General features: G+C 41.8%; 1 protein-coding gene across 1 annotated transcript; it reads right to left on the bottom strand.

The window, feature by feature from the left end:
• Positions 1–43,896: 43,896 nt before the first annotated feature.
• Positions 43,897–98,893, bottom strand: EMILIN2 (elastin microfibril interfacer 2). Its single transcript, XM_075270643.1, has 9 exons — positions 98,563–98,893; positions 97,152–97,274; positions 68,517–68,689; positions 66,522–68,387; positions 62,383–62,823; positions 61,785–61,814; positions 59,464–59,496; positions 56,584–56,715; positions 43,897–45,146 (listed from the first exon to the last, which is right to left on the bottom strand). Exons 1-9 carry the CDS (start codon positions 98,715–98,717, stop codon positions 44,809–44,811), a joined length of 3,291 nt encoding a protein of 1,096 aa, XP_075126744.1. The 5' UTR covers positions 98,718–98,893; the 3' UTR covers positions 43,897–44,808.
• Between the last annotated feature and the right edge of the window lie 34,845 nt (positions 98,894–133,738).

Below are 133,738 nucleotides of genomic sequence, written 5' to 3'. Positions count from 1 at the left end.
TGTCCTCTGTACACCCTCGGGTGTGAAAGAATCTGCTGCATGCCACCCAGAGTTGAATCCTCTGTTGAAATTGGTTTTTGACGCCTACAAAGGGTTGTGGTATACCACAATCATATCAGGTGAGTCTCACAGTACCGTTCACCCTATTTTCATTGCATCGATTTACACTATGGGGCACTCTTTACCCTTTTTTCTTTTATTTGTTTAAGCCAATAGACATCAAGGGATCCGTTTCTAGCAGATTTAAAATGGAAGAAATGACCAATGAAGTTCATCCTTTTATTTTTTGCATTTAAAAACTGATGTGAAACAGATGACACTCGGGCATCAAAAAATGGGATGGATGCAAAACGACCACTAAAGATGGACACACACCCATTTTTAATGGCTGTTAAATCTTTTGAAAATGTCACCATCATGTGAATATGGGCTAAGGCATTGTTTCAGGATACAAACACAAGGATGTGCCTAAATAGATCATGAAACACAGAAATGCATAACACAACTGAAGCATTACATAGACAAGGATTGGCTAGGGAAACAGGCTAAGGCCGTATTCACACATCATTGTTTTCGTCAGTGGTTGTGAGACAACCAGGAGTGCAAATTGAGCAGAAGTAAAGTATAATGGCAATGCTTGCCTAGGTTTGGTGTTTTTAACCTTCAAGGCTCGTTCACATCTGCGCCCCGGTCTCCGTTTTGCAGGATTCTGTTTCCTGCCCGAAACTGGGCAGGAGATGGAAACCTGCAGTCATTTTTCAAACCCATTCATTTGAATGGGTTTGTAAAGTGAGTGCTGGTGAGCATTTTGTGCTCTGTGCTGAATTTCTCACACTGAAAAAAAATGCAAGGTGTTTTTTCTCAAATACAATGCGCCAAAAACGTGCAGAAAAAACGCCTCACGTTTTTTTTTTCAGCGTGGGAAATTCAGCACCATTTTCCTCCGTGTGAATGGACCTTTATAGAAACAAAAGTACACATTGGTAAACAGGTGGCTAGTTCGACTAGGTAAGGTAATATACCATCAAACGTAGAGTATCAGCTTTACAAGCAACATGGATGCCTATGCTGCTGCTATTGCAGGACACATGATGTCTATCACACTCTGAATCCCCATGTTATCGCCGTGCTGATGTTGTCAGCTGGAGAGCCACATGTGTGGCTGCAGGTAGGGGGGTATACTATTACACTCATGAAGGAATCCTCAAAGTTAAAAAAAATAATCTTTGTAGCAAAACTTCATCCTGTGAAGGGGATCACCCGGCTCATGAGATGTCTAGTGCAGAATGATTGGAAAGGTGGTCACACATTATCATTGTGTTCTCTACTCACTGGCTCAGGAGTTTTCCGTAACTCCCATACTGGTGAATGGCAAGAGCTGTACCCATTTGTGGCCACCTCTCCATTAGTTCTTCACTGGCATATGGCAGTTGTTACCCTGGAACACCTCTGGTATTGGTACATTCACACTAATGAGCACCCCTCTGTAGGATTAGGCCTCATGCCCCTGTTGTATAACAACTAGACCATGTGTACTAATATATGTAAAATATTATTTATTACATCTGCTATTCAGGTGACTATATATGGAATGCTTTGGAGTGGGTGCAAGTTTGTTCTAGCTCCTAGTGGTTACCCCCACTGTAATGCCAATCTGCCCTAGTAGGCTATAATAGAGTCTGTGTCTTTAAAGGGATCCTATCATTCAATTACTTTTTTTTCTCCCTAACATGTCGGAATAGCTTTAAGACAGGCTATTCTCCTACCTTTCGTTGTCTTCTGTGTTTGCCTAAAATCCCAGTTCTTGTCTGTATGTAAATGAGTTCTCTCGCAGCACTGGGGGCGGGCCCTAGCACTCAAACAGCACGGGGGGTATCCCCAATGCTGCCAGAGAACTCTCCAGCGCCGCCTCCATCTTCTTCTGAAACGAGGTCTTCACCGCGTCTTCTTTCAGTGGCGGCTTCTAACTTCTAGGCTTTGGGCAAAGCAGACTGCGCATTCTTGCGGCCACAAGAAAAATGGCCACTTACATAGTATTGTAAGCGGCCATTTTCTCGTAACCGGCGGGCATGCGCAGTCGGATTGCCCTAGGCCTGAGGCCTAGAAGTTAGAAGACTCCACTGGAAGAAGACATGATGAAGACCTTGTTCCAGAAGAGGATGAGGTGGCACTGGAGAGTTCTCTGGCAGCATTGGGGACGCCCCCAGTGCTGTTTAAGTGCTGGCGGATTCCTCCAGTGCTGCGAAAGAACTCATTTACATACTGAGAAAAAACGGGATTTTAGGCGAATGGCGGCGTGGAGAAGACAATGAAAGGTAAGAGAAGAATAGCCTTTCTTAAGGCTATTCCGACATGTTAGGGAGAAAAAAAAGTGATTGAATGATAGGATATGCTTCTTAAAGGGATCCTTTCAGGAAATCTTCAATACATGATGAGTTGAGGATATTTGAAAACTAGACAGCGGAGTCCGTGGACTACATTAGTGCACGTTCCCAGGGCAGGAATTTCAGACTTTTGTGGCTGATCTTGGCATCTGGACCCCGCACTATTCAGGGAGCTTACAGAAGTCTGAACTTCAAAAGAAAAGGATTATTCCCAATATGTGTATCCTGAAATACAGCGCCCATATCACTATGCATTATTTTATTCAGTAAACTTCTCCAAAATTATTCCCTTAAGAGAAGATTTATAAATATTACCCTAGTCCAAGACCTCAACTATTCTAAACCATATAGCTTACTCTAGATTTGATAGGGATTTGGTTCTTTTACTCCATTTTTTCCATCTTCTAATCAGTTGTTGTAACTTTTGACTGTCGGATACCATTTTCCGGTGGTGTAGTGACGCAATCTGGTGATAGAAGTCCTATTTATCTACAGTATGATATTTTAACAGAGCTTATGTTTCCCTTCCTGATCTTTGTAACAGAAAGGAAAATGTGTAACAGTTCAAAGTATTGGTAGCTATCCAGCAAAGGGTTCCTTCAAGCCTGGCTGCCGCAACATTCAGGGAGCAGTGACCTTAAAGGAACTCCTGTAATCCATGTGCTGGATGATCAGTCTATAGAGGTAAGAAGGGTGATGACATGTATTCTAGGATCTTCGCCAAAGCCATGACCAAGAGTTAAACTGATTCTGCTGGGGCTCAGACATACACATTATATTGGTAGAACTTGGCACCCAGAGGGAATTATAAAGAGGACCTTTGGATCACTTGATTGTCTCGGAAACTGAGGCTCCATATGGTGGTATAAATAGAGAAGGATTAAAGTAGCTTTCCAAGAGCCTAATATCAGTGACCGATCCTTAAGATAAGTCAACAGTATATGATTGGTGGGAGTCTGACACCGAGGACCCCACTGATCAGCTACTCAGATTGGCAGCATCTTCTGTCTCATGGGTCAGTGATATCATATTCATCAATCAAATGGTCTATTCATAGCTAAACTACAATACCGAGCACAACTACTAAACAATGTATGGTGCTGTGAGGAGGAATCACTCATCTGAACACTTGATCTGCGAGGTCCTAGAGGTCGGACCCCCATCAATCTAATATTGATAGTCTTTTTAAGGTTCTTGAAACTCCTTTAAGGAAGTAAATGAATGAGATGAGTTTTCTTGGGAACATTTAGGGCTAGTTCACACGTGGGCAAAGGGGAGGTTTTTGACAGCGGAATTCGCTTCAAAAACCTCTCCTTTAACATGGTGGTCTATGTAGACCACTAGCTTTTTTTTTCCTCCTAGCGTTTTCCGCCTGAAGAAGCGACATGACCTTTCTTCAGGCGGAAAACGCCTGAAGAATTGCATAGAAGTGAATGGGAGGCGAAAACCGCGCGGTAAAAAACCGCGCGGTTTTTTGCACACAAAACCGCGCGTTTTTTTGCAAAAAAACGCGCGGTTTTCGCCTGCAGTTTCTATAGCACATATAGGAAAAAAAAACCCTAGCGAAAACCGCGTCAAAAACCTCGTCAAAAACCGCGTGGAATGCAAAAAACAGCGTCAAAAAAACTCCTCGAGGTTTTTTACCTCACACAAATAAGCTAGGCGGTTTTCACGTGTGAACTGACCCTTAAGGTGGGAGAATGATTCATGGACAAAAAGAGAGTGAACAAATATGTGACCAAGAATCGGGAGTTGTCCGAAGATATTCATATGGAGATGGTGGCGGCAAGTTAGTGATTTATTAATACGGTAAGACCTCGGTATTCACAGGAAATAGTTCCAAGCTTACTCTCAGATACCAGAAACCGTGGATAGCATTAAACACTATTCCGCATAATCCAGAGAGTCAGAAGCAGATGGCTCAGTACAATGTGCAGTGACCGGGCCACACTGTTTCACGCTTACCTGCTTCTGGTGTTGTAGGACGCTCAGGGAACTGTTGATCGGTCCCAAGCGTCGGCCCCCAACGATCTTATATTAATGACTTATCCAAAGGATGCCACTAACCAAGGTTAATGAAGCCATGGATATAATATTTGGACAAGGCAGTCTAAAGTTGCAGCATATTTAACAAAGTGGCTTGTGCTGGATGATAAAATTGGGTCTTTTTTTAGACACGTTTGTCCAACACCACCTCTTGGTTGGCTTACTTTGCCTCAAGATTTTGCACCACATTTTTTATTGCATGTTGATGCATTTTAAGCCACACTCCCTTCCCTCTAAACCATAACCCCACGTCTTGCAAGGTGGTGTGCGTCCTTTACAGTTTTGTGGTGCTATTTAAGCCAGAATTCTGGAGCATTTATTTTAGTAAATCTTCCCCAATGTATTTATCTGTCTGTAGACAAAACTTTTCTGAAAATTATTTGTTAGGTTTTAGTTTTTTGGCTTCTCCTCATCTCCTCTAGTTTGGAGCTACACAGCTGTGATACAGAATTGTGTGCCACTCCAGGGAAGAAGAAGGCTAATGTTATGGTGAACACCCAGCTGATATGGGGGATCCTCCCAGATAAGCACAAGAGGACTATTCAGTTATTGTGTTGACTCCTGGACAACCTCTTCCCAAATGAAGTATAATAGTAGGCATCTCTTACAGCTCTTTTCTAGTGCACCTTCAGCCATTATTAAAACTTAACTGTGTTCTGGAATTGTGTAATAGAATCTAGAATATAAGCCTGACTTCTGTATCATCCTTTGCCCCCATACTTTATTCCCAGGCAATGCCCGGTACTTTCTCTAGTAAATTATAATATTTAGTATTTGATATAATTATGAAATTTGAAATATTCACTTAGGACAACTTCTTTGGTGTGTACTAGACGTGGCGGTTTTATGCTGACTTTAGTGACCTTGATGGGGAAAAGCGCTCAAACAAAATCATGTCTCATGTGGTTTTTACCAGTTTTCTTTCTCTGGTTAGTGGTAAATGACCACATTTATTTATTTATTTTTTACGCCCACATCAATATTAAGTTTCTATTGTAACCACAGTATGCTGACATGCCAGCTTGTCCATTTGGTACATTGAGGCACGCAGCTGCTTCCCATGCAAGCAGTTGACTCTTTAGTAAGTTCCTTTTGTTGTGGCAAGTATGCTTAGCTTAAAACCTGATGAATTGCAACTAGAAAAGAGCATTTCTATGAAGTTACAAGGCGTAGAAAACTGTATATTGGAGGTATGAGCTCTCATCAACACTACAGAAGAGTGCTGCATGACAAAGATAGGCCATCAGTTTTAGACTGGTATGGGTCTTACTGTCGGGACCCCCGCAGGTCAGCTGTTTCCTGGAGTGCTCAGACTTTGGTATTGTTTATGCCATTGGGGTCCTGACAGTTGGGCCAGCCGATTGAAAATTGATGGGCTACCTTAGGTTAAAGCCCCACGTTGCAGAAACGCAGCTTTTTTGTTGCAGATTTTGTTGTGGTTTTTTTGAGCGGAAGCCTAGAATGGTTACAAGAGGAATGAGAATTATATAGGAAATTCTTATACTTCTTCCTTCTGCTAAATCCACTCCTGGCTGTGGCTCAAAAAACCGCAACAAAATCTGCAACAGAAAAAGCTGCGTTTCTGCAACGTGGTTAAAAAAAAAAGCTATAAAAGAAAGTGATATATAACGGTGTAGCAGCAGCCAAGTCAGAGTGCCCTTGCTTCCTCCCTCCACAGCAGTGCCTATAATGGACATGGCAGCAACATAAGTAGATCATTGAGCAATGTGAAAAGCCCTGGTCTGATAAATTACATTTTCATATGGGCGCATACTAACCTGGGGAAGAAATGGCACCAGATGTCCTCATGTTCTGCTGAGGAACCTTGGGTCCTGGCATTCATGTTAATGTTACTTGATTTGGAATAATACAGGTTAACTGCTCAGATATCCACAGTATTTCTTAAAACATATCACTTTCATTATAGAATGGCCTAATGTGGAGTTGATTTTATGGTATTTAGGAAAAGCGTTGCAATTTATGCATGGTTGATAATTGAAGAGAGACCTACATATTTGCTCTATATCAGTACCAGATGGAAACTGCTGATTCTTGGAAGGCCAACCAGTATTCTTTTGTACTCCGCTTACTGAAGATATAGAAATGACAGAGTTTCCTAGAAACTAGAGCACACACTTGGGGGAAAAAAGCCCCCCACAAAGAGGAAAATGGTTGTAAAGTGGTCATAAATGAAGTAGTTGGAAGAAATCGCTAAACTGGAACGTATAGAAAAAAAAGCATATTAACACTTCTAATGAGAAGAAAAGTACCTTGGGAAACACTAACATTAACGCTAAATACAAATAATATAACTAATTTTCCCGTTTTTCTATTGTCGTATCACTGGATTCCCTAACTGTTCTATATGGCACTCGCTGCTGTGAAGGGGTGAAAGGCTTCAATCGGAAATGAGGGGCTCTCCTGTATGGACCCAGTACAGAAGCTGAAAATAAATGTCATACGCCTCTGATATCTGTTGGATTTTGGGTGTATAGAAAAATCTCTTGGAATGGCAATGGTTAAAAGATGTAGCCTTTAGAGATAGTCAGCCTGGTTAGCCGCTCTGGTCTGGCATGTTAAGTTAGCCTTTGATCTTGCCGTCTTTAGGCTAATAAGCTTTTGACTTTTTTTTTTTTTAATGTAGATTGTGAGCCCCACATAGAGCTCACAATGTACATCTTTTTCCCTATCAGTATGTCTTTTTTGGAGTATGAGATGATAATCCGCACAAACACGGGGAAAACATACAAACTCCTTGCAGATGGCTTTTTGCCCTTTGGCAGGATACGAACCAAGGACTCCAGTACTGCAAGGCTGCAGAGCTAACTACTGAGCCACTGTGTGGCCCGACTTTGTGGCTTATGGGTGATGCAAGATATGACGCTGGGTTCACATCTGTGCTTGGGTATTCCAAACGCTTTGGGTGTAAGCCCATTGGGTTTCCTTTTTTGGGTCTCCAAGCAGAACTGAAGAATGGAAATCCGAATGCAGGTGTGAACCTAGAGTTAAAAAGCTGGCTTGTAACATTGGTTTTAGTTAGCCTCATAGTCTGAAGTACAGTACAGGCGACTTTTGGCTCTGAAGACAAACTATGCAAGTTTTCAGCTTTGAGCAGTGTTTATATATATATATATATATATATATATATATATATATATTGTAGGTTGTAAGTCCCATATAGGGCTCACAATGTACATTTTTTCCTATCAGTATGTCTTTAAAGTATGCAAGGAAAGCCTCGCAAACACAGGGAGAACATACAAACTCCTTGCAGATGTTGTACTTGGCAGGATTCAAGCCCAGGGCTCCAGTGCTGCAAGTCTGCAGTGCTAACAACTGAGCCACTGTGCTGCCCCCTTCAAGAGCATCAGTGTTTATCAGTGTGAGAAGGAAAACTGTCAATTCAGATACACAGAAGATGACATGTCTATGGCTTGATCTCAGTGAGAAAGATTGCCTTCTATAGATAAAAGTGCATTATGGTACTAGAATGTGTGTGGGATATTGTATTAGTGTCTGTCTGTTTCTCATTGGATAAGGCAAAAAGAATTATAACCAAGAATATTTAGCTAGTAAAAAATATTCCACATTTGGGACACAGGTCTGGCAGGTGGTAATGTTTGGATACAGTGTTACTCTGTGCCAAATACTGTTAGACACACAAATAGGGTTAATAAATTGTCTAGACTGTCCTGTTTCATTCTGGTAAGTAGGTGAGTATGTTCTCCTGAGTAGGTGAGTATGTTCTTCTAAGTAAGTGAGTATGTTCTCCTGAGTAGGTGAGTATGTTCTCCTGAGTAGGTGAGTATGTTCTCCTGAGTAGGTGAGTATGTTCTCCTGAGTAGGTGAGTATGTTCTCCTGAGTAGGTGAGTATGTTCTCCTGAGTAGGTGAGTATGTTCTCCTGAGCAGGTATGTTCTCCTAAAGAGAAGGTGTGGGATAGAGAATAGGGGCTTCTGCACAGAATTCCTTTGTAGGTGGGGCAGGAGATGTGCGGTATAGAAATACAAACGGGAACATAAGCCTTCTGGAAAGAAGACAAGGAATTCCTTAAATGCTTTTCAATGTTATAATGTGCTTAAACTATGAGAAATTTTTCTAATATACTATATAACAATTTTTTTTATTTTTTTTTTGCTAATATACTTTCTGTCTGTTTTACTATTGGTGGCAGAAGTGTTCTCCACTCCGCTGGAATATGAATGACTGAGCTATTGTATGCAATGGAAATGGAGGTTGGGGTATCATTTCAAACAGTTGGGTATTGGTTCTGATATCATATGAAAGGTGAGATTTTCAGCACATTTTACTTATATTATGAGCAGTTCTCCCTCTATCTCTAGAGATCTCACCAGTTGAACACAAAGGTTGGGTTGGCACATTTTATTTGCAGTTCTTACTGTATCTAATTCCTTTGTTTTCAATCGCTGATATCTCTGGAAGTAATACAGATAGAGAAAGTCTTGGTGTCATATAAAAGATGAAAATCCCAACTATTATATGACACCAAAACTGATGTCCTAAGTTTCATAATACTTCTCTGCATTATACAGATTATACAGATTTCTGCTGACAGTCGAGAAACAGGCACAGAGTGGTTCCCAGCACAAAATTTCACTTAAAGGAGCCAAAATTAATTAATAAAGTATACTACAATATTTATTAAAGGGAGTCTACCACCTTCCCCTCACATATCTACTGTCACCAAGACTTTACAGTACATATTACAGTGATAAACAGTATACCTTTGTTATGTATGTCACTTTGTAGATTTGGAGAAATACAACTTTTAAGTCTTATGCAAATTAGTGCATTGGGGTGGGACTTCAGCTCCCTGTAGCATTGCTCTTGCCATTCAGTCCCCTACCATCTCCTACCTGGGTCATCCCATGCAGTGAAAGAGCTGAAGCCCCGCCCCCAGTGCCCCAACTGCCTCATTTGAATAAGAATTAATGGTCATGTTTCTCCAAATCTACAAAAGTGACATATGCAGCAAAGGCATGATATTTATCAATGAAATGTATTCTACAAGCTGGTGTTGGCAGCTGAGTATGCTTAGGGAAGACTCCCTTAAATAATGCAAATGCTGCAAAAAAAAAAAAATCAGTTGTATATTGTATACTGATTTAGTTTTAGCGTATTGCTCCTCTAAGTGAATTATTAGATTATTTGAGTAATCGGTTCCACAGTGATAATGTGACTATTATTTATAAGGTGAACTATTATTTATGAGGGGTAGGTTATTACTGATAAGGGGGAACTATTACTGATATGGGGCATTATTTATAAGCAGGGACTATTATTTATAAGGAGGTGTTATAATAACTGATGAGGGGGTGCGAAAATCTATTAGGGGGTACAAAGGTGGTTATCTGAATTGTGTGTTGGCATAACAGGAGGTGGTTGTTACTGTTTTGGGGGAAGAAAGGGGGCATTGTTAAATGGGCTTCAACTGGAAGTCTTTCTAACCTAAAATTTAATATCCAAAAAAATCAAATGTCCTACAAATGTTATATTGTTATATGTAAGTTTAATGTCCTTGTCATTTCTGTTCAGGGAGTCCATGAAGGTGCAAAATTCCTCCTCTGAGCCCTGCCAGATGATGAGGATGTCATTGATATAATAACGCCATAACAGGACCCTCTCAGTCATCTGTAGGGGCTCAGTAAGGAAGATGCCCCTCTCCCACATCTCCAGGAAAAAATCTGCATACGTGTGTGCACAAGATGTTTGTTCCCATAGCAGTTCCCTGGAGTTGCAGGTAAAAGGACTCTTGGAACTGGAAAAAAATTATGTGTCCACGGAAACTTAAGAATTTCCAAGACGGACTCACGTATGTCTCATTCCAAATCTGTCATCAAGAACTAACTGCAATCAAGCTAAGTAAAGTCTCAGTCCCAGTAACACCGAGAGCATCTGGTGTGAGTGGTGTGAATAAGGCCATAGTTATACTGATGACCACACTGCCCGGGAAGCTGACATTTGCCAAGATACATAAACATGTTGTGTAGCTTAAACTATGGAATTTCTTAAATATCATGTCAAGAGACCCGTAAAGCTGTAGAGATCACACTTGCCTCATTCTTGAACTCCTTTGTGGTATACTTTTTCATGATGTGGACTGGAGGTTCATATACACAATTTTCAATGTACTTGTCTATTTAGGTAGTATATGGATGTTTACCTTTTTACCTTTTAGCCTAGTATTGCATATCTATGCATTGGCTTTATTTCACTCACTATATTGGGCATTATTCATAACATTTTATAAAGGTACAGCCATTGAAAGACAAAAGAAAAGGACTGAAGTGCTAAAAACTAGCAAATGTGCACGACTTGTAATAGAAAACTAATTTCTAAGTAACGGTCTTAACCTGGATATTTTCACTGTCAATGTGATCTTTTTACTCAAACCAACCCAAATAATACTTTCACCCAACACATCTGGTGATGTACTGTCAGCTATAGACAAACCCACTGAACACTGACACCTACACAGACTATGTTTATCCACAGCTTTAGACCCCTGGATGACACTCTGGATGGCCCTTCCCTTCAAGTTGTGCATATTAGATGTTTGTTTCATCTGTGGCTTCTGCATTTGTTACACTGTTAAACTTTTTGGAATAGACCCCAATTGGTACAGAATAGCAGAAGGGGACAAAGATTTTTATTTTTTTTTAGTTAAAATGTGCATAAACTTTTGAACAACATTAAAGAGTCTGTTCAGGATACCTTGTATCTCTCTCTCTCTCTCTCTCTCTCTATATATATATATATACAGTAGAGATGAGCGAACACTAAAATGTTCGAAGTTCGAAATTCGATTCGAACAGCCGCTCAATGTTCGTGTGTTCGAATGGGTTTCGAACCCCATTATAGTCTATGGGGAACAGATACTCGTTAAGGGGGAAACCCAAATCCGTGTCTGGAGGGTCACCAAGTCCACTATGACACCCCAGGAAATGATGCCAACACCCTGGAATGACACTGGGACAGCAGGGGAAGCATGTCTGGGGGCATCTAACACACCAAAGACCCTCTATTACCCCAACATCACAGCCTAACAACTACACACTTTACACACTCAATACCACATCTCTGACAGTAGGAAAACACCTTGAAACATGTGTATTTGGCACTTGCAGTGAGGAGAGCTTGTCACCAGCAGTGAATTTGGCCCTTGTAGTAAGTTGAGGTTGGCACCAACATTTGTTTTGAAAATCAGGGTGGATTGAGCCTCTAACCAGCAGAGTTTGGGCAAATTCATGGTGGAGGGAGCCTCTAAACACCCCAGTTTGGGCAAATTCATGGTGGAGGGAGCCTCTAAAAACCCCAGTTTGGACCAATTCATGGTGGAGGGAGCCTCTAACCAGCCCAGTGTGGGCAAATTCATGGTGGAGGGAGCCTCTAAAAAACCCAGTTTGGACCAATTCATGGTGGAGGGAGCCTCTAACCAGCCCAGTTTGGGTAAATTCATGGTGGAGGGAGCCTCTAACCAGCCCAGTTTGGGCAAATTCATGGTGGAGGGAGCCTCTAAAAAACCCAGTTTGGACCAATTCATGGTGGAGGGAGCCTCTAACCAGCCCAGTTTGGGCAAATTCATGGTGGAGGGAGCCTCTAACCAGCCCAGTTTGGACCAATTAATGGTGGAGGGAGCCTCTAACCAGCCCAGTTTGGACCAATTAATGGTGGAGGGAGCCTCTAACCAGCCCAGTTTGGACCAATTAATGGTGGAGGGAGCCTCTAACCACCCCAGTTTGGACCAATTCATGGTGGAGGGAGCCTCTAAACAGCCAAGTTTGGACCAATTCATGGTGGAGGGAGCCTCTAAAAACCCCAGTTTGGACCAATTCATGGTGGAGGGAGCCTCTAACCAGCCCAGTTTGGGCAAATTCATGGTGGAGGGAGCCTCTAAACAGCCCAGTTTGGGCAAATTCATGGTGGAGGGAGCCTCTAACCAGCCCAGTTTGGACCAATTAATGGTGGAGGGAGCCGCTAAACAGCCCAGTTTGGGCAAATTCATGGTGGAGGGAGCCTCTAAACAGCCCAGTTTGGACCAATTCATGGTGGAGGGAGCCTCTAAAAAACCCAGTTTGGACCAATTCATGGTGGAGGGAGCCTCTAAACAGCCCAGTTTGGGCAAATTCATGGTGGAGGGAGCCTCTAACCAGCCCAGTTTGGACCAATTAATGGTGGAGGGAGCCTCTAAACAGCCAAGTTTTGGGAAATTCATGGTGGAGGGAGCCTCTAACCAGCCCAGTTTGGACCAATTCATGGTGGAGGGAGCCTCTAAACAGCCCAGTTTGGGCAAATTCATGGTGGAGGGAGCCTCTAAAAAACCCAGTTTGGACCAATTCATGGTGGAGGGAGCCTCTAACCAGCCCAGTTTGGACCAATTAATGGTGGAGGGAGCCTCTAAACAGCCAAGTTTGGACCAATTCATGGTGGAGGGAGCCTCTAAAAACCCCAGTTTGGACCAATTCATGGTGGAGGGAGCCTCTAACCAGCCCAGTTTGGGCAAATTCATGGTGGAGGGAGCCTCTAAACAGCCCAGTTTGGGCAAATTCATGGTGGAGGGAGCCTCTAACCAGCCCAGTTTGGACCAATTAATGGTGGAGGGAGCCGCTAAACAGCCCAGTTTGGACCAATTCATGGTGGAGGGAGCCTCTAAAAACCCCAGTTTGGACCAATTCATGGTGGAGGGAGCCTCTAAAAAACCCAGTTTGGACCAATTCATGGTGGAGGGAGCCTCTAACCAGCCCAGTTTGGACCAATTAATGGTGGAGGGAGCCTCTAAACAGCCAAGTTTGGACCAATTCATGGTGGAGGGAGCCTCTAAAAACCCCAGTTTGGACCAATTCATGGTGGAGGGAGCCTCTAACCAGCCCAGTTTGGACCAATTAATGGTGGAGGGAGCCTCTAACCAGCCCAGTTTGGACCAATTAATGGTGGAGGGAGCCTCTAACCAGCCCAGTTTGGACCAATTAATGGTGGAGGGAGCCTCTAACCACCCCAGTTTGGACCAATTCATGGTGGAGGGAGCCTCTAAACAGCCAAGTTTGGACCAATTCATGGTGGAGGGAGCCTCTAAAAACCCCAGTTTGGACCAATTCATGGTGGAGGGAGCCTCTAACCAGCCCAGTTTGGGCAAATTCATGGTGGAGGGAGCCTCTAAACAGCCCAGTTTGGGCAAATTCATGGTGGAGGGAGCCTCTAACCAGCCCAGTTTGGACCAATTAATGGTGGAGGGAGCCGCTAAACAGCCCAGTTTGGGCAAATTCATGGTGGAGGGAGCCTCTAAACAGCCCAGTTTGGACCAATTCATGGTGGAGGGAGCCTCTAAAAAACCCAGTTTGGACCAATTCATGGTGGAGGGAGCCTCTAAACAGCCCAGTTTGGGCAAATTCATGGTGGAGGGAGCCTCTAACCAGCCCAGTTTGGACCAATTAATAGTGGAGGGAGCCTCTAACCAGCCCAGTTTGGACCAATTAATGGTGGAGGGAGCCTCTAACCAGCCCAGTTTGGACCAATTAATGGTGGAGGGAGCCTCTAACCACCCCAGTTTGGACCAATTCATGGTGGAGGGAGCCTCTAAACAGCCAAGTTTGGACCAATTCATGGTGGAGGGAGCCTCTAAAAACCCCAGTTTGGACCAATTCATGGTGGAGGGAGCCTCTAACCAGCCCAGTTTGGGCAAATTCATGGTGGAGGGAGCCTCTAAACAGCCCAGTTTGGGCAAATTCATGGTGGAGGGAGCCTCTAACCAGCCCAGTTTGGACCAATTAATGGTGGAGGGAGCCGCTAAACAGCCCAGTTTGGGCAAATTCATGGTGGAGGGAGCCTCTAAACAGCCCAGTTTGGACCAATTCATGGTGGAGGGAGCCTCTAAAAAACCCAGTTTGGACCAATTCATGGTGGAGGGAGCCTCTAAACAGCCCAGTTTGGGCAAATTCATGGTGGAGGGAGCCTCTAACCAGCCCAGTTTGGACCAATTAATGGTGGAGGGAGCCTCTAAACAGCCAAGTTTTGGGAAATTCATGGTGGAGGGAGCCTCTAACCAGCCCAGTTTGGACCAATTAATGGTGGAGGGAGCCTCTAAACAGCCCAGTTTGGACCAATTCATGGTGGAGGGAGCCTCTAAACAGCCCAGTTTGGGCAAATTCATGGTGGAGGGAGCCTCTAAAAAACCCAGTTTGGACCAATTCATGGTGGAGGGAGCCTCTAACCAGCCCAGTTTGGGCAAATTCATGGTGGAGGGAGCCTCTAAACAGCCCAGTTTGGGCAAATTCATGGTGGAGGGAGCCTCTAACCAGCCCAGTTTGGACCAATTAATGGTGGAGGGAGCCGCTAAACAGCCCAGTTTGGGCAAATTCATGGTGGAGGGAGCCTCTAAACAGCCCAGTTTGGACCAATTCATGGTGGAGGGAGCCTCTAAAAAACCCAGTTTGGACCAATTCATGGTGGAGGGAGCCTCTAAACAGCCCAGTTTGGGCAAATTCATGGTGGAGGGAGCCTCTAACCAGCCCAGTTTGGACCAATTAATGGTGGAGGGAGCCTCTAAACAGCCAAGTTTTGGGAAATTCATGGTGGAGGGAGCCTCTAACCAGCCCAGTTTGGACCAATTAATGGTGGAGGGAGCCTCTAAACAGCCCAGTTTGGACCAATTCATGGTGGAGGGAGCCTCTAAACAGCCCAGTTTGGGCAAATTCATGGTGGAGGGAGCCTCTAAACAGCCCAGTTTGGACCAATTCATGGTGGAGGGAGCCTCTAAACAGCCCAGTTTGGGCAAATTCATGGTGGAGGGAGCCTCTAAAAAACCCAGTTTGGACCAATTCATGGTGGAGGGAGCCTCTAACCAGCCCAGTTTGGACCAATTAATGGTGGAGGGAGCCTCTAAACAGCCAAGTTTGGACCAATTCATGGTGGAGGGAGCCTCTAAAAACCGCAGTTTGGACCAATTCATGGTGGAGGGAGCCTCTAACCAGCCCAGTTTGGGCAAATTCATGGTGGAGGGAGCCTCTAAACAGCCCAGTTTGGGCAAATTCATGGTGGAGGGAGCCTCTAACCAGCCCAGTTTGGACCAATTAATGGTGGAGGGAGCCGCTAAACAGCCCAGTTTGGACCAATTCATGGTGGAGGGAGCCTCTAAACAGCCCAGTTTGGGCAAATTCATGGTGGAGGGAGCCTCTAACCAGCAGAGTTGTGGGAAAGCAGGGTGGAGGGAGCCTCTAACCAGCAGAGTTGGTGGAAATCAGGGTGGAGGGAGCCTCTAACCAGCAGAGTTGGGGGAAATCATGTTGGAGGGAGCCTAGTATTAGCAGAATTGTGCAACGCTTATGGTGGATGAGTATGAGGATGCGGAGGAATTGGAGAGGTTGAGTACAGACATGGAGTTTCATGTTGGGGTGCTTTACACAGGTGGGCACAAAAATGAAGGCTCTATCCAGTGGTGGTTCATTTTTATCAAAGTGAGCCGGTCGGCACTCTCAGCTGACAGACGGGTGCGCTTGTCAGTGATGATGCCACCGGCTGCACTGAACACCCTCTCAGATAGGACGCTGGCGGCAGGACAGGACAGCACCTCCAAGGCATATAGGGCAAGTTCAAGCCACAGGTCCAACTTCGACACCCAATACGTGTAGGGCGCAGAGGGGTCGGAGAGGACAGGGCTGTGGTCGGAAAGGTATTCCCGCAACATGCGCCTATATTTCTCACGCCTGGTGACACTAGGACCCTCCGTGGCGGCACTTTGGCGAGGGGGTGCCATCAAGGTGTCCCAGACCTTAGACAGTGTGCCCCTCGTTTGTGTGGACCGGTGAGAACTTGGTTGCCTACTGGAGGAACTGCCCTCCCTGCCGCCAACGTCACATGCTGGAAACATCTCCATCATATTCTGCACCAATTGCCTGTGGCAAGCATTGATGCGATTGGCCCTCCCCTCTACCGGAATAAAAGACGAGATGTTGTTTTTATACCGGGGGTCAAGGATAGCAAAAATCCAGTACTGGTTGTCCTCCATGATTTTGACAATACGCTTGTCGGTTGTAAAGCACCCCAACATGAACTCAGCCATGTCTGCCACAGTGTTAGTTGGCATGACTCCTCTGGCCCCACCGGAAAGTTCAATCTCCATTTCCTCCTCATCCTCCATGTCTACCCATCCGCGCTGCAACAATGGGACGATTCGAAGTTGCCCGGAAGCCTCCTGTATCACCATCACATCATCGGACAACTCTTCTTCCTCCTCCTCCTCCTCCTCCTCCTCCTCCATTAAACGCAGTGAAGCGGACAGATGTGTGGACCTACTCTCCAGCTGTGACGGATCGGATGCTATCCCTAACTCCTCTGTGTGATCTGAGTTATCCCTGATGTCAATCAGGGATTCTCTCAGAACACACAAGAGCGGGATTGTAAGGCTCACCATCGCATCCTCAGAGCTCACCCTCCTTGTGGACTCCTCAAAGACCCGTAGGATGTCACAAAGGTCTCTCATCCATGGCCACTCATGGATGTGAAACTGAGGCAGCTGACTTTGTGGCACCCTAGGGTTTTGTAGCTGGTATTCCATCAAAGGTCTCTGCTGCTCAACCACTCTATTCAACATCTGAAACGTTGAGTTCCAGCGTGTGGGGACGTCGCACAAAAGCCGGTGTTGTGGCACATGCAGGCGTTGCTGGAGAGATTTTAAGCTAGCAGCGGCTACTGTCGACTTGCGAAAGTGGGCGCACATGCGCCGCACTTTCACCAGTAGCTCTGGAACATTGGGGTAGCTCTTTAGGAAACGTTGCACCACTAGGTTGAAGACGTGGGCCAGGCATGGAACATGTTGGAGTCCGGCAAGCTCCAGAGCTGCTACCAGGTTCCGGCCGTTATCACAAACGACCATGCCTGGGCCCAGGTGCAGCGGCTCAAACCATATTGCCGTCTCATCGAGGAGGGCATCCCTCACCTCGGAGGCAGTGTGCTGTCTGTCCCCCAAGCTGATCAGCTTCAGCACAGCCTGCTGACGTCTACCAACGCCAGTGCTGCAACGTTTCCAACTCGTAGCTGGGGTCAATCTAACAGCGGAGGAGGAGGCGGTGGCGGAGGAGGAGGCGGTGGCGGAGGAGGAGGCGGTAGAGGAGGAGGAGGAGGGGGGTGTTCTTCTCGTGTCCCTGCCAGGAATGTTAGGCGGGGAGACGAGGTACACCGGGCCAGTTTGGGAAGCAGTCCCAGCCTCAACTACATTCACCCAGTGTGCCGTCAGTGAAATGTAGCGTCCCTGTCCGCATGCACTTGTCCACGCGTCGGTGGTCAAGTGGACCTTTGTGCAAAGCGCGGAACTAAGGGCCCGCCTGATGTTGAGTGACACGTGCTGGTGCAAGGCGGGGACGGCACACCGGGAGAAGTAGTGACGGCTAGGGACGGCATAGCGAGGTGCCGCAGTTGCCATCAGGTCCAGGAAGGCGGGAGTTTCAACAAGCCGGAATGCCAACATCTCCTGGGCCAGCAGTTTAGCGATGTTGGCGTTCAAGGCTTGCGCGTGTGGGTGGTTAGCAGTGTATTTCTGCCGCCGCTCCAATGTCTGAGAGATGGTGGGTTGTTGTAAAGAAACGCCTGATGGTGCCTTTGATGGTGCAGGAGAAGGAGATAAGACAGGACCAGGGGAGGATGAGGTAGAAGTCAACAAAGTGGCGGAGGCAGATGAAGTGGTGTCCTGGCTCGTCCTCTGGAGTGCATCGCCAGCACAGTCAGCAGAGGCAGAGGCAGTGGCAGAGGCAGTGGCAGTGGCGTGAATGGCAGGCGGCCTTTGTCCTGCCGTTGCTGCCTGCCACTGATTCCAGTGCTTGGATTCCAAATGACGGCGCATTGAAGTGGTGGACAGGTTGCTCTTCTCAGAGCCCCTAATCAATTTCGAGAGGCAAATTGTGCAGACAACACTATATCTGTCCTCGGCGCATTCCTTGAAAAAACTCCACACCTTCGAGAAACGTGCCCTCGAGGTGGGAGTTTTTCGGGGCTGGGTACGAACTGGAACATCTTGGGAGATTCCGGGTGTGGCCTGGCTTCGCCTAAGCTGCTGACCTCTGCCTCTAGCTACCCTTTTTGGTGCTGCACCTGCCTCAACATCCACACTACTTTCCCCGCTTGACATCCCCCCTGTCCAGGTCGGGTCAGTGTCCTCATCATCCACCACTTCCTCTTCCAACTCCTGTCTCATCTCCTCCTCCCGCACAATGCGCCGGTCAACTGGATGCCCTGACGGCAACTGCGTCACATCATCGTCGATGAGGGTGGGTTGCTGGTCATCCACCACCAAATCGAACGGAGATGGAGGAGACTCTAGTGTTTGAGCATCTGGACACAGATGCTCCTCTGTTAGGTTCGTGGAATCGTGACGTGGAGAGGAAGGTTGAGGGACAATGAAAGGAGCGGAGAACAGCTCTGGGGAGCAGGGACAGTTTGGGTTATTGTTCTGTAAAGCTTCGGAATTTTGGGAGGAAGGAAGACAAGACTGTTGGGTAATAGGAGGAGAGGAGGCAGAGTCTGACTGGCTGCTGGACAATGTGCTGTAAGCGTTCTCTGACAGCCATTGCAAGACCTGTTCCTGGTTCTCGGGCCTACTAAGGTTTGTACCCTGCAGTTTAGTTAATGTGGCAAGCAACCCTGGCACTGTGGAATGGCGCAATGCTTGCTGCCCCACAGGAGTAGGCACGGGACGCCCTGTGGCTTCACTGCTACCTTGCTCCCCAGAACCATTCCCCCGACCTCGCCCACGGCCTCGTCCACGTCCCTTTCCGGGAGCCTTGCGCATTTTGAATTCCTAGTTAGAAATTGGCACTGTATACCAGTAGTAAAAATTGTGGGTGCACGTAACCCCAATATATTCTTTGAATTACCAGTCAGAAACTGGCACTATATGGCAGTAGCAAGAAATGAGGGTATTTGTATTCCCAATATATTCTTTGAATTCCCAGTCAGACACTGGCACTATATGGCAGTAGCAAGAAATGAGGGTATTTGTATTCCCAATATATTCTTTGAATTCCCAGTCAGACAATGGCACTGTATATCAGTAGTAAAAATTGTGGGTGCACGTAACCACAATATATTCTTTGAATTACCAGTCAGAAACTGGCACTATATGGCAGTAGCAAGAAATGAGGGTATTTGTATTCCCAATATATTCTTTGAATTCCCAGTCAGACAATGGCACTGTATACCAGTAGTAAAAATTGTGGGTGCACGTAACCACAATATATTCTTTGAATTACCAGTCAGAAACTGGCACTATATGGCAGTAGCAAGAAATGAGGGTATTTATAACCCCAATATATTCTTTGAATTCCCAGTCAGACAATGGCACTGTATACCAGTAGTAAAAATTGTGGGTGCACGTAACCCCAATATATTCTTTGAATTACCAGTCAGAAACTGGCACTATATGGCAGTAGCAAGAAATGAGGGTATTTATAACCCCAATATATTCTTTGAATTCCCAGTCAGACAATGGCACTGTATACCAGTAGTAAAAATTGTGGGTGCACGTAACCCCAATATATTCTTTGAATTCCCAGTCAGACACTGGCACTATATGGCAGTAGCAAGAAATGAGGGTATTTGTATTCCCAATATACTCTTTGAATTCCCAGTCAGACAATGGCACTGTATACCAGTAGTAAAAATTGTGGGTGCACGTAACCCCAATATATTCTTTGAATTACCAGTCAGAAACTGGCACTATATGGCAGTAGCAAGAAATGAGGGTATTTGTATTCCCAATATATTCTTTGAATTCCCAGTCAGACAATGGCACTGTATACCAGTAGTGAAAATTGTGGGTGCACGTAACCACAATATATTCTTTGAATTACCAGTCAGAAACTGGCACTATATGGCAGTAGCAAGAAATGAGGGTATTTGGATTCCCAATATATTCTTTGAATTCCCAGTCAGACAATGGCACTGTATACCAGTAGTAAAAATTGTGGGTGCACGTAACCACAATATATTCTTTGAATTACCAGTCAGAAACTGGCACTATATGGCAGTAGCAAGAAATGAGGGTATTTATAACCCCAATATATTCTTTGAATTCCCAGTCAGACAATGGCACTGTATACCAGTAGTAAAAATTGTGGGTGCACGTAACCCCAATATATTCTTTGAATTACCAGTCAGAAACTGGCACTATATGGCAGTAGCAAGAAATGAGAGTATTTGTATTCCCAATATATTCTTTGAATTCCCAGTCAGACAATGGCACTGTATACCAGTAGTAAAAATTGTGGGTGCACGTAACCCCAATATATTCTTTGAATTCCCAGTCAGACACTGGCACTATATGGCAGTAGCAAGAAATGAGGGTATTTGTATTCCCAATATATTCTTTGAATTCCCAGTCAGACAATGGCACTGTATACCAGTAGTAAAAATTGTGGGTGCACGTAACCCCAATATATTCTTTGAATTACCAGTCAGACACTGGCACTATATGGCAGTAGCAAGAAATGAGGGTATTTGTATTCCCAATATATTCTTTGAATTCCCAGTCAGACAATGGCACTGTATACCAGTAGTAAAAATTGTGGGTGCACGTAACCCCAATATATTCTTTGAATTACCAGTCAGAAACTGGCACTATATGGCAGTAGCAAGAAATGAGGGTATTTGTATTCCCAATATATTCTTTGAATTCCCAGTCAGACAATGGCACTGTATACCAGTAGTAAAAATTGTGGGTGCACGTAACCCCAATATATTCTTTGAATTCCCAGTCAGACACTGGCACTATATGGCAGTAGCAAGAAATGAGGGTATTTGTATTCCCAATATATTCTTTGAATTCCCAGTCAGACAATGGCACTGTATACCAGTAGTAAAAATTGTGGGTGCACGTAACCCCAATATATTCTTTGAATTCCCAGTCAGACACTGGCACTATATGGCAGTAGCAAGAAATGAGGGTATTTGTATTCCCAATATATTCTTTGAATTCCCAGTCAGACAATGGCACTGTATACCAGTAGTAAAAATTGTGGGTGCACGTAACCCCAATATATTCTTTGAATTCCCAGTCAGACACTGGCACTATATGGCAGTAGCAAGAAATGAGGGTATTTGTATTCCCAATATATTCTTTGAATTCCCAGTCAGACAATGGCACTGTATACCAGTAGTAAAAATTGTGGGTGCACGTAACCCCGATATATTCTTTGAATTCCCAGTCAGACACTGGCACTATATGGCAGTAGCAAGAAATGAGGGTATTTGTATTCCCAATATATTCTTTGAATTCCCAGTCAGACAATGGCACTGTATACCAGTAGTAAAAATTGTGGGTGCACGTAACCCCAATATATTCTTTGAATTCCCAGTCAGACACTGGCACTATATGGCAGTAGCAAGAAATGAGGGTATTTGTATTCCCAATATATTCTTTGAATTCCCAGTCAGACACTGGCACTATATGGCAGTAGCAAGAAATGAGGGTATTTGTATTCCCAATATATTCTTTGAATTCCCAGTCAGACAATGGCACTGTATACCAGTAGTAAAAATTGTGGGTGCACGTAACCACAATATATTCTTTGAATTACCAGTCAGAAACTGGCACTATATGGCAGTAGCAAGAAATGAGGGTATTTATAACCCCAATATATTCTTTGAATTCCCAGTCAGACAATGGCACTGTATACCAGTAGTAAAAATTGTGGGTGCACGTAACCCCAATATATTCTTTGAATTACCAGTCAGAAACTGGCACTATATGGCAGTAGCAAGAAATGAGGGTATTTGTATTCCCAATATATTCTTTGAATTCCCAGTCAGACAATGGCACTGTATACCAGTAGTAAAAATTGTGGGTGCACGTAACCCCAATATATTCTTTGAATTCCCAGTCAGACACTGGCACTATATGGCAGTAGCAAGAAATGAGGGTATTTGTATTCCCAATATATTCTTTGAATTCCCAGTCAGACAATGGCACTGTATACCAGTAGTAAAAATTGTGGGTGCACGTAACCCCAATATATTCTTTGAATTCCCAGTCAGACACTGGCACTATATGGCAGTAGCAAGAAATGAGGGTATTTGTATTCCCAATATATTCTTTGAATTCCCAGTCAGACAATGGCACTGTATACCAGTAGTAAAAATTGTGGGTGCACGTAACCCCAATATATTCTTTGAATTCCCAGTCAGACACTGGCACTATATGGCAGTAGCAAGAAATGAGGGTATTTGTATTCCCAATATATTCTTTGAATTCCCAGTCAGACAATGGCACTGTATACCAGTAGTAAAAATTGTGGGTGCACGTAACCCCAATATATTCTTTGAATTCCCAGTCAGACACTGGCACTATATGGCAGTAGCAAGAAATGAGGGTATTTGTATTCCCAATATATTCTTTGAATTCCCAGTCAGACAATGGCACTGTATACCAGTAGTAAAAATTGTGGGTGCACGTAACCCCAATATATTCTTTGAATTCCCAGTCAGACACTGGCACTATATGGCAGTAGCAAGAAATGAGGGTATTTGTATTCCCAATATATTCTTTGAATTCCCAGTCAGACAATGGCACTGTATACCAGTAGTAAAAATTGTGGGTGCACGTAACCCCAATATATTCTTTGAATTCCCAGTCAGACACTGGCACTATATGGCAGTAGCAAGAAATGAGGGTATTTGTATTCCCAATATATTCTTTGAATTCCCAGTCAGACAATGGCACTGTATACCAGTAGTAAAAATTGTGGGTGCACGTAACCCCAATATATTCTTTGAATTCCCAGTCAGACACTGGCACTATATGGCAGTAGCAAGAAATGAGGGTATTTGTATTCCCAATATATTCTTTGAATTCCCAGTCAGACAATGGCACTGTATACCAGTAGTAAAAATTGTGGGTGCACGTAACCCCAATATATTCTTTGAATTCCCAGTCAGACACTGGCACTATATGGCAGTAGCAAGAAATGAGGGTATTTGTATTCCCAATATATTCTTTGAATTCCCAGTCAGACAATGGCACTGTATACCAGTAGTAAAAATTGTGGGTGCACGTAACCCCAATATATTCTTTGAATTCCCAGTCAGACACTGGCACTATATGGCAGTAGCAAGAAATGAGGGTATTTGTATTCCCAATATATTCTTTGAATTCCCAGTCAGACAATGGCACTGTATACCAGTAGTAAAAATTGTGGGTGCACGTAACCCCAATATATTCTTTTACTTCCCAGTCAGACACTGGCACTATATGGCAGTAGCAAGAAATGAGGGTATTTGTATTCCCAATATATTCTTTGAATTCCCAGTCAGACAATGGCACTGTATACCAGTAGTAAAAATTGTGGGTGCACGTAACCACAATATATTCTTTGAATTACCAGTCAGAAACTGGCACTATATGGCAGTAGCAAGAAATGAGGGTATTTATAACCCCAATATATTCTTTGAATTCCCAGTCAGACAATGGCACTGTATACCAGTAGTAAAAATTGTGGGTGCACGTAACCCCAATATATTCTTTAAATTACCAGTCAGAAACTGGCACTATATGGCAGTAGCAAGAAATGAGGGTATTTATAACCCCAATATATTCTTTGAATTCCCAGTCAGACAATGGCACTGTATACCAGTAGTAAAAATTGTGGGTGCACGTAACCCCAATATATTCTTTGAATTCCCAGTCAGACACTGGCACTATATGGCAGTAGCAAGAAATGAGGGTATTTGTATTCCCAATATACTCTTTGAATTCCCAGTCAGACAATGGCACTGTATACCAGTAGTAAAAATTGTGGGTGCACGTAACCCCAATATATTCTTTGAATTCCCAGTCAGACACTGGCACTATATGGCAGTAGCAAGAAATGAGGGTATTTGTATTCCCAATATATTCTTTGAATTCCCAGTCAGACAATGGCACTGTATACCAGTAGTAAAAATTGTGGGTGTATATAGCCCCAATTCTATTGCTAGGGGACTTGCAGGGTATTTCTGGGGTGAAGGTGGGGGGGCACACCGTTGGAACGGGTATCGGGGTATATATCGGGTATACGGGAATACACTGACAGTGTATTCCATTCAGGATCCTGGGAAAGCTGGGTTGCGGCGATTGAGCCCGTCAGTGCCACGTTACACTGACAAGCTTCTCCCTGGAATTTAGCTCTTGCAAGAGCTGTTGTGGTTGTCTTCTCCTTCCTATCCTAGCCTGTCCCTGCCTACCCAGAATCTAAGCCCTAGCTAGCTGGACGGAAACCTCCGTCCTCGGTGAATTGCAAGCTCAGAATGACGCGAACCTGGGCGGCGCTGTTCTTTTAAATTAGAGGTCACATGTTTTCGGCAGCCAATGGGTTTTGCCTACTTTTCTCAACGTCACCGGTGTCGTAGTTCCTGTCCCACCTACCCTGCGCTGTTATTGGAGCAAAAAAGGCGCCAGGGAAGGTGGGAGGGGAATCGAGTAATGGCGCACTTTACCACGCGGTGTTCGATTCGATTCGAACATGCCGAACAGCCTAATATCCGATCGAACATGAGTTCGATAGAACACTGTTCGCTCATCTCTAATATACAGTCCTATGAAAAAGTTTGGGCACCCCTATTAATCTTAATCATTTATAGTTCTAAATATTTTGGTGTTTATAACAGCCATTTCAGTTTGATATATCTAATAACTGATGGACACAGTAATATTTCAGGATTGAAATGAGGTTTATTGTACTAACAGAAAATGCGCAATATGCATTAAACCAAAATTTGACCGGTGCAAAAGTATGGGCACCTCAACAGAAAAGTGACATTAATATTTAGTAGATCCTCCTTTTGCAAAGATAACAGCCTCTAGTCGCTTCCTGTAGCTTTTAATCAGTTCCTGGATCCTGGATAAAGGTATTTTGGACAAACAATTCAAGTTCAGTTAAGTTAAATGGTCGCCGAGCATGGACAGCCCGCTTCAAATCATCCCACAGATGTTCAATGATATTCAGGTCTGGGGACTGGGATGCCATTCCAGAACATTGTAATTGTTCCTCTGCATGAATGCCTGAGGATTTGGAGCGGTGTTTTGGATCATTGTCTTGCTGAAATATCCATCCCCGGCGTAACTTCAACTTCGTCACTGATTCTTGAACATTATTCTCAAGAATCTGCTGATACTGAGTGGAATCCATGCGACTCTCAACTTTAACAAGATTCCCGATGCCGGCATTGGCCACACAGCCCCAAAGCATGATGGAACCTCCACCAAATTTTACAGTGGGTAGCATGTGTTTTTCTTGGAATGCTGTTTCTTTTTGGACGCCATGCATAACGCCTTTTTTTATAACCAAACAACTCAATTTTTGTTTCCAAAATGAAGCTGCCTTGTCCAAATGTGCTTTTTCATACCTCAGGCAACTCTATTTGTGGCGTACGTGCAGAAACGGCTTCTTTCTCATCACTCTCCCATACAGCTTCTCCTTGTGCAAAGTGCGCTGTATAGTTGACCGATGCACAGTGACACCATCTGCAGCAAGATGATGCTGCAGCTCTTTGGAGGTGGTCTGTGGATTGTCCTTGACTGTTCTCACCATTCTTCTTCTCTGCCTTTCTGATATTTTTCTTGGCCTGCCACTTCTGGGCTTAACAAGAACTGTCCCTGTGGTCTTCCATTTCCTTACTATGTTCCTCACAGTGGAAACTGACAGGTTAAATCTCTGAGACAACGTTTTGTATCCTTCCCCTGAACAACTATGTTGAACAATCTTTGTTTTCAGATCATTTGAGAGTTGTTTTGAGTAGCCCATGATGCCACTCTTCAGAGGAGATTCAAATAGGAGATCAACTTGCAATTGGCCACCTTAAATACCTTTTCTTATGATTGGATACATCTGGCTATGAAGTTCAAAGCTCACTGAGGTTACAAAACCAATTTTGTGCTTCAGTAAGTCAGTAAAAAGTAGTTAGGGGAATTCAAATCAATAAAATGATAAGGGTGCCCATACTTTTGCACCGGTCAAATTTTGGTTTAATGCATATTGCGCATTTTCTGTTAGTACAATAAACCTCATTTCAATCCTGAAATATTACTGTGTCCATCAGTTATTAGATATATCAAACTGAAATGGCTGTTGCAAACACCAAAATATTTAGAACAAAAAATGATTAAGATTAATAGGGGTGCCCAAACTTTTTCATAGGACTGTATATATATATATATATATATATATATATATATATATATATATATATATATATATATATGTGAGTTAGGCCCGGAAAGGACAATAGAAAACATACCCGCCTGTCCAAGGTGCTCCATGTCTCTCGGCGCGATCCAGTCCTGTTGCTCCAGTGTTTTCATGCACTGGAAGTCCTCGCCATTTGTGACGTCCCGTGTCTCATTGACCTCAGCTGTCACTTATGGGGGTGACTTCCACTGGAAGAAAACACCAGTCCGTGCTGGTAGCACCAGGGACAGGTGAGAATATGTTTTTTTTTATCCTGGACAACCCCTTTAATAAATTTTGTAATATACTTTATTAACAAGTTTTGTCTCCGTTCTGTCAGATCCTGCACTTATCTTTCTCTTTCCTTTATTTCTCTATTGAGAGGAGAAGCTCATGTATAAGGCAGGGGATCTCAGTCTGGTGGGGGTCACTTCAAACATATATATCTCAAGGTCATGCTTTAGGCTTCATGCATGTGAGTGTGCAATCCGAGTGTCTTCTAATGTTCTCTTCTGATATAATTAGATCAGATCCATCACAATGGACTCACGGACCTGGAGACATTTAACTTACTCTCAGCTTGCAAATTGGCCGATATCTCTGGAAATTTTACAGACAGTAACTCGACCTTGGAATATTATGAAAGATGAGGTTTTATAATGGCCAAGATATATCTGTTTGAAGTGACCACCCCAGACTCAGTTTCATTACTTTTCCTTCCCTTTCTCCAGTAGAAGCACAGTACCGCTATATAAAAGAAACAAAGGAAAAAATAAAGGAGTGCAGGATTTCACAGGAAGGAGCCAAAACATATTAATAAAGCATATTACAAAATGTATTAATGACACAAATACTGCAAGAAAATGTAGAACTTTAATCAGTTTACTATCTAAAGCGTGAGATGGTGGAGTCAGAGTTTCTTCTTCAATTCATGGACTCATACAACCAAGAAAGCTTCAGAGGAACGCTAGAGGTCCTTAAAAATCCCTTCATAAGGCTGGAGGGAAATGAAGAGTGCACCCTCAGAGGGTCTATATATTGAGTAGGGTCTTAGTCTTGCACTAAAGGGCTGCATACATTGTACATTCATTGTTATTCTTGTATGTACGTCTGTCACCATTTTGTCATTACACTGATATATTTGTGAAAACTTAATTAATATAGTTATTGAGCAGAGTTTTTCTTTGTAGCACAAAGGGAATATCTGGTTTGCAATTATTACATTGAGCCTATATACAATTAAAATAGAATTGTCAAGGATGAGACGTGAGCCACACAACCCCTGACCTGAAGTCGCTACATTCCTTCTTAGTTTCATATTTTCCAAGATACTTCTTCCAAAGTGTAGCAATGAGTGAGCTCTGTGAAATTACTGAGAAGCTTGGAAGAAAGTATTCTGCAAAGTAAGAAGAATAATATCCTTTGGTTATACATCACTGATCTGCTCCTATTTTGGAAGTGAACATAGCCCTACTATTGTTTCACTGAGATGTCAATATGCAGATTAATTCCAAGGTAAATTGCTCCCTGATCAAACTGATTCAATATAGGAAGCAATATATATGAGCAATACATGTAATTACCTTGCAAATAAATAAAATGTTTCTACTGAGATGTCTATGCTTGTTAATGTATGGTTTATAGATATAGGGAGTTATGAGTTTAATTTACTTAATACCTTTGAAAGTGGATGGTGCAGGTCCTCAATCTGCCACACTATCTTATAAAGTAAGCTGGGGTAAGTGGCTACAAGAAAATGGCTGCGGGTATGCGCAGTTGGCTCTGCCCGAGGCCTGAGTGCAGAGCCGACTGCGCACGCCTAGAAGTTTGAAGTCGGAAGAATACGCAAGGAGAGGCCGTTCCAGGTGAAGATAGACGTGGCCACGTAAGCTCAGGCCCGCACCTGATGTGTGTCTGCGCTCCTAGGTGGTCTCCAGTTATAAGACTGCTGACCAGGCTGGAGAGCAGAAGTAAGTAAGCTTCTGTTGCAAAAATATAGTAATAAAAGTGATTTTCCAAGTATTTATTCCCTATCCTACGGCCAGGGTTGGAGTGCTGGTTTTTTTGGGGGTGCTGGGGAAGGGGGAGGGGGGCTTTTTGATGTCTGTCTGCCCCTTCCTTGCACTTGAGGACTGTTTTTTTTTCCCACGGTTAAAGAGGAGCTTTCATGAGTTGGGGCACATGCGGTTTTATATACTGCTGGAAAGCCAACAGTGAATTCAGCGCACTGTCGGCTTTCATGATCTGTGCCCCAGGTGAAGAGCTATCGGTGCCAGTACCATAGCTTTTCACCATCAGAAGGGTGTTCCTGACAGTCAGTCAGGAACGCCCTTCTTCACTGCAGCGCCTATAGCGCTGTACTGTGAGAGCGGTCTCCCCGATCAAAAGATGAACAAGCCCCCACCCCTGGACTCAATAGCGGGGGTGGAAGGGGGCAGGACATCTTTTGATCATCCGCCTCAGGCAGCAGAGAGGCTAGGTTCACCACTGACTAGTGATCAGAATATATAATGGCTGCTTGGACCTTGCTAACAAATTTACACCACAGAATGTCATTAACCTTCTGCCTTCCATTTATTAACAAATCACTCCTGACTTTATATGGGGTGTTTCCAATAAGTACGGGAAGGGGAAATCCTTTGTATACCTTTTTGCTATTTGCTTTGATACTACACCATAGATTTACTATTAGAGATGAGCGAACACTGTTCGGAACAGCCGTTCCGAACAGCACGCTCACAGCATGCTCCCATAGAAATGAATGGAAGCGGCCGGCACGTGGGGGGTTAAGCGGCCGGCCGCCGGCAAAGTCTGCGTGCCAGGTGCTTCCATTCATTTCTATGGGAGCGTACTGTTCGGATCGGCTGATCCGAACAGTGTTCGCTCATCTCTATTTACAATATGGGAACCTTTACATTAGCCAAGTAATATTCCATGAAAAGGAAACAGTGACTATTCCAGCTTGGCCGTCACCATTACTGCTATCTATAAAAACAGAAATTACAATTGCGTTAAAGGACCACTGGACAGCAAAATATTGTGAAAGGACGGAAATATTTCTTGTTGAGACACCAAGTACCGATCATTTCTATCTGCATTTCACAAAAACATATTGTGCAATGAAATATTCTGATTGTATGGGAAACCACAATCTCCATATGTCACTTGTGCAATTCATAGTTGTAAATTTGCTTATAATTGTGTAAAGTCCAAACCTGTCACATCTGATTTTACTGCTTGAGAAGATTAAAGGATCCAAGCTGTCCAAAACCTAGTATGAATGGTTAAGAAAACGGGTCCAAAAAGCCCTTCAGCATTCTGAAATTATTATATCAGCCCTTTCTTTCACAATGTGTTGGCCCTGAGATTCTGGGAAAAATACTTGTTTTCTATGCCCACAGAAAGTATTTGGATTGTGTAAGAAATCTACTGATATGGATGTACCTTTATGAAGACCAATGTAGAGGAGTGTATGTAAGGTGAAATGCTCAGTATCATACACTTCATTCATTTTCTTGACTTCATGACTTGCACTTCTTCATGTCCCATATCATGTCTTGATTGTTTCTGTTAAATCAAGGTGTTTGGGTCTATAATGTTCAATGTAAGACTCATGTTAGAATCTGACATATGATAATGTCCAAGTGGATACAGTTTTGCTAAACTAAAACATGATTCTGATATTTTAAGACAGTCTATCTTTTTTCTCCGCTTAACTGAGCCATCTACTACTTTTAACATAATACCGTATGTTCCCAAGTGTGTGAATAAATACAGTATGGAATAGAACATGATGGATGAGGCTATAGGAGAAGTCTGGCTGAGTGGTGGAAGTGGTAGTAGCAGTGGCACCATCAATGGCAGTACAGTATGGAATGGAACATGATGGATGAGGCTTTAGGAGATGTCTGGCTGAGTGGTGCAAGTGGTAGTAGCAGTGGCAACATCAATGGTAGTACAGTATGGAATAGAACATGATGGATGAGGCTATAGGAGATGTCTGGCTGAGTGGTGGCGGTGGTAGTAGCAGTGGCAATATCAATGGTAGTACAGTATGGAATGGAGCATGATGGATGAGGTTTTAGGAGATGTCTGGCTGAGTGGTGCAAGTGGTAGTAGCAGTGGCAACATCAATGGTAGTACAGTATGGAATAGAACATGATGGATGAGGCTATAGGAGAAGTCTGGCTGAGTGGTGGAAGTGGTAGTAGCTGTGGCACCATCAATGGCAGTACAGTATGGAATGGAGCATGATGGATGAGGTTTTAGGAGATGTCTGGCTGAGTGGTGCAAGTGGTAGTAGCAGTGGCAACATCAATGGTAGTACAGTATGGAATAGAACATGATGGATGAGGCTATAGGAGAAGTCTGGCTGAGTTGTGGAAGTGGTAGTAGCTGTGGCACCATCAATGGCAGTACAGTATGGAATGGAGCATGATGGATGAGGTTTTAGGAGATGTCTGGCTGAGTGGTGCAAGTGGTAGTAGCAGTGGCAACATCAATGGTAGTACAGTATGGAATAGAACATGATGGATGAGGCTATAAGAGAAGTCTGGCTGAGTGGTGCAAGTGGTAGTAGCAGTGGCAACATCAATGGTAGTACAGTATGGAATAGAACATGATGGATGAGGCTATAAGAGAAGTCTGGCTGAGTGGTGCAAGTGGTAGTAGCAGTGGCAACATCAATGGTAGTACAGTATGGAATAGAACATGATGGATGAGGCTATAGGAGATGTCTGGCTGAGTGGTGGCGCTGGTAGTAGCAGTGGCAACATCAATGGTAGTACAGTATGGAATGGAACATGATGGATGAGGCTTTAGGAGATGTTTGGCTGAGTGGTACTGGTGGTGGTAGCAGTAGAAACATCAGAGGCAGTACAGTATGGAATAGAACATGATGGATCATGGGAGAGGAGATATCTGGCTGAGTGGTTCTGGTGGTGGTGGTGGTAGCAGAAGAAACATTAGTGGCATTACAGTATGGAATAGAAAATGACACTCCAGGTCACAGGAGATCATGTGTTAGGGTAGCAGGCAGCATCAGCAGTACAGTAAATGGGCCATGATAAAGGGAGACAGATATAATAGCAGATCTATTCACTAGCATTAGGCAGAGATATGTGAAACCCTTATTTAAGCCTGATTCATTTTGAAAAATGTTTTCATTGCTTGTGGTGGATGGTCTTGTCCATTTGGTTGTGATAATGACAGTTGCAGTGTGGAACAGTTGAAGTTGGGCAAGATAGTAAATCCATAGCAAATTATATCAGTTCCTGCCACTGGTCCGATTTGCTGCCTTTTCTTCTGTTGTCGCAGCGGAGCGCTAACTGAGTGAAGAAGGCTGGGAGCGGACAGGGGTCTCCTGGACATGAGTTTCATGCAGTGGTGCAGCAGGGAACAGTACATTTCTTGCTTCAGCCTTTGGCCCAGTGGCGTAACTACCACCATAGCAGCGGTAGCAGCTGCCACAGGGCCCGGGACATTAGGGGCCCGGTGACAGCTGCTACTGCTGCTATCATTATGCTCGGAGGTCTTTTCGGACCCCCGAGTATAATGATCGGGGCCCCCTGTTGGTGGAATACTTTCCACCAACAGGGGGCCCCGAAGCTGCAGTAACGGCTGAGACAGGAGCTGCAGGTCTGGCTCCTGTCAGCGCTGCAGGACGATCCCCCCCTCTCTCCCCCCTCCCTTTCTCTGCTGTCCTCTGCCCACCAATGAGAGGAGGAGGCGGGGCTTATCCCTGCCGTCCTGCACAGAAGAGAAGAGGAAGAAGCTGCTCCAGGAAAATGAAACTGAAGCTACACAGGTACATACTGGGGTTACTATACTTATTACTATCAGGCATTTGGGGGGATTACTTGTGTTTTAGTAACTCCATGTGCCTCATAGTAATAGCAGTTAACCCCATCATCTCCCTCACATTAACCCCTGTTTGCCTCACCATAAGAGTTACTGATATGTGAGACATATAGGGGTAATAATAATGAAGATACTTTATTATTACCTCCATGTCTCTCACATATCAGTAACTCTTATGGTGAGGCAGACAGGGGTTAATGTGAGGGAGATGATGGGGTTAACTGCTATTACTATGAGGCACATGGAGTTACTAAATTGTAATGCACAGGACCAGATTTTTTTTTATCCACAATTTGTCCTGGTATAGCGGTCAGCGGTGACAGTATTTAGTCCTGTAGGGGCCACTAAGGGACATAATACTGTGTGCAGGGGCCACTATGGGGGATAATACTGTTTACAGGAGCCACTATGGGGGATAATACTGTGTGTAGGGGCCACTAAGGGACATAATACTGTGTGCAGGGGCCACTAAGGGACATAATACTGTGTGCAGGGGCCACTATGGGGGATAATACTGTTTACAGGAGCCACTATGGGGGATAATACTGTGTGTAGGGGCCACTAAGGGACATAATACTGTGTACAGGGGCCACTATGGGCGATAATACTGTGTGTAGGGGCCACTAAGGGACATAATACTGTGTGCAGGGGCCATTATTGGGTATAATACTGTGTGCAGGGGCCATTATTGGGTATAATACTGTGTGCAGGGGCCACTATGGGACATAATACTGTGTGCAGGGGACACTATGGGGCATAATACTGTGTGCAGGGGCCACTAAGGGACATAATAGAGCGCGCAGGAATGCGTAGGAGGGACTCGGTCGAGATCTTCGGTGTCGGGGGGGCCCCATGTCAAAAGTTCGCCACGGGGCCCCGCCATTCCTAGTTACGCCACTGCTTTGGCCTATGTATCTGTAGTGACACACATATATGACACCTCCAAGGTGTCAGCAGCAAAGACTGGACTATACTGTAGGGGGAATGGATTAAGGTGGAGTATACTGTGGGGGAACCTGGAGGGAGACATTATATATACTTTGGGGCATTATACCATTGGAGCCATATTTAGGAGCATTATACCATGAGTGCCATACTGAAGGGGTTATTATACTATAGGGGCTACATTAAGGGGAATGTTATACTGAGGGGCCACATTAAGGGGGCATTAAACTGTGGAGACAAATTAAAGGATCGTTATACAGAAGGGGCCACAGTAGGTGAACTTTATATCGTGGGGTCCACATTGAGGGGAACAATATAGCATGGAGGCCACAGTGAGTGGGAAATTATACTGTAGGGACTAAAGGGGCACACTGTTTGGGGAGCAGAAGGAGCATGATACCATGTCAGGACCATTAAAGGGTCTTTATACTGTGTGGGAGTACAAAAGCACATGGCTGTGAATATCATCTTCTCCCCACCTCGCACGGCCCTACTACTTGTAAAGCCTTTGGGTTATAACAGATCTCCCCTTCAACAGCTCTTTGCCATGTCACACATGTAAGAAATAAGAATTAGAAAAATCCCAAGAATCCCACAAGGACAGCGTGAATGCCTGAAATAAACAACATCCTGCTCATCTACCAACTCACAAAACGGCCCAGGGGGTGCCCTGCCAGTTTCACTAACACTTGGGGCCCAAAGTTGTCTTCTGCCATCAGCATCTATTGACCCTTGACTGTACTTCAATGCATGACCTGGATGCCTTGGGTACACCTCCTTCCCCTATGATCAGTCATGCTGTGCCCTCTGCCTTTTCGGCCGTTTTCCTTTCTGATTTAGCTGTGTCATTCTCCTGTTGGGAATCCTACCTTTAAGTTCACATGGAGTTTTTTGCAGGAGGATTTTTGATCCAGAATCCACCTTAAAATCCGCCTAAAAAAAACTCACAACTTTTCCATTCATTTTAATGGGTGTCAGTAACAAAGGATTGTGAAGATAATCTTGTTTCCCCGTAGTCCTAACAGCGGCACAATATGGGGTATTTCTTCCCCAGTGTGCTGGTAGGACAGGCGGAATTTTAATTGGCCAATTAATTAACATGGCTTAACCTATAAGAGGACACAAGGACCTCCCCCCTGCGTGTTTTTTTTTCTGTCCTGTGTGACCGGACAGGCGGTGGAGGCCCTGTGGCCTCCTGTAGGGGTTGGAAGAAGGTGTCTGTTAAGCCTTCTTCTTTCCCTTTTTCTGAGAGAAAGATTTAGGTTTTGTCTTACCTACTTTGCAGGGTGTTCTGATTGTTCAGCTCATTCATTGCCCAGTAAGGTAAGCTGAGTCCTCTCCAGCTTTCCTCTGTGTTTAGTGCAAACTAAAAGCACTGATATTTTTTGCTATGGGCACTCTGTTAACTTCTTTTCTGTTGTGTATTGCGGCGCCTGTGCGCACTTAACTGTCACAAAAACAGTCACAGCCCGTGCTTTAAAATCCAAAAAGGTATATAATAGTCAAAGTTGATTTTTACTTTTAGATGCAGGATGATTGCAGGTGATATTTACAGAAATAATACGAAGAGCTGTGATCTTGGTGTCAAATGAACATTGTCAAATGATGTTAAATGAATGTTGAGAATATCACTGGAACCACTGTTCTAAGGTTTCAAAATGCCTAGATATAGGTGAAGTGACCCCCATCCTCTTTCAGCCTCAGCTTCTCTGCACTATACATGATGCTTCCTACCCATACTCCTAGTGAAAAGCAGTGTACAGAATTCTGATAGCTAAGAAGAGATAGAAAATAGGGAAGACAATTTTACAGAAAAAGAAAAATGCATTAATAAAATATATTTATTACATTATTAATGTCACAAATGGCTGCCAAAAAAATCAATAGTTGTTTTACATAGCTTTCATTGAAGAACAGAGGGCAGGACTTGCAGAGTGCTCACTGCAAACAACACTTACAGTAGTGGTGTGCATTGGTTTAAAATATCTATTTCTCAGTAATGCTGATGCCAAAACCATACACAGTATCTTAATAAGCAGTATTGGACTGAAAGGCCCATCCAATAGCCTCCTGGTAATAGCTTTCATGGCTCCTTCACACAGGGGTGAACCTGCCCCTTTCGCCACCCGAGGCGAACGACAGAAAGCCGCCCCCCCCCCCAGGAGGAGGGGGTGGAGCGGGCGTGGTGGAGCAGGTGGGGCTAAGAAAAGGGGTGGGGCTTAGTGCCGTTCGCAGGCAGAGAGCAGGCACAGAGAGGACCTGCTCTCTGCCTGAGCGTGAGGGGAGGCTGCTGGAGCTCCAGTGGCCTCCCCAATCCACCACTCGGTGCTAAGCCAGTCCAGGACAGCTTGTCCTGGACTGGCTTAGGTAAGCAAAAAATGCCGCCCTCCCTGGGGCCCTGACATAGCGCCGCCTGAAGCAGTCGCTTCAGGTCGCCTCATGGGAGGTGCGGCGCTACCTTCACTGAAATCTTGTATATGTGCTGGCTATCTGGCAACCAGTGCTGCGCATTACTGACTATTTTCCCTGTATCGTCATCCCCTACAGTACTCCGCACGACCCAATACCTCCATTGGGTGGTTCATACACAGTACTGTATGGGGAATGACATGGCCATGGAGAACCCCACGCATGCGCAAGATTTTAATGAGGGAGCTGTGATGCAGGCATAGCACACAGGGCTGCTATCAGTAATTTTGTGGCCAAACAATTGCAAAATTTGTGGGCTCCTGTCCTCCCTGTCCCGTGGCACCCACATGGTATATACAGTATAATGCTCCCCCACAATATAATGCTCCACATGGTATATAATGTTCCACAGTGGCCCCACACAATATAAAATGCTCGCCTGAACCCCCCACAGTATATTGTTCCTCATAGTATAACATACTCCCTTGAGCCCCCACAGTATAATGCTTCTCAGTGGCTCTACACAACTCAATATACTTCCTAGAGCTCCCCTGAGTATGATGCTCCATAGTGGTCCCATACAGTATGATGCTCCACAATGGCCCCACATGGTATAATATGCCTCCTGGAGACCCACCAAAGTATAATGCTCCACAGTATAATATGTACCCAAGAGCTCCGACACAGTGTAATGCTCCAAATTGGCTCCACAGGGTATAATATGCTTCCCAGATCCCCACCATAGTATAATGCATGATATAATATGCTCCGTCGAATTTCTTCAGATTCCAGGTCACTGCTGAGGCTCAATGACCGGCTTCGGGGGTGACCCCCCCCTCCTCAGGATGCATCATGACACATAAAGCCAGACCCTCTTCCATTAGCGATGTGGTTGGGCCCTGTCTGACGCTGTTTATAAAGATCTCCAGATCTCCTATATACAGTATAGTGCTGCTAATAGACTCTCTTTAATACAGAATCTTGGTTGCAGTTGGATTGGGCTGAAGTTTATGTATGGGCCCATTTTTCTGTATTTAATGGGGCTCTTATTTAAAATCCCCAGTTATGAAATGTTTTGAAAAAAACAATTTTTTTGGCAGGATATTATTTAGCATTTTCTCTTCATAGAAGCAACCGGGATTCAGCTGCAGCTCACATATATTGCTCAGCATATAGGATATTCCTTTCCATGTAAATAGGAAAGAGGAACTGTATTTTATTAGCTATAAAACGTATTTATTGCCATTTACACACCTCAGAAGCCTATAGATTTCCTGCTGACCAAAGCTAAAAGAGTTTATACGTGAAGTATCGTTGTTTCCTCATAGGATTGTCCGTATATGAGCAATGTAAATCAGTCAACAGGGAAATATACTAGGCCGTCAGCAAGTTGGAAAATGCCTGCATTCAATTCTCCATCAATCCAATGGTGAGTGTTTTATATAGGTTATGCTAAAGTCACAGGGCTTACATCAATTATTGTATTTATGGATTTTTTGGGGATCAGAATATGGATCATTGAAGACCTGACTGTATGAAGGGGCTGTGATTCTCTTTACTTAATACACAGGGTTGGATTCACTTCACTTCCATTCACAATTAAAACAGATGATTTTTTGGGGGGTTGGGGGGGGTCCCAATAGCTGACGTGAATTTATAGCATCATTTACAACAGATTTCTGGCGTAAGCAATAATAAATTCAACAGAGCCATTGACCCTGCCCTCTACATGGCATACTGTGCCCTGTTTCTAGGAAAGTGGCGAGGGTGGTGTAGAATCGAACCAGATTTACGCATAAAAAAATTACAACATTATATGCCTTATATGCCAGAAAACTAGTGTACAAGGTATAATAAATCTGCCCCCAACTGTTTTCGGAGTATGGGAGGAAACTGGCAGAAAACCCATGCAAACATGGGGAATTTATAAAACCCATGCAGATTCTGGATTTTAACCCAACGCTGGAAGGCAAAAGTGCTAATCACTGAGGCACCATGAAATTCCAGAATTTCTACTTGTATTTTTTTCAGTATTGTTTTTGCTACTTGGTCCTCAACAGCCAACGTTCTCATAAAAACACTGTTGGTTAGAAGCATGTGAGCCTCAGTTGGAGCGTATTCCGACACAATAACTAGACACATAGTACATAGTCCTCCTTGCATTCTTATTAAATAAAGCCCTAGCAGCTTGTACGGGATCACTTTGGAATGTTCTGTATTTATATATTGCTCAATGTAAGTAACAATTTTGTAAGAAAGAACATATGTAGTGAATCCTTAGTCCTTACTTGATGTAGAATGAATGCACTTCACAGATTAATACCAGTTGTGTATCATAGTCATCGGTGTTAGTTATGATGAAGAATGTCGGGGCGCTCCTTCTTCTTCAGGGCTGAAGGTATACTGCAATGTGCACTTATGTTTCTTTTAACAATTACTTTGACACATTTACGTTGTCTTTTTTCACTTGTACAATTTGTTCTTTTTTTCCAATTCTTAATTGAAAGCATGAGGTAAATGTTTTATTTATAGCATTCAAGACATGATATATTACCGAGACACTAAACAGAAGGTCATCCAAGGATCCTGTTCACAATAACCCTCTGTCATCATAAGTCTTTGTTATTTCATTGTTAGGTTCTGTGCACACTGGCAATGTAAAGTTACATTCCCTATCTAATCATTACCAAACAATACAATTAAAGTGTGACTGTGGGTTCAGGCGACTTCTCTGAATAAGCTGTTATGTGGGTACAGGAATAGCAGTAGTTCTGGCCATTATATGACTTGTATTCTGATGTTCTTAGCTGGGTTTCTCTGCAGTATGCTGTGACTTTAGACTAGTTGCTATGTTATCTCTAGGGTTGAGTGATCGGGATAGGAAAAGATCGGATTCCGATCGCCGATTGAGTATATTTCATGATCGTGATCGGAATTCCTATCCTGATCTTTTTAGGCAGGATCAAGGTCTGAGGTTATTTCCCTCAATGCTTTGCTACTGGCCAAGCATTATGGGAAAAGCTAACAGTGTTAGCTAATAGAGATGAGCAAGTACTATTCAGGGACGAAGCAGAAGAGTAGATAGACAAGTCAATGTACAGTAATGCAGATGTAGCAGAGTCCAGTATACAGCACAGCAGAGAGGAAACAGAATAGTATAGTCCACTAGAATCAGAATAGTCCACTTACCTGCACAGATCTGCTGTCGCTCCCCGTTCTTCTCAGTCCGTGCGCGCCTCTAGCTCCCAGGTTAGTGTTACAGACCTAGGAAGAAGGCGGAGCTTGTAGCTTAGGAGAGTGTGGGCGGGTACTGGTAGGGGCCCTGTACCCGCCCACACTTTCCTAAGCCACAACAAGCCCTGCCTACTCCCAGCATTAGTAACACTAGCCTGGGAGGTGGGGGCACATACGGTGCTCTGAAGACATGCGAAGTAGAAAGAAGAGGAGCGAGTGAAGTGGAGTGGCAGGGGCAGCACTTCTGTGCAGGTAAATGGACAGCATGGGTGACTTAAGTCGCCAGGGGATTTTTTAATCACTACACAGCATGGAGTCTAAAAATTAAAGCGTTCAATTTTTAGACTCCATGCTGTGTAGTGAATAGGATCATTTTTAAAATCCGATCTTCAATTATTAAAAAAATCCCATTGACACAATATTTAACATAGGATCTAGTTTACTATTGCATAGATGGATAACATTGAGATAACTACTAGTTGCAGAATCAGACCAACCACTACACTCTCTCTGGGCCTACCTTCTCAAAGTCACCATGGGACCCATCACCTGTCACCTTTCAATGTTTTGCTGTCATCTGAGCCCTGCTTCTTTGTCAGCATGTGTCCTTATGTTGACTTTTCCCTATGGTCTTCATTTGGATTTTTACATTTTAGAAATAATGAAGGGATGGTGTGTCTTCCAATATTTCTTCCATTCCATTTTTGGTAGGTGTATTTTGTTCACTTTATGGTAGGGGTCTCAGCCCCCCTAGTATTCTAGGGGTTCAATAGTGCTTTAAGTATTTCCACCCTAAAGGTTGGATTTCCTTTATCCTTTGATTTTGAATTGTTTTTAAATATACTATCTGTTCTTTGTATGTGTATCAGTAAAATGTTATTGTTTTCTTTGATGGGTTTGTTTCTTCTTCATGTGTCGTATGTTTCTTTTGTATACTTGTCTAACAAAGCTAAGACATTCCCAGTACAAGGCAAGAGTCTGTCAGCTGGCTACTGACAGGGCCACCAGGATAGAAAAAGTCTAAGGCAAGAGCTAGTCATCAAGTTACTATTAAAAACATTATCAGTGTAGTTTTAGGAGGTTGTCAGTGGTGGGTTGGTGATATTTACATTTAGCTATACAGAGCCCCCAGAATGAATTTCACTGGTGCTATCCAATTAATGGAGTTGTTTGTGATTGGCAAACCTCTTCTTTAATATCCTGTTTTTTTAAAAAAAAAAACCATTTTGTCTCATATTGCAATTAAAATTAGAAATATTTGCAAAATTATTCAATATGCTCTTAAAAAAGACCTTTCATGTCCTTGGGCAAATTTGGTTTTATATACCACTAGAAAGCCGACAGTGCGCTGAATTCAGCGGCTTTTCCGTTGTGTGCCCCGGGGGAAGAGATATTGGTGCAGTTACCGATAGCGCTTCACCATCAGAAGGGCGTTCCTGACAGTCTAGCTGGGAACGGTCCTCCTGACAGTCTGTCCATAGTGCTATACTATGTGGGGGCGTTCCTTACCACCCAGCCATGACCCCCCTCCCTTGCTGACAGTATTTGTCCATAGACTATTATGGGGGGGCGTTCCTCACCGCACAGTCTGAGGGGGATTTCATTTTCAAGACTTGTTTCTCCAACTGCACACACCTTGTTCATTTGTCACATTTCATTTCCTTTATAGCTAAACCACTACACAAAATGTACTTTTTACTATTTTATTCCTTTGTTCGATCTCTTATTCCTCCATGCTGACTCATTTACACTAGCATTTTTGGATCTAGATTTGACAACACATTTTTCCTTATGGCTATATCTATCCTGTACATTAATCTCCCTATTTTCCCTTCTCTCCATCCTGTTAACTGGGGTTGTGTACATTATTCTACGTATAGGAAGCAGCTGCTATATGATTTTCTTTTTTATTTCTGGGTATTTAGGGTACGATGGAGCCACTTACTTTGGAAATGAATTGAAGATATCAATGCTTGTCAACAATTCCTGCTAAGTTATGATCCATCATAATAATAATATTCTGTATTTGTGTGATATAACAGCATACTAAAAAAGATCCATTTGATATATAGTATGACTGAGGTTTCCCATATACATAACTTAGCCAAGTCTCTCAGCCACAAAGCACATTGCAAAACTTGCATCATTTTATAGCAGGGGTGCCCAGTACGTCGATCGCGATCTACCGGTCGATCACAATGGACGTAAGGGTCGATCGCGGGATGCAGCCAGGGATCCCCGGTGTCTGCTTGTTCACAGTGCAGGCTGAGAGTCGACTCTCAGCCTGCGCTGTGAACAAGCACTCTGGACACTTGCAGGCCGCTCTTAGGGATGGAGGGGGCCGGGGTGCTTCTTGTTCACAGTGCAGGCTGAGAGTCATCTACGGACACTGGCAGGCGGGGCTGCCGCAGCCTCAGCCTGCCAGTGTCCAGAGATAACTGGCAGCCTGTGCTGTGAACAAGCAGACAGCGGGGATCCCTGGGCGGCCACAGAACGCCGCTGTCTCCTGCTCTCACGCTCCGCCAGGCCCCGCCCATATGCTAAGGCCCACCCACAAGAAGTGGGTAGTAGATCTTTTGACTTGGTCATGTTATAAAGTAGCTCACATGCTGACAAAGTGTGAGCACCCCTGGTTTAAAGCAACAGCTCTATCCTCTACATATACCAGCAGCCTAACACTGTGCAAGGATATGGGATAGAAACTGAAGCAATGCAGCAGAATTACTAATCCTGTCTAGTTAGTTCAAACTTAGAATAGGCAGTCTTAAAAAGGGCCAGATTTATCAAAGTGGCTAATGTTGGATAGTAAATTCAACATTAGGTAGCCTTCCTCAGAGACTGATCTCTGCTGGTTTCTCACAAGGACACAAGCAGACAAGCTAGGAGAGCTTAGCTAGCCTGCCTCAGAGACTGATCTTTGTTGGATGGCACAGAATTGAGAACCCAAGAGTGCAGTGCTCCCGAGTATGGAAGAACATGACAGCAGCTGGTCTTGCGCCACATTTAATAACAAAATATTTCCACACAATGTTTAGCATAATTAATTTAATAACACAAACCACAATTGTAAAAACAAATCATCACTTAGCAAAGGCAAAGAATGGTCAGCCATTCAGATCTGCAGACACAAACAGTATAAAAGGGCTCTACAGTAATGTTTCACATCTGTATACAGTAAACATTTACGGATCATCAGGACAAGCACTTGAAAGGAATTAGGAAAATATCACATAAACGCCAACAATACAAAGAACATTCTATAACATGTAGCCTAGGAAAATAATGTGAAAGCCAATGAAATACTAACAATGTCTGGAAGGCATCCTTGTGGGGAACAAGTCAGTGGTGACTGAATTCATAGTCATTTTCTAACTAGGAACTATAACAGGCTTTATATGTAATAAGCAAACTACGTAGTGACCTGTCAGTGTCTGTCTGAGAAGCAGCTTCTTACAATCTTACTCTGTGCACTTATTCACAATTTCTAAGCTGGCAGTGACCAAAGAGAAGTCCACTCCCCTAATCTAATAACAGATCTATTGTCCCTCAGAATGAATCATTTAAGTAGTGGTAATACTGACGAAATCTGGATGGACCCTCAGTCCATATATCAGAGGCAACCCTAAGACCTTCAATAGTTCCACTGAATTGAACTTGCAGCAAAATTATGGCCGCAAAATTACGGGCGCAAAATAACACGGCATATACGCTCATAACTCCCATTGAAATCAATGGGATCTTTTTGAGCGCTCAAACTCTGACACGCCGTATACGTGCCAGATCACGCTCCATTTAACATCGTGTGAACGCACCCTTATAGCGCTCTAGGTTGAGTTCGGTAAAACCACAGGGGGTCTGGCATTACATCCAGTAAAATGTGAATAAGGTTTAACTTATAAATACCCTGTTTAAACTACCGTATTTTTCGGACTATAAGACGCACCTAGGTTTTAGAGGAGGAAAATAGGGAAAAAAAATTTTGAAGCAAAAACTGGTAAAATATTTAATATATGGGAGTTGTAGTTTTGCAACAGCTGCAAGGCCACATTGACAGGTGACCCTGCAGCTGTACGGGGATGCATAGAGTGGTTTTTTTTGCGGGTCCAGAAGTACTTTTTAGTTATACCATTTTGGGGAATATCTATTGCTTAGATCACCTTTTATTGAAAAAAAAACGGTCGTTTATGATATATGATTTTCTACTTTTATATATATATTCTAGGGACAGGAGGTGATTTAGAACTTTTATTTATTTCATATTTTTATTATATATTTTTAAAGCTTTTTTTTTTTTTTTTACTATTTTATTCCCCCCCTGGGGCTTGAGCCTGCGGTCACTTGATCGCAAGTCCCATAGACGGCAATACAACTGTATTGCCGTCTATGGGACATTCTGTCTATTAGTATTACGGCTGGTCATAGAGACCAGCCGCAATACTAATATAGCCGTGACAGGCCGGGGAGCCTCATTAGGCTCCCGGCTGTCACCCGAACAGGTCGGCTCCTGCGATATCGCCGCGCAGGAGCCGGCCTGCAACTTTACAGGTACGGGGCCGGTGGGGGCCGGCCCCGGGGAAGAAGGGGCCGCTGGGGACCGGCCCTGGGGGAGAAGGGGCCGCTGATACTGACCCGGCATCCGCTGTACTAGAGAGGCGGATGCCGGGGAGGGATAGACGCCGGGGCCTGAGACATCGCTGCCCTGCCCTGCATGAAGCCAGCGGCGGGGGGGACGGAGCAGCGGAATAGCATCACTCCTCCCGCTGCTGGCTTCATGCAGGGCAGGGCAGCGATGTCTCAGGCCCCGGCACCTGTAATGGCGTCTATCACTTGCCGGCTTCCGCCTCTCTATTACGGCGGGTGCCAGGCGCCACATTCGGCCTATAAGACGCACCCTTCTTTTCCCCCCAAATTTGGGGGAAAAAAAGTGCGTCTTATAGTCCGAAAAATACGGTATATAGAGGTGAAACGTCTTGGTACCTGATGCAAAATATCCAACAGGACTCCCTAGTTACCAAGCGCCATGTAAAATACTGGTGTCTTGTCCAGTGGGATAAGTCTTTAAGCTTGTGGGCCATTGTGCGGCTGCTCCCTCTGTACCCAACTGGTTTTTCCTATGTTGCAAAGTGAAATATAGTATAATTTTTACCCTATAGAAAACATCATTCACTTCTTTTCTATCAAGAAGTCCTCAAAAAATCCTGTGATAAAACATAGGCACTTTATATGATAAAATCCCCATAGGCACCAGTTTGTAGACCATTGGTTTCATAAGGCACTGGATAAAGAGCTGTGTCCAGCTTCTTTAATGCTTTTTATGGACACTTTATAGAACACGCAATCCTGAAAGTACCACATTTAAATAAAGACAGACGGATACATGCGGAGCATTAAATAATGGATTTAAGGATCGTGACCTATTCAACACAGGACAATATAAAATTCTAAAATACGCAGAGGAACATCTCAGTGATAACATTACAAAAAATGTATAAAAAGTTGGAACAGTGCATAAAGTTGTATTTTTAAGGAATATTTAGAAAATATTTGTAGGAAAAAAGTCAGCAGAAAGGCAAATGTCACTTCTTATATAGTGTGCATACCAGGAGGTACAGCATATATTATACATTCACTCACAATAAGGACATGATCCTAAATAGTATATATTAACACTTCAAATTCATTTGCACTGAATGTCTCTTCTGAATGTCTCTCCATTATGGATTAAGCTATCTGAGAGGGGTGGATGGGTATAACAAGGCACCACTAAATGTGGAGTACATTTCATCAGAGTCTGAGTTCGCCAGTTTGCCTCCCGTCAAGACAATGGCAACTTCATCTCCGGCTTTCAAGTTCAAGATGAGATTGAATGTGCCAATCCCGCTGCAGACCGGTCTACTGGAGCTCGGCCTATGATACTCTAAGAGCTCCCGTCTGTAGCCTGAAGAGTCCAGCTGTGCCACGCTGACATTGGACACCAACAAGACGGCTTCCACATAATGGTTATGCTCTGGAGTCAGGACTGCAGACAGCATGTAACGGCCCTCAATGGGAGCGGTGAAGATACCTGGAAGGAAGAAGCATGGTGGTAAATTTTAAGTGGTGACAATAAAATTTTTGCATGAGTTCAAAGCCTACTATTTAGTGTCTGTAAGTGCAAATAAAACGCAAATTCTTTCTCCTCTGTAAGATTTACAAGCCACAAATCCCTAAGAGCAGGAAATTATTACAACATAAGATAAGAGTCAGGTCTTCCCTGCAAAGCATGAGTTTCTATCTGGAAATTATTTGAAGAAATTTGTGACATCTGAAGTAGATAAATGATATACCTGGACATAATGCTATGAACTAGTATGTATAGCATGAATACTTCACTACTGATACTTTTTTTTTTTTTTGAGTAGCAAGGGCACAGATTTTAGTTTTCACATTTAGGTTGCCCTTAAGCATGACCAGGTTGGCCTTTCCTTAAATATGACAGACACACTTAAACACTTGCGCGGTCATTTCACTAGTCAGTTCTTACTTGTCTTCACTTCTTGGAGTCAAACCACAAGCTACTTACATAGTATGTATGTTACATAGTCCACATAGTTCATAAGGTTGAAGATGGAGGTCTATCAAATTCAACTGATAACACTACATTGTTGATCCAGAGGAAGGCAAAAACCCCAATGAGGCAGAGACCAAAATTCACTGAATCAACCTCTTCTCTCTAGAAGTCTATTTCCTATAATTTACCCTTAGATTAATTATAAACCTTAATTGTATTTTTCATTAGATAACCACCTAGCTTTTTTACATACTGATATGGTGTCTACCATTTTACTACCTCTTGGGGTAAGGCATTCTGAAGTTTTACTACTAAATATAAAGAACCATTTGCCAAATAGATGCCTAAACCTCCTTTCCTCTGCCTGAATGTCCCCTGGTGTTTTGTACACTTCTTAGGCAGAGTCAATGATGTGCCAGCTCTTTGTACTAGCCATGCATATATTTGTAGATCAGGTCACCTCCAAGACGTATTTTTCCAAGCTTAACAAATCTATTTTTGTAGCTTCTCATTATAAAAGGAACCTTCCATCCCATAGAATAATCTAGTTTCCCGGCTTTAAACCCTGTCTAGCTGTTCTATATCCTTCTGTTTTGGAGCCCAAAACCGAATTCTATAATTTAGATGGGATTTATAGTGGAGTAATATTGAATTTTATGCACCCTAAAATCTTACATCATACATCTTTATAAAAGTAACACATAACAAAAGACAAAACTAGGGATGGGACTATACACGTCAAGAAAATTAACCCCACCCCAGGTACTGACCCATTTAATATATTTTGAGGGTAATTGCATGAAACATAGTATCTCATTACTATTTAAAATTCTCCAAAATACTATAAAATAGAAACCTAATAAAGGCAAACACCTATGCACACAACTTGGGTTGCAAATATAAGTACGGAGGCTGAGGAGAGTAAACCATAGAGACCATGAGGAGGGGGGTCGCCATATGTTTGGAGGTTGCTTTCTTGTCAGGTATGACCCAACCCTACTTTTACTTGTCTTGTCTTTCTTACTTTCTTTTCTTGTTACTTTCATGTCAATTATAATAAAGATTTATGTGTTATTTTATGTGTTTTGTTTTTTTTTATCATTGCAGTTCATTTGTATACCACAAAAAGGTATACATGATTCTCTGTGTTAGGGCCATTTTGTAACCAGAATACCAAAGTCCTTCTCTTGTTCTGTTGCTGTTTTTCTAAACTTGCATATGACATACAGACTAAAACCAAGCTGAGAAAAAAGTTGGTCATACCAGTGGGCCCACCAGTAAAATTCATTGTGGGGGCCACCTACACAGCTACATGCAAATATTATCTTGTACTTGTTTGCAAATACTGATAATGTTGCTCTGCTCAGGCTGCAGCAAGATGTAGCACTGTTCCATGCCCAGGGGGGCTAGGAGCCCCCCCCCCCCATACCTATTCATCTATGACACAGTCCGAGTCTGGGACTTATAGACACGATAAAGCGGTTCCCAGTTGGGACCCTATTATTTAAGCCAGGAGGTACACATACTCAGATACAGATACAGTCCTATGAAAAAGTTTGGGCACCCCTATTAATCTTAATCATTTTTAGTTATAAATATTTTGGTGTTTGCAGCAGCCATTTCAGTTTGATATATCTAATAACTGATGGACACAGTAATATTTCAGGATTGAAATGAGGTTTATTGTACTTACAGAAAATGTGCAATATGCATTAAACCAAAATTTGACCAGTGCAAAAGTATGGGCACCTCAACAGAAAAGTGACATTAATATTTAGTAGACCCTCCTTTTGCAAAGATAACAGCCTCTAGTCGCTTCCTGTAGCTTTTAATCAGTTCCTGGATCCTGGATGAAGGTATTTTGGACCATTCCTCTTTACAAAACAATTCAAGTTCAGTTAAGTTTGATGGTCGCCGAACATGGACAACCTGCTCTCAAATGATCTGAAAACAAAGATTGTTCAACACAGTTGTTCAGGGTAAGGATACAAAAAGTTGTCTCAGAGATTTAACCTGTCAGTTTCCACTGTGAGGAACATAGTAAGGAAATGGAAGACCACAGGGACAGTTCTTTTTAAGCCCAGAAGTGGCAGGCCAAGAAAAATATCAGAAAGGCAGAGAAGAAGAATGGTGAGAACAGTCAAGGACAATCCACAGACCACCTCCAAAGAGCTGTAGCATCATCTTGCTGCAGATGGTGTCACTGTGCATCGGTCAACTATACAGCGCACTTTGCACAAGGAGAAGCTGTATGGGAGAGTGATGAGAAAGAAGCCGTTTCTGCAAGCACGCCACAAACAGAGTCGCCTGAGGTATGCAAAAGCACATTTGGACAAGCCAGCTTCATTTTGGAAGAAGGTCCTGTGGACTGATGAAACAAAGATTGAGTTGTTTGGTCATACAAAAAGGCGTTATGCATGGTGTCCAAAAAAAACAGCATTCCAAGAAAAACACTTGCTATCCACTGTAAAATTTGGTGGAGGTTCCATCATGCTTTGTGGCTGTGTGTCCAATGCTGGCACCGGGAATCTTGTTAAAGTTGAGGGTCACATGGATTCCACTCAGTATCAGCAGATTCCTGAGAATAATGTTCAAGAATCAGTGACGAAGTTGAAGTTACGCCGGGGATGGATATTTCAGCAAGACAATGTCCAAACACTGCTCCAAATCGACTCAGGCATTCATGCAGAGGAACAAGTACAATGTTCTGGAATGGCCATCCCAGTCCCCAGACCTGAATATCATTGAACATCTGTGGGATGATTTGATGCTCGGCGACCATCAAACTTAACTGAACTTGAATTGTTTTGTAAAGAGGAATGGTCCAAAATACCTTCATCCAGGATCCAGGAACTGATTAAAAGCTACTGGAAGCGACTAGAGGCTGTTATCTTTGCAAAAGGAGGATCTACTAAATATTAATGTCACTTTTCTGTTGAGGTGCCCATACTTTTGCACCGGTCAAATTTTGGTTTAATGCATATTGCACATTTTCTGTTAGTACAATAAACCTCATTTCAATCCAGAAATATTACTGTGTCCATCAGTTATTAGATATATCAAACTGAAATGGCTGTTATAAACACCAAAATATTTAGAACTAAAAATGATTAAGATTAATAGGGGTGCCCAAACTTTTTCATAGGACTGTACATACAAATCCCACAAATGCTTTCAAGGGTTAATGTTGAAATGAAGCTTTTTCTATTTTATGATTACACCCTTTGATTTTATGAATCATGCCTTAAAGACTTCCATGGGCATTACGATTTTCATACAGAGTGTTTAAAAGAAAATTTGCAAATAGTTTGCAGATGCGTTCTCTGCCAAATCTATTTCATAAGACCCATACGTGACTATGGAAATTAACATGAATCTTTCCACTGTGAAGAACACGTGGGCTGGAATGTTCTTTGCATGACCCATATAGAGGGTAATGCAATGCAATCACATAAAATGTTTAGCTGGGTTATTCTGCAGTCTTCTGGAGAGGAAACTGAACCTTAAAATTGGGAAATTACATACAGTAATAACTTAAAAAAAACCTATTCACTTTTCCAATTCCATAAATGACACACACACAGCTGAAAACCTACAACTATAGGTTATATATTGTTCTACAAGCTCTAACTTTAAATATCCCCCCCCTGCTAAATGATGAGATAATATATAGAAAGATTTCCCAATCTCTACTTAACTGACTTTCTAGAATGGAACATCATTGTCCTAATGGCACAAGATACATTGCGGTACCTGGTTGCGTGAGTGAATTTCACGATTGGCACAACTTCAAAATGTTTCCTAATCATAAAGCCAAGGATTCCCGATAGATGAGCAGTCAGATGGTTTTATGAAGACAGGTTTAGTACTTAAACGGGCCATACACATTAAACAAATGCTTATCTTGGCATTAGTGGCCAGCCGTCTAATGTGTTCAGGGCTATTCCGTCTCTTTCCCAATTGATAAGTTGGGAAAAGAAGGGTTTGCTTTTTCTGCAGTCAGTCCACAATCTGGCGTAAACGCTAATCCCAGTCAGTCCACAGTCTACTGCTAAATTCAGTTTCCTACCCATTTCTCCAAGAATCCCTGCTAATCTTCTTCTTATTCACTATCTGCCTTCTTCTGCTCCTCCAGTCTCTGTTTCCTGTGCTCATTGGAATGCCTATCTAGTGTGCAACAATTACTCGTCATTATTCAGGATTTCTTCATTTCATAATCTTTTAACCTGCTGGCTCTTACTGAGGTTTGGATTAAGCAGTCTAACACCTCTCCCCCTACTGCTGTCTGTTATGCTGAGTTATACTTTTCACATTCCCCTAGACCTGAGAATAGGTAGGGTGAAGGAGTGGGCATCCCACTATCGCTTTCCAAGTCATTCCCCTAGTACCTTCTCTCACCTTTCCCTTTTTTAAGGTCCACACTTTCAGATGATTTTTCTACACGTTCTCCCTGTGAATAGCTCCCCTCACCACCCCAGGCCCATTCTACCAGTTTATAGATCACTTCCCTTCATGGCTTCCCCATTTCCTATCCTGTGAATTTCTCCCCCAACCACCATAATGGGTGACTTTAACATTCCCATTAATACCCCTGTCTTCCCATCAGTCTTTTGGCTTCTACCACTAACCACCTTTTTTACCCTTTCACAACTTACTACTTCTCCCAAACACAAGGGACCACAACACTTTTTCTTTTACTATAAAGGGTTGTTATCCTTCTCAAAACAAACCTACTTCTCAAATATACCAAAATCTATGTGACACTTTGCAACTCACAGACAACCTACAGTCATTTTTTTTCTCTCCTGCCCTGATTTGGCCACTAAACACTAAAATAAGACCTGAAAACTGCCCTGGATGAAGTCGCACCCCTGGAGTAGCCTTAATGTTTCTCCAGTAAATAAATTACACCAAAACTAGTCTTTGATACCTTTCACCTTTACTTACCTCAGTGCTTACTATAAAAGACAAAAAGTAACAATAACTGTAAGGAAATAACCGCACAATCTCCAAGCAGCAATTATCCCCTTCATTCCTCCTTGTCCATCCTTTGACACAAATAACGGAAGTAGTTTCCCAGTTGCTTTCTTCTTCTCACCTTAATACCTGCACAAGTGACCTTGTCCCCTCACACCTTCTCCAGCCTCTCCCATCTGTCACTACTCACCTTAATAATATATTTACCCTCACTGTTTCTTCTGGAATCTTTCAATCCTCTGTTAAGCATGCTGTTATAATACCACTACTGAAAAAATGCTCCTTTGACCCATTCTGTGTTGCTAGCTACTGACCCATCTCTAACCTTTCCTTCATCTCCACACTCCTTGACTGCTTAGTCAGTTCTCTCCTAATGTGCTATTGTTCTGGTTATTCTCTTCTTGACCTCTTACAATCTGGCATTACACTACAGAAATTACTCTTACAAAAGTCTTCAATGATGTTACAGCTAAATCTACAGGCAACTAATCCCTACCGTTTGTCCTCGACCTTCCTGCAGTGTTAGACATCATAGACCAGCTCTCTTCTTTTTGGTTTAGTGTATTTGCTGGCACTACTTTTTCCCTTCCTCTAGCTGCTAACGTTTTTCAGGATTCAGTCCTAGCCCCCCCCCCCCCCATCCCCTGCTTCTCCCTCTATTCCATACTGGACAAACCATCAGCAGATTTGGCTTTCGGTACCTAATTATATACCTCATCCCATGACATCACCCCTGCAATACTACAACTCTATAACCCATGTGTTCTCTTTATCTGAAACTCAATCTTTCACCCTGTATCGGGTATCTCCATTTCAATCTGTGGTTTTACCATGCCGGCTGCCTCAGGAGTTATATTTGACTCAGACCTTTCTTTCATCCTACATATTCAATCACTTATACATTCTTGTCACATGCACTTCAAAGACATCTCCAGAATCCATCCGTTTCTCACTCTTTAAATATCAAAACTCATCTTGTTACTCTGCTCATTGTGCCTTGACTAATGTAATTCTCTATTCATCGATCTTCCACTAACTAATCTCTCTCCCTTATAATCTACAGCCAGATTCAGCTTTATTTCTACCTTGTGCCAGTCACTACGCTGGTTGCCCATCCACCATAAAATACAACTTCAGCTTTTTACACTCACTCAGGAATCCATAGTGGTGAATCTCCCAATATCTTCTCCTTCGTCACCACCATCTACTTGTCCTATCCGTTCTGTCAATGACCTAAGAATTGCATCTGTTATCCTATCATCCCACTTCCATCTCTAAGTCTTTCTTCAAGAAGCTGTGCCCCAGAAAATCAGATTAATATCTAATATTTGCCGTTTGATATTATATTTTAGGCTTATCATACTACCCTTCTATATTTTCTCAAATTAAAGGGGTTGTCCCACGTCGCATACTCACCAGTCTTCGTTGTTGGAAAATCTTCTGTCTTCCGGCTTTGTTGCGTCATTGGTGGGCGGGGTCACATATAGAGTCCGCCTCTCTCTATTACAGCGGGTGCCGGGTCTGTATTCGCATTGTGGAAGCTAGACTGGTCTATGAGCGCGCACGCAAGGCCAGCAGCATCTCGCCGCTTGGCTTTGCATATGTGAATATGTGACCCGGCATTCACTGTAATAGAGAGGCGGATGCCGGGGAGTGTAGACGTCGACACAGATGCACAGATGCCAGCAACATTGCTATGCTTCTGCCCTGCATGAAGCCAGCAGCGGCAGAAGCGATGCTGTTATTCCGCTCCTACCGCTGCTGGCTTCATGCAGGGCAGAAGCATAGCGATGTTGCAGGCATCTGTGCTGGCGTCTAACCGTCCCCGGCATCCGCCTCTCTATTACAGCGGATGCTGGGGAGTGTATTGGCGGCCCCTCCCCCCCTCCCCCTCCAGGCTCGCTCCCATGCACATAGCCCCTCCTCCCTCCCCCCCTCAGAGCAGCAGATACATCACTTGACTTATGACCAGGTAAGTCAAGGGATGTGTCCCAAAAAAATTAATAAAGTGATATAGCGGCCAAACAAAGCAGTTTTGCTGAAGCAATGTATTTAGGAAAAGTCTTACATTCACATTAACAAGCAGTATAGATAGGATCCTTGTGATGGGACAACCCCTTTAAGTTAATGTTTCTCACCCTAACCTATCCTATTTTATTTCTCAGAACCTGATCCCTCCATCCAAAAATCAATGTCCATTTCATGCACTTAGTATCTGTACATTTAGAGATGCCTGCTGGTGACTTCATTTGTATTACCTTAAATATGTGTTTAAACACATAAATATGGAAATTAACTTAAGTAGAGTGGATGGGTGGGTAGAAGAGTGGGTGGTTTGGGGTACAATAGTCCTTGGGTTCTCATCATTCTCCTCGTTTGGTGACAGGTGAACCATGGACATATGGTGGGTGGAAGATTGGGTGGTTTGGGGTACAATAGTCCTTGAGTTCTCGTCATTCTCCTCGTCTGGTGACAGGTGGACCATGGACATATGGTGGGTGTGGGTGGGTGGATGGGTGGGTGGTTTGAAGTGTATCATTGGTCTTTTCAGACCTGGTGAAAGGACTCTAAAAGTTATAGATCTAACAGGAACACTTAACTTGTGCCCCAGCCATCACATTCTATCAGTCAGCAGTGGTACAGTACTTGGACCCCATTTCCCATCACCAAATGGACAGTAGTCTCACAGAGTAGCAACATCTAGCAAAACCCAACAGTATCTATCATGCAGCAACCCCTTGTCAGTAGGAATTATAAGAGAAAACACCTCTCAGGAGCCTCTTACGACAGTGTTAAAGCAGCAACGGGTAAAAATAAAGGCTAAATCTTCCCCGGTGTGTTGAGTTTCAGCCGGGTCTTCAAACATGCGGTTTACATTGCCTCTTGATGAAAAGTCATACACATTTACTTTGTATAATAAGCAAACAAACGTGAGAGGCAATACATACTGTATATAGCCATGGTCAGAAGGAACGCAGTGGAATAACCAATGACTCATGCTGAGACATCTTGCTAAGTGTTCCAGCATGGTAAACTCCCACTTCACACAGATGAAGTAATAATGACTTCTGCTAAGTGACTCCACAGGAAACTCCTATTTATGGGCCTCAGAAGTAATACAACTGACCGGTTAGAGGCATTTATATAGCAGCCATGCAACTACCATCATCCTGGACAGATGTCAAATACCCTTCGTATAGTGAGATGGATCCTATAACAGATATGTCCTATACAAAGGGCTAGTTTTATATTGCTCACCTAAAAGCTCACATGAATGCTTGCTGATCTATAAATGTGAACCGCGGGATGATTTATGGTTGACACTACTTCCAATCCCCGACCATGGGCTTGTTGCATGTTGTAGTCATTAGAGACATGTGGCAGAAGCTGTGGCATAATGTGAACCATACAGGTTGACATATGTTCTTTAGCTGCTATATAGAAATGTGACCCCATTTTGGACAGATGAAGGACCACGGCAGCAGGAAAACGTACAAGTTTAACTAGTCTCTATCCCTATAAATTGTATTACCGTAACTATTAAATCTGCAGGATTTTGGACAGAGATTGCTACCTTATGGCTTTTTCATATTTAATCTTCACATAAAGTGTCCCATGTCAGTAAAAAAAGGGAAATCAGGAGGTATTTCCATTATCAATGGAAGCAAACATAGGCAGATCTAGCAGATTTCCTTTCTCTAATATACAATATATCATTTGTAGAATACTCCCTGGACACTTCTGGACCAATATACATATAGTAAAATCTTCATGATCATGAGTCCTGCATCAGATTTCTTTAACAGTTACATTAAACATTCCCTTCCCCCAGAAGATGTTTTTGATTTTTTTCAGTCGAAAAAAGTGTCGTGTGCACAGCTTAACCCCTCGTTCACATCTGCGTTTGGTAATCCGTTTGGTGAGTCTGCATGGGGAAAGCACACGGACCTCATAGACTATAATGGGGTTTGTGTGCTTTCCACTTACTGCCCACACGAATCATGCAGACAGAAAAGTAGAACAAAAAGTACTTTTCTGTCCTCCTGTTCCATGCGGAGACCGTGCGGAGAGCACACGGAACCCATTATAGTCTATGGGGTCTGTGTGCTCTCACTGCACACACCACTTGCCAATATGTTTGATATTCCGTTCGGGGGGGGGGGGGGGGGGGGGGGGTCACCATGCAGATTTCCCGAACAGATTACCAAACACAGATGTGAACGAGGGGTTAGGCACAGATAGGCAACAAACACATTTAGCAAGTTCTGGCAACACTATTTTATACTGTGTAAGTGCAGTAAATATGCACCAAGTCAAACATTGGGGGTTATTTATCGCCTGCCTATTTTTTGACTATATTTTTTGCTTTTTTTTTTTAGACTATTTTTACTGAGGTGCTTACTTATGATGTAGGCACACCTCCTTGTTAAATGTTGTATGCTTGTTAGTTAGTTTAGATGTGCCCTTATAAGCTACGTGCAATTGCGCCTTTTTTGCTGAAAAAAAACACAAAAGAATTTCTTCTTTTTAATGCTTTGTGTCCTTACAAGATCCTTTTATTAAGTATCTTAATAAATGTTCCCCAATGACTAGACCTAGTGCCCATTTTATTATAGTGTGTGGGATTTGGAGACATTTATCATTAACCATGACACACCTTAAAATGAATGCAGGACAGCAGAGAAGGAAACCTTCGGCAATCCAGCTGTTGTGGAACTACAACTCCCAGCATGTTCCATTCACTTCTTTGGTAGCTTCAAGAAGAGCAGTGCAAGTATGTTCGCTGGTAATTGTAGTTCAACAACAGCTGGAGTGCCTAAAGTTGCCAACCCTGATGTAATCCATTGTCGCACTGAGTTCGTAAATGTGGGAGTTGACCATGCAGCTGCTTACAGCTTTGCCTAATAGAGAGGAGCTGCCCGAGCAGGGGAGGCTTTCTGCGGTGCCTATATACTAGAATACCTAGAACTCTATTCTGGAGCTCCAAGAAAGGCTAGAGGAAATAGCTGAGATATAACGTGGTGGATTTATTAATACTGCCTTACACAGAGATCGCCTAAACCTAGAGGATCTGAAGATAGATCACTGATATGTATGTTGTGTTATAGATTGGTGCATGTTAGACTCTTTTCTTAGACCAGCATCTAATGCCAAAAACCTGACCCCCCCCCCCCCACTTGAATAAATTCTGTACTTTTTATAACCTGACAAAGTCACATGCCCTTTAGAAAATTTTGGAATTCATCTAGTAGGTGCATAAAATATCCAAACAGATAATGGATGTCATGTACTTCATTTGTATCAGTATTTTGGCACATTATATGCCACAATTCTTGCCCGCTGGCCTTATGTGTATGTTTTACAATGGAAGCCCAGCTAAGGGTATGTTCACACGGTGGAAAATGGATTCCAAGTGTGAACTTACCGTGCAGCTAATGCGGTGCACCGGGATCCCATTCTGCTCTGGATTAGGCCTGAAGGAATGGGCGTAATTGGTAGGGAGTCTTGCGCCGCGGATGCCACGGCTGAGTCAGCCGTGGAATCCATGACAAGATTGGTCATCTCACTTCTTTTTTCCATTACTAGCTAGCGAAAAAAAGAAGCGAGCGGCTCCCACTGAAGTCAATGGGAGCTATTTTGGCAGGCAGATTTTTGAGGTGGATTCCGCATCAAAATCCGCTGCCAAAAAACTCTGTGTGAACATACCGTAACAATGCTTGTATGATATACACTAAGCTACACAAATAAGCTGACCATTACAAGAACCCAGACTATATCCAAAGTCTACAAACTTTACCATGTTATTTTATAGACTTATGTCTATATATGTCTTATATGGCAATATGGATGATGTTTTTCAGTTCTGCTTGTGTACAAAAATACTGTCTCACAATTACTCCTCAGACTGTTTGCATATAAACCTGATTGTATTAAAGATGCCACCATTTTACAGGCACATGTCCCAGGATGTTACCTGTCTCAGGATTGTAGTGCTCGCCATCATTAACCAGAACATGATTGAAGGGAATGAAGCCAACATCTAAAGAGCTTTGTCTTTCGGTCAGTCCAGCCGAGAATGATATCTGTGCAAATGTTGCGCTTGCTCCTTGACAAAGTAAAAATAAGAAACTGTTAGAAATAGTCCAACATGTCTAGCTCAAAAAATAAAAATCTACTATAGCAATTCACTGTTAAGTCAACTGAACCTAAAATTAAACATATCACGATGTACACAGGCTGGTAAAAGGCTAGGTTCGTATCTGTGTTGAAAGACTCCACCGTAGATTCCGTCTAAAATCGTAATAAAACCTGACGGACGTCCTGCAGATCCCATTAAAATCTATGGGGATGTCCGCTGGTAACCACTTTGTTATTGGACAAGCTCTCTGTCTTTCAGGTCCCCATGCGGACCCACACAACGGAGAGTTGAACACTAGTATGAACCGAGCATGAGAATATTATAGGGCAAATGTATAGTTTCCTTGGAATAGATTGAGTACAACCTGCAACTTATTCATTTAAATTCATATATTTTCTGGGCTTAGTAGTCCAATGACTGGTCCCATACACTGATTCTATGGTATTCCTTACCATACAATCGCTGACTAGGACTGCCCATTGTCTCCTACACCTAGAAAATGCAAAATATAAATGAATAAAATAAAATATATACTGAATTTTTCCCACAAAACCATGTATGAGCTTCTGCTTCTCAGACACCATGTTTGGTATGACAGGCTCCCTGAAAAGGATACTTAGAAGTGAAGTCTCAGACCTTCATGTCACTCTTCCACCTTTTTAGGATGACCTCAAGTTCAGTCGCTCCCATACAAAGGCAGCCTAACCTCTTTTAACAATTTAGGCTGTATTGTCTCCACTTCCCTCTCTTGCGCAGAGATGGTTCACATTGACTGTAGCAGGATCTACAGCTAGAGAGAACAGTCTGAGGGCCCAGGAGACTACTGAGGAGGGTTTCCCTAAGACATTGATTTGCCCAAACTCTACTTGAAAAGGGAAAGATTTGGGACAAGGTCATGGGGCAGGACTTAAAGGAGTACCCCATGAACATAACCATATTTAGAGTAGTTAGATTAATTTGCAGTATTACAGATTTCCTCAAATCATCTTCGTGGTGACCGTTCTGTCATATTGATTGGTTGTCAATGGATACAACCAATGGGATGCAAGAACTTTCTATGGTCTGGTGCTAGTCACAAATACAGTAATAATTTCCATATTGTGGCCAGGTTATCAGACAGGGATGTTACATGCACAATAAGACTATTTTGTCATATTAAGGAAATGATGGCCGGGTTTCAGAGGATAGAAAGGTCCTGCATTCATGGTCAAATCCATTGGCAACCAATCAAGACAACAGACTGCCACCATGAAGATGATTAGAGAAAATCTTTAAAACTCTGTGAAATTTGTGTTTATTTATATTTGCAAAAATGTTTACATTTTAACTGTCTACACATGTAAATATGGTTATGTTCATGAGAAAACCCCGCAAAGGGTTGGTTATCATCTGCTTTTGTATTCCGTCCGGTTAGAGTCCGCATGGAGACCCCCCGAAAGGAATACAAACGCAACTGCAAGCGCTGTGCTGTAAAAGACATAGACTATGATTCGTGCAGGCAGTGTGCGGCAAGCACACGGACCCCATTATAGTCTATGTGCTTTTACAGCACCACGCTTGCAATTGCGTTTGTATTCCATTCGGGGGTCTTCATGCGGACTCTAACCGGACGGAATACAAAAGCAGATATGAACAGGGCATAAGGCCCCATGTGGCATAAAAACCACAGGGCTTTGGACAGAAAGTCGTAGAGGCTTTCTCTGTGGACCTTCTGCTTCTATTATACTTATAGGGAAAGCGCCGGAATTTCTATCGGTATAATTGACATGCTGCGATTTGCGAAAACCCAACAGTTTTGGATGTTGCAGCGTGTCCGCTCCAGGTATTTTACCGCAAAGTGTGGATGGGATGCGCTAGAATGCTATCCACTGTGCCATGGCTGTAAAATGCTGTATTTATGCCATTTGAGGCCACAGCCTTAAACATTACTCTTCTATGGGCTGCAATGTTGGCAAGTCTGCTGTACACTAGTAGAAAATACACTAAGGACAGGAACATGATTAAACTATTGACTACAATGTGTCTGAACTTGTACAAATTGAATTAAATATTACGTTATAATATATTTTTAGATTTTTTTTAAAGCGGTATGCTAAAGAGTAAATAGGGTGGTGGGTAAATAGGGATACGTGCTTTTTGTCTTGATTCGCTGGGATTTTATAATACTTATTTTCATATCTGTATGTCACTGACCAACAGAAAAAGTACAAAAAAGCCCTCTAAAAAAACAACTGGAAAACAAAGTAAACAAAGTGTTATGTGTGACAATGATAGAATACCACAACCGGTCTGAAAGCTCATAACATGTGGGTATTGTGATTTGTTTGTGACAGAGACTTTGGACCTGGCAAGTGTTATGAATAACAGGAAGCTGCCATCAGTCTAGATAATTATTCCCACATAGGGCTGGGTTGGATAGGACCATACAAAGACTTGTTGTCGTCCACAGCTAAACAACTCCATGTAAAGTTATATTAACTTACCACTACATAGTGCAGCAGAAATACATGGATATTGTGGCCCTATACATAATAATGTCACCATTGCGTTAAGAATTAGTCTCATTTGTCTCATTCGGAGTAGTAGTAACAATAGTACAGCCAGCCATTCATTTCTTGTAGCCTTACACTATGTATAAACCGGATAGATATAAAAGATTATACCCTATTGATCCAGTGTTGGCATATGAGGTTATTATGAAAAATAATGCGTTACCTTTGGATTCTGAAAATGTGATTGATATTTCATCTGAAAAGTAAAAAAAATACATTCATATTATTTATCCATAAAATACATATGACTGAGAAAATAAAATCCTTCAGGACGGAGCTCCACATGGCGTTTTACATATCCTGCAAAGTGAATCCCATCCCCACAGTGTGGGAAAATTTTTTCAGCGGACGCACTGCGATTTCCAAAACTGTTGCTCTTTTGGGAATCGCAGCATGTTAACTATATCTACGGAAACACCGGCGGTTTCCCTATAGGTATAATGGAAGCAGAAAGTTCACAGAGGAAAGCACTGCAGACTTTCTGTGAAAAGTGCCGTGAGAAAACCGGCGCAGTTTTCCCCACAGTGTTTTTTGCTGCAGGACGCTATGTGGGGTCTTAACCTTAAACTAGACGTGATGTGATTTATTTTATATGTACCCTAAGCTGTACCCTGGGACGTATATACAAGTAAAGAGAAACGTCTTGAGGAGGTAACAACTATTTATCTGTTTTCCCCTACAAATTCAGTAAATGTGCCATAATGATTGCTGAAGAAGTACAATATTAGTAAGAGGACAGAATTAGATGTCACCTTTGAGTTCGGTGACATTGTGTCACACCATTCTCCTCTATTTATTTGTTGTACTTTGGCCAAATGTCTGCACAACGCCGCACAGCTATTTTCTGAGAAAGTTTCTGCTTAATGAAAGCAAGTTAAGATATCTGGTAGGATGTGAATGTGAAGCTAAATAAATATACAACCATGTGGTCCATGAAAACATGTGTAATGTTTAACATTTCTAGGAGATGGATTGCTTTCTTTGTTGGTGTAAGTTTCACCAATGAGAATATAGTGAATGGTGGAGAATGTGATACAGAATACATTTGTATTTTAAGTAGGTTCTGTATCTGGTTCAAGACTTCCATCATTTGGCATAAAAAAGGATGACAAGAACATCGCCCTTTTTTGGCCTGCACGATGGCTCAGTGGTTAGCCCAGTGTTGAGGGGATATCGTCACTCCATAAGGAGAGAACCACCATTAAGGTGTTTGGAGTCTTATTAAGCCATGAGCGCTCCACTATGCAAAGGAACATGGAAAGAATATGCAAATCTGACTTCCATTGTGTAATTAGGATGCCAGTGCCTCAAGTATGCACACCAATAGAGGGCGCTGACTGAGAATGTGCAAGTCTATCTTCCATGATGTAATTAGGAAGACAGAGTCTCAGTCAAACAAACCTATAGAGGGCGCTCCCTTTAACATCATGCCGACCTTCTCAGAGGCCTTTGTTTGCAATGATGTTGGGATTATACCAGATACAGTCTTCTCAGCCAAGAACAGCCCTCTATTGGTGTGCATACTTGAGGCACTGACATCCTAATTACACCATGGAAGTCAGATTTGCATATTCTTCACATGTTCCTTTGCACAGTGGAGCGAACATATCCCCTCAACCCTGTCTAAGCCTCTCACCTCTGCCAGATCAGTCCTCTCTGTGCCAAGCTGATGAGATGCAAATACATCGAAACAGCTGTCCTTGGCTGAGAAGACTGTATGGAAGATAGACTTGCACATTCTCAGTCAGCGCCCTTTATTGGTGTGCATACTTGAGGCACTGACATCCTAATTACACCATGGAAGTCAGATTTGCATATTCTTCCCATGTTGGTTAGTACAGTGTCATGGATATCCTATAGGGCCAACATCTGCAGGGAGTCTGTATGTTTTCACCATGTTCTCAGGATATTCTAGTTAATTCTCACACTCCAAAAGCATACAGACTAGTTAACTGACTTCCTATCAGTTTTGTCTGATGTAAATGATTGTGGGCCCTACTTATGGATGGTAACAATGTTTGTACAGTTGTACAGTTCTACTGAATAAGTTGGCACTATAAAAGCAAAAGCAATACATACAAATAATGTTTATTTGGGGATCACTACAATTAAAGGGGTTATTGAAGATATTACTGATCTACCCTTCAAATATGTCATCATTATTAAACCTGTGGGGCTGAAATCCAGCACCTCACAGATCAGCTTATATCAGCAGCCATAGCGCTGGATGATCACAGTGTACAGAGCCAGAACCAGACAGCCGTGTACCCTGTCTAGTGTCCATGCCAGATTTTACCATTCAAACAGATTTAACTTTTCCAAAGATTAGAAAATGCAATCCAGCAGAAACCGGCCAATTTAATGATTTCTGTGCTCATTTATAAACTGTACATAAGGTGCATAGAAAATTTTGGAAAAATAGACAAATGTGACCCTATTACATAAACCAATATATGTGTGTGTATTATATAATACAACATTTACCTTTTGTTTCTGTTTCTGGCTTGGGATAACCTGTAAGAGGAAGCAGTTTTTGGTGAGAAGGTACATTTGCTGTTATTTGTCTATTTTTTATTACCAGGTTACATAAGTTTACTGCTATGAGGCATGTACTAGGCGAGTAGCGATGACCCCCGGCCTTATATCTGTAAATTGAGGACATTATACAATAACACCATTGAGTAATTCTTTAAGTTCCAGTACGAGTTATTCAACTAATTTTCTAAGTAACAGTTCAATGTTCTCCATGTTAAGAACATATCTGAGTAAATAGACTCTTTGAGAACTGGCTCAATAAACAAAGTAAAGAATCTAGGACATGTGGTCCTCACATTGTTCTGGAGTTCCAGTTGTTGATCCATTACTGATAACTGAATAAAGGAAATTAGGGAAAACGTGGTACAGAGCCAGCATGTTACTGATCTAAGGTATACGGATAATGGGTGTTACTCTATAGAAAAAGATGGCTATGTATAAACTGATTCTACACTACAGTACAGCATAAGCAGAACCACCAGTGGATGCATGATAGATAGATAGATAGATAGATAGATAGATAGATAGATAGATAGATGAAACTTGCCTGGTGCTCCAGCAAAACCTTTTGACATCTGCATGTCTTGCTCTCCATCAGCACCTTGCGGTCTTCCTGATCCAACCTGTACCATTCTACCAGGAGGGCCAGCTTGACCATGCTCTAGAATGACTCCATTGCGGCCAGGAACCAGTGGTATGACGATAGACCCTGAAGAGGTAGGTGGCTCTGGTTTGGCTGGTGGTTGCTTTGGCTTTGTACTGGCAGGATCTAGAGGTAGTTGTGATTGTCCTGGCTGTGATGGCAACTTTGGCACGCTTGGGTACTGAGGTTGATCAGGTTGAGTAGGCTGTTTAGGAATTGAAGGAACTATAGGTATTTGGGGTAATATTGGTTCTTGTGGAACTTGTGGGTATTTTGGCTTTTCTGTCGTTTTTGGTGGCAGCTGAGGAACAACTTTAACTTCTATTGTGTGTTTCGGCTCGGATCCTAAATAAGAAAAGAAGAAATAGCATGTTTTTTTAGGCTCATCAGATGTGACTGTATTACGTGTGAATACAATTCCTCCATTCAGTTTTATCATGAAAAGCTATTCATTTACACACTCAATTTCTATCCTATTTAAAGGGAAATGGTCAGAAGGGCTGAACCAAGCTATAATTCATCATGGCAGTGACAGGATCACCATAATGATAATCTACTGGACATTTCCAAATAATGCAGAAAAATGAATCTGACCACTGTCTGATGACATCAGTAAAAAGTCATGAGGATGGAGACAATCTACAAAGTACAGCGCTAATGTTAAAATATCTAAAACATACTTTTCATAAAATAGTTAAAAAGCAGCCCACGGACAAATCTTCTAATGCAAGCGTGTACAAGGGTATTGAAAAAACAATCTACCTATTGCTTTCTCAGCATATCCTTATGATCAGTAATACTCAACCAACTCAATCTAAGCAGAGACTGTGTAATATGCATAAGAAAAATGGATGGATACCCATAGAGATGATCATAATAGCTTCCCACCACTGTGGAGATAGTTTGTATACCTTACCCACCACTGTTAGGGTTATTTAGCGTGTTTGTATGCCACATATACTTGAGATATTGGTGATACCCTGGTTTAGATATTTCTCATTAGTAAGGTTCCGAAGTGCCATGAAACGCATAGGGATACATTAGGGATTTATACTAGAAGGAACTTTGTGCAACTGCCCCTGTAAGGGCAGGAGTTATATGTGGGGACAGGGTCAGACTGCTTGAGGGGCAGTGTAGGGACTGACGTTGCTCTATCCGCAACCTCTACATATGCTGTTCACTTCAGCATTAGTGCGATCACCTATATGGGCATCCATCCACTTGGATTGAGTTGGTTGAGTATTACTTGTCATAAGTATATGAGGTGAAGGGGACTGGTAAATTTTTTTTAATTCACTTGTACACACTTGTATTAGATGACCTATCCATGGGCCGCACTGCATTTTAACAGTTTTATGAAAGGGGCTCTATCAGCAAAATTATGCTGTATGAGCCCCACATATGCCTAAATAGCCTTTAAAAAGGCTATTCAGGCCCTGCTAATCTTATTTTAACCCCCCTTTTTAAAATAATACCCTAAAAATGAATATGCAAATTATACTTACCGTACACGATGTCCGATGTCTTCTTGCTGTCACGCCTTCCTCTTCTTTCTTCTTACAGCGATGTCCTTCTGTTCTGGCTCTTCCCCGCCTTGATCTTCTGTTCTTCCGGCGGGTTTGGTTCAAATCCCGCGCATGCGCAGTAGCAGAACAGAAGATGAAGGTGTGGAAGAGCCAGGACAAGAGGGCATCGCTGGAAGAAGAAAGAAGTGGAAGGCGTGACAGCAAGATGACGCCGGACAGTGCAGGACTGCCCATCGTGCACGGTAAGTATCATTTGCTTATTTGTTATTAGCGTATTATTTTAAAATGGGGGGTGGGGGTTTAAAATAAGATTAGCAGTGCCTGAACTCAGGCATATGTGGGGCTCATACAGCATAATTTTGCTGATAGAGCCCCTTTAAAAGTTAAGTTATAGCTATTTTGACATCAGTGCTTTAATCTTTGGTATCTCTGAGTGCGTTCCCTAAGTGTAGAGATATCCATGGATTTTGTTTGCTCTTGGTGGAGCCACTCTACAGAACAGTAAAAACTGGACAGTTACCTGAGCTTAATGGAGTGATGAACCACAGAAAAAGTTTGTCATCATAAGCCAAAGCATTTGCATTGCACAAAATATGACAAATTCAGGGCATCTTTTTATCCAGTGCATGTACCAGTGGCCACTGGAGGAGGCTTGTCGTGAGAAGGTTGATATGGGGAAATTCAGTCGAGACAGGAGATGGACTGCTCAGTTTTGACTGTTCTGTAGAGTGGCTACACCCCTATGACTCCTTACTGGTGTCTAAAATTATTCTTCTTCATTGCCCAGAATCAGCCAGCATATAGATTATTATCATTAGGATTCTGTTATCATAACGGATAACAGGTTGGTGGAGTTTTGGGGAGATGACTTCTGATGAAAAGTCCCCGTTAAACATCAGAAGTTTAACACATGGAAAGTGTCTCTCATTTACAGTACTTTTAGACAAAAGGAAAAAAGGGTGTGAATTGTAAATAACCAAATGTTTTATTAGCTATGTCTTCTGTTCTACATCAGCTGTGCTTCTGGAACACAAGTAAATTCCAATAGAATTGGATCATCAAACAGCTAAATAACAGCTATAGAGCAACAATACTGCAGAGCAGATGACTATACACATACTATCTGCTATATTTTGCAGTATTTATATTATATTAAATTAGTGAACCTTATGGGTTAAAATCTTGGAAAGGGTGCAATATTTTCTTTACAGCTTCCACTCCTGGATTTGGCTTTCAAACACTACTTTGTGGAAAAAATTCTGTAGGTTTTCTAACTACATACAACTTTCAAACTAAATAACTTTGCTAACATAAACTATACATTGGTGATAATCTTCAATTACTTCTAATACTTGGTTCACATCTGCGTTCGGTATTCCGTTCGGGGGAGTCCGCATAAGAACCCCCACAAACGGAATACCAAACACAACTGCAAGCGTTGTGCAGTGAAAGCACATGGACCCCATAGACTATAATGCGCGCACGAATCATGCGGACAGGAAAGTAGATAGTCTATGGGCATCTGTGTGCTGCTACTGCACAGCCCAGCGCCGCACCTCCCATGAGGCAACCTGAAGCGACCGCTTCAGGCAGCGCTATGCCAGGGCCCCAGGGAGGGTGGCATTTTTGCTTACCTAATCCAGTCCAGGACAAGCTGTCCTGGACTGGCTTAGCTCCGAGCGGTGGTTTGGGGAGGCCACTGGAGCAGCACTGCTCCAGCAGCCTCCCCTCACGCTCAGGCAGAGAGCAGGTCCTCTCCATGCCTGCTCTCTGCCTGCGAACGGTGCTAAGCCCCGCCCCCTTCGCTTCACCCCGCCCCCTTCACTCCACAACGCCCCCAGACACCCCCCCCCCCCCCGGCGAAAGGGGTAGGTTCACTCCTGGCACAGCCCCTGCAATTGCAGACCTTAGGGTAAATACATAGGCAGCAGTTTCGACCAGTTGATCAGTGCAAGAGCTAAGCCACCAAAAGCGGGAAAACTCCTTTAGGTTAAGGCCCCACATAGCGAGTCATAACCAAAAAATGCTGCGAAAAAGCCTGCGGTGGACAAGCATTGCGTTTTGTTTTGTTTTTCATAAAGTTTGCAGAGTTTTCTGCTCCTATTACACCTATATAGAAAATGCCTGTATTTCTGTTGGTATAATTGACCATTTCTGTTTGTATAATTTGGAAAACGCAGCTTTTTCTCTTCCACTTTGCAGGTAATGTAAATCGCAGTATTTTCGCAACGTGGGGCCCTAACCTTAAATTCTATGTTTAATTTTTGCTATTTTTGAATTACCAGCGGCAAATATCATTGGAAAAATAAAGTGGAAATTAAAAATGTAAAATCTAATTATAATAATAAAATTCAGCCTTGTGCAATCACCTGAAAAAGAGCAATTTCAGACTAATCTGAATCAGAACAGTAATAATTAAATGACTTTTTCCTGCCGCCAAATCTGTATTGTAATACTAAGTTTCACATTTCATTTCTTAACCCATATAAGTATTGAGTAAATGAGTTAGTCTCCTACCTTCTCCAGGTTTGCTCTTGGTAAGATCTTGTAAGTTAGTTGTGATTTTGGTGATCTCTGTTTGGAACACCTGGACAGAATTCTTCAGGCCATAAATGTCATTGGAATGCGATTTTATTGTCCCATTGATCCTGCTGATACAGTTCCATAAACTGGTGACATGTTTGTTGAGTCCATCTTTAATCCTCTGCAAACTGCCAGAGATAGTGTCCAGCTTTCCACATACATTTTCTAACTTAGAAACTCTAGCATCAACATTGGAGAGAGCGGTTTTAATTCCCTGAGAATTTTCGGGGCACTTCCCTTTGTCAGCAGTTACTTCACGCTTTAGGACTTCAAAATTGTCTTGGAGATTTTTACAACAGTTACCATTTGTAGAAGCATCTGAGGTAGTATCATAAAGTTTATGGACAACATCAACTTTAGCTGTTAGACCAAGTTCTCTATCCCTGACCGTAGAGTTAATATCTTGTACCTGGTCTTTTAATGAACCAAACTTCTCATTTAATAAATCGATACTGTCTTCAATCCTATATAGATCAAATTTAACAGTGCCTAACTCAAGTTTCAGTCCTTCTAAATCTGATGTCTTGTTTTGCAGCAACTCAAATTTTTCATTCATGTTATCAGTAAGAGACTTTAAAAGGAGAGCATTGTCGAGCTGAGTTTGAACCAAGACGTCATAATTATTGTTGTAGCCATTATTGCCACTCAAAGAACCTCCTTTGCCATTTATAGCATTCTTCAGCTCACTGTCCAGCTTCTGCACCACATCCTTCAAGTCATTGATTTCATTAAAAACCGAATTGGCAATTGAGTTGCTGGAATCAGCAGGGTCATGATCACCAGTAGCATCTCCCAACCTATTCTCCAATAATTGAAGCTTCCAGTCAATGAGATTGCTCATACTGTCAACGCTACTGTTAATTAAACCTCTCAATGTATCTTCAATATAGAAGCAATGCTCCTCTACATTTCTTTCTGAAACATTGACCTTGAACTCCAAATCAATCAATTTTTCATTCCAAGACTGGTCGGGTGTTAAAGTGCTCAAACGCTGTACTTCATTGTCTAGTCTGGCATTGAGAACCACATTGGCTTCTGCAATTCTATCAACTTTTTGACCCAAATTCTTCAGTATGGAGTCAATATCATTTGTGCAACAACTGGAACCCCCATTTGGTGTAGTTTGGATTTGCGATCTCAGCTTATTTATTTCGTCACGGAGTTCCGTCTCCTTTTCAAGAACAAAATCTTTGACTTCGGCACAGCTATTCTCATTGTCTTCACATTGCTGTTGAACATTAACTAGTTTATACTCGCATGAGTTTTTCAGATCAGCCATTTTTCTGTCCATTCCCTCAAGCATCTCATTTCTCAGAGCTTCCAATTTATCATCTATATTAGAAACAGGTGCTGTTGCTGTTGGTTTACGGGACATTTCCTCAATATCGATCAAGCGTTCCTCGTACAAATTAATTTTTCTGGTTAGTTCCTCAATTTGATCAGTTTTCTTCTGGAGTTCTTCTCGGGCACTTGTTAATTCAGACACTACATCTTTTAGTCCTTCCTCTTTCTCAGAACTTCCAGTGAATCCTGGTAGGTAATATTCTGTCTTACCGCCAGTGGCACTGGCTGTTGGGGTCAAATTGTTGAGCCAAGTGTTTAAAAATTTACTGGCGTCTTCTTGGACAGTGATCTTTAGGTTTTCATTTACACCGGACAAGGAGGTCTGCAAGTCAATGACAGTTTGTGTAAGTCGCAGCATTTCTTCCTCGAGAGTTTGAATCTTTTTCTCTTGAGCTTCATTTAGTTCTTGAAAATCTCTTTTAGAGTCCAAAGGCTTTTGTTGTTGCCCATTTGGTTCTATGGTAAAAAAAAATAAACCGAAATTAACTTCATAGCAATTATGGCATCTTGTCTACATGAGAGTTTACACTAGAAGGCCTACGTCATCTTGTTTTACAATTTTGTGCGTTCTACACTATTTCTTACCCTGATCTTTCTTCCCCCCACTTGGTCGTGGTGTATGTATAGGGGTCTGTTTGGCCTTGTCAGTAGGTCCATCCTTGCAATCTTCACCCTTAAAACCAGGACAACACCTCCATTCCAGCTCGGTAACAACTTTGTAGGATGTTACATACCTAGGTCTAAAGCCAACCTTATATCTGCAAAGGAACAAAACATACAATACTGAATCCATGTAATATATCAGGGTGGAATTCAGAGTACCAGATAGAATACAGTAATAACGCTGAAGAATATTGGCTCAAAAACAATGTAGTAAATACATTCTATAGGGAAACCTTCACACTTGTTACCTTCTTTCTCTATCATTGTTTGTGTGTTCACACGGAGTAACGTGCTGCGTGATGTGGCACGTATATGGCGTGTGAGACTTTGCGCGCCGTATACACTCCCATTGATTTCAATGGGAGCCAGGATCGTATACGCCGCGCTATTTTGCGGCCGCAAAATCATGGCCGCAAAATAACGCGGCGTATACGATCCCGGCTCCCATTGAAATCAATGAGAGTGTATACGGCGCGCAAAGTCTCACACGCCATATACGTGCCACATCACGCAGCACGTTACTCCGTGTGAACACACCCTAACAGTGTTAAATGCTATTCATTATATAAGAGAAAAACACAGATATATTCTTTATTCCAGTAGTATGATGACTTTCCTTTTGCATTATGTCCTTTACATGCTCTAAATGTCATGGCTATTTGCTTGCCTTTGACATGTATTGGTGAAAAAGCCAAATTTATTTAAAAAAAATTAGTTTTTCTCATCACAATAGTAATAGAGGGCAATTGTTTCTTAGGATAATACATTATGTTGACGCTCAAAGATATCAAATGGTAAAAGGTTACTCGAATGGACCTTGAAAACTTCATGCCTCGACAGGTCCAAATGTGGGTTTACTAAATCACAAATTGTGCACCTCTTAAATCTAAAAATATTCAACCTTCCACCCCCTAATACAGTAGTCTTCAAAGCATTGTCAACATATGACACATGGCATCCTCAACATTTTTCAATTATATAATAGGAAAAATGTGCAACCCGATGTAACGTACAGTATATAATTCTTATTTGTACATACAAGACAATGCAATACTGTTAAATGATATCAGCTGATATTTTTGCTATGGAAAAAGAGGACAACGGCTTCTAAACAGAACCTATATACTAATGGATCATAAAGCTCTTGGTCAGGATTATTGTGTCCATTTGGTGGACAGCTTGAGACCATATACACATACAAGTGCAGCTGAAGTGCAGGCCGCTCTGGGATATATATGTGCAATATGTGCAACACTTCAGTACCAGATACAATATACCAGTACTAAACATATAATAAGTATGAAATCGCCCCTCACGGTTCACAAGGAGCATGTTATTTCCTTCACTATTACATTACCAATCACAACTGATGAAAACTACTTCCTGACATGTCATCCATCTGCTAGAACTTATCATATCCTGTTTTAAACATTTTCCCTCACTTATGCCAATACTAGTTTACACATCTCTGTACCGCGTTAGAGGAGTTGTCTCTATCACATCAGAAAATACTGAATATCAATGTATTTTTTGTCTTTGTGCTGCAGATAAGAGCATAATCTGTGAGGAATAATAATATATATGATATAGTCATAGTGAATAGTACTGTCTGCAATAAACCCTATGTGAAGGACTGAAACAACAGCATAGAAATCTACTGACATGAAAGTAAGGATAAGGGTGGGTTCACACCTGCGCCTGGTCTCCGCTTTGCAGGTTTCTGTCTTCTGCCCAAGAAACTGGGCAGGAGCTGGAAACCGGCAGTCAGTTTTCAAACCCATTCATTTGAATAGGTTTGCAAAGTGTCCGCCCGTGAGCGCCTTCTGCCTCTTTCAACAACAAAACCGTTTTTTTAACCAGAAACAAATTCAGACATGCAGGACTTTGTGTCTGGTTGAAAAAAAAACCTGGTTTCACCGAGGAGACCAGAAGACGCTCATGGGCGCTCACAGGTGGACACTGACTGCTGGGCTTCCGTCTCCTGTTGGCAGAAGACGAAAACCCACGAAGCGGAGACCGGGCGCAGATGTGAACCCGCCCTTTCCAGAAGTGTTAACCTAGGCAAATTCAGAAAGATCAAACGATTATAACAATTAATGAATATCTAGTGTAATACTGGAGTCAGGCATCCCCTTTATAGAAGTAGGAGTTGGGCCTTCAGAGATCTGGCCCATGCTCCTTAATGTTTGTGTAGCTCAGTCTTGTCCAATTTAACCATTTATCAGGGAGGATATTATACTATGTATGTATTATACTATGTATGTATTGCACTATGTATGTATTGTGCTATGTATGTATTGCACTATGTATGTATTGCACTATGTATGTATTGTGCTATGTATGTATTGTACTATGTATGTATTGTACCATGTATGTATTGTACCATGTATGTATTGTACTATGTATGTATTGTGCTATGTATGTATTGTACTATGTATGTATTGTACCATGTATGCCATTATTTGTGCTGCCTGGTTTATAAAACATGAGCTATGAATAGGATAATATCCCCATACACTCTGCGACCATACTCCACACAGAATCCGCTAAGACGGCAGGCTTACAAAATTTGTTCCCAAATTTGTGCTGGGAACACACAGGCAAAAAATGTAGCAGTTTAGCTTGTGTGAACTCACCAGCATCTTACTTGTAGCAACTTACAGTCACAGCACTTTTAATCCCACAACATGACAATTATTGTTGCAGGAACTCAATGGTTTTCCATTATTGCAATGCAAAGGCTGAAAGCTGTGGAAGACATACAGCAATTTCAGCAGGCATGATATGACCCAACATCAGATTTTTTTTTCTGTTGTGGCGGCTTTTAGAGGAACATACTGCTGCCACATGAGTTGTGGTGTTAGTGCTGAATATAAATTTATATCAGAAAACAGAGAAGTTGGGAGCATTTAGAAATAGGAACAGAATATCTCAATTATAGTGACATATGTCATACTGTCTGGTCAGCTCCAAAATAAAATAGTTACATATCTGTACACGGCTGTGTTGGTTTGTGATAAGTTATAGTGATAAATATTTCCCAAATCTGTAAAATTGGCTCAGATTTTTGACTAAATCCATGTAATAAATAAATAGGAAAAAATATTGTGCAGAAATTGTTGAAGGTATGAAGAGGAATGCATTAGGATATGAGAGTATAGTTTTGACTTTCAGCACAGGTATAGAATATCTAAAGTTCAGAGTAAGGGCAAAACAAATTACATGTAGTGACTGATCGGGGGGTCCTTTGATGTTAAATTGGCAGATGGTCAATGGAAGTATTGTTACAACATATACCTATATAGGCAGATAATGTTGTCTCCCTTTGGTCTACTCATTACATTGGTCTCCATGGTATATTTAAGTCATAAATGTGAAATGTGAAAAGTTTTTTCAAAGTTTCTTGCAGCTGAAATATCCCCAGGCCATTGATTTCACAAAAGGAGATTAGTAGAAGACCTCCCCTATAATAACTGGATGATCTTGGAGAACCTTTGTCTCTATCCTTCCTTAATGGTGTTATTACCACAAAGCTCAATATAAGTGTTCAACAATTTTACTACAAGAAGTTGTTCTGGCTAGTTTTCAATATATGTGCTTATGATATTGGATTTTTATATATATATATATATATATATATATATATATATATATATATATATACATACAGTCCTATGAAAAAGTTTGGGCACCCCTATTAATCTTAATCATTTTTAGTTCTAAATATTTTGGTGTTTGCAGCAGCCATTTCAGTTTGATATATCTAATAACTGATGGACACAGTAATATTTCTGGATTGAAATGAGGTTTATTGTACTAACAGAAAATGTGCAATATGCATTAAACCAAAATTTGACTGGTGCAAAAGTATGGGCACCTCAACAGAAAAGTGACATTAATATTTAGTAGATCCTCCTTTTGCACAGATAACAGCCTCTAGTCGCTTCCTGTAGCTTTTAATCAGTTCCTGGATCCTGGATGAAGGTATTTTGGACCATTTCTTTCTACAAAACAATTCAAGTTCAGTTAAGTTTGATGGTCGCCGAGCATCAAATCATCCCACAGATATTCAATGATATTCAGGTCTGGGGACTGGGATAGCCATTCCAGAACATTGTCATTGTTCCTCTGCATGAATGCCTGAGTCGATTTGGAGCAGTGTTTGGATATTGTATTGCTGAAATATCCATCCCTGGCGTAACTTCAACTTCGTCACTGATTCTTGAACATTATTCTCAGGAATCTGCTGATACTGAGTGGAATCCATGCGAACCTCAACTTTAACAAGATTCCCGGTGCCGGCATTGGCCACACAGCCCCAAAGCATGATGTAACCGCCACCAAATTTTACAGTGGATAGCAAGTGTTTTTCTTGGAATGCTGTTTTTTTTGGACACCATGCATAACGCCTTTTTGTATGACCAAACAACTCAATCTTTGTTTCATCAGTCCACAGGACCTTCTTCCAAAATGAAGCTGGCTTGTCCAAAAGTGCTTTTGCATACCTCAGGCAACTCTGTTTGTGGCGTACGTGCAGAAACGGCTTCTTTCTCATCACTCTCCCATACAGCTTCTCCTTGTGAAAAGTGCGCTGTATTGCTGACCGATGCACAGTGACACCATCTGCAGCAAGATGATGCTGCAGCTCTTTGGAGGTGGTCTGTGGATTGTCCTTGACTGTTCTCACCATTCTTCTTCTCTGCCTTTCTGATATTTTTCTTGGCCTGCCACTTCTGGGCTTAACAAGAACTGTCCCTGTGGTCTTCCATTTCCTTACTATGTTCCTCACAGTGGAAACTGACAGGTTAAATCTCTGAGACAACTTTTTGTATCCTTACCCTGAACAACTATGTTGAACAATCTTTGTTTTCAGATCATTTGAGAGCGGGCTGTCCATGCTCGGCGACCATCAGACTTAACTGAACTTGAATTATTTTGTAAAGAGGAATGGTCCAAAATACCTTCATCCAGGAACTGATTAAAAGCTACAGGAAGCGACTAGAGGCTGTTATCTTTGCAAAAGCAGGATCTACTAAATATTAATGTCACTTTTCTGTTGAGGTGCCCATACTTTTGCACTGGTCAAATTTTGGTTTAATGCATATTGCACATTTTCTGTTAGTACAATAAACCTCATTTCAATCCTGAAATATTACTGTGTCCATCAGTTATTAGATATATTAAACTGAAATGGCTGCTGCAAACACCAAAATATTTAGAACTAAAAATGATTAAGATTAATAGGGGTGCCCAAACTTTTTCATAGGACTGTATATAGTACAAACCAAAAGTTTGGACACACCTTCTCACTCAAAGAGATTTCTGTATTTTCATGACTATGAAAATTGTAGATTCACACTGAAGGCATCAAAGCTATAAAATAACACATGTGTAATTATATACTTATCAAAAAAGTGTGAAACAACTAAAAATCTGTCTTAGATTCTAGGTTCTTCAAAGTAGCCACCTTTTGCTTTGATTACTGCTTTGCACACTCTTGGCATTCTCTTGATAATAAGGGGTAGGAAGGCTTATTATCATTGATAGAATAATGAGTTCTTAATTATACCAGCAAATTCTGTAGGAAAATATCAGGACATCTGTCCATTAGCTGAATCTCAAATGAATGTTGGTCATGCAGAAAGACAATGACCCTAAACGCAGGAGTCATTCCACCAAAGGATGGTTAAAGAAAAATTAAGTTAAATGGGATTGTCCCATGAAGTGAAGTGAGAAGGACCTTTCTCATGCTCCATATTCAACCTTACCACAGCCAGGCTGAATGTGAGTGGGACTGGTAACAATGGGAGTGCCAGAGTAAGCCGAAGTACAGCACTTGGCTATCTCCAAATGGCAAAGTCAAAGTCCTGTGCTCCTGATCTTAATTCAATAGAAATGTTGTGAAGAGACCTGAAGCAAGTACTTTGCGGGAGAAAACCCACTAATTTAATAGATATTAAGCTGCTTTGTACAGAGGAATTGGCTAAAATTGACCCAAACTTATGTTCAGGATTAATAAACCATTACAATCAAAAATGGTGTAATGGTCAAGGAACAGGTGCTAACGGATGCACATTGGCAGCTAAACGTAGACCAATTTGTCTGTTTTTCACAGACCGAATGTTTGAGAAAAATGTGTGTGTGCGCAAGTGCACAAATGACCCTTATTCATAAAGGCAATAATGGCAATATGAGGACCGTTTTTGAACCGGCCATCACATGGCCATTATAGGACCCAATTTTTTCAATGATTTTCACAAGCCACTATTTATGTCTATTTTCATGCACAAAGATAGTGCATGTCAGTGAACAGAATATGTCAGAATATGGCAACATGGTGGCTCAGTGGTTAGCATTGCAGCACTGGAGTCCTGAGTTCAAATCCGCCAGGAACAACATCAGCAAGGAGTTTGTATGTTCTCCCTGTGTTTATGTGGATTTCCTCCCATTTTACTGGTAGGAAAAAAAAATAAATTACATTGTGATTACTATATGAGGCTCACAATCTACAAAAAATAAAAAAAAACATGTGAAGAGACACATTGAATTTAATGTGAAAACCGCCAAAAATGTCTGTTCTCACGGTCTTGTTCAATTAAGCCTTTAGACATACAAGGAATAGGTACCAGAACTAAGAATGTTCTGATTGTTCCAAAGCACTAATAGCTGCAAATATCTTTCTGTACCTGTTCTTTGTAGTCACCTTGTTTATTTTTGTATAGGATGTGTGCAAAAACATCAGTCATTACCATAAAGGATAGTAAAACACTCTCAACAACTGTGAATTAGACTACTTTATCACACGTTTCATGGACTCCCAAGTATCCTGTCAGGGAAATGTAGCTGTATCATACCACACTTCCTATGTAATGCCTAACATCTGGAATATATTTGCCGTCTTAGATTTTAAGTCTATAGCATTTGGAAAAATATATCCAATTAATCAGAACTAGCATTTAGATCCGCACTGGAATCCCTCTTAGACTTGGCGAGTTCACAGATGATGACCATCTAAGATCATTTGGAACACCAACGTAAGATGACCCCCCCGTGTCTGGAGGAGGAAACAAGACTTGGAAAAGAAATGGTGTAAATCATTGCAGGTCAAATTTTTGCAGCGGTAGTAAAAAGAAACTTGGGTGATCACTGAAGTGTGCATGTGGACTTGGAACTTGGAAACTTTATCCATGTTTTCCAAGAGGAAAGTCATGATGTATAATTTGCCTAATTCTAACTGACTTCAATCCTACAGACTTTTATGATTTTACTGATCTCCTAATCTCTAACATAGTAAAAAAAATCTTCACAGTACATACAATGTACAAAGCAGTATAGTATATGTAGTACCATACAATGCTGTAAAGAGGCGCTGCTAGACATTATATCAGTGCATGCACTTCAGTGATCCAGGTGTTTTAACAGAGCAAAACTCATTCTGATTGTCTCTTCTATCCATACACATGGAGTCCAGATCAGCAGTGTCTATGATATGGTATAGATGCAGCAAGCTATGCATTGACATTGACAGAGCAAAGGCAAGCAATCAGATAAATAACAATAAGGGAGGGTTCACATGGAGTTACGTGCTGCGTGATGTGGCATGTAGATGCCGCGTGAGCTTTTGTGGGCCGTATACGCTCCCATTGATTTCAATGGGAGCATGGATCATATATGCGGCGCTATTTTGCGGCTGCAAAATCACGGCCGCAAAATAGCGCCGTGTATACGATCCACGCTCCCATTGAAATCAATGGGAGCGTGAACGGCCCGCAAAAGCTCACGCGAAGTCTACGTACCACATCACGCGGCACGTAACTCCGTGTGAACCCTCCCTAATTAATACTCACTAGAGATAGGCAAACCTACCAAAATTTGTTTCGGCTTCAGGTCCCTGATTTATTTTTGGGTCAAACAAGTTTGTCACAAACTGGAAGTGAAATTATTATACACTGGAATCTCTTCAGACCCCTGTGTATAATAATTGGAGGTCCAGAGGAGGTGTAAAAAATAAAAAACATGCAAACTCCCCTTCCTTCAACCCTTTTGGGCCTCCTCGTTGCGTCCGACGCTCTGTTTGGATCTTCTCAGCACACCCATATCACTGGTGTGGCTCAATCGCAGGCCTCACCAGTGACCCCAGGTGCATGATGTCACCAAGTGAGTGCTGGATGCTGTGAGTGGTCCCAAAAGAGGTGAGTGAAGACGAGTGTAAATGTTTTTTTGGTTTTTTTTCACCTCTCCTAGGCCTCCACCTATATACTCCGGAGTCTGAAGAGTATAATAATTTCACTTCCGGTTTCACTTCAGCAGCCATTTTAGTTTGTGTGAGATGAATCACAAATTGTTCAGTTTCGTTAAAACCCAAACAAATTGGGATAATTGGGTCAAATTGGTGAAACTTGTGACTTGCCACAGTTGTGTGTAGATGGGAATGTGACTGATGCAGCCAAGTAAAGGGCGATGGGCAGTAACAGAATAGCTGTGCTGGTGCTGCAGGGGAATGCATATATAAATACTGTTTTTTAGCAATTTTATCACATTGCCACTTTTCCCACATTTTTTTTTATTTTGGCCAAACCATTGAGTGTCACTTTAATGTCTGCTACATCCTAAGTTACAACATGTAAGGATTCTTTGCTACTTCTGAGAGTCGAATGTACAAATGTAGTTTTAAATTGCATTTGCGCAGGAAAGACCATTATATGAGGGAAATGTAACCTCAGGCCATTGTAACTTCAGAGACCACTGTAATAGACAACTAGTACATAACAAAACCGCCTGCAATTCTACTTCTTCTGCTGCGTGCTGGAAACAGCTTCTGTGTTTTCACAGTTGTACAGCGCGCTCTTTATGCACATATTGGAAATCTCGTAGATGCGTTTTTAGCACTCTGCAATGCTGAATATGTTTATGCATAGTTTACACCATGGAATATTCACTGCTTATATAACTTTGATCGCCGTCCTGCAAGCAATAATTGTATTTTCACAGCTGCATGTGACATAAACCTTCAGATAGGAGAGTCACCGCTCTTTCTATGACATGGATGTCTCTAGTTTAGGGATTCACCCTTTGACTCCATTTAAGCAGCAAATATTTAACCACTTGCTTTCCATGTTTGGAGAAACAGCTAAGCCAAAGATAATTTTGGATAGCAGAGAATAAGAGAAGGACATGATAGGCGGAGGTTCACTGTCAAACATTACCCTTCATTCAGGGCCATTTTAACACATTGTTGTGACCAGTCCAAAGGTTTCATAAATGGGGCCCCCATTACTTAGAAATATCTGACCCACAAAAATTATAATGCCTCCTCAATGTCCCTCACACAGTATAATGCCTCCCTGGTGGCCCCATATAATGCCTCTCAGAGGCTCAGTGACCTTCCAACTTTCAAAGGACAGAAAGAAGGATAGAATGTGCCATGCAAAGATAGCTCCACCCACTTCCAATTTGACTCTGCCCATTCATTTATTTTTGAGCCCCACCCCTCCACACAGTAGAACTCCCCTAAAGTCACCCTAACATGGTATGCCCCACATTATAAAGTCCCCTCCAGTTGAACTCACAGCATAATTTCCCATTCATAGACCCCACCGCATAATGTCCCCCTTCAAGTGCACCCACAGTTTAATGTCTAGAAAACTGTCCTGTGATCCCAAGGGGCTCCACGCTACCATGGTCCTGGTGCAAGTGCACTGTTGGCCCTGTGATTAAAGGGGTTGTCCCATCACAAGGATCCTATGTATACTGCTAGTTTATGTGGATTTAAGACTTCTCCTAAATGCATTGCTTTATCAAAACTGCTTTGTTTGACCGCTATCTTAATTTATTCACTTCACTGTTTACACTCCGTTTCTATGGCCCTTGGGATTATCTGCTCATTTGTCAAGTGATGTAGCTGCCTGCTCTCAGACGGGGAGGGAGGGGCTGGGAGCAGCTCTGAGCTGTTTGTGCCTTTTAAGTAGCTTTCTGAGCTCTTATCAGTCGGTTTAATTGAATTTGGCTGATAAGGGCTGAGATAGGGAGGCAGTTACCTCTGTATGTAATGCATACTGACTCAAATCCAGCTCTGCTACATCAGCTTCACACTGTGGTAATTCATTTACAATCAATCCCGTGCAAGTAAAACCCCGCCCACCAATGTGCTGAGAAAAGCAGGAAGTGAATAGAGCACAACAGCCTGCAGGTTAGTGAACAAGCGTCATGGAAATACCCCTTTAAAGCGGTCCCGTCTTCATTAAAAAAGAAAAAGTTTAAGCAACTTTTTAAAAACGTAGCTTTACTCATCTAGTATTGATGTCCTTGTAATTAGTTTGTAGATGCAGCTGAGCTCTATGCATTGTGGACTAAAGCTCTCTATCGAGACTAACTCCCTCTGGGTGCCATCATACAGGCTTCATTGGGTAATGTATGTAAGGCAAAATTGTCCCAAGTAATGGCGTCAAATGGGAAATGCCACTTTTTCCCCATGTGAAATCTGAGAAATACGGTGATACAGTAGAAGCCTGATGTACCTCAAGCATGGAGCTATACTATGGCTGTGTGTCTGAGCATTTACGTACATCTACACTCTTCAGGTTTTTTAGCTGAATCCTCCCATGATTCCCTGTGAGATCACTGTAGATTTACATTTTGGAAAAAGTCTATGCACCATGCACTTTCCAGTAATTCGATATAGAAGAAAAAGCGGATTTTACTGTATTACAGCAGCTCGGCCAAGGCAGAAAAGCACTGAAGCTCTGTAATATAGCAGTTCAGCAGACTGTCGGAGGGATGTGTGTAGACAGGCTGCTGACTGATTCCTGTACTTAAAACTCAGGATCTGTAAAACTCAAAAAATAATAATGTAAAGTTTAAATCTGAGAATCTCAGTAAGGAATTGCAATGCATGCCAAATATATGATCAACCAAAAGGCAGTGAGCGGGAATAGCATAGAGGAGAGTGAAACCAGTATTTGATGTGCCTGCATCTATACACCAATAACGCAGATGCTTATGAATGGCCCCGACCTTGTGGAGATGGATGGAGGAATACAGTGCTTCCAGATGGGCAGATTTACAGTAACATCCCGTTTTAGAGACCCTTGTTCAGTTTCACAGGCCGCATTACGTTGGAGGTGAAGTGTCAGAATATGAAATGTATCTCGGCTGTTATTCACTGCCTTCCCATGTTACTTCCTTTGTGTGTCATCTGTTCCAAAAATCAACTTGACACTCCTGTTACAGTATAGTAAAGGAATGCGCATATAGCAGCTTTTATATCAGCTATACCCACCCACTGGGGAACTGCTACAGATCACATTACATAACCTAAGTGTGCTTTATTCCGATATACTTGGGGAAAGCGTCCAGTTCTAAGCTAGCTTATCCAAAATAATGAACCATGCTCTACTTGTACAGTCATGTCTAATAAGAGGAATCTGAATCACTTCAGAGGAACCACAGAGCCCAGATGACACTGCAACTTTTTTATGTTGCCCACTATTGATGGAGGAGGTGCAGTCACGACTAGGTCTTGTCTCTACGACAAAAAGTCAATGTTATCTAAAGTATCTCTAAAGCTATGTTCAGATGCAAAAATAGCATTTGCTCTGAGGTTGTTATAAAAAACAATCCTAGCTTTTCCTTGACAAGTTGTTTTCCCTTAGTCCATGGGATGACATGGCTCATACAGACCCTGGAAAAGGGCATGCTGCCGTACAATAGCTGAACTCATCTAGTTGGTGCTTGTATAGGAAATCACTTTACAATTATAACATTAGGGCGCCATTACTTTGAAGATTACAGATGTGATTTTATGACATCATCACTAAGTCAGGAATTTGGCTAATTCTGTCCATTAATACATATATTAATGCTCTTTAAGTTTTTTTGATGTCTTAGTATGAATTAAGCAGTAAATCTAACTGTAATAGCTGCCCATTATCTATTATTGAGCATTAAGCCTTCTTTCTTTTACATCCCCACTCGTCGGTTTTTCCATCTATCATATCAATGACTGTTTCTAAAAAGCACTGAATAACATTGTACACTGCGTTGTCTTGGTATAGTATCAAGTATGTTGCTGAAATGGATGACTTGACCTAAAAGAGTAGGAAAAGGCAACACTGACAATAGAGGAATCTGCCAGGGGCAACAGTGGTGGCTCAGTGGTTAGCACTGCAGCTTTACAATGCTAGAGTCCTGGGTTCAAATCCTGCAAGGAACACCATCTGCAATGAGTTTGTATGTTCTCCCTGTGTTTGCATTGATTTCCTCCCATTCCACAAAGACATACCAATAGGAGAAAAAAAATGCACATTGTGGTCCCCATATGGCGCTCACAATCTACATTAAAAAAAAAATAGAGGAATCTGCCATCAGATACATTGCCTACATTTTTGTTCCTGGTGTAGACACAAATATTTACTCTCATAAGGTGAACTGAAGACCAAAAATCTCAGAGCTCAAACTCCGGTGTAACTCTCTGTACCTCTATTTGAAATAGATGGTATAAAAGACTTCTTTGGACTATTATATCTACATGCCTTGTATGCTATTTACCATATTTAGTAGAAATATACCCAGTCGGGAGCTAAAACATGTACCGGTAAGTACTTAGGCTAGTGTTACACCTTCGTAGTAGTCTCCATAGCAGAATCCACCGCAGATTCCGTCCCACACGGAAGACTTTTCTTTATGTCAGTTTCAGTATAAAACCGGCAAAAACCCAATAGTCTATGGGGTCTGCAGGTAACCACTTTTTAAGCAGACGGGCTTTGTCTTTTGAGTGCCGAATGATGGAGAGACAAACGCTAGTGTGAACCTGGCGTTACAGGGGAGGATTATTTACCTGTTTATATTTCTCAGCTCTTGTTTATTGGCTGACTATTAAATGAGCTTCATTACGGCAGAGTTGTGATCTTTGCCTACCGAGCTCACCGTGCCTACAGGAAGGCTATGGTAGTCTGAGACATACCTCCTTTCTCATCATTGGTCCAGACTCTTCTCTCTCTCCTACCCTTGGTCTCCCTCCACAGACTGGCTGTTGTGCATAAAGACAAGTCCATCACAGGCTACCACGAGGTCAGTGCATGGAGAGTGCAATTACATTAATGTAAGGGTAGAATTATTAAGTACATATATACTAAAACTAGTGAGCGTCAGTAAGCAGAAGGGGAATTGTAAACCCTTCACAATTGCCCTGGAGATCTTTTGGTGCAGACACACCTTGTAGTCTAAATGGACTACTTATAAGTACTTACTGTATCTGTAGTGGGATAAGATGTTACAGAGTAAAGAGTAACGCTAGGTTTTGCCTCACCTAGGACAAAAAAATTGCCCTCCTAGCCCTGTGTCCACAGTGTATTAAAATTTGCACTCACATGGAGCAAATTTACTTAAATCTTTTATTCACAGAGTATTATGTGATAAGATGATAATAAAATATGTATCAACAGTATTCCAAGTAGAGATAAAAATTGATATTGAGTGATGTTTCAGTCCTACGGACCTTCATCAGACTCGTATATGAAAGATAGAGGGTCACTTAAAGGGGTATTCCCATGACGCTTGTGCACTAACCTGCAGTCTGTTGTGCTCTCTTCACTTCCTGCTTCTCTCGGCACATAGGTGGGTGGGGTTTCACTTGCACGGGATTGGTTGTAAATGAATTACCACAGTGTGAAGCTGATGTAGCAGAGCTGGATTTGAGTCAGTTTGCATTACATACAGAGGTAACGGACTCCCTATCTCAGCCCTTATCAGCCAAATTCAATTAAACTGACTGATACGAGCTCAGAAATCCTGGAGCTCTCTGAGAAGCTCCGCTACTTAAAAGGTAGAAACAGCTCAGAGCTGCTCCCAGCCCCTCCCTCCCCCCTGAGAGCAGGCAGCTACATCACTTGACAAATGAGCAGATAATCCCAAGGGCCATAGAAACGGAGTGTAAACAATGAAGTGAATAAATTAAGATAATGGCCAAACAAAGCAATTTTGATAAAGCAATGCATTTAGGAAAAATCCACATAAACTAGCAGTATAGATAGGATCCTTGTGATGGGACAACCACTTTAAGCACGGGAACAGCGGTAAAATTATATGCTGAAGGCACATTTCACCACAGTTCCCAAGCACCAGTGACCCCCTATCTTTCACATATTCCTCTACTTCAAATACTGTAGCCACTCATTTTACATCCTTTGCTATATAATCAGCCCTATGTCCAAATACCAGGAAAGGCTCCTCCAACCTCCCCCTAGCTATAGCCCTGGTGAAATTCTACATTCTACCCCAGTAGATGATAAATGACATACAGCTTAGTCCATTAAATGAAGCTTTTTTTGTACCAGTATAATCTGACATCTCAATCCTCGTATTAATACAGACATTTCAGTATTTCTCTACAGGTCACAGACTGATGACATGGTTGAATGCCAAGCATCCCATCTATCACTAGGAGCTGAATTCCCCGCTCTTAGAACTGCACCCTTGACTAAGTTCAGAAAAAAAAAACAGAATATGCGCTGTGTGACAGAGAACAAGTATCACATATCCTATTCTAGGCCTGATGAACTGTTACTAAATGGTTGTTAAGCCGTGATATGAGAACACTGGATCATGTATACCGACCCTACAATCATGGAAGTAACTGCAAGAATGTCTACTGAGCAAACCGTACCTCAGGAATTCACACTCAGCATGTGCGACATACTGGCACAATGGAAAATAGAAACAGTGAACGAAGTCCAGGAGACTATTTATATTGTAGTATGGAGGGAAACACTATTCATTTTATCATCACCTAAAACAAAAAAATCTATAAAGTCATTTTCTCAAAGCGTTGTCCAATATGCATAAAGTTGTTACTCTACAATATACTTACTTCCAGATGTAAAAACGTAAGTAATATGGCCCATATGATGGCTGAATGTAAAGCTGGAGGAAGTGGAGTGGTCTGAATTGAGTTATATTGAGTGATAAAGTATTTGCTGCAGCTTTGTGCATGTATACCATATATGTATACATATGTGAACTTTTTTCTTTCATCTGGTCACCAAAGGCTCTTCTTTAACCCATGGTGATCCACTGTAATAGTTCCATCAATCATATATTTCCTCAACTGTAGTAAGAACCGGCTGTGTAATACATGAATGTGTTGAGTCTGTCAGAAATATGGATGCTTTTATACCGTGGCTTATACAGGAAGCCTTTAGCAAGTCTGTTACATGTATATACCCCAGTGACAACCATGTCTGAAGAGTAGGGTTGAGCGATCGGGATCGGAAAAGATCGGATTCCGATCGGCGATCGAATAAATTTCACGATCGTGATCTGAATTCCGACCCGATCTTTTCCAGTGGGATCAAGATCGGAGGTTATCTCATGATCGGCTCAACCCTAAAAGTGACTTTTCCCATAGAAAAGCATTGAGTCAATGGGTTGAAGGTTGAAGATCGGGATAGGAAAAGATCGGATTCCGATCGGCGATCGAGCAAATTTCATGATCGAGATCGGCTGGAAAATGATCAGAAATCGGATTTTAAAATCGATCTTGAAATCTCTGAAGAGTCAATAGGCCAAACCACCGACTCAGACATCTCTAGCTTTCCACAGCCGGACTCTGGCTCCTGCTACTTCACAAATGGCCAGCAAGAACCAGTAAATCTTCTCTAAGTTCAGGAGAGAAAACAGTTATTGAATGTCTATGAAAGTAAATATGCAACAACCTATATATCCAATGAATTATACATCAATAACTGCATAATATATAATAATCATTTTATAACCGTAACTCTTTTTACTCTGACTGCAACCAAAACGAGCTCTGATTCCAATTCTACAGGCCTGATAGACAGAAGCAGTTACTGTTTCAGTACCTGTTTTAGTTACTAGTTGTATACATGTGTAATATGGGTTTCTATTTATTTTTTTCCTTTGGTGCAATCTCTATACTTAACAGGTTTTTCTGTTCTAAAAATATTGATAATGTATCCTAAGGATATTAATCACTAATATTTGACACTTGTCTGACACTCAGCACCCCCACCGATCAGCTGTTGCCAGCAGCTGATACACAGAATGGAGACAACAGCTCTGTTCTCTGTGTAGTGGTCACACCAGGTTGCTGTAGCACCCCCATTCACTTTTGTGGTACATTAGCTTAGCTGCAGTGACTCAGTTTAGCCCCTACAAGTAGAAGTTTTCTGTCTTCTTCCTTATTCATAGTCTGTATCAGCTGTTGATAACAATCAGTTGGGGTGTGAGACCCCCATTAATCTGATATTCATGACCTACAATATCAATAGGAAAATATAAATCATTAAATTATTTTACCCTAGAAAACCCATCTAATATTGTCAGAGGAATTTCTTTAGATGTCTTAATACGACGGTCTTCTCTAGGTTACCCATACTTAGATAACAAGAAGCATACATATAGTCTGAACAAAATCAGAGTGCTTTAAAATAAGAAATATACAGTGATACACGTACAGCCATGAGAAAAACTAAGTACACCCTCTTTAAATTCTATGGTTTTACATAGATGAACAACAACACACAACAGATTTCATTATTTCATTACAGAGAAGCATAATGGAAGAGCCCTGTATGAAAAACTAAGCACATCTCATACTTTAAAGGGATTAATAGCCACCTAGTGGCTAGGTGGCTATTAAAGGGATTTTATCATTAAAGTTTTATTTTTCCTGCCTACCACATCGGAATAGCCTTAAGAAAGAGTATTCTTCTCCTACCTTTAGATGTCTTCTCCGGGCTGCCATTCATTACAAATCCCGTTTTTCGTCGCTATGCAAATGAGTTCTCTAGCAGCACTGGGGTGGGCCCCAGCACTCAGACAGCACTGGGGGCATCCCAATGCTGCGAGAGAACTCTCTAGCGCTGCTTCCATCTTCGTCTGGAATGGCCTCTCTTCGCGTCTTCTTCCGGCGCTGGGTTCAAACTGTGCAAGCCCGCCATCCACAAGAAAATGGCCGCTTACACAGTACTTGTAAGCGGACATTTTCTTGTGGCCAGTGGGCATGAGCAGTTGGCTTTGCCCCGAAGCCCGAGGCCTAGAAGTTTGAACCCAGCTCTGGAAGAAGACGCGAAGAGAGGCCGTTCCAGACAAAGATTAAGGTGGCGCTAGAGATTTCTCTTGCAGCACTGGGGACCGCCCCCAGTGCTGTGAGAGAACTCATTTGCATACCAATGAAAACCAGGATTTCTACCGAACGGCGGCGTGGAGAAAACATCTAAAGGTAGGAGAAGAATAGCCTTTCTTAATGCTATTCCTACGTGGTTGGCAGAAAAATACAATTTTAATGATAAAATCCCTTTAATAGCCACCTAGCCACTTGTAAAGGCAAGTAATAATTTTCTGTATGACTATCAGTCTCTCAAATTCTCCTGGCGGAGGTGCGACACAGTGTTTCAATTAGGTTGAGATCTGGACTTTGAAACATTGTGATTCTTTTTCTTCAGCCATTCTGTAATTGCTACTTTTGGGCACCCTGAATACTTTGCTATACAGAAGAGTTCGCTATGGACTCCATGACTGTAAGGTGCCCAGATCCTGTGGCTGCAAAAACAAACCCATATCCTTTCACCTCAACCACAGTACTTGACAGTTCCTATAAGAAGTTTATGCCAATATTCTGTGTTTGGTTTTTGCAAAACATGGTGCTTTGCATTATGGTCATACACCTCCACTTTTGCCTCGCCTGTTGAAAGGACATTGTTCTAGAAGTCTTGTGGTTTGTTCAGATGCTATTTTACAAACTTAAGCTGTTCTGCCATGTATTTTTTTTTCTTAGTAAAAGGGGGATTTCTTATGGAAACCCTTCCCAACAAGCCATACTTCTTGAGTTTTTTTTCTAATTTTACTGTCAAGAACTTGAACATTTAACATGCTGGTGTCTGTAGAGACTTTTATAAAGCTCTTGGGTTTTTGCAATTTTTCGGAGCATTGGATATTCTGACCTTGGGGTGACTTTGCTTGGATGTCCAATCCTGGGAAGATTGTCAACTGTCTGAAATGTTTTCCACTGGTGAACAATATTTCTCACTGTAGAATGATGAATTTCAGATTGCTTAGAAATGGCCTTATAACCTATTCCAGATTGGTAGACAGCAAAAATTGCTTCCCTAAGATCACTGCTGATGTGATCACCCTTTTGCACTGTGTTAGGACATGTCTAAAAGCTCCAGACCAGCCAACTAGCAAAACTTCTGCTTTAATAGAGATGGTCACACTTGCTGATGACCACCTTATTAAGGGCATTTTTTTAAACAGTTCCTGGGTGCTACTGACCCTTTTAATTCCTAAGGGGTAGCCGGGGACGCAGGTGGGGGGAAAGGAGAGGGTCGGAGGTGCAGCAGCAGGGCCGTGGGGTCCTGGCCCATGATGCTGTGGGAGGGACCCGCGCCGGCTTCAAGGAAAGGGCCGTGGGGGGCCACAAGCCACGCTGCAGGTGGTTCGCGCAAGGGTGAGGGGACAGCAGACGAAGTCGTGGGTTATAGCTAGTGAAACATATTTCTGCAAAAAAGCTGCACATATTACTAGACATCAAAGGCACATCAGCACCAATAAATAAGACAGTGTAGACATTTCATTGAGAAAACACATAGTAAACACAGTGGGGTGTTAGGTAGACACACAAAATCTAAGAACACAAGCAGTAGCTTGGGATTTATAGTACTGTGAATTTTTTTTTTGTTTGTTTGTTTTTTTAAGGATCTTTGAAGTTATTAAAGGAGTTGTGTTTTCACTTTAAAGGATGTACCAGAGACAACCAGCACTAGAAGTTCAACTGAAGATATTCCTATGAACACCAAACAACATCTTAAAAGAAAGGGTACATTTAACAGATGAATTGTAGAGGATTAGGATAATGCAGAGGTCTAAGAAAATCTCCAGAATTGTTATTTTTTGGGGAATAGAAGTATAAACTATAGATGAGACATGTCAAGAGAGGTGACAGACCTTCTTTGAAATTCATAGACATATGATAGCAAACATTTTACATTTGAAGATATAGAACACATGGGAAACCTTATTATATTGTTACCTTATATTAGTAACACCTTCCCACATTTATCACTTCTATTGTTTTCATGTCAATTATCATTATTTGAGCACTGCACAACTGTCTATGTGTCTTCTTGAAGAATCTCTGCCTACATGGGGTGCACACATTCACATCATGACTGGCTCAGAGGCAGAGATCTCAGAATAGAAGCTTTTTTTTATATTTTTTATGGGTTTTATGACATTCCAATACTCCTGATGTAACACTTACTACTCCGGCTTCTCTATGATCTCTAAACTGTCACTGATGGATTTACAATTATTTAATTTCTTCTAATCTAAAATGTATTTTACAATGTCTACCAATGAACAACTAAGACTGAACTTTTCAATTCTTACTGGTTTATGTCCCAGTTGGTTACAACATTCCAAATCCTTCTTTGGTAACAGAGAAAGAAGCGGATTCAAAGACTGCTTTATTCCCCGAAATAGAAGAACTTGTGACAAAACATCACAAAGAAGCCAAACACAAGCAAAAATGAAAGTATTTCACAAGTATCTAGCTTCATTTCTGGAGATTGGTAGACATGCACTTATAGGTACATGTACTGTCTATATAACAATTACAAAGAATACAGACAATATTATACAGGTGTCAAAGTACAGCATATAAGTAGTCATGAGGAAGCATTAAATAGGTATGAAGTGGCTATTAAAGGATATTAATGGGTCCTAGGAAGACATTTTGGACTCCATTGTCCATTGGCTCCAAAATTTAAAAAAATGGATTTGCAAATATACATTGTATGGTGTGAATTTTTGTATTACAGTGACCTGCTGTATACGGAAACAGAGTCTACCAAAAGTTTGCTGATGCTTACCAACCTTACAGGAGTCAAAAGGATTACTATACTGTAGAGGAAAGTAGAGTCTACCAAAAATTTGCCAATGTTTACCAGCCTAACAAAGGTCAAACAGATTCTTTTATGAGGAGTACAATACTTTATAGGAAAGCAGAGTCTGCTATAAGTATGTCGATGTTTACCATCTTGAAAGGTTGAGATTGATGTGAACATAAAATGTGACATGAACAGAAACAATAAATATAGCTTATAAATTACATAATTCTCCAATAACCACCTGATTCCATCTATGTAAGAGTTACAGGAACAGGTGAAGAAGATCTTCAGGCTGAAACCCCAGATCTCAGCCTCCTAGACCGATGTGAGGTTTTAGAGGTTTGGGGGGTTGTAATTATTTTCTCCTAGAAGTATTGCCAGAGTCCAAAGGAACATGCCAGACCTTCCTTTTCGGAAAATACATATTCAACAGAAAAAAATCTGAGGCATGCAGAAGTACACTAGATGGCTCATGCACCTCTATGGCAGGATTATGGTTCCACAGTGTTAGAGTTATCTCTTTTGCCATGATATATACATATAGATAGTCTGGGATGTTAGCTCACACATAAGTATTTGAATCCTTCTTTGTTTCATGGGAAAGTCCATCCCAGTTCTGAAAATTATAATAAGATGCAGATTATACCAGGCCTCAGCCAATAGTCATGTGCCAGGCTTGTCTTATATCTCTATAACCAATCGTGTTGTACCTGATTAGAATAGCCAAGCCAGCTCTTTGTCTGTAATGTATTTAAACTACCTTTTTCTTATAATAAATCAGAACTCTTTTGATACACTACCATCTTGTGTCTTTAATCAGTTCTCCAGGCTTAAAGAGAAATGGCTGCAGTCCATCTAGGCCTGTTAATTAATTATCTAATTTGGAACTCTGCAACATACTCTTATGAGGACACTTTAATGTCCCTATCAACAGCAAACAGAATTATAATATGGCTGTGTGCAGAAGACCTAGGGGGCATGTGAATACTGTATTGTTGAGGCTATAGCATTTCAGCTTTTAGTATGTGGTTGTTACACTGGATTCTAACTGCACAGAATAGGAATATATCTAACCACTTTTACATCACATCTATTTAGTTTTTTTTTTTCTCTTTGCTTTTTATTGTTATTACTACCCCAGGAACAGTGTATTATAATACCTCAAGTTATCATTTATGGTTTATACCTCGATACGCCTCCTCTATTATTTTATGCAAGATTTCTCAACAAAACGAACAATTTAATAACCGAATAGCTTAGCTGAGAATACAGAATGTCTTAGATTTTCTCTGGTATCCTCAGAGAATTCCTGAAAGCTCTTGCCATTAGGAATGCCAGGTCTCTATAAACTTGCTGGAGCAATGAGAAAACCTTCTAAATGCAGCCAGTAGCCAAGCTTACCCAATATATTGCAAATGCCAGTATGTAAAAGAGCCAATATATACAACAATCAGCGCCAAAATCGAAAGAAGAAATCCAAGAATACAAATAAGTGAATATAAAAACAGTTATAAAACACAAACACGTTTGTTAAAACGGGTTGGTGAATATGTAAAAGGAGAAGTAATGGAAAGAAGAAATGATACAAACAATAGACCTTTGTACACCAAAGACTTGGATTTCAAGTCTTGTATATTAAAGAAATGGGTTCCAGTAAACAAAGTCCACTCCCTTGAAAATAATTTGTAAATCAGATGCAAAGCCTGAAGCGCAAAAGCATGAAGGCTCCAATATAGAAGAACTCCATGGAAAGTGGAAAATATTAATATAGAGAGAAACAAAAAGATAGTGTTAGCAGATAATAAGTGGAGCTACTGGGGAAAATCTTACTGCAATACTTAATCCTAGGTGACTAAAAGGCATGCATATCCTGCAGTTTAATATCTAATATGCATGTGGCTTTATATGTGTGTCTCAACCTTTTCAAGTAAAGTGCCTCCTAGTGAGAAAAAGTCCCCCAGAGCGATCACTTAGAAATGTTAATAAAATACAGCTTTATATGGAGCCCCTGTCAGCAGTTATGCAATGGCCCCCACAGTGCCCCACCTGTAGTATAATGGCCCCCACAGTGCCCCACCTGTAGTATAATGGCCCCCACAGTGCTCCAACTGTAGTATAATGGGCCCCACAGTGCCCCACCTGTAGTATAACGGCCCCCACAGTGCCCCACCTGTAGTATAACGGCCCCCACAGTGCCCCACATGTAGTATAATGGCCCTCACAGTGCCCCACATGTAGTATAATGGCCCTTACAGTGCCCCACATGTAGTATACTGGCCCCCACAATGCCTCACATGTAGTATAATGGCCCCCACAGTGCCCCACATGTAATATAATGACGCCCTCATTTAGTATCATAGCCCTTATATCAAGAGATGTTTAAGTAGTCAGTGGTGAGACGTATTCATCATTATTACTTTGCTCCTTGCCGCTCTACTCTGGAGCCTGCTGTGACATAAGTACTCAGTACTCAGAGCGGAGAGGAATTTGGAAGCAGAGGGGTAAGTAATGCAGATTACCATTGGCTCCACAGGGCACTTGTCCCTGCAATGATTGCACTCGTTGCATGGGGAGGGAGGACAATGAGTCTCAGCTGCATTGTGTACCCCCTTTGGGTATGTGAACCACAGGTTGACAACCCCTAATCTAAAGGATAGCCCCATGTAAAACTTAAGGGTATATTTATACATAAGAAAAGGAAGAGGAATTTGAGGCAAACTTTTGCCTCAAATTCCGTTTTCATTTCTGCCCCTCCAGCTTTCTGTCGTGACTTTCCCTCGATGTTTAACCTAAGAGGAATGGGCCTAACCGGCAGAATGACTCAAGCCACTCCAGCCAAGGAATGCGGCAAGATAGGTAAGCACATAGTAAGCACATCACTGCAGGACACTCGGACTTTGGAGCAGCAGCGCTGAGACAGTAAGTAAAACTTATTTTACCACATTTTTGTAATAACTTTTGAAGAATTCTGAACAACCACTTTAACTACTCAGATCATACTTTTCAAATCCATATGTGACTCCTGAATATGAAATATGTAGATAGAGAATTGTTGGGGTTGAATTCAATCGTTTATGCAAATTGTTTAACCATTCTATAATGGGAAGTTATACATCCTTCATATACACTTTGTTTTAATATCTTTCCTAAATGTGAATGAAAACATGCTTATATATTAAGGCCTGGATTAGCGGTGACAATACATAAAATAATCTCTGTTGTATATTAGACTAAGGACAGCTAATATCCTAACCCTATTCCATAAATGGCTCAGGCTTGTCCCTCCCCATTGCAGCTTTGCTTACTTGGACTGGCCGATGTGAAAAAGCAGAAGCCCAGCAGGAAGTCAGCGTATCGAGAGCTCATCGCCATTACAAGAACAGATAGTTCATAACTATAGGATTATGAGGAAACCAACACATATTCTGGTGGAAATGTAAAGAGGTATCCTAGAGATCTGCTTTATTTTAGGTGCATTGCAGCTATTAAATACAGTACAAACCCTTTAACAACACATAAGACATGTAAGACAGCTAGCTCCCCTTTAGTATTCACTTATTGTTATGCAAGCCATCTAAAGAATCTACAATCCCTTTTCTTCTTCTTCTTGGTCCTGTGATAAACTGTACAAGTGATACAGGGACAGAATGTCTATATAAAAGAGCCTAGCCTATTCTAGTCTATGTATACGTCAATGAATCACTGCTACAGATAGTTACAGTAGAAGACATGAAGTATACACATGGTGTACTGAGTGTCCGAACAGACAGATGTTGGTGTCCCATGACAACCACAGGATCATAAGCAGCCCTTCCCATCTTAGCTGGATCTCTGAGGGGAGGAAATTGGCGGCAACATCATCTCCCATAAATAGAATGAGATTAACCAGGGCTTAAAACCATCCAGAATATAAAGAAACCAATTACAGAACTTTAGGAAATACTTGTATTCCTTATGCAATAAAAATGCTAAAGAGTATTTTTTGCTGCTATTTCTTCTACTATTTTATCTAATCTGTCTGTCTCATTAGTAACACCCAGTTGTCAGTTTAGCATTTCTAGGAAGAGTGGCAAAATTCAGGTTTTTTTTCCCATTACTATATTTGAACTTGCAGACAATCCCAATTAAACATTTATGTAAATACAAGGAATTATTGACTTTGCATAATCTTGGTGACAGTCTTTCGTCTTAATTGGTTGTCAGTGGATATGATCACGAATGCGGGAGCTTTCTATAGTCTAGGATTTCTTAGAAACCCATAAATTGCTTATTGTGGTCAGGATATCTTCTCATCCATGTAGTGTCCTGGCCACAATATGAAATCATGGGTTTCTGACAAATGGCAGACCATAGAAAGTTCCTGTATTTATAGTAACCATTGGCAACCCATCAACACAAAAGTCTGTCACCCCTAAGATGTTTAGAGAAAATCTTAAGAACTCTATATAACTCTATCTATCTATCGATCTATATATAACTCTAATATAAGAACTTTAGTTACTTATATTTGTAAAAATGTTTCAATTTTAAATGTCTACAAATGTAAATGTGGTTGTTCATGGGAAACCCCCTTAGCTTTCAGTAGAAGAGCAATTTCAACTTTTGCAGATCACTTTTGTGTTTGCAGACCTAAGGCTGCATGAACATCTGCTGTGTAACAAACAATGTTTTAATGGTCATTTTTAAAAACAATTTGAGAATATATTACTTTTACAGGTTATTTAACAAACCATTAATACTATCTGTAAAAAATAGGATATGTGCTATTGTTGGCCATTTCCACAGATCTCTTAATAGACTCAAGTCTATGAGAAAATAGGTGCAGCACGACTGTTTTTAATGGTCATTTTTTTGCTTGGTTATGTGAATGAAAATATAGAAATGATTTATAAAAGTTATGTAATGACCCCTTCAGTGCCCCCTCATGTAGTATAATTTCCCCACAGTGCCCCCACGTGTAACATAATGGCCCCCATGTGTGATATAATAGTTTCCTTAGAGCCCCCACGTGTAACATAATGTCTCCCACAGTGCCTTCACCTGTATTATAATGGCCCCCATGTGTAATATAAAGGCCTCCACAGTGCTCCCAAGTGTACAATGGACCCCCACAATGCCCCCACATGTAACATAATGGCCTCTACAGTCCACTAACATGTAACATAATTTCCCCAACAGTGGTCCCACACCTAGTGACGCCTATATTACATGCTGCACTGCATGTAGGTCTCCCGTGCCCAGGAACATGCCTTGGTTACTTTAGAAGAACAATGAGCACTTCTATAAGTGCTCCAGGAACGAGTATTAAGCTGCACTCAGCTTAGGATAGACTATAAATATCTGACTAGTAGGAGTTCAACAGCAATTTAGGGATGTGTCCAGTCCTTGTCCTACTGTATACAGAGCATGGAGATGAAAGCAAATAGCTCCACGTACTATATAGTGGCTGGGCTCTGTTACTGCAGCTCTACTCACTGACACCAACCGGGAACAGAACTGTAGTAATGGTACCAAGTCACTATACAGGGTACAGAGCTATCTGCTTCCAGCTCCATGCACTGTAAACCTTGGAGACTGGATATAGCCACCGTACAGCCAATCCAAGTGGAAACTGGCTGTTGGCCCCCCATCAATAATGTATTTATGATCTCTCCTAAGAATTGGCCATGAATAAAAAAAAAAAAATATGCACAACCCTTAAAAAATTTAGGTGACAGAACTAGACTACTTGGCATATATGACCACCACCACTGGACATGGTAGATGGACATTCTTAGAGGTAATCAAAAGGACACCAGGGGGCGCCATGACAAGTATATAACAGTTATATTTATATGCAGGGGCATTTTGTACAATAAATACAATTGAAAATGTGTTTGGCTTTATTGAATCGAACAAATAAATATAATATTCAATCAATGGACTCCTTTAGAACCCTATGGATCTATTATACTGGTTTAGTGATCTAGAACCTTTTGCAACGTAGATGTGAAAAACAAGCAACGTTAACAAGATTGCTTTATAACATCTACAGTGATACAAGATGGATCAGAGAACTGAAAATAATCAAAGTACAAAGAATCCATAGCATCAATTCCTGCTGATCACCATGACGTAGCCTGAGCTCCCTAGCAGTGTGTAGGTATGTGACATGGCTTTAATTTCCTCCAGATGGAAACAGAGAAGGAGAGAAGAAATAAAGGAAATGCTGGTAATTGATTAATGGGGGATTATGTTTGGGCAATATGGGAATTACATACAGCTCTTGTATAGCAGTTCATCAATGGCTTATGGGGCCTGCAGGATGGGGGCTGTTAAGTGGCTAAAAATTTACTTTTTGCTCTATGGTACACACAGACAACCCCCCACTAATTACTGTAGAGAGGGGCTTTCATGATGCAGAATGTCTATGAGCGTGAATATAGGTTAATGCATAGTTGGCCGTGTATCATCACACCGCTCAGTAACCAGAGCCCAGCATTCTCAAGACTCTCAGCTCCTTCTCCTTTAAATATGTTGTAAGACTGCTTAAAAAGGACCATATGAGACATGTGTCTTCCAATGCACAGAACACAGGGGATGTCATGTAGCATGCCAGAGTGGTGAGACTACAATCACATCCTTTATTAACCATTTCCTGAACGTGTCAAATAATTTAGCACTATAACAGAAAAGAGTGTACAGAACGGCCATCATATCCATTTAAAGTTATTTCGGAAAGCTAATGATTTTTTGATGAAAGCGCATTTCCCCAAAAGCAAACAACACCTGGAAACAGAATTCCCTAAGCAGTCATCTGGCATGAAATAGGTTACTATTCTAGTCATCTATTTCTGTGTTATCTGGTCTGTTATGAAGGTAATCACCCCCAATTACCACCTATAAGAGTAGCATTTCTTATGGCTCAAGTAATCCAGAATGACATATAAATTTCCATTATTATGCAGTTATGACACTGTGTTCATCCTGATCTTTCTGGTTCATGAACAGTGTTATTCCTTCTGCATCTGAATAGACAAAGGGTCTATGAAATTTCCTGCAGTGCATTGAATTAAACGAGACAAAAAAAAAAAGTGAAATGTATTATTGTTGTCTTGCTTAAAGAGTCACGTCTCAAATGCCTATTGGCATACCTGATCTTATAGGTGCTGTCACATTCGACAGCTCCAAACATATAAGTTCCTTTAGTTATGTAAATTAGGGTCTATAAGCCAAGTACAATTTGATACTGTGGTTTCTCTAGGGTCAGTGTCTCTGAGTGCTGTACGTCGTACAGTATTACCTTGCACTAGGCAGGGCTTATACCTTTGGAGTGGCTGAACAGATTTGGATTACCAAAAACACCAAAATGCTAAGAAGAATAGCACCTATTAAATGACATATGTCATTGGGCATTTGACATCTGGTGGCAGGACCTCTCTAAAGGGGTATTCTCATGACAGAGAGTGCTCTGCTGTTTTTAGAATTCCTGTAGAATTGACCGCAGAGGTCACTAATCCATCCAATGCAACTGCAGCACAGGCAGAAGCAGGCGTCATGGGACAGCCATTCTAAAGATAGGTGTGGGATGAAGAGGTAGGACCCATTACAGCCTTAATGATATGTCACCTTATATCCTATATAACAGTTAAAGGGAACCACTCAGCAGATTTAGGGTCCTAAGCCTGCAGCATGTCTTTATGCTGCTTGGATTTAGGGTCCACACCTGGTAATCTCAGCCCCATCCATTGCAGCCTTCACTGTTATATCTTTTAATCTGATGCAGATGAGACCCTAACTCATCTCTGGTGGACACCAGGGCATGTGCACGGAAAAACACTACACCTCAATTCGCTATATCTAGGATTCCAGCAGCATCAAAGGTATTAGCCAGAGGCTTGAGATTACCAGGTTTGGGGCCATAAACCCACGTGCATAAGGACACAATGCTGAGTGAGGAGTCCCATGTGCATGATTCTGTACATCCATGCTTAGACCACACTATGGGTCCGTAATATGGATCTGGAGGCAATCTATGTAGTCAGGCAGCATGTTGTCCCCTAGAACCAATAGTTCTAATGGAGATCATCTTCATAATACAGCATGTGATTAAAAAAGCCACAAATAATCTTCATGCATTTTGGAAAATCCCTGTGAAAAAAAACTATTTGTGCCACCCTGTAAATGAAACAGATGGAAATACAGTGAAGTCCCATCATTTTCTATTGGCATTGTATTTAGACCTAGCATGATACTTGTGGCTGTGGATCTAAGTACAACGTCATAGGTGAACACAAATGCAGTTATAACAAATAACATGGCAAGTAACAGTCTTAAGAAAAACACCACTAAAATCTATCTCCTGTTGAGGCATAGGATGCCTTAGTAACCGTGCAACTTTGCCTTTCATACTGTGTTTCCTAATTATGGAAACTCTGAGAGGGAGATTTGGGATTTGGCGCTAGATTTTTCAATATCCATAGCAAAATTGAGAATGTTACGCAAGCTACTGTATACAACATTTCCGATCTTCTATCATTTCATTTCTACACATACAATTGTGCAATCTGCTTGTGACTATTCTGTACTACTACCTCTTATAGATGAAACCACTCTAGTTGTAAGAACAATGCTTGTTAACCACTATAAAGACTTTGTGGTGACTTACGCTAGTATTGGTTGACAGTGGATCTGGTTCCAGCTACATCTGTACTGAGGCTGGATAAAACTTTCAGTCCCATCCATGACAGTGCAGCTGACATTCTTGTTCACAATGAAAGCACACCAGTTCCTATGGAAAAGAACCAAAAATAAGCAGATCTGCCAGTGAACAATAGACGTCATTGCTACATTCTTACATTGTAATGTCATTGTCTTAACAAGACTATTGAAGAACAGTCAATTAGTAATTTACCAAGTCAATTGTTCTCCAAAAGTCCGGCATATTCTACAGTCAAGTGTGCTGCCCTTCTAAAGAGAACTGGTGAGCCATCCATAAGAGGTGTTCACCAGGACAATAGGTACAACAATTATTAATAACTGTAAAAAGTGGATAGGAGATGTGACCCAATATGTCACCGACTGAAATGCTGTAGCATCTACAAGATACATTCACTCTCTAGGGTGGTCTCAGTACAATGTTCTCTGTGTTATCTTCCAATAACCTCCAACACACAACATTCCTCTACATACATCCAATGTTAGATTCTCTTAATCTGACAGCATGTCTGTCCATGGGAGCAGTCGCACACAGAGTTGTCTTCTCCGCTTGATGTCAGGAGGGTACAAGAGGTGAGAAAGCTCTAGGTGTTATTACAAGTTGGTAAGAAGGGACAAAAAGCAGAAGAGTTTTTAAAGTTTATTCAGACATTCCTAGTAGTTCACATATGGGGTCCTCTGATTCCTACAGCAAGCCAAGACACTTTATAAGAGACTCATACAGAAATAGCTTGTTTAGTTCTTTCTATAGCTCCATCATAGCCATCAACAATCGCCTCTCCTTCCAGAATGTGAGTGCTGATAACACCTTGGCTTGCCAAGCTGGGATCAGACCTCCCTAGCCGTGAATATGCCAAAAATTTCTGAAGTGGGTATAGCCCTTTAATAAAATAATGTACATTATAAACACATATTCAGTGATATCACCACTGAAAACAAAATAATCCATATACATATTGCTTAATTTAACAATCGGGCCATAGCTTTCATTTTGGGCTTCTGTACGATATTAAGTAAACTTCAGTTCTAACATCTTGATCTCAAGCAAAGTTAATGCGCAGCCCCCTTGTGGGAGAAGATCATCACTGTCTATGATAGAAACAATATAAAAAGGCAAAGTATTGCCACTTATGTCAGGGAAATAGCATCTGATATCTAATATTTCCATATACTGTGATACTATACTTATATTGTGATACTACAGATACTATACATAGTTTTTCCCAGCTGTTACTACAACTCCCAATATTGTGCAAATACTTGTTAAATTACATCCTTGTAACCACTTCATAGCTCAGGACTGGGATCAGCGTCCATACAGATCTTATACAGGATTTTCTGGCTTGTAGCAGAACACTTACTTGCCCCTCTGTGCAGGACGGTGGTAGGTGAGGTGTGGGGTGGCTTCTGTCAGGAGACATCCAGAGAAGACCACAAAGAACAGAGTCCACAGAGTGGTGGGTCCTGTAGAAGCAGCAGGAGCCCTCCCTGAGCTCCACATCAGCCCTGAAGTCATCTAATGCTGTGGAGAAGACTTCTCAGCAGGTCCTGGAGCTCCACAAAGTTCTCAGAGAGCAGAGACTTGGAGAAGCCCTTGCGCTGCTGGAGCCCTCACAAGTGATGGGATGTTCCTCCTCTGCCTGGAGAGCCTGTGTCCTGCTCTGTGTACAACCAGCTCTGCTTCATCCTTCCTCTCCACACCTCCTCCACCCCTTGAGGTCCTCATGACGTCATATCTCCTAGATTAGCTTCTTCTCCTCACTCCTCGGAGTTCCCATAGCTGGGAGGCTTCAGCCTGTAGCAGAGCAGTTGTTCCCTGTGCTCATTGATAAAATGTAGGTCCCTCTCCATGTAGGGCTATGCTGGAGATATGGGCACAGGCTGCTCCTGCCTCCCTTCTTTGGGAAACTGCCTGGGTTGCTTTATAGACATAATGGCTTTAGTCTATTGCTTTGGATTTTTCTGTTCTCCGACTTCAGTCACTGCAGCCAAAACACACAAAGTAACTGCTGAAAGGAAACTGAGGGTTATGTCATAGTAACAATGTATCAGAGTAATATCTGCAGGTCAGAGATGTTCTGGAAATAATCTCAAGGATATTAAATCATCCAAATAGTAACAACAATCAATGATTGCAGAGAATGATCAGCTACAAGTATCAATGTATTGTATGATGTATCTTCAGAGTGAGAGCATGACTAGTCTACAGAGAAGAAAGTATCAGTAGATAAATACAGGGTTAACATGTACTGAGCTGCCTCTCATTATCAAGATAGTTTACATGTGTCTTATTGGAGAGCTATAACCTCTACCACAGTATTAGAAAAAAGAAAACATACAAAGCAAAGGAAACTTAACCATCAATCAGCACTGAGATGTCACAAATCCCTGCAAAAAACTCAGCCCGCCCCACTCAGACAGTGACAGAGCACGACATGAATCTATGATCTGTCAGATTTACTAAAACTCACACCAGAAAACTGCTGGGAGTTGTACTAGAAAGCTATGCTAGTTCCTGACTGGCGTAGACTGGTGCAACTACATGTGCAAGATGTATTAAGAGGCCAAAGCCATTTTACATCTTTTGGAGAATAAATGAAGACTGACAGTCTTAGGGCCCCTTCACACGGAGTAAATGCGCGTGTGTTTTGGCAAAATACATGTGTAAAAATACACGTGTAAAAATAAGACTCCCATAGACTTCAATGACATTTTACACGTGTATTTTGACGTGTATTTTGACGTGTTTTTTTACACGTGTAAAAAGAAATGCCATTGAAGTCAATGGGAGACTGATTTTTACACGTGTATTTTTTACACGTGTATTTTGCCAAAATACACGCGCGTTTACTCCGTGTGAAGGGGCCCTTAGGGTGAAGTTAGTGGCGTAACTAGGAATGGTGGGGCTCCGTGGAAAACTTTTGATATGGGCCCCCCTCCCTCTCCCGACTGACACTGAAGACCCTGACCGCACACACTATTATGCCCTATAGTGGCCCCTTCACACAGTATTATGTCCCATAGTGGCCCCTGCACACAGTATTATGTCCCATAGTGGCCCCTGCACACAGTATTATGCCCTATAGTGGCCCTAGCACACAGTATTATTTCCCATAGTGGTCCCTGCACACAGTATTATGCACCATAGTGGCCCCTGCACACAGTTTTATTCCCCATTGTGGCCCCAGCACACAGTATTATGCCCCATTGTGGCCCCAGCACACAGTATTATTTCCCATAGTGGTCCCTGCACACAGTATTATTTCCCATAGTGGCCCCTGCACACAGTATTATGCCCTATAGTGGCCCTAGCACACAGTATTATTTCCCATAGTGGTCCCTGCACACAGTATTATGCACCATAGTGGCCCCTGCACACAGTTTTATTCCCAATTGTGGCCCCAGCACACAGTATTATGCCCCATTGTGGCCCCAGCACACAGTATTATTTCCCATAGTGGTCCCTGCACACAGTATTATTTCCCATAGTAGCCCCTGCACACAGTATTATGCACCATAGTGGCCCCTGCACACAGTATTATTCCCCATTGTGGCCCCAGCACACAGTATTATGCCCCATTGTGGACCACCCATTAACAATTATTATACTCTGGGGCCTTTTCATAATAATCAGAGACCCAGGGGAGGATACAAACATAACAAAAAAAAACCTGTCACTTACCTATCCCTGGCTCCGATGCAATCCCTGCTGATGTCGGCCATCTTCAATGACAACGCATAAGGACGTCACCTCCCTCACCTCTCCTGGGCCTCTGATCATTATACCCGGGGGTCTGAAAAGACCCCCGAGTATAACAGACTACTTTTTTAAAAAAACACAGCGGTAGCAGCTGTTGCCAGGCCCTCTAATGTCTCAGGTCCTGTAGCAGCCGCTACCGCTGCTACCCCGATAATTACCCCTGCTGCCCCTGGGTGAAGTCTCACACTGAAACACATCAGCTAAAAAGTTGCATTCTATGATACCTGCAAAGTGAATGAGATCCTGGCTAATCTCATCCACACATTGCAGAAAAAAATCTGCTGCAGTATTGTTGCGCTTTCAAAAATGCTATGACGGTGTATTATGTATAATAGAGGCAGAAAGTCCACAAAGGAAAACTGCAGACTTTCTGTGAAAAATGCTGCAGAAAACCATGAGAACCATGATGCATTTCTACTGCAGTCTCTTCTGCATTTTTTTTTCAGCGATTTGTTAAATGAGGCCTTTGCCTAGGGAGCCTTCACACGGAGTAAATGCGTGTGTATTTTTGCAAAATACACGTGTAAAAATACACGTGTAAAAATAAGACTACCATTGACTTCAATGATATTTTTTACACGTGTAAAAATACGCCTGTAAGGGAGCCTTCACACGGAGTAAACGCTTGTGTATTTTTTCAAAATACACGTGTAAAAATAAGACTCCCATTGACTTCAATGAGATTTTTTACACATGTAAAAAATATCATTGAAGTCAATGGGAGTCTTATTTTTACACGTGTATTTTTACAAGTATATATATATTTTTTTCTTTTTTTAAAAATGTAGATTGTGAGCCCCATATAGAGATCACAATTTATTTTTTTTTCCTATCAGTATGTCTTTTTATAATGGGAGGAAATCCACACAAACACAGATGTTGTTCCTGGTGGGATTCGAACCCAGGACTCCAGCGGGGAAAATATATATGTCTGGATTACCAATTACACTAAATCCTCTTGCACATGGCACAGTGTATATGGCTCCCTAGTATGGAGCAGCACAGTTTACAGATATCTTTATGACAGTTCAGGGAATAAGAGCATTCCCTTGGCTGTTTATGTATATGGTAGACATGTGTATATACATATGTGTGCAGAGAGTATGTAAGTTGTGTTGATAGAAAGATGTGTACAAAAATATTATGATGTTAGAAGAAATAATAGCGGAAATGACATTCTACATCCATAGAGAGCTGGGGGATCTGACCCTCAGTAATTGATTTTTAATGGGTCTTAAGGGCATATGTTATAAATTTACAGAGACGGATCTGTGGCCTTTGACCCACTGCAACTGAAAGAAGAAAATATATACACCCACATGTAAGCTGATAATCTAAGTTAATTTAATAGATAACTTTAAAAATTAATAAGATCATGTATACATTTTTTTATACATGAAGAACAGTAGAAGTGAGGCATTAAAGGAAGTCTATGGAGTCCAGGATACTTCCCAAGCTGATAATAGTGCCATATAGAGGCTTTTAATAGAAGGAGCCACAAACCAATGAAGCAATATACAGATTATCATCTTTTTATTGATATGCAAATCAACCTGTAAGCGCTTCAGAGGAGAGGCCTGATTTGCCAGAATTACTTGATAGTAGTTACAGAGGATAGCTGGCGCACTTGCAAGTAAACTTGAGAAAATGAGGCCTACTCTTGGTGCACTTGCTGGCTCGCCCATTCTTCTGGTCTTTACCCTGGTAGATTCCTCCTCTGCTTCTGTCTCAGATCTTCCTGGCTTTCTGGATCCCCAGTGGTGGACTCCATCATTTAGACCACATAGTAACTTCGGTTGTGACTATTGTTGCATGACTAAAGATGTCCACATCGACCTGCAACTCTTTCACTAATGGAAGTGAATGGAGTCACATTGTGACCTTGGGGATGATGTGACCACAACTTCTAATCAAAAATGAATCTAGCAGTGTTTACTTTGTGACTAGACATCACCTAGCTCTGCCATGATACAAAAGCCAAGTAATACTACCATATGATGCCCACAGATTACCACCATAAAGTGACTGGACAATACCACCATAGTGTTACCCTAAAAGAGCACATAATACCACCACATAGCGTTTGTAGAGATTTCAGCATTCATCATGGTACCATGACTACATATTACCACCTTATAGTGACTAAATAGCATCACCATAGTTTTACCAAGTAATACCTGGACACATTACCACCATGTTGTGACTGAAGAACATACAGTGTACAAATACCAATATTACCACATATTGCAATCACATATTAGTGGATACCTATTCTACTAAATAATTTCTTCAAGTCACGACTCCTCTCTTCAGAGTTAACAAAACAGACATTTTTGTTTCCTAATTTTCCTTTTTTTTTTCTTGATGAATAAAACCTCCTTTTTTGATGAATAGTGCCCACAGGGCTTCCTTATAAAAAATTAAAAATTTTGAACTCTACCTTTATATACCGAAGTGTCAGTAGAGTTGGGACCCAATAGTTGAAGGAGCCCTCAGTAGCTACTACTGTATATCCACTACCCTGATCATTCAATGTATTCCCTTAAAATAAGTGTGGTTTTAATCTATTCCATGTGATTTGTGTTACAGATCCCACTACCTTGTGCTCGATGTACTGGTGGTGCCATTCTTTAGGTTAGTTCAAACCAAACTACATATTGTTCAAACACTGTATGTTTTTATGTATCTCTGTATGTCTATACCTGGATGACTAAGGAGATTCATTAGGACTCTGACAGAGAAAAAAAACTTTATATTTCTTTGATTACAATGGGGGGCATGTAGAGGCTCACATCTATGGGCTGAAGCTGGGACATTTGTGTCGCCATCCTGGATACTGGAACAGCACCTGATATCCAGGACTGCCCTATTGAATCTAGGACTGCTGGGAGGTATTAGCCAAAGACAATGAAAAATCAGTGTGTATAGAAGTATGCCTTCCCATACACATTATAGTACAGTGATATCCCTGGAGACACAGTAATAAACCTGAGAAGGAAAAAAATGATATGGTTTGGATTTCCACAAACTCCAATCCAATTGTGATAGTCAGAGAGTTCTACAACAAATCTGCTGAGTGTGAGTGTCCTGTTTGTGTAGGATTTCCCTTATACTGCTGTGTACTACTATTTATGGCATGGGGAAAGAAGGATGTAAGCACCACTAAGGGCTAAGACAAAGGCAGGCATTCTGTGTACATTGCTACAGCATTTGCTGGTGATATTGAAATACTGAGTAAGCATTTATAAGGTAACAAAGTACACACATGTTGAGCATATGTGAATCCGAGGTTGAGCTGTAAAATTACCATCTGGGTTTACCTTATTCATATACTAAGCATTAGCAGAAAGTATGTGAATGAGCAACAAATGAAATGAAAATATAAAATGGCAAATAAAACTTCATTACAGAATTATACAAACATTTCATTATTGGTAATGTAGTGTCGAGGATTGAAAATTACATGATAGGCATGATAGGAGGATGAGAACCCCAAAAATAAAAGAAGACCTTATGCATTGTCCTAGCCCGATCATTACATGTGCTGCAGCAGTGACATGGCCGACTAACTAACATGATCATGGTCAGGGACATCAGTGCCACAGCTCAGACTCCACCAATTATGTTATTACACTCACTGCCATTAACTATATGTTAAAAGTGGATTGAGCAGAAGGGAGAAGTATAAGTACTTGCAATATATTTCCCATTCCTTTTGTAGCCTTCATGACTTTGGCCCAGAAAAACTCAGCAACATCTGCAACAAAAAAGCAGCGTTTCTGCAATGTGAGACCTCAGCCTAAAGGAGTTATCCAACTTTTACTATTGGATATATTAGATCTACAGGGTCCGACATCTAGGACTTCCGCAGATCACCTGCATCAAGACAGTGAGGCTCTCGATAATGTTTGAAGTATATGGGTGACCTGGGTCGGCACTGCAGTATCTACATTCGCGGCCACAGTTTGTACGGCAAGTGAGCAACGTGGCTTACAGCATGTAAACATTACTGAGAGCTGTGTTGTCTCGGTACAGGGGTCTCAGTTGTCTGATCCCCACAGTTCTAATATTGATTCCCCTAGCACACACAAATCTTCAATAAAGGGAGGTCAGTGCACCTCAGCTTCACTGAGCACTCACCAGATGTCAAGACAATATCCGGCTCTTCTCTCTATAACTATTTTTTTACATCATCAAAAACAGTTCAGGTAGATGTATATAAAAAAATTGGAACAGTTCACCCACTGTAGATATATCTCTCCAGGATGTCTGCCTGGAGTAACAGTTTGTGGGCTACTTGTAGGACTAAATAGGGAGATTTTAATCAGTCCTGCACTATTAAAATTAACATCTCATATATATTTATTTCACATATGTAAAAGCTTACAGGTACATGACAGATATCCTTTTTTAACCAGTCTGTGCACAGGCCTGATAAAGGATATTTTAGGCACTAAACCGCGTGTCCATAAAAACGTGCTTGTGGTTTAGTGTCTCAGATACACCTAACAGGTTCCTTTTAGACTAAAGCCCCATGTAGCAAAGCGCAGCAGAAAAAAACACTGTGGAAGAAAACCTGGCTGAACTTTCTGCCCCTATTATACCTATACGGAGTACGCCTGTGTTCAGGGTCGGACTGGCCCACCGGGACACCGGTGAATCCCCCGGTGGGCCCCTCCCCCGACTATACTGCAGCTCATTTTAACAGTCTAAAATCATAGGCAGGGGCCCAATCTGCATGATCATGGGATGGTTAGGGGCCCGATCGGGGCCCTGACATTCCAATCGGGCCCCTGCCTATGATTTTGTGTGTGTGTTTGCAGCATGGGCTAATAGCAGCCAGCGCAGGGCTGCAGCTGTGATAGAGGACGCTCTGTGCTCAGGAAGCTTTCCCCCTCCCCCCCTCCTTCTCTGGCTGCTCTCTGCCCACCAATGAGAGGGTGAGGAGAGCCCAGGAGGCGGGGCTTATCCCTACACAGAAGATGGACCCTGCCGAGCTGCTGCCATTACCTCCTGCACAGAAGAGAAGGAGCCGAGGAGAGCTCCAGCAAAGTGAAAGTAAGAAAGAAACCACCAGGTACATGAGGTTAGTCTGCCTATTAAAGGGATTCTACCACTAAAACACTTTTTTTTCTAGTTACCACGTCGGAATAGCCTTTAAAAAGGCTATTCGTCTCTTACCTGTGGAAGTGCTCTCCGCCGCGCCGTTCGTTCAAAATACCGGTTTGTACCGGTATGCTAATTAGTTCTCTCGCAGCGATGGGGGCGTCCCCATCGCAGGAGCAGCGATGGGGGCGTCCCCATTGCAGCTCGAAAACCGACCACAGCGCCGCCTCTCTGGTCTTCGGTGTCCTCCCCTTGCCTCTTCAGCGTCTGTCGGACGCCTGCGCAGTATGCTCTCTGTTCGGCGAAGATTGCCGAACGTACTGCGCATGCGCGAAAGTGCGGCGCCCGCACTATGGCTGGGACCGCACTTTCGCGCATGCGCAGTACGTTCGGCAAGCTTCGCCGAACAGAGAGCAAACTGCGCAGGCGTCCGACAGACGCTGAAGAAGGAAGGGGAGGACACCAAAGACCAGAGAGGCGGCGCTGCGGTCGGTTTTCGAGCTGCAATGGGGACGCCCCCATCGCTGCTCCTGCGATGGGGACGCCCCCATCGCTGCGAGAGAACTAATTAGCATACCGGTACAAACCGGTATTTTGAACGAACGGCGCGGCGGAGAGCACTTCCACAGGTAAGAGACGAATAGCCTTTTTAAAGGCTATTCCGACGTGGTAACTAGAAAAAAAAGTGTTTTAGTGGTAGAATCCCTTTAATGTCAGGCATTTTGGGTTATTATTTTAGTAACTCCATTTGCCTCATATTAATAACAGTTAACCCCATCATGTCCATCACATTAACCCCTGTGTGCTTCACATAAGGGTTAACTCCATGTCTCACATATCAGTAAAACTTATGTGAAGCACACAGGGGGTTAATGTGAGGGACATGATGGGGTTAACTGTATTACTATGGGGCACATGGAGTTACTAAACTGTAATGTACATGACCAGACCTTTTATCCTCAATTGTGGCTTGTTTTGTTATTCTGTTTACGCTGGGTTCACACCAGCGTTCGGGTCTCCGTACTCAGGTTTCCGTCTTCTGCATGCAGAAGACGGAAACCTGTAATGCCGAGCAATTTATGCTCTCCGCCGCGAAACCGTTTTTTCTAAACTGTACACAGAGTACTGCATGTCCGACTCTGTGTCCGGTTTAAAAAAGCCAGTTTTGCGGCGGAGAGCTTAAATCGCTCACCACCGCTCACGGCCAGAGACTTTTCAAGCTCATTCAAATGAATGAGCTTGAAAAGGTGTCGGCAGGTTTCCGTCTCCTGCCCCTGTTTTGTGCCGGAAACGGAAACCTTTCAGAACGGAGTACGGGCGCACGTGTGAACGAGCTCTTATTTTCTTATAAAGAATTTATAAATAAAAAAGTATGGACTATTATATTTCAATGGTCCCGTACATATGGCCATTGTTTTTGCGGCCGTGTGTCCTGGCCAAATTGAAGAGCTGTAAATTATGGAGCAGGTCCTATATCTGTCCTATACCTAGACCTTTCATGTCCTCAGAGATGGGTGGTATTATATACTACTAGAAAGACGACCGTGCACTGAATTCACTGCGCTGCCAGTAGACGACCGTGCACTGAATTCACTGCGCTGCCAGCTTTCACGGTACTTGCCCCTGTGCTGGAGGTATTGGTGCTATTAATTTCGTTCTGCAAGATCTCTCCACTGTCAGAAGAGTGGGTCTCATAGCTCAGCGCCATTGCCGGGAAGAGCCAATTGCGCTGTGCTGTGAGAGCCGGGAGGAACTCCCCCCTCCCTCCCTGATAATGCTCGTCTATGGACGAGTACTGCGAGCAGAGGGAGGGGGCGTTCCACCCGGCTCTCACAGCACAGCGCGATTGGCTGTGCTGTGAAGAAGGACGTCTCTGACTGAGTGTCAGAAACGCCCTTCTGACCATAGAAGAGCTACGGTACCGGACCGTAAGCTCTTCACACTGGGCCCAGATCAGGAAAGTCGACAGTGCGCTGAACTCAGTATATAGAACTGCGCAGTATATAGAACTGCCTGTGGGCAAAATGGTGAAAGGTCCTCTTTAAAGGATTTATCCATGTTTCTAATATTGATGGCCTGTCCTTAGGATAGGCTGTCAATATTACATCTGTGATGATACAACAGCCAGGACCTCTGCAGATCAGCTCTTCCAGGACAGTGTGGCTACAGGTAATGGTAACATTTCTAGGAGCTGCGCTGTTCACTTTCCATACAGTGTGTAGCAGTAGGTTTAGGTAGTATGTTGTTACACATTGTATGGCAGGTGAGCAGCATGGCTCACAAAAATGGTATTACCTTTAGCTGCCCTGTCTTGGTATCGCTGGTCTGCAGGGTCCTGGTGGTGGGCCCCTAGAAACAATTCCACTGGTGGGCCCCAGACACCCCAGTCCGACCCTGCCTGTGTTTACGATGGTATTATTGACATGCTGCGATTTTCAAAACCGCTGACATGTTTGAAATCGCAGCTTTTCCCGCTGTGGATTTTATCTGCAATGTATGGGTGGGATTAGCCAGAAACCCATTCACTTTGCAGGTACTGTAAAACACTACTGCTAAATTGCTTAATTTTTGCAACATGAGGCCCCCAGGCTTTAAAGGGGCTCTATCAGCAAAATTATGCTAATAGAGCCCCACATATGCGTGAATAGCCTTTAAAAAGGCTATTCAGGCACCGTAAATGTTAGATTAAACCCCCGTCCCGTTTTTAAATAAAAGCATTAAGACATATATGCAAATCTTACCAAACGTGCACCATGGGCGGGGATGCATGATGTGATGTCAGCTTCAGGCATGCCTGCCTCTTCTGTCTTCTTGTAGTGACGCCCTCTGGTTTTGTGTCTTCTTCCGGCTTCTTCTCTTCAAATCCCGTGCCTGCGTAGTAGCGCTTCCCTCCGGAGCGCTACTGCGCAGGCTCACTCGCGAACTGCCATTAAGTAAAATGGCGAGTGAGCCTGCGCAGTAGCGCTCCGGAGGGAAGCGCTACTACGCAGGCACAGGATTTGAAGAGAAGAAGCCGGAAGACACGGAACCAGAGGGCGTAACTACAAGAAGACAGAAGAGGCAGGCGTGCCCGAAGCTGACGTTGCATCATTTATCCCCGCCCATGGTGCACGTTCGGTAAGATTTGCATATATGTTTTAATGCTTTTATTTAAAAACGGACCGGGATTTAATATAACATTTACGGTGCCTGAATAGCCTTTTTAAAGGCTATTCACGCATATGTGGGGCTCTATTGGCATAATTTTGCTGATAGAGCCCCTTTAAACAGTCGGACATTAGTTTATAGAATAACTATCACCAGATGGCATTACAGACTCAGCTTCCCTCCTTTTGGAGGAGAGCTAATCTGAATACCTTTTTCCCAGGCTGAATTGCGGCATTGCTTCCTTTACCAACGGGCAGTCACTGTAAAGAAAAACAGCATTCCCCATGACAGGACACATTCCTTGTGGAATAAGGTGAAGGTACTGAGCCACACATGGGTAGGATAGAATTTTTTTTAACTTCAAAATCTAATCTCATTTTCAGCAATGAAAATTGTCATGGACCTGATATAGATGGTATAATGTATAAATACTCTTCCTTACGATGCAATATATGCACCCCTATGTGATACATATACATTACCTCTTCATATATTACTGTATAGTGGCGTGTGAGAACAGATGTAGACTGCGACTTCTATCTCAGAAACTGACAGTGCACTGTTTCTTTAAACTGAAGAGACAGCTGTTGTGGAACATTATGGTATGCATTGAGAGAGGCGTGGGAATGTAAGGATTGAGAATTATTTCACTCGCACAAGGGGTGACATTGACTCGGACGGTTTCTTATAAGCTGCTGCTCTGGTGTAGGTCTGAGTTCTTTCCTCTGGTGTAGGTCTTATACGTGTAATATCATCCTATTCAGTGTCTTGTGAGACCTGTTTACCTTACTGGTAATGATCCTACATGATTTAGGACCTGCCACGGAATAGAAATATTTCACATGTGCCCTCAATGCTGCCTTTTGTCTTCTTCATGCTTATCTGTTTACAACCTATGGATTTTGTAGCCTTTTACTAATATTTGTATGTCTTTACATGCCTAAAGGCTTAGGCCTCATGGACATGACTTAGTGTTTAGGCCAAGGTAGCCTATAGTGGAATGTCCCCCAATGATTTCAATGGGGGGCTGGGGGGTTCCTTTCCATTCTATTCTGAAGTCACGGAGCAGGATAGGACTATAGGACTGCTCTATAATCAACAGAAAGGAGCGTCGGAAGCCCCCATAGATCCCACACTCGGATACGTGAATGGAGTCTTAAACATTTTAGTAATATTTATATTGAGTACCAGACAAGGAAAGTTCTAGGCTCCAGAAAACGCCATGCTATAAGGCACTTATAATTAGGCACTGTGCATGTAGGGTTATTGGAATAGTACATGACCATACATAATATGGTAGAATAGCATAAACAGAAGATATGGAACAATGGATCATACAAGCAATGCAAATATGCCGTGATAGTAGTATTACATGTTGGCATAGACATGCAGTTAGTAGAGGAAGAAATACCATTGGTGTAATAAACTGGGTATAGGCAATGCAGATAGTACATGGACTTAGAAGGTAGTTGTGTATTTAGAAAAAAAAGATGAACCATTAAATTCTCTTGCACAGCCAGTCAGGCACGGTATCCAAGTGGCAGTAAATACAATAGATACTGACCAGGTACGTTGGGGGTTGAACCACTGAATATGGAATGGCGAGAATAGACATGATGTGTGCCAAGTAAACAATTCACATATAATGGTTCAATAGGGTAATAAAAAAGAGCACTTTGAATCCCGGTTTTGGGCACCAACATCAGCTAGGTCTACCATCCTAAGGGCCCCTTCACACGGTGTAAGCGCTCTGCTCATTCTGAGCCGTACACGCGAGCGCTTCTAAACACTTCCCATTCACTTCAATGGGAGAGCGCGTAATGAGTCGAGCGCTTACGCCGTGTGAAGGGGCCCTAAAACTGGGAATGGTAATGTATTCATTCACTGTAAATTTCTGCTTTTTCTGACTTTAGGAGTCCAGTGGGCAAACTCATTTTATAATTGATAGCCTTCCTTGTATGAGTACATATATAGGCATGGCTGTCAATTACAGTACTAACACCTCCCATTGGACACCTAACATGAACAGGGATATAAACCAATAATTTACAAGTTATAATAAATGATTTTCCATAAAACTATAATAAAAACCTGCTCAGATAATTCAGCAACACAATCAATAGGACAGATCGTCTTTAAAGACTTCATGAGATGATGCTAATAGTTGATACAGACACAATTATAATGGAAGCTCTGACAATTTCCTTCTCCAAATAAACAGTTGACATGTTAATATGTTTATTCTGCAGCTAAGCAATGAGCATAAAACATTGTCTTGATGTGTAAACTGTGGAATCTCGGGTCTTGTAAACAGGAGCTGCAGATTGGAAACTGTACAATCTTAGTATAAACTAAAGAGGCACCACAACCACTGAGCAATGACTTTTATTATGTAGACATCATCCATCTTCATTTATGTATAAAGTTTTTAGTGTTCCAGTTAGATTTTATTACATGAGACTACAATGACAACATACTGTAGCTGGCATTACAGTTCTTATTACAGAAACATTGGGGAGGTTTTATTAAAGAGATTCTGTCATTTTTTTTTTTTTAAAAAAAAACTGTTTTAAACTATAACCATGTAGGAATTACCTTTAGAAAGGCTGTTCATCTCTTATCTTTATTTTGAAGGTCCGCGACACCGTTTTTGAATTTTTCTTCTATTCTTCTTTATGCTAATTGTTCTCAGAAAGTTCAGGGGTTACCCACCTGCAAGAGACCACCGCAAAATGGTGACGGAACATGTGCAGTCGGTTGTTACGTCAGCCATTCTGTGGTGGTCTTGTGTAAGAAGAGGAGTCAAGAGGAGGAGACGTGTCAGGAGCAGAAGACAAAGACGGTGCTGTAATGGATGACAACGCCTCCTGTGTTTTCTGAGCACAATTAGCATAAAAAAAGAAAAGAAGAAAAATGGTCAAAACGGTGGCGTGGACCTTCAAAGTAAGGGTGCATACACACTACGTAACGCCGGGCGTGTATGAGAGCCGTACACGCCGGCGTTACAGCAGGGCTTCCGAACACTTCCCATTCACTTCAATGGGAGCGCTCGTAAACGCCGCTGTTACGAGCGCTCCCATTGAAGTGAATGGGAAGTGTTCGGCAGTCTGCTGTAATGCCGGCGTGTACGGCTCTCATACACGCCCGGCGTTACGTAGTGTGCATGCACCCTAAAGGTACGAGATGGCTATTTTCATGTGCTTTTAGTTTAAAGCCAGATTTTTTAAAATGATAGAATCCCTTTAAGATTGGTGAACAGTGCATTGGTCTTAGTACTGAGAGCAGATGTGGCAGAATTATTAAGAGGCTTTGACCTCTAAATAATTCTGCGCACCATAGGAGGTCCTATGTAACTGATCACCAGTTCAGACAAGATAAGAGTAATAAATTCCAACATTATGTCAAGATTTTCTTGCCTACTATGTTGATGGTTAATTGGTAGTTTAAATACCAGTACCATGTTTACCTCCATTGGCTTCCCTACAGCAGGTGTAGGAGCCATTGTTGGTCTGTGGGTCAATGAGTTAGCCACGTAGTAAGAAGAAATTCCTGGTGGACGGCTATGTGGTGTGGTGTCCATCCCTGGCTAGGTTGTAGTCTGTGTTGTCTTATTTTCTGTGTTCCTGTGAAGTAGTAGTAGCCTGTGTATTAGTCATGTCAGGATATGTGGAGCAGCCAATAAAAGAGTGGTCTCCTGGGGTTCTTAGAGTATAGGCATCAGACCACATTAGACATGTGGTTGTAGGGTGGGGTAAGAGGTAACCAACACATTGTTAATGTTTTGCTCCTAAAAATCTAAATTTAGATTATTACTTTGCAAACCCATCTTTGGCTTTCAACACTGCCTGAATCCTTCTGAGCATGCTCATGTTCAGATTCAAGCATGTCTCAACTGAAATCTTATCCCAGGTCTCTTCTACACATTCCCAATGTTGATGCATACTGGTCGACTCACTTGGGTAGGAATACAGCTTTTTCTTCAACTCTACCCACAAATGATCAATTGGGTTGAGGTCTGGGAACTGTGGGAGCCAATCCAGCACCTCTACTTCACTGTTATTGAACTATTTCTTTGCTAATCTCCACATATGCTTCATCTTGTTGTCCTGCATAGTAATCGAGTGTACAATGTAACTCATCTTGTATGATACTCACATAAAGCTAAGCATTGAGACCTTCACCCATCCTGGTCAAATATCTACTGCCTTTGGCTGTGGAACCAGCCCCATATTATCAGGCTTCTTCCACTAAACTTGACAGCTCCTTCAATTTCTCGATCCATTAGCCCCTTTTTCCTTGTTTCTTCCAGAAACCAACAGACCACAGACTATTGACTTTTGTCTCATTGTTCCAAATCACCCATTTCCAATCTTTTACTGTCCACCTTTTTACAAACTCAATATTGAAGCTAAGGCTTCTTCACCTTTTTTGGGCCACCATTCTAGACTTGTGTATTGTGCGTTACAGGGTGCTTGCATGAGCATCTGTGATCTCACTATTACAAAACATACATGCCACTTCCACTGCCGTGTTTGTTGCACCAGAACTGATAGACCTTGCGATGAGCCAATTCAATATTTTACCAGGACGTCCAACTCTTGGCTATTGAATGGATGGATGGACTTCATTTTGTGTTCTTCCAACTGTCATGTAGGTTGGCAATTTTCTTAGCTCAGAGACCGTTATCGAATAGCTGGATGATGCTATTTCTCTTTTCTTGAGAAATCCTCTTCATAACATTCTCCAGATGCCCGTGTATGGTCTCCACTCAGTCTTCCTTTCCAGCCTCCAGGCTGTGTCCTGACTTCAGACAATTGCATTGCAAAGTTCAGACCAGATAAGTCTTCGTGTGAATGGTGTCCATCCGCATTCACTCTCATGCTAAAAAACATAATGGAAGATTTCTTCCGTCATGTTTTTTACTTTTCTGATGGAAGAAAGTCCTGCATGCAAAGCTTCCCTCATATTGTTTACATTAAAGTCAATGGGAACAGACGCAGATGGAGGGTTGTGACTTCCCAAAGACTAGTTTGTGTCTGTCACTTATAAAAGTCTGTTGTGCCCATCCTGGGATGGATGAGAACAACAGACATTCACAATGGTAGTGTGAACACCCCCTTAAACTGACCATACAGATCAGACTTTTGATGGCAAACTATAATGGCAGACTGCCAAAAATAGTTTGCCTATGCTGGATATTTTTGGTCGTTGGTCAGCTGAACATATTAGTGTTTGGTACGTGTGACTAAAAGTGTCCTATCATCAATCAATTTGCTCAGACACACAACACTTTTGTTTTCTTGCTTTAAAAAACTAAACTGATCCTCGGATTGGTTGTATGAACAAAAATCTAATGTGTATGGACAGCTTAAGACAAAAGGGAAATCTGTATTGAGGGACAAAATTATGTAATATATAAAAACATGGAACACAATCTTATTGCCATGTTGTCTAGCCTGTCAAATGTGAATGCTATTTTTGTGCAATAACTTGTATTATTATCAAATTTATCAGGAATCAAGATTATTTCTTCATTATCCTCCTTTCTTAAGGTAGGTTCACATTAACATTAATAATGTCTGTTGCTCTCATCCATCATGAGAATGCTGTTATTTGCTGACGTACATCTTAGTAAGAAGGGGATCTGATAGAATAGCATGCTGTGAACTAATGGTTTATATCCTTGTCATATAACAGTATCAGCCAAGAACCAGAACCCACTGATATACACCATATTGTATGGCTGTGACCTATATAAGATTCTGAAAGGGGTTACATTGTGGGAACTGGTGGTAAAACAGTTAATTGCCATTTTAAAGACTCTAGTCACTAACTGTACATGTTTTCCATATTTCTTACCAGGCTAAATAATATGGCAAATACCAGTTGAGTATAAAATATGGAGCTGTTAGAATGAGTCAGACTGTAATTGGTGTAGAAGTTAATTATTACATCTGCGCTATGAAGAAAGTGGCTTGTTATTATGCCCCAGCAAAAATATTAAAGGGGTATACTCATCTCAGACTTTTCTGACATATCCACAAGAAGGTAATTTTATTAGTATATAGGTCTACCAGTGGGCCACCACCAATGTTATTTAGACTATTATTTTTCATCTTCTTCGCCTTCAATACATGATATTTTCTGCAAGGACATATGTAAAAGTACTAGGGTGGTCAGAGAATGTCTACACATATGGATTTCATACAAGAACTTGAAAAAAAAAAAGATTACTGAAGCCAATATATGAAGTCATACATGCTTACTTAGCCGTTTTAAGGTCAGGCAAGGGAAAATAAATGATTTTTGGCTTCCAGACAAGTCTCTAGGTAAGTGCAGTAAGAAAATCATCTTCTATCCAGTGAACTGCAGCCATTAAACTTATAAGGCATTGTTTGGCTGAGGAATGATTTTTGGATTTCACAGTGTCTTATTCACTTCCTAAAAAATACCCTGTCTTCTGCTTGTGTCTTACCATCATTATACCCACCTGCGAGGACCTGAAGAATAACCAACACTTTCTTCATTTCCCTGTATTCTAGTAGTTCCCGCTATCATTACAAACTCACATCCGCTGTCAGGAGAAACCTTTTATAATTCCCCTACATAGAATTTTTTTTTATTGTCTGAAGGAAGTATCCATCATTAAGCTGGAACATTCTGTCCTAGGCTAAAAACAACTTATTCCATCATAAGAATTTAAGAAATCATCTAATTGCTGTGTTAATTCTATGTGACTAATATAGAAAAACAGCATTTTTTAATGTCCGCGTGGGCCCTATCAGCATTTACAGCATGTTTTTTTTTAGAATGCTGCTAAATTTCTCAAGGGGCGTCACAGCCAATAAGAGGTTTAAATAAAATAAAAAAAATAATCCCCACATTCCTACATAACATAATGACATACATGTGTGCCAGGAATTCCAGTACTCAAGAAAGATGTCTCGTACAGTTAGTTGTCAAGAGGAGAGGTTTCAGAATCACTGAACTACTACCTTATGTATGGAATCAAAAGCGTTATTATATACAGACAGGACAAGCTGTCTCCGCACCCAGGGCAAGGCTTTCAGAATGTACCCCCTTGGACTGTGAATTTCAGCTTGAAAATTGTCAGATGGACACTAAAGGGAAATGCTCATCACCTTCAACAATCAGCAAGCTGGACACAATGTATGGTGTATATACAGTATAGCCCTTGTTTTTTGCCCTGATAATATATGTCACATTGGTACACTCATATGTGGGTTCTCCTTGGTTCTACTGTTAATAACATTAGGCCAGTTCCCAGAACCACAAATAAGATTTGCTTCAATTCAGTACTGAACCCCACGTAGCATACAAAGCCTCTGGGAAGTGAGTATCAGTTCATACCGTAACTCTCTGTTCTGCTACGTGCTCCTTCTCTGTTCTAGGTATACATGACATGGCACAATGCAGTGTCCAGACCAAAGAACGAGCGGGACCAGAGAACAGAGCAGTGAGTAATGAACCGATCCACCTCATAGGAGTGTGAAATCACTGAATGCGCCATTAAACTGTGTGGGGTCACTGAGAGGAGCATTAAACTGTTTGGGGGCATGGAGGAGACCTTAAAGAGATTCTACCACTAAAACGCTGTTTTTTCTGCCTTAGACGTCGGAATAGCCTTTAGAAAAGCTATTCGTCTCTTACCTTTAGACGTGGTCTCTGCCGTGCCGTTCCTTAGAAATACTGTTTTTTACCGGTATGCTAATGAGTTCTCATTGCTGCAGTGAACTCATTAGCATACTGGTAAAAATCAGTGTTTCTAAGGAACGGCAAGGTGGAGACCACCTCTAAAGGTAAGAGACGAATAGCCTTTCTAAAGGCTATTCCGACATCTAAAGCAGAAAAAAACTACTGAGTCAATTTACATACAAAAGGTATATGTTGCATAGCCTTTCTAAAGACAATGCAAGTATGTGCTTAGCTAAAAATGACTTTTCCCAATGATCAAGCCCCTTTAAGTGGAGAAATTTGGATCCCTCCCACTCTCTTGATAAGTAAAGGGCAGAACAAGGGTCTCGCCTCCTGGTTTCACCATTAATATTTTACTTCATGCCTACATGTCTCTTCCATAGGGATAGGTCTGATAATTCATATGACCATAGATGCATAGCAGAAAATAACAATGACAGTCAGAGTCACCCAAACACTAGTCTGATAGTATAGTTATTTTATACATTTATTCTAGTGATATCTAACTCCTGGTTTTGTTATGGATGTAAGATCTTGGTGAACCACTAGCAGAATGAAAACAAGAAAGCTTACAGTTCCTCCAGGGATCAGCCGCAATTGGCTAGAGTCGGAGTCATCCCTTTACTTTTGTGTCTGCAATAGGTGATCGGTCATATGGAGCATGTGCTACTCGGACTGAAAATAAATGGACTCTGCTATCCTTTATAAACATTTCCTAATGTACAAAATCTAGAGCATGACTGCCATTGTATGCTAGAAAAGGATGTTTCTTACTACTAATTCTTTAAGTAAAATTTGTTAAGTTGAGGAGTATAATGCCATAGTTTCTAAAAGGTCTGTAATGTAAATTTATGTTTCTCTTGCTATGGTTCACACGTTACAGTACTAAACATTTAGTCACTATCAAAGGCAACATGTCTTTGAACAGAGCTTCAAAGTTAACTTTGACTTGTCTATATAATTCCCAACCACATGATAATAGACTAGCCTGTTACGCAGCAGTCTCATTACTCTTAATAACATGATCACATATCCCCTATTTCTGCTCTCATAACAACCCCTATTACTCCTCTGCACTGTTTCGATACGTTGACTTCCCTTTTGCATGGGTCACAGCCCAGCAACACTTATTTCATGCTCCATATTGTCTGTCTCTTCCTCTGCTATGTGAAATACGGGTGAAATAATATAACTATTTTATTTGCCTTAGAAACTGGCTCATATTCAGACAACAAGGTGTTCAGACACTTTATCAGGGATTTTTTTAAAAGGGGATTTCCAAAATTATTAGTAATTCCTGCACAGACTGCAAAATGACCCCGTTATAGTCAATTTGCTAACTTTTTCCAATGATCTTTTCATCTTTTCATCATTGGTGAAATACAACCGTTACGGCTCTAAGAAAAGTACAAAGAAAATAAGGCCCCAGAGGTATAACATGAAGTGCATGGGCCCCAATATAAAATGTGCACCAGGCTCCCAAACCATAATGTATTGTTTATAGTACTCATCTCCTTATATTGGGAGGAGACATATTTTGGGTCCCATATGGCTACTGGGCTCGAGTACAACTGTAACCAATGTACTGCTTCAATTCACGACCCAGGAAGCACCATGTCTGAGAAGGACATGAACAAAATAAAGTGAGCACCATTATGGAGTCTAACATTTTACCGGACAAATTAGTGCAACATGCTGCATTACTTTGTCTGGTATTTTTGATGGAATACAAACAAAACATGTGTATAGTTTCTTAAGATTGGCAAATAGACCTGTAATACTTAACTCAGGCAAAGGCAGTAAGTGTAGAGGATACAGGAATAAAAATCTATATTCTTCATGTAAAAAAAACCCAGTATAAAAACCAGTCACACCTCGATGGTGTGGTTATTAAACACAATCAAATGAGAGGTACACCGAACACACCTGCAAAAACTTCTCAGGGCACCCCTGATTGTTATATGCAAGGTTCTTCCACTGGGAAAGGGAATGGGGCCTATCAGCCATCTAGCAGATGACCACAGCTTTGCAAAAGAATAGAATAGGGCAAGAATAGGGCACCACATAGAAAAATCCCAACCTCTGGGAGCAACCCCAGAAAACACAACTTTGGGACAAGAGGTACAAGGTGGTCTAATATAGAGGTCAACAGAGTCACAACCTCTTGAGGTCTGAAGACAATGCCAGATAAGGTAGTTAAGTTGGCTATGTCTGCTACGTACCTATGGTTATATGAATTATCAGACTTATCCATATGGAAGAGATATGTAGGCATGAGGTTAAACATAGATGGACAATAAAAAGTTTTTTGTTTTTTTTATATTTGGTGTTGGTGAAACCAGTAGATGAGACCCTTGTTCTGCCCTTTACTTCTCTGGAGATTGGGAGGGATCCAAATTTCTCCACTTAGCCTCAACTGAGAGGGGGATATGCATAAGTTTAGAAGAGGGAGGTGGGAGTACACGGAGGATACCAAACCTCTAGGACCCTGAGACATGTTAGAGATGTTTATTGGACACAAATACATACATCACATATGTTGGAGTTTTAGCCCCAGTTACTGCAACGCAAGGAGACTATTTGTAATATCAGCAAAGATCAAAGCAGAATACTGTATCAGTAAGTGTCCTGCCCAATCTTGCTGATGGTTCCATGGCTGATACAGTCACATAGTCCGCAGTGCAAGATCCTCTGCTGATGAGGCTCATTTATCTAAGCAAAATCAGCGGTGGAAAGTTGTGGTGGGAAGCCAAAGGGGTGGAAGTGGAAGAGGAACTTGAAGTGGATATCTGGCTCAAATTCCTCTTCATTTTCCACCATGTGAACCTGGCCTTAGACTACATGAGCTAACTGCATTCTCCTGTTTAACTTTTAGAAATACCATCACATTTGGAGACTTGAAACTCTTTCAGAAATACAAACATTTTTATCTCAATAATTCAGCAATACAATCTTTCTTGACGACATAGTATTCATATACATTCACAAATACCTCTTCCTCTCACGCTTTCCTCCATTTTTTCCCTACTTTTCTACTATCTAATCTAAGGTTTTCTCATGCTCAGCTTCTGGGCCAAATTCTGACAGATGGCGTCCCATTCTTGTTTATTGAATACTTGGAGTTTATCACAATTTTGTGATTTTTGAGGATTAACCACAGGTTCTCAATGGGATTGAGATCTGGGAAGCTTTTTGGCCATGGACCCAAAATTTCAATGATTTGTTCACCAAGCCACTTAATGCCTAATTATGCTGGAAAAAGAATAGTTCATCTCCAAATTGTTCCTAGATGGTTGGGAGAAGTTTCTCTTGGAGGATGTTAAAATACCATTCTTTATTCATGGTAGTGATTTTAGACAAATTTGTGAGTGACCCCACTTTACACTTGGATGAAAAGCCACACATGAGTGTTTTCAGCATGCTTTACTTTTGTCATCACACTGCACTCATGGTAGTGCTCTCCTTTTCTTCTCCTGACAGTTTTCTTTACGTGCCTACGGCTAAGGCCCCACATTGCGGAGATGCTGAATTTTTATTGAAAATTTTGCTGCATTTTTTTTTGAGTCAGTGTCAGGAGTGAATTTAACAGTAGGGAAATGTCTAAGAGCTTCCTCTATATTTTCTGTTCCTTTTCAAGCCACTCTACACTTTGGCTTAAAAAAACACAACAAAATGTGCAAAGGACACGCTGAGTTTACACAATGTGGGGCTTTAGCCTTAAAGTGGCTTCAACAGAAAAAATAACTTTATCCATCCTCTATACATCCTGTAGAATGTCAGTCTGTCCTTGATATTTTTCTCATAGAGAAGTAGCTCCCGGACAAATAATTGTCCAGGGAAGAAAAGGTGAACAATACCGTGAGTCCTGTGTCACGTCAACAAGGCATAAAGAGACCACTCATGTATAAAATTGCTTTTCATCCAAGAGTGTGGGCTTACTCACATATTTGCCTAAGAGCACAGCCATTTAGTTAAATATTCTTCAAGATCAATTTCTCCAAACAATCCAGGAACAATTTGGTAATGAACAATGCCTTTCCAAGCATGATAGGACACTGTGTCACAACTAGAGATGGACATACCTCTCAAGATTTGTTTTAGTTAGGGTTCAGGTGGTTTGATCCAAAGATCTACAGACACATGCATTTCAGCACTGTAAGATGTCCACCTACCATTGATTATTGGCTGAGAAGCTATCAGGTGATGTGAGGAGGTGCCAGGACATTACACGTGTTTCTTCTTCTGCCATGGTGGCCGTTTTAGACAAACAAAAGCACAAAGCACTTAATATACAAGAATGGGATGCCATCAGTCAGAAGTTGACCCAGAATCTGATATTCAGCATGCCAGGGCAAATAGCAGAAGTCTTGAAAAGTAAGGGTCAACACTGTAATTATTGAGTCTTTACATAAAATTTATGTTTGTCAATAAAAGTTAAAAGACTTATGAAATGCTTATAATTGTACTTCAGTATACCAGAGAGCCAGCTGACAAAGGCCCCCTGCACACGAATGTACTCTTGATCTGCAATTGCACACTGGACTCATGCATTTCAATGGTACCAGACACATAGCCATAGTTTTTGCGGCTGTGTGCCTGGGCCGAATTGAAGAAGTGGATATCATGGAGCAGGTCTTGTACCTGACTGTATTTGCAGCTCTGTCAGTTCATTTCAATGTATGGGACAGTGAAAAACACAGATTACACACAGATACCACAGTTGTCTACAGGAGGCCTAAAGCAGCAAACATTGCCATCCTCAAAACTTTTGGCCACAACTGTACAGTTCCAGCAAAGTGGATGCAATGTCAAAAAATTTCAAGCACACACTGTGCAAATAACCCACAGAGCACATTGATCTCTACTGCAGGTTTTCAAGCGCTATCATGTCAATTTATGCTGTAGATTTGCATGCAGTGTCCATTCTTAACAATGAAAAGAATAAAAGCTGCCCCAGTGTCATGCCGTTCTCCCCCCCCTTCATCTGCCCCAGTGTCATGCCGTTCTCCCCCCCCCCCTTCATCTGCCCCAGTGTCATGCTGTTCCTCCCCCCCTCATCTGACCCCAGTTTCATGGGCTCCCTACATTATGTTCCATCTTAACGTTTGACACAAAAAAACACACTCACCTTCCCTCGCTCCCCCGCCGCTCTCTCCGCAGTCTCACTCAAACACATATTGTAGGCGCGATGTGACGTCATCACATCGCGGTTACAAATGCCAAAGCGCAGCATTAAAGCAGGAGCTGAGCTGTGACAGCTCCTGCTTTAAACGCCGACTGGAACCGTTTTGTAAGGTCCGGGCCGTGCCGCGGGGCCCCGCTGGGCGTGGGGCCCCGGCTGACCCGGCCCTGGATCCGCCCCTGACCAAACGACAGTGAATTGTCCTATGAATTCTGCTGTACATACGACGCCATTTCTAGTGTTTTTTTGGCATGGCAGAATACTAGAAAATTCACTGTTAATTTCACACAATGGAAAATCAGCCACTGACACATTCTGTTTCACCCCAGCCTTATGTTTTTATCTGCTTCTGTATTGTGTTCTGACTCTCTGGCCTGGCCCTTTTGACCCCGTCATGTTGTGTTTTTGCTTCTGTCTGCTACTTAGTACTACCGCTATCTTATTCTGCTGTCACTCACACCTCCTTTGAGGCTCAGTTTTAGGTAAGTCCAGCTTATCTCTTTCTTGAGCCTATTATCTGTCACTTCCCATGTTACTATTAAAGCATGCCACAAAATCTAATCTGGGTGACCCTATTGAATTCTCAGTATCAATTTAAACTCTGTACATCCTGACAGTCAGCGACAGTCCTTTTTATCTTGGAAAAATAGCCATATATTTCTTTGCAGTTTTTTGACAAATGCATTTACCATGCTCATTACTATGGCCATATATTTTACACCTACTACTTTATAATGTACCTATTCCATATGTTTGACGAGAGTGATACAATACATACAGTGAAGGAAATCATTATTTGAGATTTAAGGGTATTTAAGGGTAGGTTGATATAGGTTGGTAGGATGATGTAGTCCCTCCATACGTTTTCTATGGGATTAAGGTCGGGAGACTGGCCAGGCCACTCCATGACATTAATGTGCTTCTTTTTGAGCCACTCCTTTGTTGTCTTGGCTGTATATTTTGGGTCATTGTCCTGCTGGAAGACCCAACCATGTCCCATTTTTTATGTCCTGGCGGAGGGAAGGAGGTTGTCACTCTGGATTTTACACTCCATCTATCCTCCCATTGATGCAGTGAAGTAGTCCTGTGTCCTTAGCAGAGAAACACCCCCAAAATATAATGTTTCCACCTCCATGCTTGACAGTGGGGACAGTGTTCTTTGAGTCATAGGCAGCATTTCTTTTTCTTCAAACATGGCGAGTTGAATTCACGCCAAAGAGCTAAATTTTTGTCTCATCTGACTAATCTGGATGATTATGAGAGTGATTGGGAGAAGGTGCTGGGGTCAGATGAGACCACAGCTAGTCATGTACAGCACGATTAAAATTTCGCACATGCGCTGTACGTGACTAGCTGCTCTAGAAGTAGTGAAGAGGTGTAGAAGAAGAGATCATCTTTAAAGGGGTTGTCCCATGAAAAGAATCCTATCTATACTGCTAGTTTATGTGGATTTAAGACTTTTCCTAAATACATTGCTTTATCAAAACTGCTTTGTTTGACCGCTATCTTAATTTATTCACTTAATTGTTGACACTGCGTTTCTATGGCCACTGGGCTTATCTGCTCATTTCCCAAGTGACGTAGCTGCCTGCTCTCTGGGGGGGAGGGAGGGGCTGACAAGCAATGGAGCTCCTCAGATAGGGGAGGTGAGAGCTCCAGGATTACTGTGCTGTCTTTCTTCAGCCTTTCCACTTATCAGCCGGTTTAATTGAATTTGGCTGATAAGGGCTGAGATAAGGAGTCCGAGTCCATTACCTCTGTATGTAATGCAAGCTGACTCAAATCCAGCTCTGCTACATCAGATTCATACTGTGGTAATGCATTTACAACCAATCCCTCATTACTGACTGCAAACATAGCAGATAGCAGAGGAAGTGAAACCCCGCTCACCAACGTGCCGAGAAATCCAGGAAGTGGACAGAGCACAGAGCCTGCAGGCTGCAGAACAAGAGTGATTAGAATACCCCTTTAAAGAAGGAGACAGTGAAAAACAGAAGTGGCTGATGACGCAGGGGTGCTCGAGCACAGGGATAACGCCTCCTGTGCTCCCTGAATATTAATTTGCATATGACAAAAACTTTTTCATTCAAAAATGGCTGCGAGGATCAAGGAAAGACAGGTATGCCTAGCATAGCCTTACTAAAGGCTATGTAAAGATATGCTTAGTTAAAAAAAAAAAAAAACAATCTAGGCATTGATAGACTTCTGTTAAGATTTAATTATTGTATATTTTTTATATGTAATTTATTATACTTATCTTTGTGTTTCTGGTTTTCTTTATTTCTTTCTATAACCTAATAACCTGCTTCTTCTTCACTTGGTCATCCATCCTTTGGTCTAGTGGCTGCGGAGATGGTCACCTGTTGATACCACTAACCCTTGATTCACTAATGGTGTGATTGCATAGCTGCAGATCTCCGTGCACGCTGGTGTCCGTAGTCAAAGAGCATTAATATTTTATGCCTTAGCGCTTTATACTTTGTTTGGATGCTTATACTAGAATTATGCTGCAAAGTCTCTCCATATGTGTGAATGTTAATATGTTCAAGCATTTTTAAAGTTAATACTATTACCCTTCCCTTGAGTGTATTTCCTTTATAGCATGGATTGTATATAAAATTAGTAAGTTTGTGGAATGTATATAGGCTCGATAAAGGTAGTTGCTCATTGCCGAAACGCATTGCCTTTGTATTATTTGCTTGTACTCTATTTTATTTTTTAATAAATTACCCAACTTTTATTATGCCAGCTCTTTAAAGTCCTTTTTTTTTAAACGCAAAAAAAAATCTGATTTCACTGCTACATTGTAGTGGGGAATTGTGACACCAATATATGACTCTATGACAAGCAACAAGGAGCTTTTCTTTCATCATTGGGTATTGTGACACCAGGGGTGAACCTTCCCCTTTCGCCGCCCGAGCTAACTGCAGAAAGCCGCCCCCACCCCTGCCGGGAGGAGGGGGCGGATCGGGGGCGTGGCCGGTGGATCGGGGGCATGGCCGTGTGGATTGGGCGTGGCCGAGTGAAGGGGCGGGGCTTAGCCCCGTTCGCCGGCAGAGAGTAGGCCCGGAGACTGCCTGCTCTCTGCCTGAGCGTGAGGGGAGGCTGCCGGAGCAGCGCTGCTCCAGCGGCCTCCCCAAACCACCGCTCGGTGATAAACCAGTCCAGGACAGCTTGTCCTGGACTGGCTTAGGTTAGCAAAAATGCCGCCCTCCCTGAGGCCCTGGCATAGTGCCGCCTGAAGCGCTCGCTTCAGGTCGCCTCATGGGAGGTGCGGCGCTGTGTGACACCCCACTGGGGCAGATAAACTAAACCTGACAAACTTTTAGACAGTGCAAAGTTAGACTCGATGGTCTCAAACTGCACCAGATTTTCCAAAGTGCTTATTCTAATGCTGTTGTCAAAATAGACTTTGCTTTTAGACAGTCTAGTCTAACTTTACACCACTTAATTGTCTTAGTTTGTGAACCAATTTGGGCGAAAACATTTGGCGCAATGGCTAAATTTTGATGCAACTTCCACAATTTCTGGCTGTGTGTGTGGTTGTGACATATTTACATAGGCTAATGTGACATGATGCAATGTGACATCCAATGGTGACTTGTTACTGCATAATTGGATATTCAGACATTACAATGTGACATTATGACTTCACAATGGTGCATTGTGGCATCGAAATGGGTCATTATGGTATCACAATGTGGTATTTGGACATCACAATGGTGCTTTGTGACTTAACAATGATGTGACATAACAAGAAGATAATAGCAGTGGTACTAATATTTATTTAATGAGTTGATGTGAATAGTTATTTACTATTTAATTGCTCGCACTTAGCACTAGCCGGCTAAAAAATATCTCGTATGGTCGTAATGATGATGATTCTTAAAAATCATGCAGATATGCTGCAGAAAAAAAATCGGAAAAAAAAATCTGGAGAACGTAATTGTTGATGTATATAAAAAATCCTCTAAATATAGCAATATTTTATGATTAAAAGTTATTATCTACATCCTCTTCTGTTATATATATATATATATATATATATATATATATATATATATGTTATTATTGTTGGATGGTTCGTTTGGTGTGGAAAGTAAAGTTAATTTGGCCCAAAAGAGCAGCATGGTACAATGTAGAATATGCCACCAGAGCGGACACAGCAATAGGTTATGAACCAGAGTCCATGATGCCTGGGACTGAGGAATTGGATGATAATTCCATTGCATTTCCTTTTCCTAGAAGGCCATGTTTTCGTTCTTATTTAGTCAAGCGATGTGCAACGAATAGAGGAAAAAAATAGACAACAGAAGCAAAGATGATAACCCATCTGGCAAAGATGAAAAGGAAATTATTCAGACAAGACCTATTCAGATTGCCAGTCCAAAATTAGGGTATCTGTGAGAGGGTAGTTGGGATAACCAACCCCAGCCATGAACTGCACATCCATACAAGATATATGTCTGCACTGGGCTATTCTAGTAATACCAACTTGAAAAATGTATGTGAAAGTTATGTTACAACTCTAACCATCATTTAGTTTACCCTCACAGAGATTGTTCAGCTACCATAGTGCTTGGTGCCTTTAATGGAGTCTGTAAGTACCAAAGCTTGTACCTATTGTGCCTGTAAGTGCCACACTCTGTGCCTTGTGTACTGTAACCACTAAGACTTGTGCATCTTGAGGGAGTTAAATGAAGTTCAAGTTTCTGGTTTTGTACCTTTCTCATTACTGTGTCATTCCCAAGTGGCACTCCATAAGGAGGGTCAATGCTGAGCGTCTGACAGGGCCTACACCCATAAATGAAGACACTATTGTAGTGGGGAACCACCATTTGGTGTCTAAGATGGCAGGTGCCATCTCTACTTCTATCCCATGGTACCTGTAGGCACAGGGCAGCTTTGTTTAGCAGTAGCTCACTTTGTGAAGGCGAATTGAATTGCATTGTAGAAGAATAATAGAACTCATGTACTGGGATTACATATACAGAACATCTTCACAGTTCCAATGCCCCTTATAGTCAAACATAGACATATACAATATAGTACATTCAGTATTATTATAAGTATAGTAAGTTTTTAACATAATTCCAATAATATCCCCAAAGGAAAATTAACCTTTACAAATACAGTATGTAAATTGTAATGGCAGATCTGTAATATCAGCATACAGTATATGTGCGGAATAGTATATGGTAACTGGATTAAGAAGGTGGTCTTATGAATATAGTCGTACATGCTTTCCTCAGCACAATTTTCATGTGGTACAGCTTATAGAAGCAAAATGGACAATTTTCTATGAAATGTCATCATGACCAAAGCCCCTATATGTGCAGCCAAACACCAAATATCATCCACCACCATAATTTGGGGCGTGCAGATTCCAACATATCTTATGTCTAAGCTTTCCATGTCAGATTCCTTCCTTTAAGTATAGGAAAGTACCACACAATACGCATAGCTAGTGGTAAGGATGGTGATTTCAGTACATTATGGGATTGTGATACACAAATGAGCTTTTTTCATTCTTTCTTTCTATAAATTATGCTTTTCTTCCATTTCTAATGACCCCGTCACATCTAGCAGTAGGTTAAGTAACATACAGTAGAACAGTAATAAATATCAAACAGTACAGTAGACAATGATACAGCATAAACCCATTTATAACACTCTATCATTTTGGTTTGGTGTATGTTCAAAATGTAGAAATAGAGCGGTGGGTTTGGTAGGAATTAAACTGACTGCTCGGACCCCCACAGTCACAAGAACTGGAGTCCGATTTCCCCATTTTGAAAGTTAGAGCAAGAAAAAAAAAAAATCTGTGTACGCTCACTTGGCTGTTTCTGTTTGTTCCACAACTTACAATGATGCAAAAAGAGGACAAAGAACTTTGTATTGTATGTATTGTGCAGCACTTAGGTAAAGCATTGCATCTGATGTGTAGAAGATGACATGGCTGCCATTAAAGTATTCTCATCTCAAGGAACATATCTAAAGATGTAGCTTAAGCTAGCAGAAGTGTTTTACCCAATACATTGTAATGGAGGGGGTGTACATCTCACCCAGACTACTAAGGTGGGTGAGATGAGAAAACTCCAGAAGAAATGTTTGTTCTCAGCAGACAACTTTCGTCTGCTGAGCAGTTTGGTAAATGCTCAGTATTGGGCTGGATTTTTATTAATGGCAGGTAGGTTGGCAGTGGGACCTGTCATTCCACCCCCCTCCAGTCCACACTTTGGGGATGTTCCGGCAGCGACTCAGCTGCAGAGAGTCTGCTCATTAAGGAACCCCAGACCCTGACAATTTATCTATGAATATAGCTTCATCTATATTGCTCAGTTTGCCAGATACTGCTCATAACAGCTCATTGCCTAGGTTTCAGACCATCTCTGCTATTTATTAGCAGTGGCCAGGCTGGTGATGTCAATGTTGCCGGCCACTTCTATTCCTTGTGAGTGATAGATAATGGAGCAATCTGTCAGCTGTACAAAATACACATAGCTGGGGTTTGACACAGGGAAATTCTTAGGAAATTCTCTTTTCCTCATAGCATCCACACACATCAGCAAACAGCTCTCTCTGTGCACTGGTCTTAGCATACGCCACATCTTACAGCTTAAATGTTAGAAGCGCCCATAATACTAGCTGGAGCATTGCTGCACAGATATGCTACCAGAATAGCTCCAGCTGCATGCAGTATCCACATGCCCTTGTACCTAAGACAGACAGAACTGTGCTTCAGTATGTCCCTTGTTTAAATTGCACTAAAGATTAACACCAGGATCTTCCTGAGACAGATGTATCAGGAAAACATTACGACTGACACTGAACACAAAAAATTACAAAATGTTTTTTTTCCATCCATAAAAATCAGTTTCTTGCACATAAACTGTTAACAGGAAAATTATAGAGATAATATGAGTTTTTTTTCCTTTAAGCTTTCACATCTGCTTTTTACAGACAAGACAACGTGGCACATAAAATTGTCCATAATAAAATTAGCTTGATTAAGAGTTACATACTTGGGAAGCGCCCACAAGACACATGACAAGTTTGTTGTTTCTTGCAGTCAGCAAATTAACCTAAAATATCATTCTATTTTACTGTGATGGTGCTGATTTTTAATAGGAATCCCAGAAAAATGCCATACTTACTGATACAAGGACAGATCCTCAGTAGAACGCAGGCAAGTCGGGTGGACCCAATTATAGTCTAGATATACCAGTATTATTTTCAGAGATATTACCAGTTGAAAATAGTCAGAATTGTGAGCATGCTCACATGGTGGTCTATATGTCAGCCACAAAGCATTTACTATGGTGGTGATACCTGAATTCTGAAAATAGTTGCATTTAGAAACAATTCAATTGCGTTTTAGTCACCTCTAGTTTCAAACAGTTTTTCCAACTAGCTGGATAATAGGGCATGGCCAGCACCGCACCTCCCATGAGGCGACCTGAAGCGACCGCTTCAGGCGGCGCTATGCCAGGGCCCTGGGGAGGGTGGCATTTTTGCTTACCTAAGCCAGTCTAGGACAAGCTGTCCTGGACTGGCTCAGCGTCACCGTCACTGAGCGGTGGATTGGGGAGGCTGCTGGAGTAGCGCTGCTCCAGCGGCCTCCCCTCACGCTCAGGCAGAGAGCAGGTCCTCTCCCTGCCTGCTCTCTGCCTGCTAATGCCACTCCGCCACGCCTCCTTCACTCCGCCCCGCCGCCTCTGCTCCGCACCCTCCGCCTTGGGCGGCGAAAAAGGCAGGTTCACCCCTGGGCATGGCTTAAGATGTGACTGAACCTCGAAGTAAGCCAACTAATAGATAGAATATGCTTTATCTTTATCTACTTTAAATGTATTATTTATCAGCATTTACCACTGTAAGAATGACGAATCTTTGCACTGTCTAACCTTTAGTAGATGTGGGCCAATATTGTTTGGACTTATTAGATTTGCCCTCTCACCCTTCATTTTCCTATTCTGAAGTTTATGTTCTCGGGGTCTCTCAAATACATTCAAAATACCTTCAAGAAAGCTCTCTCTGCTAAGAGAAAATCCCAATCCTGTCCCAGTTATTATGTGGACCATATATCAGCTGCAAATCTTTCCCAACCCATTGGTCTATGGACCAAAACTTACAGCACCACAGATACTGCTGCTATTTGATGCTGCTATTTCAGCATGTTCAAGACGGACTTTACAGGTGTGATACAGACTGTTATATATGCCTGCATTACTGCCTTTTGAATTATCCGTTATACAGCCGTATACAATGGAGATTTCATAGGCGTACCCATTGTGTCCGCCTGATCACTGCATTGTTGCTTTTACTGGAAGCATTTTACATAGGAAATCTCCTTTAGTATCTTATCTGTCACAAATGAGAGACAAAGCTATCTCCCCACAATAGGAGATAATGAATTCTCACTGTTCCCCTTTTTGGCCCATCTCAAGAACAAAAATGCGTTCAAAGTGCCACCTAGTGGATATAGTATGTGCTGCTACCAGTCAATTTCTTAACAGTGCAATAGAACTATCCTAGCCCTCCACATTCCTGGACAGCAGGCAACCCAATTATAAGAATGGGTTATGTTTAGAGATGAGTGAACACTATTTACAATTACAGATTCCTACCAGAAGTATATAAGAGGTTCCTTTACATTACAATGGGTGTTTTCTGTAAAATAACTATGCCAAGGTATGTTCACAGAGGTACAATCGAAACTTGGAATCTGATGACAACAGATGCAGATTTGTCATGTGGACCTTGTGTTAATTCATATCACCAAAGAAATCAGTATAAGAAATTTCCGGCTCTCAATTTAGGAGGCGTTCACACTACCGTCGGTGTCCGACAGCTAGTGTCCGCTGCTAATGTCCGTTCAAAATCCTGTGCGGGCATTAGCAGCGGACACTAGCTGTGTCCGTGACATTTTGCATTCATTTAAATGGACATCGGGTGCGTTCTTTTACCGTCCATGCCTGTCCTTAACTGTCCATGGCAGAACCAGCGTTGATTGGCCAATGTTGTACTCTGTATGGCATTCGGCCAATCAACGCTGGTCAATGCATTCCTATGAGAAAAAGGCAGCTCCCACATAACGCAAGCTGCCAAGGATCCCAACTAGCATATAATGGGCTGCCACAAGATGTGCTTGCAGGTAAAATTTGAAAGTGATGAGACCTTGCCAGCCAGAGCTAAATGCAAGAGTAAGTTCAATGCAAACACATTGTGGCAGCATACCATATGCTAGTCGGGATCACTGGCAGCTTGCGGTATGCGGGAGCTGACTTTTTCCCATAGGAATGCATTGACCGTACTCTTGCATGCATCTCGGGCTGGAAAGGAAGGTATATAGAGCCCCTAAGAGCTGTTTGAGTAAGATTCCTACCTAAATAAAGCTAATTCCTAGCTAACCCTGCCAGTACATCTATCCTTGTCTAGTTCACAGTCTCATATGAACCAAATCTGAAATCCACCATTTGTATAAAGTGGAGGTCACCTGACTTAGCCAGCCAATTCCTTTTACCAATTTTTTTCGATGCCTCTGTTGTCGTAGTTCCTGTCCCACCTCCCCTGCGCAGTTATTGGTGTAAAAAAAAGCGCCAGGGAGGTTGGGAGGGGATACAAATTTTTAGTGCGTTTGCCACGTGGTATCGATTGGAATCGGAACACCTTGAACAGCCTGATAGTCGATCGAATACCAATTCGATCGAACGCTATTTACTAGTCTCTAGTAAAAACAAAAAAGTCCAAAACAAATGTAACAGAGTACTACAAATGTGTATGTACATCATGCACCCAGAAATACTGGTGAGGCCTGTGACTGAGCCTTAGCGGTGAGAGGGCACACCAAGCGTTATGACATCATGACACTCAATATGCCCATGTGTCAGCTGTGGCCCAATCACAGGCCTCAGCAGTAACACCGGGCACATGAAGTCACAAGGAGATGAGGCCCAAAATAGGCGAGGGAAAGTGAGTATACATCTTTTTTTGTTTGTTTGTTTGTTTGTTTTTTTCACCTCCATTGGGATTCCAAGTATTATACCCTGGGGTTTGACAGGATCCCAGAGAATAGTAATTTACTGCAATGCATGTCACGTCGGATATTTTAGTGCGTCTGCCATAAATCCAAAATTCAGTTTTGTTAAACATTGAACAATTTGGGATATTCAGGTTGAACCTGGACTGTAGTGAAGTAGTTCACCCATCTGTGATCGCAAACTAAAGATATAAAAGTGAGGTTCTTAGCGCACAGTTTGGTAAATTGTGCGAGCCCATCTGCCACGTCACGGCGACCTCATTCAGATGGGTCCCTACCCTAAGACTTTACTTGCATAATAAATGCTGTACTCCCCTATAGCTAAGACCCCAGAGATGAAGTTCTTACAGTCTGCACTGTAAATGTGAGAATATAAGAAAGTTATCTCCTGTCCTAAGTGCAAAGTGTTAGTGTAGGGACCCATCGTAATAAGGCCACTAAGTGGTCGATGGGATAAAAAAATGCCATGTAAAATTTGTGCTATAACATCACTAAGGATAAAACATTACTGAGGCCTAGTTAGCTTACACATCAAACTGTAATGCTTTCAAGGACCATAATGAAATATTAAAGGGTATCTCCATCTTAGGCATTCAAGGCATATTAACAGTTTATGTAGAGTAGTGTCCGCTCCACAGTATCCCCCATAATAGTGACAGTCACATCATGCTGCTGTGTCACATCTGCTAGTTATATGTCCCAGCTCTAGAGAAGTCTACTTTTACGTTAAACCCACACTATTCTCTAGACTTGTAGTATTGCACATTGTAATATGAAGTGACAAATGTAGACAAATACACTAGATTATATATATTATATATACACACAGTATATATACCGATACACACACAAAGTACATACATATACAGTATATAAAAATACCTATTACATACATTCACTCCTTAAAGTACAGCCAAAATCCAAATAACATATATATCTATATATATGAACATATATTTTATTGAAAAACATCGATAAAAGTAATCACATTAAACATATACATGACAAAGCCATTCTTGATGAAACGCGCAATGGGACGCGTTTGCACATGGTAAGGTCCTTTACCAAAAAGACAGATTCAGGGCAGCTATTGTCTCTTATATGCACTTTAACCTATATCTTATACATGCTTTATTATTCAATATACACCTTTGGTGGTACTTTATTTGTACTTTGCAAATTTTTGTAATTATGTGGATACAATGTGGGTTTTTTTTTTTTGTCCCCGTGTATATGTTTTAATGTGATTACTTTTCTGGATGTTTTTTTTAAATAAACTATACATTTTGATTAATATAAACTGTGGTTGTGGAATTTGCCTTTGATTGATTGATTCCACTTGTTTATGAATACATATCATTAGCCCCCTTCCCCCCTCCCAAAAAAAACTCTCTTGATAATTGTTTAGGTAGAGGCTGAACCAGCCCTAACCTTGCTAGTTTGACATGGATAGTTGTTGCCGCATACTAATAGACATAGGAGGCAGCGCCACCTACTGGATCCACGGCATACCAGACAGTAAATCCAGCAGGTAACAGCTAATCAATCAATCAATCAATCAATCTCTCTCTCTATACAGTATCTATT

The sequence above is a fragment of the Leptodactylus fuscus genome, chromosome 4 (genome assembly GCF_031893055.1).
Source record: "Leptodactylus fuscus isolate aLepFus1 chromosome 4, aLepFus1.hap2, whole genome shotgun sequence".
NCBI lineage: Eukaryota > Metazoa > Chordata > Amphibia > Anura > Leptodactylidae > Leptodactylus > Leptodactylus fuscus.
The sequence above is the reverse complement of the archived record's forward strand: the minus strand, read 5'-3'. Positions and strand labels throughout refer to the sequence as shown.

Excerpts from the sequence above, each read along its gene's own strand:
- EMILIN2 (XM_075270643.1), bottom strand. The coding sequence starts at position 98,717 with ATGACTTCAGGGCTGATGTGGAGCTCAGGGAGGGCTCCTGCTGCTTCT. Across the intron at positions 59,497-61,784 it reads GCCAGAAACAGAAACAAAAG|ATGAAATATCAATCACATTT; the intron begins GTAAATGTTGTA and ends TTTACTTTTCAG. Across the intron at positions 45,147-56,583 it reads GCACTACAATCCTGAGACAG|GTATCTTCACCGCTCCCATT; the intron begins GTAACATCCTGG and ends TCTTCCTTCCAG.